The sequence below is a fragment of the Ciconia boyciana genome, chromosome 3 (assembly GCF_034638445.1).
Source record: "Ciconia boyciana chromosome 3, ASM3463844v1, whole genome shotgun sequence".
Classification (NCBI taxonomy): Eukaryota; Metazoa; Chordata; class Aves; order Ciconiiformes; family Ciconiidae; genus Ciconia; species Ciconia boyciana.
In genome coordinates, this window is record NC_132936.1 from 114,815,768 (window position 1) to 114,918,288 (window position 102,521).

The 102,521-nt window shown below is 51.5% G+C and overlaps 7 protein-coding genes across 12 annotated transcripts; 5 read left to right on the forward strand and 2 right to left on the reverse strand.

Moving 5' to 3' along the window:
* The first annotated feature begins 2,141 nt into the window (after positions 1 to 2,141).
* Positions 2,142 to 21,825, forward strand: SLC22A7 (solute carrier family 22 member 7). Its single transcript, XM_072858495.1, has 10 exons — positions 2,142 to 2,519; positions 4,405 to 4,508; positions 9,737 to 9,891; positions 11,321 to 11,489; positions 14,618 to 14,735; positions 18,906 to 19,015; positions 19,103 to 19,317; positions 19,811 to 19,919; positions 21,357 to 21,563; positions 21,750 to 21,825. Exons 1-10 carry the CDS (start codon positions 2,142 to 2,144, stop codon positions 21,811 to 21,813), a joined length of 1,629 nt encoding a protein of 542 aa, XP_072714596.1. The 3' UTR covers positions 21,814 to 21,825.
* Positions 21,826 to 25,890: 4,065 nt separating this feature from the next.
* TTL (tubulin tyrosine ligase) lies at positions 25,891 to 44,106 on the forward strand. Its single transcript, XM_072857155.1, has 7 exons — positions 25,891 to 26,235; positions 30,731 to 30,809; positions 33,121 to 33,353; positions 36,533 to 36,668; positions 36,764 to 37,033; positions 38,014 to 38,157; positions 40,086 to 44,106. Exons 1-7 carry the CDS (start codon positions 26,079 to 26,081, stop codon positions 40,201 to 40,203), a joined length of 1,137 nt encoding a protein of 378 aa, XP_072713256.1. The 5' UTR covers positions 25,891 to 26,078; the 3' UTR covers positions 40,204 to 44,106.
* A 772-nt stretch (positions 44,107 to 44,878) lies between these two features.
* On the forward strand, positions 44,879 to 64,476 carry POLR1B (RNA polymerase I subunit B). The gene is made up of 15 exons (XM_072857156.1): positions 44,879 to 45,109; positions 45,213 to 45,380; positions 47,429 to 47,575; positions 48,569 to 48,701; positions 49,756 to 49,892; positions 52,025 to 52,248; positions 53,408 to 53,579; positions 55,266 to 55,437; positions 56,231 to 56,512; positions 57,107 to 57,240; positions 57,670 to 57,840; positions 58,472 to 58,628; positions 59,993 to 60,189; positions 60,591 to 60,844; positions 63,082 to 64,476. The coding sequence occupies exons 1-15, from the start codon at positions 44,972 to 44,974 to the stop codon at positions 63,962 to 63,964; spliced, it is 3,369 nt and encodes a 1,122-aa protein (XP_072713257.1). The 5' UTR covers positions 44,879 to 44,971; the 3' UTR covers positions 63,965 to 64,476.
* A 772-nt stretch (positions 64,477 to 65,248) lies between these two features.
* On the forward strand, positions 65,249 to 71,522 carry CNPY3 (canopy FGF signaling regulator 3). 5 transcript variants are annotated; one of them, XM_072857160.1, is made up of 7 exons: positions 65,399 to 65,542; positions 65,699 to 66,007; positions 69,508 to 69,631; positions 69,926 to 70,022; positions 70,464 to 70,586; positions 70,774 to 70,891; positions 71,013 to 71,522. In XM_072857160.1, the coding sequence occupies exons 1-7, from the start codon at positions 65,497 to 65,499 to the stop codon at positions 71,222 to 71,224; spliced, it is 1,029 nt and encodes a 342-aa protein (XP_072713261.1). In that variant the 5' UTR covers positions 65,399 to 65,496; the 3' UTR covers positions 71,225 to 71,522. The 5 variants fall into 5 exon arrangements, 3 of the variants coding, with proteins under 3 accessions (XP_072713259.1, XP_072713261.1, XP_072713258.1); XM_072857157.1 differs by lacking the exons at positions 65,399 to 65,542; positions 65,699 to 66,007 and adding exons at positions 66,490 to 66,792; positions 67,293 to 67,464; XR_012041705.1 differs by lacking the exons at positions 69,508 to 69,631; positions 69,926 to 70,022; positions 70,464 to 70,586; positions 70,774 to 70,891; positions 71,013 to 71,522 and adding exons at positions 66,654 to 66,792; positions 67,293 to 67,464; positions 68,032 to 68,850 and having other exon boundaries at positions 65,249 to 65,542; positions 65,699 to 66,271.
* Positions 71,523 to 71,801: 279 nt separating this feature from the next.
* Positions 71,802 to 74,158, forward strand: GNMT (glycine N-methyltransferase). Its single transcript, XM_072857161.1, has 6 exons — positions 71,802 to 72,069; positions 72,224 to 72,351; positions 72,719 to 72,832; positions 73,336 to 73,478; positions 73,636 to 73,757; positions 73,851 to 74,158. The coding sequence occupies exons 1-6, from the start codon at positions 71,864 to 71,866 to the stop codon at positions 74,020 to 74,022; spliced, it is 885 nt and encodes a 294-aa protein (XP_072713262.1). The 5' UTR covers positions 71,802 to 71,863; the 3' UTR covers positions 74,023 to 74,158.
* Positions 74,159 to 75,527: 1,369 nt separating this feature from the next.
* PEX6 (peroxisomal biogenesis factor 6) lies at positions 75,528 to 92,978 on the reverse strand. 2 transcript variants are annotated; one of them, XM_072857162.1, is made up of 17 exons: positions 92,076 to 92,978; positions 91,816 to 91,976; positions 90,998 to 91,081; positions 89,514 to 89,616; positions 89,183 to 89,319; positions 88,987 to 89,098; positions 84,659 to 84,867; positions 83,871 to 84,063; positions 83,413 to 83,489; positions 83,171 to 83,303; positions 80,540 to 80,745; positions 80,387 to 80,448; positions 79,831 to 79,939; positions 78,497 to 78,613; positions 77,843 to 77,920; positions 76,522 to 76,661; positions 75,528 to 76,195 (listed from the first exon to the last, which is right to left on the reverse strand). In XM_072857162.1, exons 1-17 carry the CDS (start codon positions 92,958 to 92,960, stop codon positions 76,059 to 76,061), a joined length of 2,943 nt encoding a protein of 980 aa, XP_072713263.1. In that variant the 5' UTR covers positions 92,961 to 92,978; the 3' UTR covers positions 75,528 to 76,058. The 2 variants fall into 2 exon arrangements, with proteins under 2 accessions (XP_072713263.1, XP_072713264.1); XM_072857163.1 differs by lacking the exon at positions 88,987 to 89,098 and having other exon boundaries at positions 84,659 to 84,853.
* A 4,329-nt stretch (positions 92,979 to 97,307) lies between these two features.
* Positions 97,308 to 100,745, reverse strand: VSX1 (visual system homeobox 1). The gene is made up of 5 exons (XM_072857171.1): positions 100,370 to 100,745; positions 99,880 to 99,958; positions 99,509 to 99,632; positions 98,426 to 98,606; positions 97,308 to 97,783 (listed from the first exon to the last, which is right to left on the reverse strand). The coding sequence occupies exons 1-5, from the start codon at positions 100,743 to 100,745 to the stop codon at positions 97,518 to 97,520; spliced, it is 1,026 nt and encodes a 341-aa protein (XP_072713272.1). The 3' UTR covers positions 97,308 to 97,517.
* Between the last annotated feature and the right edge of the window lie 1,776 nt (positions 100,746 to 102,521).

The window sequence follows — 102,521 nt, forward strand, 5'->3', positions numbered from 1 at the left end:
TGCACTTTATCTGTGCCCAGCCTCTTGATGTGCCTGCATCCCAACACCAAACATCACCATTTTCTAGGTGGATGGCCAAACTAGAGCTGCTTTAAAGCAGAGCATGTCCCAGGACGACAGCTTGGAGAAATGTTTGGGATGACACATCAGCATCCACAAACGCTCAAGACTGCAGGGTTGGTGGAGGAGGGACTACACAGACTGTGAGGAGAGAGGTACAGAGTGTGAAGGTGCAGCAGAAGATAACCTACAGCAAACTGTTAGTAACTGTGCTACTTCATGTGCACCCTACAAAGGGCTTGTAGCCTTTGAACGGGCAACAAGGTGCTGCCCCTGCTTGCTCCATGATGCACTGCGCCCTGAACCTGTCGGGACACGACCATCTGGGATGCATTATCCCCAGGGGCTGCCCCATGGGTCCAGCCTGTCCAGAGCACTTGCTGCAAGGGAAGCGGGCCCACATCTTGTACCCAGACGTGGCGAGGGTATTAAGGGACTTGCAGAAAAGGGTCCTGCAGGCTCTCCAGACAAGAGTCAGGGTAGAGCCCCTTCTCCCACTGCTTCCAGTTTAACTGCGCTAATCTCATTCCTTTTCCTAAGCTTGCTCAGTTGTGGGGCAGGGAGTTGTGTCTATCTTGTCTTGAAGTGCCAGTCATCTTCCAGACAGGTCTCTGCCGGCCAAGGAAGGGGTTGTACACCTCCTGGCAATTTTGACAGGCCTGTGGTACCTAGAGCTGCCACTTCTGCTGGATTTTTTTTGATCCTGGCTCATGGACTAGGGACTCTTCTTTGAACCATGTTGCTTGTGTGAACCAAGCTGTGCCAGCTCTGATGCCACTTCTCCCCAGTTGCTGCATCTTCCAGGTATTGTTTCTATAACTTCCAAAAATTCAGCAATTTTTCTGCTCCCTGCCACTCTGGGGTCAAAGCTTTTGCCCAGCAGCTGCGTGATATACGACTGTGTGTTACACACCTTCGATGACCAGCCACCTTTCAGCCTCTCAGATGCACTGTCCATTCTTGTTCTGCAGTGGCTCCGGCTGAATAAAGAGCTCATTTTCTTGGTTCAGAGCATAAGAAGAGCAGAAATTCACATTAAAGACCCACCTCTTCCAGGAAACCGCTCCCTGAAGCAGGCAGTGGAAGAACCATGGCGCAAGGCCTGTGCAGTGGTGGCAGCAGTACCTGTGGCCCTGTCAGGGGCTGCACACTCACTCCTTTGGCTGTCACATTGGTCCCCAGAGCACAGCGGCACGTGGCTGTGACCTTGCAGAGTATGGCACAGCCCCTCACATGGCAGGCGCAGCCTCTCCACAGGCCAGCACTGCAGCTCTCGTCACTTCTTTGCATGTGTCCTGGGAAAGCACTTTCCCAGGTGGAGAAAGGGACTTTGGGGGGAAACATTTTCACTTTTTCCATCCTTTGGAAATCCACTGCTCATCATCCACTGGTGAGCAGGTGGCCCTCACCTACAGCCCACCCTTTCTCCCCAGAGTGCTCATCTCCCTGTTTGCATCCATCCAGAGACTCATCTCTCTTCTCTTCTGGGCACCCTCTCACCTTCTCCATACTCCCTGCTCCCAGGTCACAACTTGACACAAGCCGTACTAAAAAATGCTTAGCTGATGCACAGCAACCAGGCTTTGGTGCCCCTGGGCATCCCTACACAGTGGGTCACCCCTGCTCTCCTGGGGACCTGTTTTATGATCCAACTGGGCTGGCCGGTGATCAGCTCACACTAGACAGAGTTTGTTGCAGCACCTGAGACGCTGCATGGTACTCCCACACTAGAAACGACACTGCTTTCACAGCACTCTTCCCACAGCCTCCTTTCCTAATGTGGATCTCCCTCTCAAATACCACAACAGGAGAAAAGGACTCTAAAAAGAGAAGGCGCCTTGTGCTGGGTCCACTTGAAATGGATGTGTTGTGTGCACACAGGAGAATTTCTTTGGCTCTACCCCAAATGGAGAGTTTCACTGTGACTTTTGACAACCTTTCAGCAAGGTCTCAAAGTCCAATGAAGTGGCTGTATGAAAAGCCATGGGAAGTTGAGCTCCAAGGACAGAGACCGCTTTTCAAGCTCACGTTGCTGCTCCTTGTTACATAGCTGCTCTGAATGAGCAAACTCCATAGAAAATATGAAATTTGAGGATCTCTTGCTGGAAATTGGTGGCTTTGGCAGATTCCAGATTTTGATTTTGTTTATCCTCTGCCTCCCAAGAATCAACCTTCCCATGCATTTCCTGCTGCACAATTTTCTTGCTGCTACCCCCTCTCATCACTGTGCAATTCCACACCAAGAGGCATTTGTGAACCTCACCATGGAGGAAGTTCTGATCATCAGCATCCCCCGGGAGCCCGATGGCACTTTCAGGTCCTGTGAGATGTTCTCGCAACCTCAGTTTCACCTGCTGCTCAATTCCTCTCTGCAACCAGAAAACAACTCCATCATCCAGCACTGCCAGCATGGATGGGTCTATGACCACTCACAGTTCACCTCCACCATCTCCACCCAGGTAACGGCTGGCCTGTGATCTAGCCAAAAATGAAATTATCTCAGTGTTTTGAGGAGCAGATGGAGAAGTGTTCGTTGGGTGCACAGAGTCAGAGGGGAATCTCTGCATTTTAACCAGTGGAAATTACTTTTTTAGAGAAGATTTCCTGGGATGGGGAAGCTCTCTGAAACTCAGAGTTAGAAGTCAACATTTATTATTATTATTATGAGCATCTTGCTTAGTTTGATAGTGAGAAGCCAACATTTCTCGTTATAAGCATCTTAATTTCTCCAGGTGATTGAGAGATTGGAGGGGGCAGAGGGAAGACACACTTACAGGATTTTCTCTGCTTGGGCCACGTGGCATTTGCACAGGATTATACCCTATCAGGATTTCGTATGAGCCCATGACTTGCTTTCTTGATTTTCCAAGCACTTTGTAACTTCTATTCCCTTACGACCGCTCCTCACCGATCTCCGGCTTCCCCCTCTTCCCCCCAAGATTCTGCTGCCTCTCTTCTTTTACCACCAGTGTCTCTTGCTGTCAAATGTGCCAAATGTGCTCTCCAAGGGCCTCCTGCTGAGATGCAGCACGCTGGCCTGCCATAACCCTGAGCCTGCCCAAGGTCCTCCCCATCAAACATTAACCACCTGCCTTCTGAAATGCTTTGCTAAGGCAAACAGTGATACCTCTGGGTGTTAATGCTTCACCTTCCTTGAAAGGTGGCCCAAAGCACAGGAGGTCTTAGGGAAGGGGACAATTTGGTCACACAAAAGGGGCATGGTTGGGTTTGAAATGATGGCAGCTGACTGCCTCAGTGAGAGCAGGGCCAAGTCTTAGCCTAGAGCTGGTGCCTCCTCCCCACCACCCAACCACCCCTGGTTTTGGCAGGCACAGAGGTGAGGGTCAGATGTGCACCACATCTGTACCCGATTTCTGCACTGTTTCAGGGAGAAAGGTGTAAAGCACCCCTAGGGGAAAAGGCAGGGGAGGGTCTCTGCAGCATGGATGCTGAGCATGGAGCCTTGTGATGCTGTTTGGCCATGGTGCAGTGGCCTCGGGACATGTCCAAGGGGCCGGGGCCTCCTCTGGAGTCTTTTGCTCTTGCAGCAAGAAAGGTTTCTCAAGGTCTGTCTGGCCTTGTCAGAGAGGCTGCAAGGCTGGGTTGATGATTAAATTAAGTTTTGCCAAGTTTGCACATACAGAAAATTAACTCTGCGGCTTGGACACAGCATTCTGTAATGGTTAGCGACATTTGCACCTCCAAGAAAGTAAAATGATCATTAACTTAATTAGGAAGAATGTCCAGACCAACTTCTCGGTAAGAAATCAGTAAGTTAGCATCAGGAGCAAGTATTTGGTCTGACTCCCCCTCTGCCCTCCTTCTTCCCTGCATGGACAACTTTAAAGGAAACTGGTCCGGGCAACGGTAACTGGATATCAACACAACATTCCCTAATGAAGGTTGAGGCACGTCTTAAGCTCACTGCAGTGTGGCACCCTGCAAATGCCCATCTCACCAGGGCAATCCCAGGAGCATGACAGAAGGAGCTACGGGAGACACGCACCCGAGCTGGGTGAGAGCAGCTATCACAGGGGTCAGGAAAGGAAAAAGGGGATCTCTCCACGATGAGTGGTACCCAGGAAAGCTTTCTGATGCCCAACAAGTGTCCACAGAGAGGCTGCCACAGTGGGGATAGATAACTGGGAGGCCTATGAGTTTTGTAAGATGCAGCTTTACATTTTTCAGGACTCCAGCACTGTCCTATGTGCAGTTTAGTGCAGGATTCTACCCCTCAATCAGATTCGGCCAATATAAATTGCAAGACACGATGGCTGACCACCAGAGGGAAGGGGTGTGAAAAGGCAACTGGGCACTAAGTGTCATTTTGGCCTTGTGTTTCAGTGGGACCTCGTGTGCGAGCAGCGCGGACTGAACCAGGCGACTGCAACCTTCTTCTTCATTGGCGTTACGATGGGGGCCGTAGTATTCGGATACCTTTCAGACAGGTTTGACCCCTTTGAGGCTGTTCCTCCAGGGTTTCAGTTTCATGACGAGAACTTCACAAACCTGTGACCTGCAAAAGACAATCAGAGGGGCAGAGAAAGGAGAAAACACAATCGTAAAGGGAGAATCCAGCCTCTCACATGAAAATTGGATGAAAGTCATACTGGGAAGCAATGCAGGGGCTAAATGTTCCATGGATCAGCCAGTTAGCAGCCCACCAGAGAAGCAGCTCTGGCCCTGATTAGGAGTAAGATGCACTGCAGCAATGACCACAATGCTATGGTCAGCACTGCTGCAGGAACAGTAAAAACTGAAAAAATCCACTGTCTGTGAGACCAATTTCAGAAAAGACAACTGTCTAAAAAAGGAGAAAGCTGGCTAAAACAAAACCAAAAGAAAAGGCTAAAAGAGTTAGGTCCTTGCAAGTTATATGGAAATTGATTAAGGACACCCAAGTGAGGGAGTCAGAGCAAATGCATGCCATAGCTGAAAAAAAAGAGTCTCCAGAAAGCAAAAACTGACTCTGTCATTACTAGAGAAGCAGGGTAAAGGAGGTTATTAGAAGCAGGGAGGCATTGCTCAAGGAAGAGCTCAGGCAATGAGGAAAACAGGAACAAATCTGCTCTCTCTGGTTAAATGTTAGAATGTGATAATGTAAACCTGAAAAAAAATCTGAGTACTAACCTAGAAAGGGCATCAATTAAGAAATTAAATATTTTTGCAAACAGCAGAACCAGGAAACCTACCAGAGAATATGTAGTGCAGGCATGCAATCAGGATGTGCTATTCACTGTATGCTATTCATTATTTAATATCTGAGTTTCCTGCATAGGAAACTGCTTCCCAGTTTCCTTCCTCTGAGAGCAAACAAGCATTAGTGTACGGTAGGCTACAAAATCACTGCATAGCAGAGGGGAATCAGCTTCACAGTATGAAGCATCCAGAGACTTAGTGCTGAAGATGGGAATTTTTACATCCATACCTTTGCATATATCAGTATACTTTTAAAAGGACTCAAGACACCTGGCTGATCTTCAAACCACGTGTCTTGGCTTTGTATCTAAAATGGTTTTGTAGCACAGTTGGAGGGAAAGAAATCCAGAATCACAAAAAGGAGCAGGACAAAATAAGGCAGAAGAGAAGATCTCTGCTAGACCAAAATGAAAAATAATTTGTTTTTCAGATGGCTTGTGAGGGAGAAAAGCCAATAGAAGATCAAGGCGTAAAAGGAGCATCTGGAAATAAAAAGGCTGTAGCGTGAGACATAAATGAGTTTGTGCTCACAGTGGGAGAACGTGTAGGGGCAGGTGTTGGAGCTGGAGCTTTGAAATAAGCTGATAGAAGACGGCATAGAGAAATACTCCAGGTGAATGCCAGTAAACTGCCAGGAGCAAGGAGTGGTCATCCTAGAGCCCTACAGGACCTTTGGGATGAAAAAGCTGGAACACTGTTGGCATTGTGTGACCTCCACACCAGAGGGCTGGGAAGGTATCAAATCAGTTTTAAACTGGTTTCCAAAAAAGATCTTGGGAACTACATTCCAGGCAGCCTGACATCTATCTGTATCAGGCAAATTAGCAGAAACTATTCTGAAAGATTAAGTCAGTGGGTGCATGAGTGGATATGAAATACTAGTGAAGAATTAGTGGGATTTTTGCAAAAGATTCATGCCTTACAAATATACTGGATTTCTTTGAATGCGCTAACAGGCATGTGAACAGGGGAGATACCATCTATACAGATTTCAAGAAGCTTCCTTACCAAAGGCTCTTAAAGAAACTGAGCTGCCCTAGGATAAGAAGGAAGGTCTCTGCATGACTAAATAATTGATTAAAAGCCAGGAAGGAGAGGGGAGATGTAGGTGTTCAGCTGTGACATATGCTGGTTATGGCTGGGATAGAGTTAATTTTCTTCATAGCAGCTAGTATGAGGCTCTGTTTTGGATTTGTGCTGGAAACAGTGTTGATAATACAGGGATGTTTTGGTTACTGCTGAGCAGTGCTTGCACAGAGTCAAGGAGTTTTCTGCTCCTCACCCCACCCCACCAGCGAGTGGGCTGGGGGTGCACGAGAAGCTGGGAGGGGACACAGCTGGGACAGCTGACCCCAACTGACCAAAGGGATATTCCACACCATATGGTGTCATGCTCAGCATATAAAGCTGGGGGAAGAAGAAGGAAGGGGAGACGTTCGGAGTGATGGTGTTTGTCTTCCCAAATAACCCTTACACATGATGGAGCCCTGCTTTCCTGGAGATGGCTGAACACCTGCCTGCAATGGGAAGGAGTGAATTAATTCCTTGTTTGGCTTTGTTTGCATGTGCGGCTTTTGCTTTACCTATTAAACTGTCTTTATCTCAACCCACGAGTTTTTTCACTTTTACCCTTCCGATTCTCTCTCCCATCCCACCAGGGGGGGACTGAGCGAGCGGCTGTGTGGGGTTTAGTTGCTGGCTGGGGTTAAACCACGACAGACAATGGAGGGAGACCTGTGGGGACCTGTGCTTGGATTTGTGTGCTTTTCAGCACATTTATAAATTATCTGGAAAAGGGACGAGTGGGGAGGTGATGCTGAGTGACCAGGCTGATAGAGATGAGATCCGAGTGTGGAGAACTGCAGAAGGAGCTTAAAGAGCTCTGTGACTGGATGGGAGCATCAGAAGACAAAATTTCAGGGTAGATTAAGATAAAATAAAGAGAGAAAAAATTCTAACTTCTAATTTAAAATTGAGGCCTCTGAGCTGACCATAGCTGCTCAAGAGCAAGACTTTGGGGTTATGACAGACAGTCTAGGCAGACATCCACCCCGCAATGAGTACTGGCTGGGGAAGCAAATGGAAAATTAAGAATCATGAGGAAAGGAATACAAAATTAAAGAGAATATCACTATACAGTGACATGTAAATGCATGGTGGCCCCACATCTTGACTACTGTGTGCAGTTTTAATTTCCCTTCACCCTCCTTCCCCATCTCAAAAGGATACAGAAGAAATGGAGAAAATTCAGGGAAGCTAACAAAAAAGACCAAGTTATGGCTTGACTTCCAATTAGCCAGACCAGGACCCTTCAGTCTGCTAAAGTGGCAGCTAATGAGGGTTTGGCAGCCCGTTGCACCCTCATGAGCAGCCTGGAGCAGAGCTGACTGTGCACTGCCCACTGGAGCTACCTGGCCACAGGGCCCGCAGATCACATCAGGAAAGGCTTGCAGCCCACGTAACCGCAGTGGGGGCAGTGCATCCAGTAAATTTGCAGTAAATTTGCCAGGTCTGTTAAAACTCAGGTGTCATTCCCCCCATCTCCCCTAAGATCCCTTAAAAGCTGATGTCCCATTAGCAACCTTCCTTTTCTCTAACAGAGAAGAGGTCCCACTTCTTTGTGCTAACAGTAATGCAGAGATTTCCTCTCTAGTGCTCCAGGGTGAAAACCATCTGGTCCTGGCATTTTGATACAGTTCAGGTTTGTTTTGTCCTAAGCCTCTGCAGATATTTTGATTAGAGAACATGCCTACCGACAAATTTTACCCTGGTAAACCCTCCAACAACCTTCACTGTGAACATATATATATGAAAAAAAAAAAAAATACATATATATTGGTTTTGTTATTGTCTGCTTTTTTACAAACACTCCTTTTGTACCTTTTCCTTGTACTGGATTGGCTGTATGATGCTTTGGCAAACTTCCAGATTGGGATATTTATGAAAATGGCTTTTTTATTAGTTTTTATGCTTGTGCAGTTTGCTCCTTTTATTATGTTTTCTAGATTTAATCTTTCAGAGGTTGTGCTTTCCTGCCTCTCCCTTTGAAGACAATTTTAACAGCATTATTTCTAGCAGCCTCACTGTAGCCTGCAGTTCAATCCTGCCTGCTTGCCTCTGGTTTCCCTAGCAGGTGGCATGCATTTGCTGATAGAGTCTAGTAATGGGTCCATAAATAGCTGCCTTGCGCCCTGCAGGGAATCTTATGGTTTTATATCCTTCTTACTGTATTTTCAAGAAAAATCTTCATTTAAAAAATGTATCTTCTTTCTTAGGCAGTTACCCTATTGGAAACCGGATCCAGCTCTGGTGTGTTTCTGGGTGTTTGCTGCTCTGACCCAGGAGCATTACGACGACTTTTGCAAACTAGCTCTGCTTAAATTTCAAAGCAGATCCAGCAAACTGCCTGGGCCAAGCCACAAGTTGTTTTTTCTCCAGTAGATTCATTAACTACCTGCTGCATGAAGTAATTTATGATCGTTTTTAGGAATGTTATTGTGGCATTATGTCCCGGCACATAACTTTTTCCCCTGGATCAATCGTTCTTGCCGCCATCCTTCTCAGGTGGACACTAAGAGAGCTCTAATGCCAGAATCAGACCAGGATTTCAGTCTCTATAGACTGAACATTACTTGTTGACAGGGTTAATTTACTACTCCAGTTTGAACCTAAGCTTTCGTCACATGCAGTGCTGATATTCATCAGAAGACTGATGCCTTGTGCTCCATTTTGATTTTTAGATTTTCGTAGGTTGTGTAGAAATGCATACACACATATTTCTCTCTCTGTGTGTATACATGTACATTTGTGTGTATTTGATTTTCTGTATTTCTCCACACTCTCCACACAGGACTCTGCACCAGGAGTAAGATGGTCCTGCAACTTCTAAAACCCTTGGGGAGTGACCTCCTAGCAGATTCCTCATAAACCCCTAGGACATCAGGGCTATTTTGCACATGTGCGCTGCCAATTGGATTCCTTTTATTTTCCTTTGGGATCTTTGTTTCCTTCCAAGGATCGGGGTGAAAGCGTCATGGCTCTCTCTCCTCCTCGAGAGCGGTGGCAGTGGCTGGTCCTGAGTGAGCCATAGGAAGACATGCTGAGCCAGACATGGGGACAGCCATTGGAGGGAGCAGGGTGTGCCAGCAGCATGGGATTTCAAGCTGACATCACTGCTTTTGATGATGGTGTTGACCAGGGGAGCCCGATATATTGTTTTGATCAGTGCTGCTCTTTCCATCGGAGAGCCTCGTGCCCGATGCTCATGGGGCAGGCTGGCCCTCTGAATGGGATTGCACCACTGTGGCACCGGCTACATCCAGAGCTGTTTCCTCCTCTCTGGGGCGTTGCATCTTGTGCTCTTCGCAGAGCTGGCAATATTTTCATTTTCCTTCTCGAGTCTCTGGTTTGCCCCATTTCAAACCCTACTCCTGGGACAGGTTTCCAGCCACTGTAACCCAGCCTGTGCTTGTGGCAGGTTCGGACGGAAAGCCATGCTCCTGCTGTCGCTTGTGTGCTCGCTCGTATTTGGGATGCTGAGTGCCGCCTCCGTCTCCTACAGCATGCTGGCCATCACACGGACCCTCACTGGGGTGGCCCTGAGTGGCGTCTCCCTTATTGTATTGCCTTTGGGTAAGTATGTGGGGGTTTGTGGGTGGCCGGTTGTACAGGGGGACTTCTGACAGGCAGTGGGTAGGCAGGGACTTGTCTACCAGACAGGGCAGAGCTAGTAGGAACAGGAGTTTAGAAATCGTTATGTATGCAATTTCACTACAGGCAGCCAAAAGAATGTCCCTCTTGGGAGGATCCAAGAATTACAATTTTCTGTTAGTCTAAGTAATGCTTTAACAGTCTACTCAAAATATAACAACCACTTATTAGTACTTCTGTTGCAGCATTAACACTTGCAATCCATGCTACCCAATTCCTGTTAAGGATCATCAGTAGTACAATAAAAGCCATAGACCAAAGTATCTGCCCCTTTCCTCTGATATTGAGTTCTCACCCTTCAAACACACTGTTAAGACAATTCATCAGCATTGCCATGTCCTCAGCAGGAGGAGGACGGTGTGTCATTCGTGGAGTGTTTCTACCTCTACCTGAGTTTGCTGACAGTTTTCATAAGTTCCCAATCTGTATTTTTAGAGAGAGTGGGGGGAAAGAACCACAAAAAAAAAAATCATACAGAGCTAGGCAACACTGAAGCTGAAGAATTTAGGTAATTATATAATAAAAACAAGCTCCAAACTTCAGGGTACCCAACAGAGCACTGGATGATTTTGTAGATACAGTTGGGATGTACTAGGCAAGACTCGTACCCAAGAGCAAGTTACAGGTGCAGCAAAAATTTCCAGGATTTTTGCAGATACAGACAAAATCAAGCTAAAATGGCTTCAATACTGGAAAAGTCCACACAAGACCTGACAAATCCCAAGGCCTGCTATGTTCTTTTATTGTTGTAAAGGTTGATGCCTGCAAGGCAAAGTAGCGTGGGAGGGACATTTCTGATTGTTAGAGGTTGTAGCAAGATGTCCAGATCTTTGGAGGAAAATTGGCTTTTAGTTCGCACACACAAACAGGGAGACCACCATCTGTTCTGGCTTTACGTGTGCATTAGTATCTACTTTGGGTAGATTCCACATGAAAGACAATTCATCTTAATATATTTCTTTAATCTGGAATAATGAGTGGGCAGAGAAATGGGAAACTGTGAAGGCAGGATGGTTAGGGAAAAAAAATTATCTGTCTGATGAAGAAGACCATTTGAATGCTATTGAATGAGATTTTTAAAAAAAGTATCACCTAAGGTGTTTTTAGCACTGTTTCTTACTATATGTCCAGTATTTCTTCTTTTAAGGCTTTATTTTAGTTGCTTACAGCTTTGCAAGAGGTTAAGCATTGCGGATGAACGTTTTAAATGTGCCAGATGTTGGCCAAACAGTGGAACTCTCCTGGAGAAGACCAGGGACGTTACCTCGCTTTTCCCTTGTTAAAAAGCCCTGCAGACCCCTTCCTGGAGAAGTCCTGTGTGTCCCAGCTGAACGCTGCCTGCCTCTTGCAGGGATGGAGTGGGTGGACATACAGCACCGTACCTTCTCCGGGATCCTGACTAGCATCTTCTGGAGCATCGGGAACATGCTGCTGGCCATGGTAGCGTACTTGGTGCGGGAATGGCACTGGCTATTAGTAGCCGTAACAGGACCCTGTCTTCTGAGCATTGTCTGCCTGTGGTGAGTGCAGCGACCTGCAGCCGGACGGCTGGTGGGGATGGGAGCGGGCTGTGATTTGCCTCCTCTGCTCTGGGAGCGTGGCAAATGTTGCAACGCTGATCCTAGGATTGGGTCCAGGGACCCAAAGAGGAGCAGGACTCGTCTGTGTCCTGCACTCGGATTGCCCAGGTGTGGCAGCTCTTGAAAACTGGAGTGGCCTGGGTTTCATCTCTCCTCACCTCTGATAAGGTCAAGAGCCAAGGTCACACCATGGCTTTGGGGACAAGGAGGAGGCAGGACAGGGGCTGAGGCCAGGCGTCTGGGGGACAGGTTGCAGCGCAAAGAAGCAGGATTTGGTGCTGCAAGCACTGTCAGATCTGGCTCAGAGCAAGCAAAGAGATCCCAATAAAGGGAGCCAGGGCCAGGCCAGATCCCTGGCTTTAATCCCTGGTACACTCAAGATAAATAATGTATCCATCCTCTGTCCCCACCTCATTAGGGAGGATACCTCTGGAACCAATTTTTCCATATAAGCCAATGACATCTGCAGGCTAGGACAGGTGCATTTATCTCTGCACTTCCCATGGCCTTTCTCAGCTGTGTAACCATCCTGATGGGTCAAATACATCCGCTTTCTGCAGGCTATTTCCCTCCAGTAGCCTTATTTAAGAAACACCTGACATCTCTTAAGCCTTAAAATGGAAGAGGGTTCATTTAATCAAATAAACTAATTTTTCTTCTTTTTTTCATGTAGTAACACAGACTAGAATACAGGGTCGATTCACTGATACTGTGACTGTAATGTGAAGTGTATTGGATCAACTTACTCAGTGATCCAAAACAGTCCTTTGAATAAGAAGCTCCATTTCCTGGCTGGACAAAAGTCCCACGTTGAAATAAGCAAGCAGGTATTCCCACAACTGCCTCACTGAAAACATTCAGAAATGGGGGTCTGGGTCTCCTCCACCTTAGGGTGGTTGTTTAGCTCCTCTTGGACATCGGTGTGGTGCTGGACCACACTGCAGAAATCACAGATGTGTCTCTCAGGGCGATCAGGAGCTCTAACTGGAAACCATGCAGAATAAGCTCTGACTGTTAGACACACAGGCCCAAAATTATATGCATAATTGCTGAGCAGAAAGACTGATATCCAAATGCTAAACTGCCTTTTAGCTGCCATCAAAGAGGCTTCTGCAGACTATGGTTTGCTTGCTTACTATGTCTGTCCGTCAGCATGAAGCAGTAGATTCAATAGCTGCACAGATCTAGCAGAAAAATCTCAAATACTACTTATGAAAAAGTGGGATATAAACTGATGCTGTTGTTAATCAATGGCTCAAAAAAGATGTATTGTTTTGCTGGTGATGAGGGTTTTCTGGCAAAGAGTAAAGTCTGATATTTCGCTGCTCAAGTCCAACACAACTAAAACATGTGTTCTGCTGACTTTTTTAGTTTGAGTTGTTTTGCTCTTTCCCTAGGACAACCAGCCATAAAAAAACTGAGTCCTGGGAAGTGCTGAAATTCACAGATACATTTGGACCCACCCTCTCCATGATAGCTGTTTTTTTTTTCTCTTATGTTAATGCCTTTTATGGAGATTAGTTCTCCAACAAATTATACTGCAGTCTGATCAAAAGACAAGCACCCAAGAGGCAGTGATTGTTGGATAATTAAAAGTCCCTGAAGTATGGAATCAAATCTAATGTAGCACACTCTGTAGATATTGTTGACACTATGTCAGAACTCAGTTGAGACATTAGACAACCAAAACACATAATATTATACTCAGGAGATGGTGGCAATGAGTGCAAAATGCCATCTTTTGCTTTTTATATTTCCCAAGGTGCATTGGGTTATAAGCTTATGGGAAGGAGTTGAAAACTTTCCAGAAGCCCAGTTCTGCAAATGCTTTTGCTCTACACATCCTTTTCAGCTACTGCTTGAATAGTGACAACAGTTGTTCGTTAGTTTTTTTGTAACCTCATTTAGGGCACATTAATCACCAACAGCTTACCGGGAACTGGTCTCAGACTGCTCCAGTGGGAGACTCCAGCGAGAGATTTTTGACAACTGTGTGACCTCAGTAAACCTCATACCCACATACTTCTTCAAGGTTGTATAAGTCTTCCCACCGACTGCACAGGATGCTCAGCTGAAAGTCTCCATGAGAACAGCAGATTCTGTTTTCTACTTCTCTCAGGGGACAGATTTGAGTAGCAGGAGGTAGCTGTTGGCTGCCCTAGGAGAATGTAGCCACTGTAGGGTTTTTCCAATGTCTTCTAGGCCCTGACCACTATGCAGACCCACAAAACACCATGTACCCTCTAGGCCAGATGGGCTGCACTGTGGCCTGGGAAGCTCCAGGCCAAACAGCGCCATGTAGCCATGAATTGCAACCAGATGCAAGATCAGAGAGAAGTCCAAGAAGAGGGAGTTACAGATGCTAGTTTATGACAAGTGCTGGATCTTTTGCTGGAACAGACAGAAAAATAAGAGTCACGGGACTCCCACCCTAGACATGTCTGCTAAGCAGACCTCTCAGAGTTGCTAACTAGCTCTACAGTAGTACAGCATCCCTCGTCACTCAATGACTAGCATGGATACTTCACTGGGGGCCGCAGCCACAATGATTTAGACCCCAGTTGACTGTCTTGTGCAGAAGGCTTTGATTATTGTGAAAAACAAATAATTTTAGCAATTAACAAAGTATAGAGCCCACTAAATCCTTTCTACATGGTAATTTTTTATATCCTACAATTTCAAAGTTTAAGAGTCCCAAAAAGCTTGAATCTGTAAATATAAACTCTCTGGGGCCAATTTTAATTGATAAATGTTTGAAACTTCAACCAGCTCAGAAAATTCAAGCTTTGATCAAAGATCATGTGATAAAAATTTTTGCTTTTTTAGCCAATTATTGGCAATTTTAGCCAACAATACTTCAATTAGCAGACTGTACTCCTTTAAGGGTAGAACAGCATGCACATGTAACAAGGGTGTCCCATTACTCTTATTCTCACTCACCACAGTTGCCATTTTTAGCTGAGGTTGAAGTCTCATAGAGAAGACTCCCTCTCTTTGGCCAGGGCCATGTATGTGGGGTGGAAAACATGAAGCACCAACAGGAACACTGTCTTCTCTCCTCGCACCAGGTGGGTCCCAGAGTCTGCCCGGTGGCTCATAGCCAATGGCAAAGTGAAACAAGCTCACAGGCATGTGCTTAGATGTGCAAGAATGAACGGAAGGAAAGACTTCACTGTCTCACCAGAGGTGAGGAACTGAAGATCCAGACACATGTTCTTCCCCTCCCATTTTCTCTCTCTCTACTTCTACTTGATACCTGAAGCAATGCTTAGCCTGCAGTGTGATCTGTGGGGCACTGTCATCCCAGGGTGCCATGCTCCATTTTACTCTAGAAAGCACCTACATTCACTCCTAAAGATAAAGCAGCAGCTCAGCTCCTATAACGCCAGAAATCCTCTTCATTAGGTGGAGTGTCTTTCCATTCATTATTGCCACGACAAGAAGCCTCAATGCACTGGACACTGGACTAAATACACAAGCAAGAGAGAAGCACAGCCTGAAAAAATAAGGCAGAGGCATCACTCCCATAACAGAGAGGAGAGTATGCAGGTGCATGAGCAATTTGTGCAGCTTAGTGTTTGCCTTCTTGGTTGCTGTAGTATTTGCCAAGTGTTCGTACAGTGCTAGCAGAAAGCAGACACACATTAATACCATGTAGTTAGTGTATTTTCTCTCATATTGCACTTGAGATACTGCATGTAGTGTTATCCAAAAATGTAAAGGCTAGTACACCTCAGGCTACGTTTAGTGTACATACGAAACTGGAAGATTGTCAGTCATAGTACCCCAGTGGTGAATGTGGGTGTAAAGAACATTTGGCATAATCAACTTTTTCCCCTGGCTAAAGTTCTGCTCTCAAGTCAGTCAGGCTCTGCCAGCAGTTTTAAAGGGATGTGGCAAGGGTGAGGCATTGGACAAAGTAGGCATGTAACCCACTGGTTTGAATCCATTTTTGCTTGACCCCAGAGGTGTAAAGGATGGAGCAAAGATGCTCTGCTAGATGAGTGAACAAATAAAGGGGAAGGAGAACCCTGAAAAATAGCCACCTATTTTCAACTCCAAAGCTCAAGGTATGAGGCTGATCTGGATATCTTCATCTTGTGCTGCATTCTATCTTAAAAATGTATTTTTGCATTCAGACTCACAAATGTTGAGACCTTGGTCCATGATGCTTACCTAAGGACACGCTGGTGGCTCCAGGGGATGGTGATAAGCTCAAGTGATGTCCCAGCTCTAGGGAGGACTCAAGGGCGAGGCAGAACCTGGTCTCTTCCTTTGGAGAGACACCAGAGCATAGTCAGTGCTCACAACAACCCTTCACAGCCAGGCTTGGATGGCTGCACATCTGTCACCTCTGACTAATTTCGCCCACATGATTTGTCTCAACCTTCTCAAGAGCAACAAAGCTCAGGTGTGAAATACAGTGGGTATGGAAGTTTGTGGTTCATTAAACATCAGTCTTTCCTTTAATGTCCATTGGTTTTCCTCTTACCAAAAGAGGAAGATGGGAAACCCCTGGCACCAGCACAGGAGCCTCGAGCTTTGCTGTCACGGTGCAGCTGCATCTCTGTGTGCACCCAGTGCTCCCGCAACCACTCTGCTGTCTTATCCTGGCCAGCACGCCATTTTGTAAAAGCAGTTTCTTAATATCTGTTGAAGAGGTGATTAGCCCTTTTGATTTACAACAGAAACATGTTGTTTAATCATGTGAGAAATTATGAATTTACTGGTTGTGGCAGACAGGAGTTGAGTGTGACTCTTCCTTGCCTTTAATCAAGCCAGTAGCTGTGATTAAATATGTAAAAATAACAAGTTATAACCTCTTTCATTCAGCCTTGGCTCATGACTGTATTTCAGTGTGCAGTGTTTCGCCAGGAAGGGCATGGGCTTGCACCCTCATACCATTCTCAGGGTTAGGAAAGGCAGCTGGGGCTTCCCCGCTATCACAGCCTTGCACCAAGTCACACCATACTGTGACCACTGCACCACGATCAAGAAAGGCTTGCAGTTGTGACCCCGTGCTGGATTCATGAGGTTTATAGGGACATACTTGTTTTTTCTTGTCCATATCCAAACATGCACGCAACACAGAACTGCCTAATTCTAGTTTGCTTAATTGACTTGACTGTGCATCAGTGTGTTCTGATGGCTTGTTAAGGTAACAACTGATTTTCCTTAGTTCAGAAGACTGAACTTTGAAGGACGTATAATCTCCAGCTAATTGCACAGCATGTTACTGACGTACTCTCAGGTTTAATAGCATTGTCTTATAGAACTGATTAAGGAATATCCCAGTGTGGAATTCTTTTTTTCAGTATGAAAAGCTTTGTCACTCATCCAAAAACTGCAAAGAATAGTATGCAATTAGAAATAAAATCTTAGCTCTTCCCTAGTGAAACATGCTGTTTCATAGCTATCCTCTTCCCTTTCCTAATGCTTTCTTTCATTTTGTACAATCCTTTTAACCAGAGGGCTCTTTGGGCTGGGATTTATTTTTCATTAGATATTTCCACAAGTCCCAAGCCCCCATAACTGTTCAGCACCGTCTTAATTGTAGGTGATGCTGTAGGCCTGCAGATTCTCTCACCCTCCTCCTTTCCCAGCCATCACTGAATTATGTGCATTTTAAGTTTCTTGGGGTTCTCACTGTTCTGGCTCTCCCAGTTGTCCTTCCACATGCCAAGAAATTTGGCTAACAATACATACTGGAAGATGTTTTCCATGTTAATGTTACCCATGTTTTCCATGTTAATGTTACCAAGTTATGTTACCCATTTTAATAGCAAATCATGCAACTTAAAGAGAGGACAGACTACCATCAGGGTAACTTGAATCTAATATTGAAATTCTCAGCATTGCAAAAATAGTCTGTTATCAGAGCTATGATTCATCCTATGCAGTTGGATGAAAAGACTTATTATTTGTCTGTGAAAAAGGTAAAAAAAAAAGGTAAAAGTTTAAAAAAATAACTTACTTGCCATACTGCAGTATTAACAAAAATTACCAGATCCAGAGATGGGTGTACAGAAATAAAAGAAAAACATGGGTTCCACAAACCACTAGATAATGCGGGAAAGGATCATCGAGGTGCTAAACAGACAGACCCCCTGTCTGGTTCAGAAAGTCCCTGAACGGCTGGAGGTGGTGACATTTCTAGGGGAGTATCTCTACATGCTTGCCCGGCTCTTCTGTAGGGTCCACTGCAGGATGCTGTCGGAGACAAGACACTGGAGAAGATGATCCTCTGATATCCAAGATGCTGCAGGCCCTCTTCATCCATCTAAGTTGTAGGTTCCCTGTGTGGCTCTGTGGCTGGGATTAAGTATTTATGCAAAAGCTTTGGCCAAGGCTTTGCTTTCTCTGAAGAGCATACCGATTTGAGAATACATGTAACTAGTTAACCAGACTCTCTCCTCAAGGTTTCCTGTGATTCATAACCTAATCAATTTTAACTGTCCTACCCTGCATTTCCTGATGATTTTTGGACATGGTGAAGCAAGGCTGTCCTGAGAGGAATTCGTCTCTCCCCCAGTGTTAGGTGTCCACATCATCACTGTCTGCAGTCTCCTTTACAGTCTGCAATCTCATGAATAGCCAATGGAGGCTAGCACGCGATTCTTCTGACCAAATGAGGTTGTTTGCTCTAAGATAAAATGACTCCATCACTTCCACTGGAGATCTCCATTAACTACACAGTGAGCCTATGGCAACTAGCTTAGGTATAGCTGCATTGCAGACCTATAGTTGTGTGAACCTCTTGCATCTCAGCCACTGAGTAGAACTTACCAACTCTCCTGGTACCTACCCCTCAATTAATTGCTAAAAGACTTTGTGAATAAGCACTCTCTTCTTCCTTATGGGCAGGGCTCACTTCTCAGTGCCTGACTTTTTTATGTATTCTGTATTTATATGAACAGACGTACAAATAATCACACTTTATATAAATGCACTCATGAGAATAAAGCATGCAGCTCACTGTTAGCTCCTGTCTGAGATCTGACACAACAGCAGGCAACCACATGGGGAAGAGGGTGGAACTGGCCAACACTGACTTTGCTAACACCATGATCTCCCATTTTTCTGCAACCCTTTCTGCCACATGGGGTATGTAGGTAAGAGGGAAGAAGGGGCCATGGGAAGAAAAAGAGGTCTAAAATGGTACGCAATCTATAAAGTTGCAGGAAGATGTGCCTCTGACAACGTATGCCCAGAGAATTGTTCTGCAATGGGAACCTATGAAAAATCCAAGGTGGAGCTGGAGCTGGGAAGGGCAAAGGCCCCAGCCTGCCTAGGGTTTCATGTCTGGATCCTAAAAGTACAGCAGCTGAGCTATTTCCTTCTTTCCACCTCTCCCAGGCCCTCAGAAGGATGGCAACAGACAAAAAGCCAGGAGGGAGTTACTCCTACATCAGCTTGTTCAGGACACCAGTCCTGCGGAAGATCTCTCTGTGTTCTGGGGCTGTGTGGTAAGTAGTGTCACTTCACACAGGGGATTTGTCCTGCGGTTCCCCAGCTGGATGTCCCTAATCCCCATCTCCACACACTCTTTGCAGGTTTGGTGTTGCCTTCTCTTATTACGGCATGAGCATGAACCTAACTGGCTTTGGGCTCAACATGTATCTTTCCCAGTTTGTCTTTGGCGTCATTGAGATCCCAGCCAAGATGATCATGTACGTGCTGGTGAATAGAGTTGGACGACGGCAGAGTCAGGCGTGGGCACTCATCCTGACCGGACTATGTATAGGAGCCAACGTCATCATTCCCAAGCGTGAGACGTTCTTCTGCTATATGCAGTACTTGCTACAGGGGAGGTTTCCATTCTGTGTAGTGCTAGAGAGCAAGAACCATAGATCTTGTCCACAGGCAATTCTGTATAGAGATGTCCTCCACCTAAAGGGCATCTGTGGGACTATGTTGCTAATGTGGGCTAGCCCTAATATCTGGTGGCAACAGATGGTCTCCAGTCACTGTGAAGTGGCTAGTAAGGGTCCAGTGATGGCACAGTGAAGTGCCTACCTTTATCATAGACATTGTCCAATGGGAAATGTCAGGACCTATCCTTTCATCAGTTCAGCTTCCACTCGGGCTAATAGTTACCAAATTTCCTGATCCAGACTTTGAGGACAGCAGCTCCAGGGCTATGAAGCTGTTTTGTCTGTAGGAGCACTGAACCTTCTTCCTTCTTGTACCCGAGGCCACAAGAAGCTTCTTCCTAGAGGCTGCTCTTTGACCAGTCATAAATGTCTTTTCTTTCCTCCTAGCCTTCACCTCCTTGCGCTCTGTAGTAGCCATTATGGGCAAAGGTTTCTCAGAAGCTGCATTCACTACCGTCTTCTTGTACACCTCTGAGCTCTACCCCACCGTTCTGAGGTAAGAGATGCTGCTCGCCTGAGTGCACAACCAGAGCCTCCATGGGATGTCACCCTCAGGTCTTCGACATCAGCACAGCAGGACATGCTGTTGCCTGGACTGCAGGACTGATGCCTTAAGGCCTCTAGAAGTAGCAGGTTCTAGGGATTACACATACTCACAAGAAAGGGGGAGAAAGCTACCCTTTTTTTACCTGGGTTATGTGTGGTTAGGTTATGTCGATAGGAAGATGTATTGAAAGGCGAGGAGTATTCTGTGTGGGAAGATTTTTGAAATCCATAAGGCATCTGTGCTTACTAAAGTCTTAGTTCCCTGTGATAACCTGCCAATAACTGTTAAAAGACCCCGAAAATAATAATTTGAAGTATCAAGTTTTATAAGGGGGACATACTACCACGTTTGACAGTCTTCTGGACATCAGATGATATTAAAGCAGGGATTAACTAGTCTTTCAGGAGGAAAAAGAGAGGTTATTTGAAATACCTGGGTAATGGTGATTACCAGATTTAGCATCAGCATAGTTTGGGACATAGCTGAGACTGGTGGAGGGAATCACCTCACTGGTTTCTTTGTGAAAGTCTGAAAAAACGCTCATGGATCACAGCAGGCCTTGTGGCTTACTTCACCTTCGTCCCTCCCTGCTCAGAGTACCCTTCTCTGCCATTTAGTCCTTTAACTTTCACTGGTCTGTTGCACATGGGGAATGATGGATATTTAAACCGAAGCGGGCACACTGATCTGCTACTTTTCTTCTCAGATTGGTTTGTATTTTTACGTGCTCAAAGACATTGACAGACAAAGACAAAAATGTTGGTTCTTTCTGCAGTACTTACTCTGCATGTGCACAAGTAGGTCCTGGGATCCTTGTTGTCACTGTGAAATGCCACCCATCCCCTGAAAATTAGTAAGTGGAATAGGTCCCTGGTCTTATTTTTGGCCTCCTCTCCAAGCTCTCCTGTGCTTATAGCTACAGCAGGACCAAAGGTGCTCACAGGTATCTCTAGTGCATGCCACCTGCCTAGAAGTACCTGGGAGAAGGAGGGACTTAGGTTTGCTCTCAGCAGATCGGAGGACTTACTAGGGGATGGGTAGAATATGCACTTGGGGTTTTAGACATTTAAAGTGGAACAACTTTAGAGCAGATATTCTTAGTGTGGAACTGCAGCTTCTTTCTCATAATAGACACAAATCTATTTCTCACAGCAGCTAAGGTTGCTCTCTGGGAAATACTATCATTGTAGCAAGATATGAAGAAAGAAAAAAAACCTAGAAAAAACCTGGCAGAGGAAAAACCTGGGGGGAAAAAAGCCTCAGCACTTATAGAAAAATAGAGGGAAGGGGCAGAGGGTCTGCACTTTTTCCCAAGGTCTGATATGAAAGAAGTACCCATCTCTTTCTCATGGTGGTCTGCACCACCATGGTGCCCTACCTTTCCAGGCAGAATGGGATGGGGTACACCTCCTTCGTGGCACGCCTTGGCGGGGCTTTGGCCCCACTTGTGTTTCTGCTGGATGAGGTATGGAGGTCTCTGCCCGAGCTGACGTACTGTGGTGTAGCAGTGTGCTGCGGCTCGGTGGCCTTCCTGCTCCCGGAGACACTCAACGTGCGCCTGCCTGAGGGCATCGAGGACATCGAGAAGGCACAGTGAGTCAGCTCCACCCTGCCCTGCACATGGACTCTCCTGAGAGAGGCAGGGGACGTCCCTCTCTGCCGCCTGGAATTCCCCATCTGGGGGTGGCAGCGGATGAAGGGAAACCCCCGTGGGGATCAGGGCTGTCAGGGCTCCTGCTCTTCTGTCCATCAGCCCAAATGTGCCTTCTTTTCTTCCAGAGTGAAAGGGCCGCCACAAATCAGTGCTCCCGAGGGCATGCCGCTACAGTCTCTGCTGAAGTGAGGGACTCCGTGGGACAGCCATGTAGGACTGCAAAACTGAGCCGTGCTCTGCCCTGTCAATAACAGAGCCTTTACTGTCCACTTAGTGTCCTCTCTCTGCAGGGAAGTGGGGCTGAGGACACTGGAGGAAGGAGGCGGATCACAAAACCAGCTGGAGGGAGCTAACCCCACTCTGTAGTGTGGCCAGGAGCAAGAATGCAGAGGTCTAACAGGGTGTGGAAATAAAGGCATCCTGTGCTAAGCTCTTCCAGTCTTTGGCCTTGTTGGACTAGCAGCACCTTTCAGATCACTGCACAGCCTTCCAGAAACTACAATCCATTGGTTTAGACACCACAAGAAACGCAATGCAGCAATAAAAATTACTGAGCGTGAATTGTACAAAACCAAATAATCTCAAATAAATCTAACGGGATGGTGCATAAACCATAAACTGTAGCTACAAATATTTCTTGAATTTGGAAATGGTCTGGACATTTTTCATACCGAGGCTCAAAGTCAGCAAAAAGCACGTGCAGGAATCTCACTGAGAATGGGACAGCTGCAAGCATTTGTCCCACATACACAAAGAAGAAAAAAAGCTTTTGCAGATTATTTAAATCTAGTCTGTATGCGATAAATATCCTTTAAGCTAAAAAAAAAAACAAAAAAGCGCACTTTGCTACAAGAACTTTTGCATGGAATATTGAATAATTCATTATTGGACTTCATTCTGCTTACTGGTCTAGCACATTGACCTTAAATTTACAGAATGCCTTTCCCTCTTGCAGTTACTTCTGCAAAAAAGAGAGATGAGCCACCACATTTATCTATAAATTTGGAACCCTGACAAACAGCACTTTCCTAAATTGGGAAGAGGGAATGGCCTCAGCATCTGAGTTCCTGGTGCCCGGTGATTCCCTAGGCTGTGAGGCGTTTAAGCTAAGCCACGCACAGCAGTGTGAGGGTACCGCAGAGGATGCATCTGAAAGGGGGTGCAGAGGCCCATCCAATCCCAGGTCAAAGAGCGCCTCCTAGTAGAAATAAGCTGCCTGGCAAAATTTTATACATCACCTTTTTGCTTTAAGGCAACAGAAGGAAAGCAAACTCCTCAGAACCACCCTAAGGCTGAGACAATTTTGCGTATTATTTCTGTCTGAAAGATGGGGTCAAATAACCTGCCAAATCCCTAGGAAAAGAGCATCTCCCTGTGCACCGCCTTGGGTTCATCAGCGGCAGACTGGAGCTGATAATCACCTAGCCACAACATGCTAACATTAATAAGAGAGCATAATACACCTTCAAAAGTGCCATGCACAAAGCAGTTGCTCAGGCACCTTTTCAGGGCGTTCCCCCACCTACAGCAAATACAGGGCGGAGATACTGCAAGGTGCTTGTGCCATGAGGCAGCATGCAAACTGTGCCAAAGAGTAGAAATTAGTAGAAATTTCTGGGTTCGGACAAGCCTGGTATCTCTCACTAGTTCACATTTAGTAATTGCAGGAGTTTTCACATCTTCTCTATATGCCTGTGAGTATAATAAATTATATTTGTAGCGCTGTCATCGGTTTCTGACCTGAGAGCAGTACAGCCTCGCCTTATTTTGGCCATCCTGATAGCTGCCATCGGAGAGCTGGAAAGGACATTTGTCCTTTGCCAGCAGAGGAGCCTGAGCAGGCTAATGCTGCAGCACTTTCTTCTGAGCCATCCAGGACAGGGGGCAAGAGAAGCTGTGCAATTCACTTTGTCACAACCTGGCAAGTGCCAGTCCAGGAAAACTTTCAATAAATAAGGTAAAATTTTGCTCCAGAGGAGGAGAAAGGTGAGATTTAATGTCTTGATTTCTTCCCCATCTCTTTAGTCTTGTCAAAAGGACAACAGATGGGGTCCCAGATTAATGGGGTTGAGGGCTGACAGTTTCCATTCCCACTCTGCCCACGCAGGAGCGTACCCACAGGCTTTTCCTCACAGACCAAGGTGTGCACCAAAAAATTACCGTGGCTCACTTCTACATGGTGGGGTTGAGACAATATTGCTTTAAAACTCTTTTCTTTTTCTGGGGGAGGTATTTTAAGCTGTGATTGTTCCTGATTTATATTCAGGAAAAACTTATAGCTTCAAAAAGACTAAATTCAGTTTCCCAAGTTTCATCCCAGTAACAAATAGAATACACAATAGCGTCCCATTTTAACAACCTCCACTTTGGCATTCTGTCAAAGTTCATAAAAAATAATCTGACAGGTCTTTTTCATTTGAAGGTTGTTATCATCCATTTGGCCTACAGTTACATGTTCTGTATTTTCCTTAGGCTATTAATAAAATCGGTGTTTTATTATACCAGCTTAGAAACACTAATTGTTGTCCCTGTCCATAATTCTTTCAAGGTGAAAAGCATTTCATTAAAAACATTTTGAACAATTTAGCAGGAGAAAATGAGATAGCAGCCATTTTTTAAACTAATTTTTTCTGTCCATGAATCACATAACACCTTGTGCTGTCAAAGATGAAAGGCAGTAACATCAGTGTGCAGGTCATGACCAATCTACCACACATCTGAGTTTCCTTCAGCAAAATGTTCTTGATTTGTTGGAAATACATCGTGATTTATAGCAACCAACATAAGTATGCAATGATGATGTCATTCCTCATACAGTGTGTGCAGGAAAAACAGGACATTAATCAACTCAAGAACTCACACTTTTCATTACTGATAGGTTTGTTAAGACAAACCTGATGGGGGAGGGGGGAGAATCTGATTTCCAGGTTCTGAATTTGTGAGATAACATGTCTTTAGCCTGCTGCAGAATTGTTTACAAGGAGGACAGAAGTGATGTTACAAACAAAAAGACCTTTTCACAAACAACAAAACCAAACTAGGTAACAATGCATGAGAAAATAAGAACGCATCTTTAGGAAAACTAAAAGATATCAAGACAAATGTGGTTTGAAGAGTCAAACAGGTTAACAAAGGAGAAGGTCTGTTGGCTCTCCAGGCCCAGTGTCGCGTGGCTCAGAGCACTGCACCACTCCCGGACATGGACAACGGAGATCTGAGGGGGCAGAGCGGAGGGGGAGGCAACCTGGCCCTTTCCTCGCTTGCTGCCCTCCTTCGGCAGCAGTTTATCACTCTGGTTTATCAGCATCCTTCTCGAACTGGACACAGTACCTAGATGCGGTCTGAGGAGCACTGAGCTGGGGGGAACAGCCCCTTCCTCCACCTCCCGGCTGTGCCCCTGTTCGTAGGGCCCTCACTGCCCCGAGGGCTCAGGGCTGTGCCCGCCAGGCCCCCAGAGCCTTCCTCGCAGAGCCCCTCCAGCTCTGCCATTGCTGTCCTTCCCCTTCATCATGAATTTCATGGGTTTCCTATTGTCCCCAGCCTGTCTGGGTCCCGCTGGATGGCTGCCTGCCCTCCGCATGCTAGCTGACCTCCCCAGGTCTCAGAGGTCCGTGCCCGCGGCATGACGACGGCAGCCCGCCCGGGTGTGCAAGGCTGCCTGCGGTCCCTTGCCAGGGCCCGGCCGGACCAGGCATTGGTTCGGGCCTGCGTCTGGGCCGGCGAGACCAAGCCCAGCGTTCCACCAGCCCTGCAAGGCTGCGGGGCCCGCAGGCCGACCACCACCTGCCTGTGCCCGTGGCCCGCAGCAGCACCCGGAGCGGGGCCGCGGCCTCGGGGCACGTGTGCGCGGGCTGGCACCCAGGCGCTGCTGCTGGGCAGACGCGGGGGCCCGCACCGTGCGGGCGGGGGTGCGCACCCCAAGGGGGCAGAGCGCCGGAGGGGCAGCGAGGGGAGCGGGGTGGGCGGCGGCGCTGCCCGTACAGAGCCTGTGCGGGCCCCCGCGGCCAGCCGTGCGCGCGCGGCCACAGCCGGGCGACAGGGGCGACCCCCGGCCGGCGGCACGCCGGGGAGCAGCGACGTTGGGCCGGGGCCGGGGCCGGGGCCGGGGCCGGGGCCGACAGAGCGCCCGAGGCGCAGAAGCCACTTCCCGCCCGCCGTGGCCTTGCCCGGGCACGGGGAGGGCGCCACAACCCCGCCCCCCGCGCGGCCTCCGTGACGTCACCGCTTTTCCAGCGCGCGCGGGGGAGGGAGGAGGGCGGCTCTGCTTCCGGGTCAGCCCCTCCCCCCCCTCCGCCCCGGGCAGCCTCGGGCGGGCGGCGGCTCTGGCCATGCGGAGCCGGGTCGGGCGGCGGCGGCCGCGCAGGGCCCTGCCTGGGCTGCGGTGGGGCCCCATGGGCCTGGGGCGTCCCTCGGGCCGCCGGGGGTAGGGTGGGGTGTCCCCCCTCCCCGCCGCCATGTACACGTTCGTCGTGCGGGACGAGGGCAGCAGCGTGTACGCCGAGGTGAGCCGGCTGCTGCTGGCCAGCGGGCAGTGGCGGCGCCTCCGGAGGGACAACCCCCGCTTCAACCTGATGCTGGGCGAGAGGAACCGGCTCCCCTTCGGCAGGCTGGGTAAGGGTCTCCCCCGGCCGCCCCCCGCCGCCAGCAGGGCCCGGCCCCCCCCACGCCCCCCTGCAGCCCGGGAGCCGGGCTGCGGTTGTGACCTTCCCGCCTCGGCGAGCCTACCGGGGTCCCCCGCCGCAGGGTGGGGTCCCCCGCGGCTCGTCGCGGCCTCCCGTCGCCCTTGCGGACACGGGGGCTGCGGGCAGGGCGTGCCCGGGAGAGTCCCCCGCAGTTTGGGAGGGAGCGCCCGCGGGCCCCTGTCACCGGGCCTCGCGCTGGCAGCGACAGCTGGCCGTGTCTGGGCTCCCTGTTACAGGGGCCCGGCGGCCGCCCCGGCCTGCGTCGCCCAGAACAAAGGGCGGGGACCGGGGGGCTCCGTGCAGCCGCTTCCCGGCCCCCGGCAGGGCTCTCTGCAGAACCCGGCCCGGGGACCGGCTGTCCCTGCCGGGGACTGCTGCCACCAGCCAGGGCTCGAAGGATCCCCCTCCCAAGCTCCCGGGGGGTGGTTTCGCCGGTGCCCCCCAAAACACCCAGACCAGCTTGGGAGCTTGGGGCGCAGCAGTGGGGTGGGGCGGAGGGCACCCGGGGACCCCACTCTTACGTGTCGCAGACCCTCAGGGTCCCTGCGCCCCCGAGTGCAGCCCCCACCTCCCAGCCTGCCTGTCTTGTCCTGCAGCCACCCACTTGGGGCCGTTTTCCCCATTGCAGGGGGCTTCAGTCACCCAGTGTGGGTTTGTGGGGAACTGGGTGGTGCCAGTGGCATTCCCCTGCCTGGCGCAGGGCAGGGACGTTGCAGTGCTGAGCTTATATGTTACGGGGGTGTTTCTGCAGTTTGGGACAGGTGGGGGAGCAGGTCTGAGCCAGGCACGCTCAAAGCCTCGCCCCGGAGCTGAGGCTCTTGGGGAGGTACCTCTGCAGGGGCTTGGTGGGGGTGACAGCACATCTAGTCCCGGCTTGGAGCAGGGTGTGGGTTATTCCAGAGGCCCTGTGTGTGTGTAGGGCCAGGCCACCCCCCAACCCGTTTTCCCCTGCTGTCTGATCCCCTCTGTCACACTGCCAACATGCAGGGCCCCAGGAGCTTCCCTGTGCAGGCTTGGCCCCTGCCTGCTGCGCGTGCACTGCTTCTCCCGTGGCAGGCAGGGCTGTCAGCACAGGCACCCGTCTGCCCTGCTGGATGGGGAAGAGCCCAGGAGCAGGGAGGGAGAGTGCTGTGCACTGCCCGCGAACGGGGAGAGCTAAGCCAGGCACTGGCATCATTGTAGGGCGCGGTGGGTAGCAGAGATGCACTGTCATTGCCCACAGCTGAGGGCGAGCTGGCAGGAGCCACAAGACTGGCAGGTCTCTCTGCACAATGCCAGCTGCTGTGCTGGCTCCTGTCACCAGGCCTGTCAGAGCAGGTGTGGGACGAGAACACTGCAAATCCCAGCAGAGCAGTGTGTTTCCCTCCTGCGGTCCCCCCGAGTCTGCATCTGATGGCTGGCGGGACGCTCCTGGCCTTCCTCCCTGCCATTGGCCCTGGTTTCTCCCTTCCTGGGGCAATTTTGCAGCACTGCTTCTGGCTGCAGAAGCATTGGAGCAGGAGGAGCCCCCTCGCCCCAGCAGCTCTGGGGTAGGATGGCTTTCGCAGCCCCTTTCTTGCAGTTGAGGCCCAGCACTGACTGCTATTTCAGATTTGCAAGTCACCAGCTCCAGCACCTCTACCCTTGTCTCCACATGTGTTTTGTGAGTGGAAAGTCCCCATCACCTGGCGATGCCATCTGGTCACTTCCCAGCGTCGGGGTGTCTGCAGCAGGCAGGGAAACACCGGGAGAGGCTTAAGCAGCAAGGATGCTCACACATGCTGTAGCCAGGCACAGCAAGCAGACTTGTGCTTTAATGTGCCCAGCAGGCAGGGCCTGTGAGCATCGGGCTTCATTGCAGAACGAGTACCATTCGTTGATGTTGAGCAGGCCTGCACAGCATGTCCAGCCATGGTGGGCTCGTGGCCATCTCTTACTAACCCCTTCCATCCTCGAAAAGAGCCCTAGGGTGATGAAAGGGCTTCAGCGAGCCCTTCAGCACGTGTTGCCATGGGATGCCCCAAAATTCAAACCATTTCTCACAGCCAAGACACATCTATGACTTATGGAGAGGGATCATGCTTTGGCACTGGCTTTTTTAACCCATCCTCCTATAGCAGGAGCTGGTTGCCTGAAATCAGTAGATTCAGACCAAAAATAACATGGTTATTTTGGTACATCTTCCAAAAAGCCGTGTCTTCTCTGGTACATCTTACTAAAGCTGTCCTCCTGAGCTTTGTTGCATCAAAGCTGCCTTGGTTTGGTTTTCCTAAAGGCTCTACTCAGTGGAAGCAGAGGTTAATTCAGGGAACTATACGGATTTGTGTTACTCGGGGGCTAAGCTAGATCATTTGACATGGGAGAGGGGTAGAAGTGGGGGCTCTCAGCATGCACCACTGCTTCTGTCCAGCTGCAGGGACTTCTGTTGCTGTCACTGATACCCTAATTCTTGGGGCAGCGTGCCCTTAAGCTGTGAGTGCCTGCATCTAAGTCTGTAGCTAATGGAAAAGCAGTCTGTGCTAAGGGGAGGGAAAGGAGAAGGAGGCTGCAGAGGCCTCATGGAGCAGAGGATGCTGGACTACGCCCTGCCAGCCACGGGAGGATCGCCAGTTTGCTCAGTGCCTTGGCAGCTTTTTATCCCTGCTAAGTGCATGGTGCAGACCTCACAACATGCCCGAGAACCCATTCACCTTCCTGCCTCATGGTCACTCCTTGCTGATCACCAGACTGCGCATCGCAGCCCACTGCTCCGTGGAGATGCTCAGGAAACCAATGAGGATGTGCCTCCCAGCAAGTCAGTTATCCAACAGCAGTGGTTTCAAAGCAGGTTTCAGCCACTTCCGCCCTCCTCCTTTCACCAGCCCCATTCCTCCGTCACTGGTGACAAGGTGGACTGACCACTGTGGGGCAGAGCCCACCCAGAGTGGTGGGATCTCCTTGTGGACCTCAGTTCCTCCAGGAACCAAGCAAAACCGATAAACTGGAAACAGAAGGAAATTTGACATTTTTTACTAATTTCTTTCAGTAAATTAGTGCCTGGCAGTGCTCACTACACACTGAAGTGCCTGAAGTTACAGATCTTTTCTGGAAGATGGTTTTCAGCTATCTTGTATTTAAAGATTTGTGAATAAAATAGTGACACAGGTCAGGGCCATGACTTTGGAGTTGAAATAGATATTCACTCTCTGTGATCTCGCAGCTGCCTGGTCTTTAAGGTAATGTTTGCTCCAGGCCTTTTTTCCCAGGCAAACACTAAGGAGGATGACTAAAGCTCTGAATCCTTTTTCAGGGTCTAAATCACTCCCACAAGCATTTTTTTGAAAACAGAAGGTGAAGATGTAAGTAACTGCCACGCCTGGGGGATCCCCCTGGTCCTAGGTCATTTCAAACCAGAGCAGTTTTCCATCATGTTTTCCATATCGATGCTCTTGTCAGTTGTTGTCACCGGTGACCCAGGTGTTGCTCCAGGCATCACTTGCCTCTTGCACATCCATGTTTGGCTGTACTGGTTGTGTAGGAGAGGCTGCGTGGTGTTTCCCAGATTTGTTACCCTTGGGACAACTGCTACCATCCTGTCCCCCCAGAGAGCTTCCAGCTGAGCACAAGTGTTTGTGTAGTGTGAGAAGGTGAAGGAAGGCAGGCTGTGAAGTCCAGTATTGAGAAGGAGGTACCCATTTATTTGGCACTCTGGCCACATGGGTACTGGGACCAGTTTGGGTCTTTCCAGTACAAGAAAGGCGTGGATACCCTGGAGTGACTTCAGCAGGGGCCATGAGGGTAGTCACGGGGACGCAGGATGGCAGTCAAGCACTGGGACAAGGACCTGTAGAAGTAGTAGGATCTTTATCCTTAGAGCTACTCAGACTTTGACCGAATAAGAGCTTGGAGAAGAGACCCCCCAGAGGTCCCTTCCCACCCCAGCTATCTAAGGGTGCTTGCTGCAAACTGCCAGAGGGAAGCAAGACTCCAAATCTTTTAACTTTTCCCAGTGTTTTGTGATACCAGGTCCGACAGAGAATCCTGCTGTACGTGACAAAGAAACAAGGCCCTTTCCTAAGCTGTGATCTTTATATCATGGTGTCCTTGCCTGCATCCTCCTACTGCATTTAAGAGTAACTGAAATCCTGGCTCTTAAAAACTGCCACCAGCAAAGGGAGAACATTTTTGAGTGGTGCTGCCAGTTCCCAGTATGAATTAGGAAATTATTATTTTCCTTTGGAAAATGGAAGTGTCAGATTCAAAACAGACTTGGGTAAATGCATGGTTTTTCATAACTAAAAGAAAGAAACCACAGGAGCCAGTACCAGCTTGAGCCTGTTTCTGTGATGCAGGGCAAGGAGACAGCCTCCTTTCTCTTCCCTGCTGCACAAGCCCTTTGCACTGAGCAGGTGTTTTTCCTTCACTAACTGCAAAGTTTGTCTGACCTCTTTGTTTCCCCTTTTTAGGCCATGAACCTGGTCTTGTGCAGCTGGTGAATTACTACAGGGGAGCAGACAAGCTGTGCCGCAAAGCATCTCTGGTGAAGTAAGAAATTCACTGAAATGTTACATGGGATTGACAGAAAGTTTTCTTCTAACCATTGTCGCGTGTTGAACCTGTGCAGAGGGTATTTCACAGAACAGCTGCCCTGGGAGTGTCCTAGCATGTGCTGTCTTCTGACTCCTGTGCTGGTCTCTAGAGTTATCTGTGTGCACAAAGACCTCTTTGTAACTTCAGGGGAAATGGCATTTCCACTGAATTACATCTACTTGAAACCATGGAGTGTATTGAATCAGATTAGAGCCAAATCAAAAGAAAAAAACCCACGTATCTGCTCCTTGTAGACATTTAATTAAAACCTACTCCTTTTATTCTCTGTTTCATACAGAGATGAGACACTAATATGCCTTTAGCTAATTAGATTTGTTGGTCAAACAAATGCTTGGAGACATCTCCAGGAAGAGCTCTGGGAGTTATTTCTGCATGACCAGCTGTGCCAGGGTCTCCTGGGGAAATGTGGATGAGCTTTCACTGTAGATAACCCTCATCCCTGTGCAAACTCTGCAGCCATTAGGGCATCTTCATGTCAGAGCTCTTGGTCTCCTTCAAGCATTTGATTCCACGTTAGTGTCTGTGCTTCCTCTTGCTGATGCAGTCCTGCAGGCTCTGTGTGCTGATCCGAGGCCTCTCCTTCCCCTGCAAAGAACCTGGTCCCAATTGCTTTCTTTACAGAGGTGATGGTGTTTGTCAGGAACTAGCAGAGTATTTTTTAAACAAGCGCTCACGGTGCCCCCCAGCTGGATTTCTCTGCGGCCCATGGTCTAGAGGCAGTGCTGAAAGTGCTTGCACACCAGTTTTTTTCTCCTAAAGCTTGGCTGACCTTTCTAATTGTGGGGTCAACTGTACATCAAGCTACTTATGAGCCCAGGGGACCACAAATGACATTCCTCAGGGCTCCCAGGGCGTCACTGACTGACTGCCATTTCAACAGAGAGGCACAAATGCACATAGAGAGTCAGCAAGTCATGAGCTCTGCTTTTGGCCTTAAGCAAAGCACTTGGCCTTAACTGAGCATTCAAAGAGGCAGGCGGCTCCCTTGACTCTGAAAGAAAACAGCCCTGGGATCCGCTAACAGGAGTTTGCTGGCATCTCTAGACATTACTGGTAGGAGAGATATGCCAGAGAGATTGGAGACTGTATGATGTGAGGGGGATCCCAGACACCTTGGGACATGAAAGGTGTAACTGTGTCCTTGCTTTCAGTGGTGTCGTGGTTTAGCCCCAGCTGGCAACTAAGCACCACGCAGCCGCTCACTCACTCCCCCCGCAGTGGGATGGGGGAGAGAATCAGAAGAGTAAAAGTGAGAAAACTCATGGGTTGAGATAGACAGTGTAATAGGTAAAGCAAAAGCCGCGCACGCAAGCAAAGCAAAGCGAGGAATTCCTTCGCTACTTCCCATGGGCAGGCAGGTGTTCAGCCATCTCCAGGAAAGCAGGGCTCCATCACGCGTAGTGGTTACTTGGGAAGACAAACGCCATCACTCCAAATGTCCCCCCCCTTCCTTCTTCTTCCCCAGCTTTATATACTGAGCATGACATCGTGTGGTATGGAATAGCCCTTTGGTCAGTTTGGATCAACTATCCTGGCTGTGTCCCCTCCCAGCTTCTTCTGCACCTGGCAGAGCACGGGAAGCTGAAAAGTCCTTGACTAGTGCAGCAACAACTAAAACATCTCTGTATTATCAACACTGTTTTCAGCACAAATCCAAAACATAGCCCCATACCAGCCACTATAAAGAAAATTAACTCTATCTCAGCTGAAACCAGGACAAGTGGGTTCCCAGTGGTCTTAATCCACAACTGGGACACCTGGTCAGATCTCAGTGGGGATGGGATCAAGAGCTAAGCACCAGCACAGAGAACATTACTGCTCTGGCTTCCCTTTTGCCTATTGTGATCACAGCACCCTTCCTGCACTCTTCCGTGTTAGCAAATACACCTCCTCAGTTCCCTTGTGCAGGGATGATACAGGGAAAGCACCGCAAGCTCTATTTATGTGGAAACTTCTCTACTGATTGTTTCACGATATCCATAGTATCTACAAAACGTTTAATGGAAGCATGCAGGTCTGGTTCAAAGAGCAGTGCTTGGCTGCAGGTTGTGACTGCTATGATATCTTTAGGAAAACCCTAATTTCAAGGGTCTAAGGAAAATATAATAATTTAACACAGACTATTTGTAAGCTGCTATTCATCACCAAGTGAAAGAGCCCAGTTAATGATCATTTGTACTTATTAAATTATGTCCACGCAGGTGGGGACACTCTGGAGATTAACAGCCTGTCTCTCTTCACCCAGGCTAATCAAGACAAGCCCTGAACTATCGGAGTCCTGCACGTGGTTCCCCGAGTCGTATGTGATCTACCCAACAAACTTGAAGACCCCCGTGGCTCCAGCACAGAATGGAATTCGCCATCTCATAAACAACACAAGGACAGATGAGCGGGAAGTCTTCTTGGCAGCTTACAACAGGCGGAGGGAAGGCAAAGAAGGCAATGTGTGGATCGCCAAGTCCTCAGCTGGTGCCAAAGGTTCATTCTCCAGAAAAATGAGCCACCTTCTTGTTAATCCTTACTCTTTACTTGATCGGTAGAGTCCCGGGGTTTGGCTGAGCCCAGCTGATATCTAGCCTGTCTGTGAAGGGCTTCACCTACCAACTCCATGCCAGTCAAGCCAGCACAGGGCTCTCCTTTGTCTGCTTGGTGGCATGGGGCTCCTGACAAGCATTGTAACATGCACATGCTACCTAGGACATGGATGGCAGTGAAAGGACCTCCACTTTTCTACACATGCACCTCAAAATATGGGAAAGTTTGCTGCAGGAAGAAGGCAGCAGGGATCAGCAGGCGAGGGGAATGTGGAGAGCAGGAGATAACAGGGAGCAGAACAGGATATGGGGAGGAAGGCAGCAGGCAGGACAGCAGCCTTCAAGGGCAAGGAGCCCAGCTCTCCATGCTGCAGCTAAGCCTTGTTTCACCTGGGCAGAAATACTGCTGCTTGTCTTTCAACCAAACCCAGATGCCCTGATGCCAATGGCCTACCCATGGTCACACTGAGAGACTGGCTGAGCAGCCGCAAGCTCAGTGCATCGAAATTACATCCAAGCCTCAGTGGAAGGTGCCAGAGCAAAGACAAGCAATGCAATGTCTGTATGTCCTTTTAATTTGAATAAGGCAATAGATACCTAAGTGATAATGTGTCCTTCCTTGTTCCAGGGTCATTGCATCGCCCACTCTACAGAAATATGAGCTATTAGACAAGATAGCTGGACACAGCTATAAATGTAATGCTTTGGTAACTATGTGCTGTCTGTCAGTTACAGCAGTATCATGGGCACGTTATCAGAATGGCTTTATGAAAACTGGCCTTGCTGTGTGTGCAGAGCCCAACCTGAGGAAAGACCTGTTTTTTTCAAAGGGAACAAACCCACATGTATTACTCACATTTGCAGAGTCACTTTGATGCAGTCTTACAAAAATCACCAGAGAATGTGAAAGCCAGAGGTGGCTGCAAGGGAGGCTGCATGATAAAACTGTCCTTTGTGCTGGCTTCCTTCACTGCTCTGCTTTCTTGGCTGTGTTACCAAGAAGCATCAGAAGAGTATGCTTATTTTCATCAGGGAAGAAGGGGAGATGAGTCCTTTCATTATGCCAGTGAGGGAATGCGTTTCTGTGTGGTATAACTGTCTGGCAGAGAATCAGTCTGGGCAACTGAAAAGGCCATTGCTGTGGTTCATTGCAGGATGGGGAGGTTTAAACTCTCCACGTACTTTATTCAAGTGTGATCCCACCTTTTTTGCATTAAAGCAGAGTAACTTTTCATATTCATCAGTGTGCTGCAGAACTCAAGCTGGGAATTAAAGTGGAAAGCAGAGCCTCATGTTAATCTTCTAGAGGGAAGTTTTAAATGTCTGGGGATTACTTCTGGTGAAGAAGAAAGCTTGTCGACATTAATTGCCGAGGCAGATCAAGCTCAGGCACAGCCCCTGACTCAGGATAGGTCTAGTGGAAGCTTGGTTGTCCATCAGTAAAAGGAAAATTAAAGGTTTAGGGTGTCCTGACTTAAAAATTGAGAGATTTTTCAACTGTGGCTAGAGGGTTTGGTGTTTTCTTTGAGAGAAGAGACAGCTGCCCCACATAAGCTGCTTTGCTCCCTCACTGGGTTGCTAACTAGGTACACAGTTAAGCTAACCTCACCCTTGATTCACCGTCTGTCCACTGCAGAACGGGTGCCTGCTGATCTTCCCACTGCAGGGGCTTTGCTGGCTTACAGTGATGATGTTTTCCCTCCTTTCTGCAGTGCACAGCCTGTGGTTGTACCAATGCAAGTTTCTGCCTTGCTCTGCAGTGATCAGGGGACTAAAAATCTTGTCCCCCACAAAAACATGGGTGAAAAAGAAACTTTGATGAAAGGACTTCCTTTCAGTGGAGGACGCTAGGATGGGTAGGGGGTCAATAGGGCTGGAAAGCTGTGACTCACAGGTATGCAAAGCATGAAGCAGTGAAAGTACCTGCAGGGCTGCGTCAACAGTGACCTTCAGAAGTCACAGCTAGGAGCATTTTTCATGGGGTGATCCTGTCAAACCCTGCCTGTGCTCCAAACCTGTGTTCTCCCCCCAACACCACCTTGAAGAGTGTTTGTTTCTTTTCACTCGGTATTTCCTCCAAAACACTCAGCACAAAATTAAGACTAAGTCATCAGCTTTAGTCCAAGAAGTTAACTAAATGCCTGAAGACTGGACATAGTGCCGGAGAAGTGTTAGATAATTTTACCTGAGCTGGTTTATCCCTCATGTGGCACCATGCCATCCCTTTATCAAATCCCGGAAGGCATATGTTCTCTCTTCATTGCTCTGCAACAGTGATTTCATATCTGGACTCTTGCAAGAAATGAACAGTGACAGCTTCAGCCAAAATGTGGCAGTATTTAAAAGGCACATCCAGCTTCTTTAATGAAGAGCTTCCGCAGCAGGGGAAAACACTGACTACATGGATGAACATTTAGAAATAGTTCTTTTCCTAATTCAGCAATGATTTTAATAGTAACTTAAATGAACTCAGTGAGCAGGGCAACGCTGTGTGGGTGTGCATGTATGACTGCCTCTTGCAGCCAGAGAAGCCAAGCAAGGGGAGAAAGTCTGAGTCTAGGATAAAAACCCACAAACCTCCTTCCCCAAATAAAAAAAAGAAAACTCTCACAAACAAACTGCCAAAAGGCCTGTTCTCCAAACTGCTGAAAACCAGGGAAAAACAAAACAAAATTCAACAAGTGCTGAACACATGCACCATCCCCCTGCCAAGCCCAGCTGGAAAAAAATGCTGGAAAAGGAAACAAAATCCTCTGAACCAAGCAGCTGCCTCACTGCTTGCCAAGGTCGCTGTCTGCTGTGCATCCCCCCAACTGAATAGCCACCCCCTTGCAGATGAGCCCCCGCCAGGCCATGCCATCTCACGTACCCTTGGTTCCCATTTGCATTAGCTCCGGTTACTGGGGAGCCAGACGCCCTGTGGCGTGGTAACGGGGAGATCCTTCTGCAGATTCACTGCCTGACACTGAGTGAACATGGCACCGATCAGCCCTGGGGCCATGGGTTCTTGCATGTCACCTGGCTTTTTGGGCAAATGAGCCATGGTCCACTTGGGCCCTGAAAAAGCTCCAGCAAAGGTAGGAGGATCCTCTACTTAATTTTGTCTTTGTCTTTCTGTGCTAGGGGAAGGGATCCTGATTTCTTCAGAGGCTGCAGAGCTCCTGGACTTCATCGATGAGCAGGGACAAGTGCACGTGATTCAGAAATACCTGGAGAAGCCTCTGCTTTTAGAGCCAGGGCATCGCAAGTTTGACATCAGGTAACCTTTTCTGCTTTTGTAATAATACCAGTTTTAATTTTTGTGCTGTTTCTTTTTAAGCCACTGAGACTAGGGTTTGTTCTCTCGCCCCCCAGGAGCTGGGTTCTTGTGGATCATCAATATAATATCTACCTCTACAGAGAGGGTGTCCTGCGGACCTCTTCCGAACCATATAACAGTGCTAATTTCCAGGACAAAACCTGCCACTTGACCAATCACTGCATTCAGAAGGAATATTCCAAAAACTACGGGCGGTATGAGGAAGGGAATGAAATGTTCTTTGAGGAGTTCAACCAGTATCTGATGGATGCCCTCAACACAACGCTTGAGAATAGCATCTTAGTGCAAATCAAACACATAATAAGGTAGCCAGCTGCCTGTTGCATAGGGGAGTATAACCTTTCAGTGACAGGGAATGTGTATGGACACAGCTGGGGAAGCAGACAGACTGACAAGGGAAGGGTTTCAATTGCATAAATTTAAGATAAAGCCATAAACACCGCAATGTCATTGCTCAATGAAAAGGGACCTCCGTAGGTGCTGTTCTCTCAAGGGTATATGTCAATGTGTATGCATTTTGCCAACTGTGGCTGGAGAAGGATGGAGTGAGATCGCTTGGTAAGGGAAGAGGGTAGGTCAAAAGACAGGGCTGGGAGAGGTTGAGGTTAAAAAATGTATAAGGGGTAAGAGGGAAGATGAAGCCACACTCAAGTCTGCAGGATCTCACGGCTTCCCCCACCATCAGCAAGCAGCAGCACTTCTTATTGGCATAGGTCATCTTACTCAGTCCACACAGAGCCAGCTACCTCCTGGGCACAGAAAGTGCCTCGAGAGACATCTCGGACATCACAGTGCTGCAGAGAATCCAGGTCTTGACAAAGTGATTCTTCATGGCGGAATTTACTTTGCAAGTACCCCTTTGCTGTTATTTACACCAAAAAGACACGACACGATCTTTGAGGGACTCGGAGGCAAATGAGCTCTCGATGGCAGTTCCTTGGTACCTGGTGCAGCCCTTTGCGGCTCTGCCTTCTGCTCCAGGCTCTAATTGCACATCATGTTTTTCAATTTGCCTAATGCAGTAGTGAGGGTGGATGCTGCTCTCCAGCTCTTTGGGAGTTAACTCAGGGGGTCTCCCCACATATATTTTGATGGTTGCACAATCTCACCTGCAGGGACCTGATTACCATGACATGTGTTGGATATAGCTTGTAATTTGGGGCAGTCCCAGGGCAACAGGGGACCCTTCCACTTAGCTGTGCTATGCACATGCCCTCAGAAGCTGTAGTGTGACAGGTGTGTCCACAGGGCTTTTTATCTTGGGTTTCTGTTTTTCCCTTCACAGAAGCTGCCTTATGTGTATAGAGCCTGCGATCAGCACAAAGCATCTTCACTACCAGAGCTTCCAGCTCTTTGGCTTTGACTTCATGGTGGATGAGGAGCTGAAGGTCTGGCTGATAGAAGTAAATGGGGCCCCAGCGTGTGCCCAGTGAGTAATCAGTTTCTGTAATACCCTTGCGATGCTGCCATTCACATGCCTCACCCAAAACACGGCTGTGTCCCAGCTACAAGTGAAAAAGGTAGAAGAAAGTGAATGGCAGGGGAGTTTTCCAGGCTAACCCATATCAGACACTGCTCTAAGTGCCAGTTGATATAAGTTTGTTGCTCCTGTCTTTGTGTTTGGTGTCCCCTAGCTTCTTTCCCATGTGAAATGGGGCACTAACCTCAGGTTTTGGACAAATGGGTTTGAATATAACTTGGTTCATTTTTATTGACACTATTGGGTTGAAGTTATGTTGCAGAATTAATCTTTTGGGGATCAGGTGATTTCTCAGTCTGTCTTGTGAAGCCACTTGTGGCTGGTCTTTACCAGAACGCATGATAAATGAGTAGCATTAAGGGCAGCAGCTGGAAGGGATTGACTGAATTTGCAGGCAGCAGGACCCCAGAGCACACTGTGGATGCTGCAGACATTGGATCAAAGCCTCCACCAGCCACAGGGAGGCTGGGACAGCCAAACAGCCATGGCCATGAACATCTCTGCATAGGCGCAGCGGGAGGTGCTGTTTTATGTGATTGAGACAACTGCAGGAGACTAGAAATCTTTGCTAAATGGGCATCTGTATCATATACAAGCCCAGCAAAACAGAACAGGCTGTACATCACTACATTAGAATTTGATTAGATTAACTGTAGATTAGATTAGATGAGATGTAGATTAAATTAGATCATCAGTAACAGTAGACAAAAAATACAGGTCAAACCTACCAGACAGCCTGTTCACAGCAGCCTTTTCAGGGCTGGAGTTTGGGGAACTTTCTGTGTCCAGGATGCCCTGTTCACCGTGTGCACCGTGGTGCAATACTGCCTTGCACCTCCTTGTGTTGCTGTATGGGTAGAATTTGGCTGTTGCTGGGTGGATTTGGGTTGCATCAATGCCCTGTTTGCTCCATGCCTCTATGGGCACTTGGAAGCCATTGAAAGAAGCTGAGGTAGGTTTTGGATGTTTGTGGCTTCTCCTCTTCAGGGCTATAATTTAATTTATAGCACCCATATCGCACAGTTCCCATTTAAGAGACAAAAATTGGCTGCTGAAAGCAGGAACATTCCCAGGAGCTGAAAAAGTGTCTTACTGTCACATAGCCCCAAAGGCACAGGGTGAAAGACATTGTTAATCCTAGTAAAGACAGCTTTTGTACTAAAAGTGTCCCACATGCTGGCATGTTCAGGGAGGTTATACATGTGTTTCCTTCAGCAGAAAGTGAAGCTATTGTTAGTTCCTTTCTCAAACACCTTGTCTCTCTTCTCCTTAATCCTGCTCTGCATGAGCTGTGCCGTGATGAAACACATCCCACACTTCCAGAGGGTCCTGTGAAGTCTCTGTGCCTGGTCAAGCACAGCACAAGCTGATGTGCACAGCTGCACCCCAGTGCAGTATTTCATCAAACCATGAATGCGTCAGAGCAGTCCCTCTGGGGCACATCCCCAAGTGAACAGGGTCTGGTATGATAATCACGACTCTCTGAGTTGGAAGGTCGGTACAGGGGGTGCTCAGCTGTCGTCTGCCCCTGTGCATCTTGTGGTGACTCAAGTCTGGGGCCTAAGGGTGTGAAGCCTTAGCTCAGGAGCCTGTTCTGACAGTAAACTTAGATAATGGGTTTTGTGGTCCCATCTGGCAGAGAGCAATATTGGGAATGGGAGCACCGTTGAAAAAGACGATGGTTGCTGGGGTAGACGGGGAGGAGATGGAAGAGATGCCACCCTCCTCCCATTTGCCACCCTGGAGCTACCTGTAATGGGAGCAGGATCATGTAGAACCTGCTGGGAAAATGCATGTCTATGTGAAAATTGGTCAGGGGCCTGCTGGTTTGTCCTTCCTGGGCATCTGATTCTCTCTCTCTCTCTCTCATCTCTTAGAAAGCTGTATGCAGAGCTCTGCCAAGGAATCGTGGATGTAGCCATCTCTAGCGTTTTCCCCCTCAGCGACACTGGGCAGAAGACGAGCCAGCCATCATCGATCTTTATCAAGCTGTGATGACAACAGGAATGCCTCTGCCATGCACAGGGAGAGACTGCACCCAGCGGGTCAGCACAGTTCGGTGGCTTATCTCAGTATCATGCCAAAAAGTATGAGACAGGCTTCTAATTTTCTGGGAAATCATGGGGAAAAACAACAAAACAGGCATCCACAAGAGCTGCAATGAGCCAGAGCTGCTCAGATACCTCTGCCTGCATTCACCAAAATCCACTTTAGAAACAGCTCATGTGACTTTGATATCTGAAACAAATCTCTCTGGGAGAACAACAAAATAACCTTAAAATGAAACCCCAACAGGGATACTATAATACTGTATTCGCTCCTCCTTTTCTATAGAGATAACATTGGGTTTTTTAAGGGAATTGAGCAAAGAGAACAATGATCTTCTGGGACGTTGTGGCTAGGAAGTTGTCCTCCTCCCGCTGTGTTTCTTCTTTCCTCACCTACTGCATCATTAGTGCCTTAGCTCAGCTCCAAATAGGTGACTCCTTTCCTTTGTTCCTGCTCTATTATGTAGAAAGGAGTAAGCTCTCTTGCATTGCAGGATGCCTAAAACCAGGAACACCAAGAATTCCGTTTCCTTAGGTCATTTTCCAAGCTGGTTGGCTGAACACCCAGGCAACGGCTGGCAAAAGGGTGCTGAACTGCAGGCGGTGAATTAACCCAAGCAAGGAAGGCAATTTTGTTTATTTATAGCTATCCCTTTTCCTAATGAGATTTGAATCAGTGTCCATCCCAGTCTGATGCAGTTGGTTTCTGTTTAAAAGAGGTAGAGAGACCCCTCAGGGCTCACCAGCAGGCTGTAGGATTTCTAGCATCACTTTTGTGCTAAGAGCGTTTCAAGTAGCAGAAACCCAATCTCCTCAGTTTCTTCTGAGACACTGCAGTGAATTTAGGCTCTTCTCTCTGCTTTCATCTTCATGCATTTTGAGGCTTGAATCTGAAACATTTCAACCCAGACGATTTTTATCCCGTTTGATCCAGCCAATTTTACTCTCCTCCATTTGACAAATATTGCAATTTTCTGCCCTGAACACAGTCCATAGCTCAGTCCCAGCTAGGGGGAAGGTGGGTGAGATTTTGCAGACCAGGAGAGAGATTCCTTGTGTATAGGTTTGCCACACAGCTGGCTAGGCAGGTGTTTTGCAGGGGAGGGGAGGTTAAATTCCTTGAGGTCCCTGAATTTCAGAGCTGACATCTACTTTGAGTATAACCTAAATCCCTGGCATATTGCCCACCCTGTGAAGTGTATCTGAATTTTCAGCGTGAGCCCAGCACACCCCTCCTAAGCTAGATCTCTTTGCAGAGCACAGTGGCACTTGTAACAGCAGCGGGCTTTGTGGGGGTGTTCATGGCTGTGTTCTGCTGCCTCTGGCAGGGAGAGATGGTTGGCACTGAAATAAACTGGTTCCTGTTACCCAAAACAAACAAACAAGACGAGATTGTGGAGGTTACAAGCTTCTGGCTCCCTGTGTGTAATGGGAAGTGAATCAAGCAATGGGATTTCTGCCTCCCTGAGAAGATCCTAGCGCTTTGACGTACTCATCTCTGTTCGCAACGGAGATTTCAGAGGTCTTCATGCCAGCAGACGATCCTAGCACCTTTCTGTAGGCAGGACTGAAGTGCCTAGGCCTCCTTGGAGTGATGCATTTTGATCATGCTATCATGGGATGGACATTCGTTGCGATATGCTGTGAATCCACAAGTGGCACCCTTTCACACAGGGCCACTCAAATCCAGGAGGGAACAGAGTGCTTAGTAAAACCCCGCAGAAGCATCGCAGAGAGGGCACATCCCAAAGAGCCGCACAAGCACCTCTGAAGTTGTCAACGCCCTGAAGCGTGGTGTGGATCCACATCTGTAGGGGGTGCGGCAGACCCAGGGTGCACTGGTGCACGCTGAGAAGTGACAGGGAGCAGGAGCTGTGTGAAAACGGGGCTGCAGCTTTGTTCTCCTGCACTGCAAGTGCTGGCAGGTGGCTTCACTTCCAGCAAGACACCGAGTGCCAGGTCCCATCTCTGGATTTGGGCCTTGTGGGTGTTCAGAAGAGGGACCATGAATGCATCAGTTCCTGAGACAGGAAGTGCTGGGTGATAAGATGGGAGGGGGGCATGGGGGAAGGACTAGTTGGATTTTTTAACCTTATGATAGCACATAGGTGTCAAAATTTCACTGCAGGCCAGGTAAAGAGTAGTGGTAACACTCCAAGGTAAAATGTAGGCTGTAACTGTTGTTACACACTTTGCAAAGTTCACCACGTCTCCATTGGCATTTTCACGTTAGCTCACGTGAGCTTAAAAATTACAGCTTTTTGCCCAGCAAAGGGAAGATCTAATAGCAATCGCTCTGAGGTGACAGAGGAGACGTTGGGCTCTCACAAGCTCTAGGGCAGATGAGAGCAGAGCACAAACTGAGAAGAGAAAATTTTCCCCATCGTAATGAAATGAGAAATGCTCTTTTTCTGGGGTGCTAGACCCATCCATCTTTTCCCCTCAAAAGGGAAATTAAAAAAATGAATCGGTCCCTTATTGCACAGTAACGTGAGATTCCTGCCAACATAGTGGGATAAGGGCAAGAAAGCTTCCCGGATGCAGGCAAAAGCAGCAGCTCCCACTGGAGCAGCTGGTACCGCTGGGAGGAGCAGTGACTCGGGAGCCTCTGCCGAACTCCAAGACCTTTTCTTCCCCCTTTTTCACCCCAGGTGGTGTTGTGGCACATCAGCAGCTGGCTGTTTGCTGCTCAGCTGAAAGTGGGGCTTCAACTTGATGGCAGAGCCATGACTGCAGGTGATGCAGCTATTCATACCCTGCCTGTTCAGCTGGGCTTGGGGGAGATAGTGATTTAAGGACACTTTAATCGTTGGCTTGTTTGATGAATTTTTCAGAAATAAGCAACAGCCTCTGGAGGAAAACAGCAGGTATCGTGTGTATTTACCACCTGCTTTCAAAGTGCTCCCCAAGGTAAAGCGCATGAGGTAGATGAGGAAGGTCGGGGAGCGCAGTGCCTAAGGTCTTGCCCAAAATATTAGCTACAAGGTGGAGTAGAGGATGCGTGTATGGTTGAGGCCTGAGCATTGCAGCTGTGGGTGCACCTTGCAAGTGATGCTCACAAGCCCTTCTGAGACTTGTGTTTGTTTCTTTTTTTAGGAATATACAACAATAAATGTTTTATAGCTTATTTCAGCTAAAAGGTCAATAGAAAAGGTCTTGCTCTTTCCTGAGCTTTCACAAAGGATGGTGCTGGGTTTCCAGAAGACACGTACCATATTGCAGAATGTCTCTGGTCTTAGTTGTATCCCTTCATGTTAGCCATGAAGGATTTCAGGCCCAGGTGCTCTGGCTGCGTTTTCCAGCAGGGTCTGGTCCCGCTGGACTCTGGGTTTCAGGTAACTCCCATGTGGCTTGTCTCATACCAGGTTAGTTGTGATTACCATGCAACAGCTATTGTACTCCTGCCGAAATCCGGTGACTGGCCACAGCCCACGGAAAATGCCGGAGAAGTCTAAGAAAGGCTCAAAAGCCACTTCATCCAGGTGGCCCAGCTTCCCAGCCCTGCTGTGACCGGTGCCCTTCAGGACTGCTTGCATGTCCCTGCTTCCAGCATTTCTTGTTCTCCACGTGCAGCTCTCCCCCAGGAGGGCAATGCTGTGCCGTACATAGGCTCCTAATCATGTTTCATTACCAGTGTCCACTATGGCAGCCCCCAGAAAACCCTGGTGTTGAGAGGATAGTGGGGTACATACAGTGCTGCCAAGCTGGCAGCCCGCCGGGCTCTGGTTCATGTCCCCAGCTGCTCTCACGTCAGCATGTGCGTGTGGGGCCGGCGGGTGCCTGAGCTCGTGCATCTCCGGTGGCTCTATCCACATCTCTCCTAAACCATCATTAAAACATGCAAACCCCACAGCCTCCAGTGTTTCCTTGGGGCAGTGGGTCCCCGGGGTGTCAGGTCCCCCAAGAAACCTTCCTGTGGGTGCCTGTGGTGAGTGTTGCGCCCCTTGCCATGCAGGACCCCAGGAGCTGGCCCAGCCCCACAGCGGTTTCCTCACCTCAAGGTGACAAATGTGAGACAGCAGCATGGCATGCGGGGTGCTCGCCTCACACCCCAGGGCTGTCGCAGGACCAGTGGGAGCTGGGGATGGGGGGGGCTGTTTGGCAGTCCAGGGGTGCAGAGGTGGCAGGGAGTGAAGTGGGGTGGGGGGGTGTCAAAGCTCCCCCCTGCTGCTGCAGGGGCCCTGGGGCATATGTGGCTGGGGGGTGCACTGGGGAACATGGGTGTAGATGGCTGGGGACACAGTGTTGGGAGTATCTGCCGGGGGAGCATAGCTCTGGGGGACACAGCTGGGGGTGGCTGAGGGGCACAGGCTGGGAGACAGGAATGGGGGAACATGGCTGGGGGTGGCTGTGGGGCACAGGGTGAGGGGCAGGGAAGGGGGGGGGGACACGGCTGGGGGCGGCTGTGGGGCACAGGGTGGGGGGCAGAAATGGGGGGACACGGCTGGGGGTGGCTGTGGGGCACAGGGTGAGGGGCAGGGAAGGGGGGGACACGGCTGGGGGTGGCTGTGGGGCACAGGCGGCGGGCGGGGTGGTGGCTGGGCGGCTGTGCGCAGGCGCGCTCCCCGCACGCGGCGCTGGGTGCCGCAGCGCCCCCCGGCGGCCTGGCGGCGGCGCGGCGAGGCGAGCCCTGCACGCGGTCCGGCGCCGCGTGCCCGTGCCCCCGCCCCCGCCGTTTCCCGTGAGGCGGCGCGAGGCGGAGGCGCGGGGTCGGCATGGCGGGGAGCAGCGGGGACCCGCACCGGCTGCGGCCGCGGCTGCCGGGGCGCAGCGGGGCTCGGCGTGACCTGACCGGCGCCCACATCGAGTCCTTCAACTACGCCGTCAGCGAGGGCGTGTACCGCGCCGTGCAGGTTTGGGGGGCGAAGGGGGGACGGCGGGGGGGGGTGCGAGGCCGGGCCCTCCCGGCGGGCTCCCGCCGCCCCCCGCCCCGCGCCTCATCCGGTGCCGTTGCAGGATCTCTCCCCGCTGGAGTTCGCGCTGAAGGACAGCCGGGTGTCGCTGGCGGTGGTGGGGGTGTCCATCGCCCCCCCCGCCGTGCCGGCGGGGACGGTCTGCCAGGAGAGGAGGGTGTTCCCCGCCGAGTGCCGCGGCCTCCGCAGCACCTACCGCGGCAGGATCGCCGTAAGTGTCCCGGCCGCCGCCGCCGCCGGCGGGGTCCCGCCCGCCTGGCCCGCGTGTCCTTGTCACGCGGGGTAGCCCCACGCCGCCGCTCCCGTGGGGAGCAAAGCCAGCTGAGCCCTTCACGCATGCCTGTGTGCTGTAGTTGGGGCCCCTTCCTGGTTTCACCCGCTTCGGGGGGGTTTCTAAGAGCTCTGTCCCGCGTGGAGTCTCGGGTGTTGGTGAGGTATGAGCTCACTGCGCAAACTTCCCTTCAAGCCGAGCTCGTAACAGGCCCCATCTCTGCTGCCCTTCTTTTCCACGGGACCCTAGCTGTGTTCTTTACTCTGCTGTCAAATTTGCCTTGCAATCAGCCAGCCAGTTCAGAAGACCTTGGAAGGAGACCTGTGTCATCCCAGAGAGCATGACAATCCAAATCTTGCTTCTCCAGGAATCCAGGTTTCAAAAGCAGTGTTGCTCCTGTGTAGAAGTCCAGAGTTATAAATCCCTCTTGTTCACATTGCGTGTTTGTCATTTTTATGAATTGCTCTGAAATTTGCTTAGAGAAGAAGAAGCATCCTCAGCAAATGTTTTCCTTTGCACTGTGTAAAGGATTGCACAGCCATTGCTGTTTTCTATTAAAATTTGTGTTATTGTGTCTCAGCTGTACATTTGCACGAGGCACCTGGTGCAAGGGAATGTTTGCTTGCAATTTCAGCATTATTTTTTTTTTTTAGTTTAATCAAAGCATTACAACTAACAGTGATAAAAGCAACTGTAAGTGCAGTATCTTATCTGAACGTGAGAGCAAGGCAGTCGCAGATTGTTCACGGCCATTTTCCCAGTGGCTCTTAGATTTTCCTGAGCTAGAGACGCTTTTATTTTTCATACCTGAATTATTTCCCATCTTTTTTCCAGTGTTGGTTTGTGTAATTATTTTTTGAACCCATGTAAATGTTTGGAATGGTTGGAACAAAACATTTTGCTGTGCCTTGCATGAGAAGGTATTGCCTTGTGCTTGGACAGCTTGGTTGGTCTCTCCCACTCCCTGCCCTTGCACAGTGGGAAGCAGAGTGTAATCATTCCCTGTTTCCACCGTGCTGCCTTTAACCACATACCCCTCCCTCAGATTCTTCCTGCAGTTCTCGCTTCCCCAAGGTGAGAGGTGAGGCCTGGTCTGCTGAGTGGCCGCTCATACGGCGGCCACTTCAGTTATTGCTTACGCTGGAGACCAGAACTGTGCAGAGATCTTGGTGTAAGGCTGTACTGTGGATTTAGAGGGGCACATAACAAATGTTACTGCGCCCCTCTAAATTTTCCCTTTCCTAGGAATTCCTAAGACTCGATTTACTCTTTTAACTGTTGCCAGGTGTTGAACCAATGTTTTTGTATTGCAATGCTGGTGTTTCTTTCCTGCATGGCAGCAGCTCTTTTAAAGCCTATCGTTCTGCATGTAAAGTTAGGATTGTTTGCTCCCACAGTGCATTTTATCACCTTGTTTCTTACAGTCAAGGGGTCCTTCTGCAGACCCACTGCCAGATCTTGTTATTGTAAATAAATAATTTTCCTTCACAGACACTTTTCTTTCTTGCTTTTCGGATCACTCATGAATGTGTTAAGGGAGCAAGTCTTAGGAGAGGTCTCTGCAGGCTTGTAGTGTGGATGTCCTTTCATTGAGCAGTTTCTGTTTTCTTCTACTTTTTCTTTTAACTGTTTGTTAACTTCTGAAGTTTTCTTTCATATCCTGTGGCTGCCTTTTTTTATTTAGACTGCTCTGTTGAAGGGTCTGAAAGGCAAAGTAGACTGTATCAACTTTGTTTACTCTACTTGCAGCTTCTTTACCTAGTTCTAGACTTGTACGACTTTCTTCTGTAAACCCATGTTGACTGTTTTCCATGGAGTGATCTTTATGCATGTACCTACTAGTTCTGCTTTTTATTATCATTATTACCATTTTACAGTGATAGAATTTTGTTACACAGATTGTGCTTATATTAAATGTACAGTTAATATAGCAGGAAAGATTAAAAGGGCAACTTAATTTGCTCACTGTTTGCATTGTGTCATTTTAGGCTGACATCAGCTGGGCAGTGAATGGCATGCCACAAGGGACTATTAAACAGCCCTTGGGGTATGTCCCAATCATGGTGAAGTCCAAGCTGTGCAACCTGTATAATCTTTCTCCACAAGAGCTCATACAGCACCATGAGGAGGAAGAGGTAACAGGGATTTTGTGGGTCAGGAAAATCTGTGTTTTACGTGAGCAGTATCTCAGGCCAGCTTCTCTTTATAGAACTTGAGCATTTATATTTTATTTCAAGTTTGACTTGTTATTTTCTCTGAATGTACCCTATTTATGGTGGTTCCATACAGCATCTTGAAAAATTTGCAGTCACAACTGTCTTTGAATACAGGGATCTGTTTGGTGCTGATACCTACAGTTCCAGTATATGACTTCTCGACTGCTAACCGGCAACTGAGGCTATGTAGCTGTGAGCGTGCCTCTGTGGAGACAAAGATTTGGTGAACAGGCATTGAAAGAGACATTTTCATTCTCAGTTGTCTTCTGCAGCTTTTTCCTCCTCTCCCCAGTAGCATGTCAGCTGTGGGAAATTGAGTACAGAAGTATTTTGTGCCATATTTTGCTCTCGCAAAAAGAGTGAGCAAACTATGAAAGAAAATCTACAATGGCATACTATTGCTGCCCCCCTAGTATGCCGCTTGTACCTTCATTCATAGTATTACTCACTACTGAAATGCTTTTTGTCTAATGGCATACTGTTTCGGGAGCTATAAATTTATCAGTGGTAAGCTTGTATGCGACCAGAAAGAGGTTTTGTGCACTGAAGATCCCTCTGGTTTATAAACTCAAAATGAGAACTTCAGAGTATTTATTGAACAAATAGTTAATGTCGGCTCTTCAAAGCCATTCAGTTGACCACAAAGGTTTTCTGGGTTTTTTTTCTTTCTTGCTTTAAATTGTGGAACATGCATCCCTTTCCTTGCACTGATTGCTACATTTAGACTTAATAGTCACTGGCAAGGAGTGCAGCCTTTCCAAATGCAGTGCTGAAACGTATATCTTACTATCTGTTTCATAGTTCAAACATTTAATGTTTGTTAACATATAATACAGGCATTTTTGTCCTTAACTTAAAATGCTGGGTTATGAATTTCTAAGCACATTAAAATGATTTTTCTTCTTCTGCCAGGAAATGGGAGGCTACTTTATAATTAATGGCTTAGAAAAAGTTATTAGGATGCTGATTATGCCCAGGCGAAATTTCCCTCTTGCAATGACAAGACACAAATGGAAAAACAGAGGCCCTGGTTTCACAGAGTATGGTAAGCTGAACAGTTCCCTGCAGCATCCTGCTAGTAACTACTTGAGGACAAACAGGAGTGACCATCTGTGGCTGGCTTTTGGTAGTTTGGTGTAGCTCTTGTATAATGTTTATATTTTTTACTACATATAAAAATAAGGGGTCAACACCACCATAACAGTACAAGCATGAGGCAGGTGCTGGCCTTGTGGGAGCTGTCTGAGCCGCCCATGCTGAGCAAGGAGGTTGTATTCCAGGCCTTGCAGTACATGTAACCTTTTGTTATGTGGAAGGTGTAACTAAAACCCTACCTTCAGTAGAAGTCAGTGTAAACTGCTGAACTTGTTTAATTGAAATTGTTTATCCATGCTTCAAGGTGGCAGATTCAATTTACATGAAGCAGGTTAACTAGATTCTTGGCTGTCCCATACCTTTGTTATGTATACTCAGTAAAATGAGTTTAAAATTTAACTAAACCAGAAGAGTTACAGTTTTAAACTCAGGTGCTATCAGCTGCTGGTTTCACTGGACCATGGTGCTTGAGCACACACTGTAATTCCACATTAATTAATTTTGAGGCAGTTCCAGTTTAAACAGTCCCATTTGTTTTATTTTTCAATAAAACAAATTTGTTTTATTTATTTGTCCTGCAGTGGATAGCATGGGACAGGACCAGGAAACACTGCATCAGTGATACCACCCAAATACAGAGATGTGAAAACTTGACCCAGAATGCTATTAGGAAGAGTAGCTGTGTGTTGCTGTATCTTACAACCTAAGGTTACAAGACAGGAGAGTTGAGGCTTTCCTTTTCTTAAAAACTGTATGCATCTTCCAAACCTCTCAGCAAGTGTGCTGGCTGTCCCAAGACGTTTGTCCACTAAGAACTGAATTGAACTGGTGTATTTATTTGAAATGGGAGACTGATGCTGAAACTAGCGATCTGCCTCGCGTTCTCAGCCATGAAGTACCAAAGTTTCTCTCGTGAATTGTCTCACAACTGCTCAGACATGTCACAGCAGTGCAACCAGTTGGTTTTGTACAGCTCACGTTGGTCTTTGTGTTAATTTTTGCAGGAGTAGTGATGCACTGTGTTAAGGATGAGCACACTGCAATAAATATGAACCTTCACTACTTGGAAAATGGTTGTGTCATGGTGAATTTCATTTTTCAGAAAGAGTTGTTCTTCCTTCCCTTGGGATTTGCTCTGAAGGTAAACAACTAGTGCTTTTTGTGTTGAATAAATACAGAAGTTTTGCTAAGTATTTTTATTTAAGTAATGAGAAGAAGCTAATTCCATATTAAGTATCTTCAGTCATCCTTCCTATACTGGCTGAAGAGCTATAGTCCAAACCAAGCCTATGCCTGTAATGTAACACTGGGCTGTAGCAGAGGAAGTGTGCACAGGGTCAAGAGAGGAGGGGAGTTACACAGGGGTTTCATGGCTTTTTGCTAATGAATGCTCTGTATGGATAACTCTTGGAGGGTGTAAGAGTTTGCAACCTAATGTGAAAGATCTCAGGAATCTTTTTAAAACAGAGTGACAGCTGATTGTTCACTGAGTGAACAACATTAATCATGAAAGTCAGTTTGTCCCATCTAAAAGTAAACCAATGAACTGGCTTTTTTTTTTAAGGAGAAAAATAAAATGCTGTTTCTGATTGGAACTGGAAGCAATGAAGATCTGGAAGGGTCTATCTGAGCACATTTGATAGATGTAAACTGTTCTTTGGGTAGCAGGCAAAAGTTTTACTTGAGCCAAGACTTTTTAAATTCTCTTCTAAAAGCATGCTTTCTCTAGTAGCAGAGCCAGAGTACTTCAGACCTTACCTACAGCAGCTAAGTGTTAGAGCAGATCAGAGGCATGTGGCACTACATGATGGAAGCATCATGTAAATCAACCTCAGTGAATTTGTATCTTCTTTCAACCTCCTGTATTCGCATTGCTGTTGCACAATGCATTTCACTTTTTCTTCAACACTTCAACTTTTGTTTCAACAAAAGTAGTTACCAAAAGGACGAGAGGAAATGGCCTCAAGTTGCGCCAGGGGAGGTTTAGACTGGATATTGGGAAATTTTACTTCACTGAAAGGGTTATCAAGCATTGGAACAGGCTGCCCAGGGAAGTGGTTGAGTTGCCATCCCTGGAGGTATTTAAAAGACGTTTGGGTGAGGTGCTTAGGGACATGGTGTAGTGGTGGACTTGGTAGTGTTAGATTTACGGTTAGACTTGATGATCTTAAAGGTCTTTTCCAGCCTATACAATTCTGTGAAAAGTAGCTGATTACTCGTTGTTTTAATATGCAAAGGAATTGTACTGACTTTCTGTTAGCTCATGAGATCTCAGGATAAGCAGGCGGTGTTGTCTGAAGTTTGAATTCTTCCTTAAGTAGTCACCCTCTATGGGTTTGCATCCCCCTTGCATGAGTCAAGCTCAGTTCTGTACTGGTTTCCTGTGGCCCGTCCAGGTCCCACTGCGGCAGACTGCTGCTACTGCGGTCCCGCTGCACTTTTGTTCTGGTTGTAATTCTGTTTTTTTCTTGCTGTGTAATCATCCCAGTGCTCTCCTCTGTTGGACAAGAGGCAGCACGTGCTCTGGCTGCTTCCAAATTGTGTATATCATGATTACCAAGCAGCAGAACTGCACTTACGTTGCCCCCTTTCATAAAGAAATCTGCCTTAGTGTTGTTTTCATGCAGCCTTCAATTTTTCCTGAACTTTTTGAAGCCTACTTAAATGTGATGAACAAACAGTTTACTTAAAGATGAGGCACATTTGTCAGTAAATACAGAAGTCATTCGTGGACAACATATTTGCTTAACCCTGACATAAAGAAGCAACTAGGAAACCATTATAACACCAAGAGCTAAGAACATTGGTTTCAAGTATGAGCTTTAGTATACGAAGTGCTGAAACTAAGTTAATTCATTCTAATAGCCTTCATCAAAAGGCTAAATTGCCTTTGGGTTTGCATGAGAATAAGTAGCAGCTTGAGACAATGGTGAATTAAATTCATGTTTCTAAGTGAGGTCATTCTGTAAAGATATTAGTAAATCTTACCTAGACAAGAGAAGCCTGTTAATTTAGAGGGTGCAAGTTTGATTTTTTCCCAAGGGTCTCATTGGATTGGGAGTACTTGTGGTCATCATCAGGGTATGAATATCCCCTGCATTACTCTCTAAGCACCTCAACCCCACAGTATTTTTCAGTTTGCATAGTGGAAGGGTATTTCCAGAGGACTGAAAACCTAAATCAGTGGAGTGCCCTAGTTCTTTTGGTGTATTTTTTATGGACAGATGTTGCTATGACTTTGTTTTTCTGATCTGATACACTTCTGTCTTTCAGGCATTAGTTAATTTCCCAGACTACCAGATTTTTGAAGAGTTGGTCAAAGAAAAGGAAGGTGACACCTTTTATGTGAACTGCATTACTGAGATGATGAGAGCAGTAGTGGATGCAGGCTGTTCTACACAGCAAAATGTCCTGGAATACCTGGGAAGGAGCTTCAGAATAAAACTTAACCTTCCTGAGTGGTACAGCAATGAACAGGCTGCAGATTTCATTTTGAAGTATGTATGTATGCATGTAGGAGTGTGTGATTCATTGTAATTGTATTGAAATTATAGGCAGATTTAAGAGTACTCTGCCATATTACATCACACTTTGTAACAGTTTTCACATGCATTTATAAAACGATAGCCAGTGGCCAGTTTGTGATGGGACTCCAGGATATTATAATAGTCTGTATTTAATGGTGTTCAGAAATATGTATTTTAATGGATTGACACACGTATCCCCAAAATGGTTTCAGGAGAGGGTATCAGTTGATATTTAGATGTGATTTTCTGATGTATTCCTGATGAGACAGAAGAGGATGAATAGTGAAAACGTTAATTGGGATGTACCCTGTATGTTAGAGTGCTGGAACTGTAACTTATCTGGATAGAACCTGCCTTCAGGGTTTTGCTTTGTGGTGAAGTTATGCAGGCTTCAGCAGAGGGCAATGTAGAGCAGAAGTGAAAAGCTGAAAAAATCCTTGAGCGCTGATGGAAGACTATTGCACTTGTGTCTTGGAGAGCAAGTGATCTCAAGTGTCTTGGAAGCAGTCGACCAGCTTTAGTGGGAATTAGGTGTGGCTTTCCTTTTTGCTTGTGCTAGAGTGTTGTTGAGTCCACAGTTTTCCACCTGTGGGTTGACAGCAGTGGAGACTTGGTCTTTCTGTGGCCGGACACTGATAGTGTTAACGGAAGTGTTTTGTGGTTTGCTACTAGTTTCCAGCTCAGATTTGGGGTGGGGCGCATGTATGTGGATATGTGTGTGTTTATGATTGGTGTCATAGCTACTGTAAAATAACATGCAAACCTCATCTGTTGACTGGTCCTGACTCAAATATCTGTTTACATAAACTGTATATTTATAAAGACATCCAGCATGGGAGTGTGTAAAATCAATCTTTCACAAGGTTCACCTTCATCTAATGAACCAGGTATATCCTTAACAAAACTAGCCCCTTAAAAGACAAGTTGATCATTTTTCAGCGCAGTCTCTGGGGTTTTTTTATTATTATTTCTTGGAATTTTCATATAATACTAAGGGAAACTGGAAAAGCTTGTGCCTTGTTAGGCTTTTTAGCCAAAAAATTTGGTTTGCAATTATTTAGGAGAAACCTGAAGAACAGCTAGCATGAAGAGATGGTGTTAGTTGTCCTCCTTCTTTCTCTTCCTCCAGCAAGTGTATCTGTATACACCTGACAAACAGAACTGAAAAGTTCTACCTGCTCTGTATGATGACCCGGAAGCTGTATGCTTTTGCCAAAGGGGAGTGCATGGAGGATAATCCAGACAGTCTGATGAATCAAGAAGTGCTTACCCCAGGACAGCTTTTCCTTATGTTCTTAAAGGTAAGGTTTTAAGAGGTTTAAGCCTGTGACTGTAATGGTCATCCAGTCCAGACCCCACAGCAACCATGGGGACAGGAGAAGTGCAGGAGCCAGACTGAAGAGCAGGGAGCCTGGAAATGCTATGAAGGCTGAGAGAGTGCTGGATGTAGCGTAACCAGGCAGTGTAGTTGAGGAAGGCTTGGCTATCTCAGTATAGGGTACTAAATATGCTGAAGAAAAGCCTGTACAAAATCTGGAATAAAGAGCTTCGTAGCCTTCTAGAGCAAATGAAAGCTCCCCATTCAGGGTGGGAGTCAGGAAGGAGGAATACCAATCCTTCTGGTGTTTGAAGGGGGTCTTGAAACAGCATACTTCTGTTGTATCAATTGATATGGGAGTAGTAAAGATCTGCCTTGTTGTGGTGTTGCTGCTGTTTCACAGGGCAAATGTACAAGAAAATAACTGCCCCCTCCCCATCTTCCAAAAGTGATGATTCATGATGTTGTCATTGCTCTCACATCTTTAAATTCCTTTACAGATCAGGAAGTTGATAGCATGCTTCTGACTTATGCAGTTAGTTTATTACTGGTGATATAAAAATGCAGTTTCCTAATCTATTCCAATTCCATATTAATTGAATTTCTAGTTTATTTCTAGGGATTCCTCATTTTAGGATGCCAGGAGGAAAGTACTCCTGTTCAGAAGCTTGACTATCCCATGAAAATCATTGTGGAATAGTAGTTCCTGTCCCCAAGTAAAAATACTTCCCTGAGTTACTGGATAACTCTATTTTAACCTTTCTTTTCCATTTTAGCCAAAATTTTCGTTAGCATTGTTTTGTTGAAAGACTACTAAAACCTCTCTACTACTTGAGTGGTTTCAGTGAGTTTAGAAATAAAATAAAAAGTGAGTTCTGTGAAGCATTTTAGTGCTATATGGAACTGCCACCAGGAACCAGAAAAGGTTGCTTTCCTGCCTGGCCCTGTCAGATCAGCAGGGGAGTGAGTTAACAGCCCCTTTTTTGAATGGAAAGATCCTAGATAGACTGGAGCATACAGTAGACACAGTGTGGCTGTATACAGTGGATTTTTACGAAGAGTTCAAGGTGTTGTTGGGTATCTTATGTCCTTTTCCCTGTTTTTATATAGTATCTAAGATCACATCAGTGATAAAATTTACAGTTAAAATGAAAATCCAGTCCGCTATCTCAGATTGTCTCAGCAACATTTAAATAGTGTGTGTTCGTGGCCTTCGAGTTTTGGTATCTATACTTAATAATGCGGTTTTACTTTGGTATCTAAACCTAGTAATGTGGTTTTACTTCATCCCTGTATTTAGCAGGCTAATCAGTGGAGTTATTGTTGTGGTCAGGTTATAGGTACAATTTCTGCTTTGGGTTTTGTTTGTTCTTTATGAAATTCCGTTATCGTATGTTGTTTGCCAGACTCATCACTGGTCTGGATGGAAGTGATTACTAAGCTGTTGAATGGGTGTTTTCCTTGCAGGTCTGTGTTGGCGTGATACCGTCAGCATTTTGACAAAATGAAGTCAGTGTGGGAAATACGGCTGGAAAACTGTCAGTTCACTAGAAGTTGTCCATCCTGCTGATTTCAGAGGATTTCTATAGCACATGCAACTGATGTGAAGTTCTAATTTGAGCCTTTATTTTCCTGTTTAAAATTTAAATCTCTCACTTTTAAACCATAGGAGAGGCTTGAAAGCTGGCTGCAATCTGTTAAGTTCGTTTTGGAGAAAAGAGCAGAAAAGGCAGATATCAGCATAAATGCAGACAGCTTGGTGAAGGCATTCGGCCTGGCAACAGACTTTACCAAGCCATTTGAATATCTTCTTGCAACTGGTAACCTGCGATCTAAAACCGGTAAATCTTCAGGCTCAAGAAGCCTTTTTTTTCCTGCTAAACAGAATGAGAAACAACATAAAACTGAGCTCTTAACTGAAAACAACTGCTTGTATGCAGACATCGTACACTGTAACTGAATTAATGAAAGTGGTTTGAGGAAGGGGATAGTTGAGGAAAAAAGCAAGATTTTTCCTCAAGCATAGACTTTATGCATGGTATGAAACAGGTTAGTTATTAAAGCAAAGCCTCTACCCAGATAAATAGTTGAAACTAAATTTAGCATCGTCCAAAACAGCAACCGTATTTTGATTTGTTTTCCCAAAGATTATTTCTTCTTAGAAGGTGCAATGTAAGACAGAGAAGGGACATTTGTTTATCAGGACTGCCCCATTGGTCGTGTGACCTTAAATGGAGATAAACTGCTTCGCTAATGTATATTTCAAATTTACCTGGTTCTTCCCTAAAGTGTCTAGTGTGATGATGTTGTAATGGAATGCCCACTAGAAAATTAAATGAGATTAGAAGGCTACAGAATTTCAGTAAAAAGTACCAGCTGCAAATCTGCAAGTCGCTTCACTGGGAGTGACTTTCACGTGTTTCTAAAAGGAGTTGGATTTTAAGCAATAGCTTGGAATTTAAAGTCTCTAGGCCTCTTACAGGTCACTGAGTTGCCTGTGCACAGGCAACAGCACGTGCCTTCTGTTGTTGGGATCCCATGTAAGCATCTTTAGGGCTTGTCCATGAAAAATAAGAAACTGCCTTTGTTAAAGCTGGATGACGTCCTGACATAAATCTCAATTTTGTTCCCAAGGCCTGGGCATGTTACAGGACAGCGGTCTGTGTGTGGTGGGAGACAAGCTGAATTTCATTCGCTACCTTTCCCACTTCCGCTGCGTACACAGAGGGGCAGCGTTTTCCCAGATGAGAACTACAACTGTCCGCAAGCTGCTGCCTGAATCCTGGGGCTTCCTGTGTCCTGTGGACACCCCAGATGGAGAACCCTGCGGTCTGATGAACCACATGACAGCTGTGTGTGAAATAGTGACGGAGATGGTGCCTGTGAGAGACATTCCACCTTTGTTATGTTCCCTAGGTATGTTTTACTGGCTTGGTCATTTAATGAAGCAGTCTTCCTTTTTACCTTTCTGCCCTGCAAACCTGTGTCAGGGAAAGGTTCTCCAGATACAATCACTGTACACCCAAGAAGGTGAAATCAAGTTAAACCTGTACTTACTGTGCTTCTGCTTAGTGGTAAGTAGCACGTTGCTTGTACACGCGTGTCAACCTTTTGGAGAGTGTAAAGTTCAGTGTAAATGTCTCTTAGCTGTGTGCTCTATAGGGAAGATGTTCACTTAAGCACAAGGAATTACAGAGTAATTCCTCTAAGAAATTGGACCAAGCAGTGACTTTCTAATGCTGCTGGTGACTTGAATTAAACTGCAGCTCACTTGATTACCACAATAATGGGAATCCTTATTTCTGTCAGAAAAATGGGGAGGGGAGTGGCGTTCTTAGTTGTGCATGTTTTATATTTTCCATTAAGTAATCTATAGCTTTGCCCTGTAGTTCTGAGTTTTTTGATGTCTCAGAAAGCTTTTTGGTGTGGATTGAGACTTCCCGCAGAAATAACTTCTGTGTTTTCTTTGCTTTTCTGGCTGTTCCTTCTACCAACCCCCTCTTCTCACAGGTGTCTCCCCCATTGATGCAACTCCAAGCAAGCCTTATGCAGAGTGTTACAGAGTTGTGTTGGACGGCTCTGTGGTGGGCTGGGTAGAGTGGGAGCTGGCTCCTGAGATTGCAGAAACCCTCCGCCGTTTCAAGGTTGTCCTGTTTAAAATGTTTCTTAGCTAAACATCCTCAATATGCAGGTGTCAAAAATAGGCATGTTTGGAAGTTTTTTTAAACTTCCTTTTTTTTTTTTTAATCTGACCCAGTAAGTTATCTTTGGCTGTATGTTAGTATTGGGATGGGCTTTTCTGTTTTTCTTGTTTATATCCGTATATTTGGTCTGTTGTTTATGAAGTCATCATTTTTAGAATAACTTTTTTCCTTGAAAAAGGTAAGATAGACATATTCTGTCCTTTTCTTGGTGGAGATTTTTCTAGAAGTATTTTTAAAGTCTTTTCTGCACCATTTTATATTAGTAGCTACACCTGTGTTTGGCATTTTCATTGTGTAGCCTGTTGGATGCAGCTTAACTAAAGCAGTGTTGGTTTCTGTTTCTAAATTGTTATTTCTTTGCACAAACAGATAACACAAGAGAAGAGATTTCCTGCACGGGCAGAAGTGGTCCTTATCCCAATGACAGGAAAACCCAGTCTGTATCCTGGGTTGTTCATTTTTACTACCCCTTGCCGGATGGTGCGGCCTGTCAGAAACCTGTTTTATGGAAGGAATGAATGGATTGGTACTCTGGAACAGGTGGGGTTTGCATATTTCCTTTATAAAGCTCTGACTATTACAGAGGTACCTGGCATCAAAAACCATGTTTTGGAAAATATTTGTGAAAGGAGCTGAGGTTGGGACATAGGGAGCTTGTGTTAAAGAGCTAGAATGGGTGGCAAAGGGGTTTTCTCAACCACTGCTAATTGGTTTCCAGTAAATGTCTTAGATGGATTGTAGAGATCTTTTTGAGATATTAAAATCTGCTCTCAGTATTAACTTAGTGAAGCTTTTGAGGCAAAGGATTGCTGTCTTGTGTGTGCTGTCTCATCTTGTGTTACATCATGTTCTCCAAATTGCCCATGGGCAGCCAAGCAGTGGATTGCCGGGGAACCTGTCCATTTGGAACAATTAAAATAGGAGACAGGAGGGAGGACATGTTACTGCAGTTTTGTATTTCCAGACTTGCTTTCCTTGCAGCTGGTCTGTGATTGTGATGGGTAGTTTAACAGCTGTCTGATATTTTTCTTGCCTGCTAATACACTAAGGTAGAGGCAACAACCACAACTAAAACTGAAATGGATAAAAAGACAATGGAGGCAGCTTTGTTTTGCTTCCTTCCCTTTAGAAGAAGGAAGCAAATGAACATTGTCCAATTTGATGCTTGCAGATCTTCATGAACGTGGCCTTGCTGGAGTCGGAGGTGGTGCCTGGAATAACCACTCACCAGGAGCTTTTCCCTCACAGCATTCTGAGCGTGGTGGCCAACCTTATCCCCTTCTCCGACCACAACCAAAGTCCACGAAACATGTACCAGTGCCAGATGGGTACGTGCTGTAGTACCTAATGCTGCAAGTCCCTGGGCAAGGGAGAGGTGAAAAAATCTCTCACATGTCTATTCCAGTGTGTCTTCCCGCATTCCCAATAACAGCTCTTCCCAGCTGTTGTTTCAACATTGAGGTTGATTAACAGCTCTTCCCAGCTGTTGTTTCAACATTGAGGTTGATTAACAGCTGTTTTTTTCATGACAAAGTAAATGAAGTCAAGTTTATAATCCTGGCTGCCTTCCACTGGGCAGTTCTAGGCTGTTGCACTCATGTTGCCTTCCTTAAGCCTTTAGTAAGTTTAGTTTGTTTTTTTCTTAATTTGATGTTGTTGATCATATCGACAAGTGAAGGGCACTGCACCAGCTGTTTGGTGGTGTTAGTGTCTGACAACTGTGCTGCCAACAGTCCTCTTGTCCCCACAGGTGACAGAGGTTAACCTACTTCTGACTGGTAGCTACAGTAGATGCTCTGCGGTAGCTAGTGTGAGGTTTCCTTGCCACCTGTTTTCAGTGAGCAACTGCTTGACAGTTGCTTTCAGTCTTGACACTGCAGCTGTTGAGAGGACACTTTCTAGGCATCTCTTGCAGGAGAGTAATACAGCACTGTGGCAACAGGGTGGGGTATTTTTCTGACAACTATTTGACAAAGATTTAAATTGGTTTATTTGGTTGTCTGAAAGAAGTTGGGATAGGGTATGTAGTGGGGTTTCAGTCAGCTGAGGTGCAAGTGATGTGCAAGAAGCTTATTTAAAAAAAAAAAAAAGGCAGGCTAAGAGAAAGTGTGTGGGTAGGGACTTCAAGAGAACAGGTCTCATTACCTTGATAGCATCGCTAGCATATTACATTTCTGACAATATTATCAGAAAGGTGTCCTTAAAACAATACCACTTTTTCATACTTTTCTGAAAGTACCAGTGTGACTATGTTCAAAACTTTTTTTCCTTGCTAGTATATTTATACTGCAGAAGCAAATGCTTTTTGGCCTGGAAATATGTAAGGTGTGCCTCACTATGGGGAAACTCTGGGGAGAGGAAAAAAAAAAAAAAAGGGAAAAAAGAAAAAACAACCAAACAAAACCAAAAAACACCACACCAACCTTACTGGAGATTTTGAAATTGCAGAAAAGACAGAAAATTGCAAATAGTCCTTATGAAATGCTGTGAAAGGAATTGAGTGTTGTGGTTCATAGAAACTTTTATAGCTGGACTTAGGGCAATTATTAAATTCCAAGGGTTTTAAAATTGATAATCCCTCTAAATTGTAAGTATTTCCAGCTTTCTTCTTAACAAGATAGAGGGAGGATGAAACATAGATTTAACTTTGAATTGATCCTGAATAAATCCAGTTTTCTTTCTTTCTCTATAGGAAAGCAAACCATGGGGTTTCCAGTTTATAACTACAAGGACCGCTCAGATAACAAGCTCTACCACCTTCATACTCCCCAGAGCCCTCTGGTGCGGCCCAGCATGTATGACTATTACGGTATGGACAGCTATCCGATCGGCACCAATTCAATTGTGGCTGTCATCTCCTACAGCGGCTATGACATGGAAGATGCAATGGTAAGCCACTGAAAGGAGAAATCCTGCTGTCTGTAAAGGAGTTTGATGTGGGGGACTGGGAAGAAGGGTGGTACCTAGCTGAGAAGAGCCTGTTTTCTGCTTCTGCTCGTCCACAGACTCTGTTAGGGCAGATACAGGAGCACAGCGGTTAAGTGTTGTTACTGCAGGTAATGCTGGAGGTACTGAGAGTAGAGTGGAGTTCCCTTGTGCAAGGCCGTGGGCTTCCAGCATTGAAAAATACTGGGGTTACAGGAGGTTTTGGCCTTTTGGAACGGTGACTTGCTGGGAGACTTTGTTTAGGAAGGCACTGTTAAAAAGGTAAGCATCGGATCGGAATGGAAATGCTTTCTTTGTTGAAGTCACTAGCAAGTCTTTAACAGGCCTTTGTTTCTTCTTTTTAGATTGTGAACAAATCTTCCTGGCAGAGAGGGTTTGCCTATGGAAGTGTTATCAAGATGGAGAGCATTGACCTCTCCCTTAAAGCCAGCAGGGCAGGCGATAATTTAGTATTTGGTGTCAGGCCTGGTGATGTGAACGTTATGGAGAAGTTGGATGCCGACGGACTGCCTTTTGTTGGCTCTATCCTACAGCCTGGGGACCCGTTCTACAGCTTCATGAACCTCAACACAGGGGAGACCTTCACTGTGTACTATCCGTAAGTAGAGTTTGTCCCTCCTGGCTCCACATACCTGGTGGTGAGCAGGCTGAGAGCAGTTGGCCCTGATGAGCTGCAGTATCTTTTCCTCCAGGTGTTCCCTTTTCTCCTCACGTGATAGTGTCCATGATTTGACAGAGAGAGCATGAAGTTCATGTTGTAGGTGACTCCCATGCTTGTATCACAGCTTTTCTCTAAGCCAGTGTATGCTGCAGAACCTGACTTAGCCCAGGAGGATAATCTGAGGCCAGTAAAAAGAAAGAGCTTGCAGAAATGTTTTGCTGTCTCCCAAGGATCGTTCCTCTGCCCATCCCCCACAGTCATTTTCTGTAGCTTTTTGTTAATTGACTTGCATAAGGTGTTCTGTCTAAAAAACCCAAAGAAACACCAAACAGAAAACTAAAACAAAGTGCCTGGTCCCAGAGACTTGACAGAAAACCTTGTAAGCAAAGTTTTTACAGGATTAGGGTTTCAAAGAGCATTTTTATTAACATTACAGCTTCCAAACTGCTAGAATATTAAAATGTGTCAACTACACCCCTCCTCCCCCTGGCATATTTCAGGGATAACTTTTGTAAGATCTTTGAACTTCAGTTGAAAGAGAGAAGGCTGCTGAGGCTTTCATTAAAATCATCTTAATTCTTTCTGGAAAGGCAAGCAAAAACATTGACAAAAACTGATATATTTAAATGCATCCTGCACTCCCAGTTGTCTGTACAACTTCAGGCCTTACCTATGTGTCTCTACAGCATTGATAGTGAGGATAATGCTGTGTAGTTATTCACATTGTGAAGGCTAATTAGTTTGAGAAGCACTCGGGTAACACAGTAACTGGCATTACTGGGAAAGCTATTGTTTATTTCTGTATAACAGATGGTGCCTTAGCTGCACTGGGGAGACTTCTGTGGACTTGTAGACGTAGCCATCCTGGTTGTAGAGCAGGGCTAAGAGATTCAGCACATGGTAGTGGGCATCTGTAAGCTCAGCCTTGTCCTTGCACTTGTGGAGCCCTCTTTGGCTGTCCTACCCCATGCTCCTGCTCCCCAGCTCTCATGCCAGTCTGGCCTTAGTTCAGGTTCCTTATCCAGAGAGCCATTTTACCTCTGTACCATTCAGCTTTTGTTCATTCTTGGTCCAAATCAGATAATTTAGGTTTCTACAGAGAGATGAGGTTCCCAGCTCTCATTGTTGGCTCCTGCCTCCAATTTGCCCCAGAGGCCCGGGGCCCTTAAGAGGGAGTTCTCCCTACTGTCCTAAGTGCTGCATACGCTGCTAGATCTTATGTGTGGCTTGGAAGAGAAGGAGGACAGATACTTTGACTTAAAAAGTTTGAACAAGCTTGGAAGAGGCTTATGAAGCACAGTTGTTTTGGTTTGGGTTGTTTTGGGGTTTTTTTGTGGTGGTCTGTACCCTGGTTGTATTTGGACATGGCAAAATAATAGCTTTGAAACAGAAGCTAAACTTAGGTGCAGGCCTTCTGCAAACACTGTTTTCATTAGGACTTCAAAGGAGGAAGAGAAAAGTAACCTTGTCTTAACATGGGCCAAAATGTATTCCCTCCTTAGCTGTAATCCCCAAAACGAGTGAAGAGTTTGGGCTGAAAGCTCTGTAACAACAGTTAAGCCTGCAGCAGACACCTAGCACGTGGAACATCAGGCTGAGGGTTCATCTGGAGAAGCAGCACACCCCTGAACAAAGCACTTGTTAGCAGAGCCCTCTCAGCTCACGCTGTGCCTTGCCTTTCTGCTCTGAACTTTCCTCTCTGCTTTCCACTGAACCTGGTTCTTCATTTTGGTATCCCCCCAAGATGGTGTGAATTTATTGGGGGTAGGGAGAGGGACTGCTGCCTTAACACAAAACAGATGGCACTAGGACGCAGTTTGTCAGATAAAGTGCAGATACAGATGAACCAGGTTCAAATGACCTTTATTTTAAATCATGGGTGGCACACTACCTGATCACCTGAAAGGTGTAGCTGTGCTTCTAGTATTAGAAAAAGCAAATGAATGGCACTTGTGTGATGCCGTTGTATTGCTTCCTTGCCCTAATACTTACGCAGTCTGATTTCCCTTGCTACTGAATGGTACTTTTCAAGAACGGTGGTGTTCCCCAGCTGTCCCAAGGCATTTGATGAGACTTCTGAAGTGGTTTGTTTTTTTTCCTTCATTTCCCTTTCCTAGCTAAAAATCATTAGCACACCTGATGCCTTTGCTGTGATTGTTTTTCCACCTACACAGGAATAAGGAAGTTGGCATTGTAGACAACGTCAGGTTATGCAGTAATGACCATGGCACTGGGAAATTCAAGAAGGCTTGCATCACTGTGAGGGTTCCCCGAAATCCAACTGTCGGAGACAAATTTGCCAGCCGTCATGGACAGAAAGGTATCCTGAGCCAGCTCTGGCCAGTTGAGGATATGCCATTCACAGAGAACGGGATGGTTCCAGACATCCTCTTCAACCCTCACGGCTTTCCCTCCCGTATGACCATTGGGATGTTAATTGAGAGCATGGCAGGGAAGTCGGCGGCGCTGCACGGCGTCTCCTACGACGCCACTCCTTTCACCTTCACAGAGAAGAACTCTGCTTTGAAATACTTTGGTGAGACTTTAGTGAATGCAGGTTATAACTTCTTTGGGACAGAAAAGATGTACAGTGGCATCAGCGGCCTGGAGCTGGAGGCAGAGATCTTTGTGGGAGTGGTGTACTATCAGCGCCTGCGCCACATGGTCTCGGACAAGTTCCAGGTGAGGACAACGGGGCCCCGAGACGCTGTCACCAACCAGCCCGTCAAGGGGAGGAACGTGGAAGGTGGGATTCGCTTCGGCGAGATGGAGCGTGACGCTTTGCTGGCTCATGGCACATCTTTCTTACTGCAAGACCGCCTGTTCAACTGCTCCGATGGCTCCGTAGCCTATGTCTGCATGAGCTGCGGCAGCATGACATCTCCTGTGCTGGAGAAACCACCACACTCCTCCTCTGTGACAAGCAACAGGAGGTACTCCTGCTCTGTCTGCAGCGAGGTGGACATGATTGAGGTTGTCCCTGTGCCCCACGTCTTCCGTTACTTTGTGGCAGAGCTGGCAGCCATGAACATAAAAACAAAGCTCAAGGTGGAGTAGCTCTGTCCTCGGGCACGGCGATGCTGCTGCTGGCAGGGAGGAAGCACATGTTGGTCCTGTCTTTACCCCCTGTGGGTGTCAAGTGTTAAGTCAGTTCTCAGGTTCTTCAAACGTTTGCAAGATTAATTTGATGTTTCTATTGAGACAGGGCGGTCACCAAGCTGTAGGGCGAGGAAACATGGCTCTGTTGAACTTCGTTTGCACTTCCTAAAGGATCACTAGCTATTGAGATGTGGCGTATGGAAATCAAGCAATATCACTGCTCCCACCAGGCTGCTGGGTTGACAGTGGTGGGGGTTCTTTGTTCTCCAAGCGCTGGCTGCAGCTGCAACGATGAAGAGGTCATAAACAGCATGAAGTGAATGCTGGAAATGACAAAAAAAAAAGAGAGAAATAGTTCAGTTTTTGAAGAAAAATCCTTGCAAAACGTATGCCTTAATGATGGGTACGTGTTAAAGTGATTGGACATGTTTTGTTTTGCTTTATTTCAATACACATGCCTTGAAACTCTTGAAGAAGGCACGAAGTTCTACTCACGAAGCTGCAGCCTTAACCGCAAGAGACCAAGGTGGCCGAGCCAGGCCTGCCCTGGGGAGTGTTTGGCGTCACTGAGCCCAGCACCGCGTGTCTTGGTGCAGCACCACAGTGGGTTGGGTGTTTTTTTTGGTGCGTTTGTCTCTGGCTGAAGAAGAAGAAAGCAGAGAGCTTTCCAGCCTGGCTCTGACTCTGGATCTCGGCACTCTGCAGCGCTGTAACGCGCGGCTGCCGTGGGGCGGGAGCTCGCTGTGTCCCCGTCAATGTGTCCCAGCCGCCAGCCCCGTCCCACCCGTGCCTGACTCCTCCGTCCCCTCTGCCCTCCCGGCCGCCGCCGGGGAAGCGGGGCGGGTGCCCGGTTGGGGCCGGGCGTGTGCCCCGGGCGGGCATCCTTACGCTTCTTCTTAAGAGTAATTTTGTACGTTTCTACGTCACCTGTCTTCAGAGCCGTGCTGGGGGCCGGCGGGGGCCGGGGGAGCTCTCGCACGGGTGGGGCTCCGCGGGGCCGGGCGGGCCGGCGCTTAGGGCCCGGCGGGGCCGGGGCGGCTCTCCCAGGGCTTGGTAGGCGGCGGCAGGCGGGAGGCGGTGGGGCTGTCCCCCGTGGGCGAGGCGCGGGGATGGCGCACGCCCGGCGGTTCCCGCCCGCTCCGCACCAGCCGCAGCACCTCGGCGAAGGAGGGGGCGGGCGGTGGCGCGGCCGGGGCCGGGGCCGGGGCCGGGGCCCGGGCCCGCTCCATGGGGCGGTAGTGCCGGGAGGGTGGAGTGGGATGGACCGCTCCACCGCTGCGGGGGGGGCGGGCGGTACCACTGGTGCCGGAGGGGGAGGCGGGCAGTGCCACTGCAGGGGAGCCGCCGCGCCGGTGGCGGGTCCGGCCCCCGCCCCCCCGGGCCGCCCCCGCCCCCCGGGCCGCCCCGCCGCGACGCCAGGTGATGGGCGACGCAGCTGGCGGCGACAGTTGGGGGCTGAGCCCTCGGCAGCCCCGCACGCTGCGGCTGCCATGGAGGTGCCCTGGGTGCTGCTGGCTGCCGCTCTGCTCCTGCCCCGTGAGTACCCCTGGGAGGGACGGGGACGGGGACAGGGACGGCCCCGGGGGGCGGGAGGGTTGGGCGCCATCCAGCCTGGGTGCGAAGGCAGAGCTGGCAGCCGCGGTGGGTGGGACGCGTGGGGGATGCATTGCCCCTAACCCCTGTCCCCCACAGCTGGCAGGGCCACTAGGCCACTGCCCACCCTGGCCCCACCACTGAGCATGGTGGTGGCCGGGCAGCGCCGGCAGCTGGTGGTCTGCGTGGTCAGCGACCTGGCTCCCAGCTCTGGCCATGCCGTCTGGATCTCCAGTGGGAATGGCAGCATCCTGCAGTCCTTTGCCTATGGGGACTCCCAGGAGGATGGTGGCACCGCCTGCACCGTCTCCCTCCTCAACGACCCACTGGCCGAGGGGGATCTCGCCTGCCACGTGGGGCCCAACAGGACATCCCCGGCCCACAGCTCCCGCCCCATCCGCATCACGGGTACGGCCCTGCTGCCGCCCCTTCTCCCGTCCTGCCCGCTGCTGCCCAGCCTGGTGCCCCAGTGGCCCCCGAGGATGGGGGCCGGCAGGCAGCAGGTGCGAGGCCCTGCGGGCCAACGTTGCTGCCCCAACCAGCGGGTGCAGGAAGGGGTTTGTGGCTGGCCCCACCGCACACCTGGTGCTGGGCCACTGTTGCCTCCCCAGCTGCTCTCTCATCCCACAGGCAATGAGGAGGCGGCAGAGCCGTGTCCCGGCAGCATGGCCGGTGAGTCTCTGGGCCCTGCCACTGGGGGAATATCAGTTGCCGGGAAGAAAACCTGGCTGGGCTCCTGGCAGGGACCCAGCTGGGGCCATGTGGCGGTCGGGGTGGGTCCCCACAGCGTTGTGGGGCTGGGGAAGAGGGGATGAAGCTCCATCTGGGTGGGGAGGATGGGGAAGGTGGGTCAGAGCCAGCCTGCGCTCAGGGACAGCACAAGGGTGACACAAGGTGTCTCAGGAATGCGTGAGGGTGACAAAAGCCCAGGATGGGTCCTGGGCAGCCTGTTGGGCCTGAAGTCCTGTGGACGCTCCCCCCGGCCTGGCCCCACCACAGACGGGGAGGCAGCAGGGCGCCTGTGGCAGGCGTCACCCTGTCCCCTTCGTTGCAGCGCCTCTGGCCCGTGCCTCAGCGGCCCTGCTCATGGCCATCCGGGTGGTGCTGCTGAAGGTCGCGCTTTCCGATGCCCTCCTCACCTCCGTGCTCCTCACCTAGAGCTGAGGGCCTGGGCAGAGGCCCACCCCCGAGGGGTAAGTCCCCCTGGTTTGGCCTGGGGGTGTGGAAGGTGCCTGACATATTCTGGAAGGTGGAGAGGAGACCCCCAAATGCTGGAGGGAGGGAGAGACCCAGTGTTGTTTGGGGGTGCTGGGGGGGGGATCCCGTGTGGGTGGGGAAGAGAGAGGGGCTGCCACGTTCTTGTGCGTGGCAGGGACCCGGAAGTACCCCGAATTACCCGGGGGTAGGGAGGGGCCCCGCGTTACCTGGGGGTAAGGGCAGGGGCCCAGATTTCCAGGGGCAGGGAGGGGGCCCGGAAGCCTGCGTGGGAGGTGGGGGGAGGGGAAGGGACCCGGGAAGGGACCCTCCGGACCGGGGCCACGTGCGCGCCCGCTGTCACCCACGTGGGGGCTCAGCGGGACGACCCGGAAGGGATTCTACGCCGGCCGAGCAGGCCCTCGGATCGCTCGGATTGGCTGGCGGTGGGCGGGTGGGGATTGGTCAGGTGGGCCACGCGCGTCGCTGGGATTGGCAGGCGCCGCGCGGTTGCTATGGTTACCCGTCGGGGCGGGCGGGGCGCTCCCGGAAGTCCGGCCCCGGAAGCGGAGCCATGGCGGCGGCGGCAGCGGCGCTGCTGCTGGCGGCGGCGGCGGCGTTGGCGGGAGGCGATGACTCGGACTGGGTGCGGCTGCCCAGCAAGTGCGAGGGTAAGCGGGGCCGGGGGTGGGCCGGCGGGGCGCCAGGATCCGGCTCGCTGGGCGAAGCTGCGGTGATCGGCCGCCGCCCGCTGGCTGCTCGGGCCGGGGCGTTACTGGTGCGGGGGCTGCGGCCGCAGCCCCGAGTGCGCCCCTGCGGGCTGCCCCTCTGCCCGCCTCCTGCCTGCCCCCGCAGCCGGAGGAGAGGGGTGGGCGCAGGGGCGCGGTGCAGCGGCCGCCGCTGCTGTGTGCATGGGCGGGAGCAAGTATCCACCGGTGCCCCTGCAGCGGAGCGGAGCCGCCCGCGGCGCGTCCCTGCTGGCGGCTGGCTTCCGTCCTTCCCTAGGTGAGAGGTTTAGGGGTGCCCTGGCAGTTACTGCTGCTTCCAATAGGCACTAATCGCCCGGCGGTTCGTAGCTGGGGCTGGGCCTCTGTGCTGCTCGCAGTTCCACCTCAGTGATGCTTCTTCCCTGAGCAGTCCCGTGATTCACAGGCAGCCAAAGGCTTTGTAGTCAATCCAGGGCAGGTCGTGACGGACCTTTGCTGTCTGCCGTGGTTTCCTCTGTCGTTGCTGTGCAGGGACATGTGGAGCTTGACAGCAAAGAGAAAAAGAGGAAATGAAACTCCGGAGCTCTTTGCAGAGCTTTCCCTGCCAGGGAAGCAGCTCTGGAGACACTGACGTCTGAGCTGCGCTGTGGCACCTGCACAACCTCAGAGAAGCATCATAGCGAGCACTGACCACGCACTGCTCCTCTTCCTGCCCAGGCTTGGAACCTGTGTCAGTGCGCAGCGATAGCCGCGGGCAGCATCTGGATAACTGGACCCAGCAGTGAGCAATCCTGGCATGTGTGGGGACGCTGCATCAGGTGTGGTGTGGAGAGGGACGTCCTCGGGGCCTGAGTCCAGAGGGACTGCAGGAAGGAGTTCTCATCCCATCTGAGAAATGGCTGCAGTCACCTCCAGACCCTGGTGCCGGCAGAGAAAGGAAAAGTGCAGGAGGTGCACACAGGGCTTCTCGGCACGTGCACGGCAGCCCTGGAGAAGCCACCTTTCTCTCTTTCTGCCTGTGGCACATCTCTCCACTCCCATCATTGCCTGGGAGATGATGCAGTGCCTCATCGCTGTCAGACCGTTCCTGCTGAGGCTTGGCCCTTCTCCCAAAGCAGGGCTTGAAGAAGAGGTGGCTCCCGGCAAACAGGAGCCCGCAGCACAGGACAAAGCTTTCTCCAGCCTCCCGGGACCCCGGCTTTGGAGGAGGAAGGGCCACACCATGCCTGGTTTCCATCCCTCCACGTTTCTGCTTGTAAACCCCTGAGATATTTCTCTTCTCCTGCTCTCTGTTTCTATAGCTCTGTTGGACTCTTTGTTACAGAAAAAATAAAGCTTTTGTTTCCTTTTTTTTTTAGTTTTATAAAAGAAAACATGTGCTGTGGTCTCTGCTGCAGGCAGTACCCCATGCGGTGTTGCCGGAGCTGACAGCCCCTCATGTGGTGACAAAGTCCATAGCCAGCATCTTGTCCCACCACCCGGCCTGCTGAGCCCTGCTGGCCACTCGGTCCCCAACACAGCCCGTGTCCCCAGGGCGCTGGGGGAACTGTTACAGGGTGGGGTGTGCTGGTGTTGCAAGGAGGAGCTGTGAGCCACGCTGGGGCTTGCACTGTGGAAATACCTCGTCCTCTTCCAGGAGGAAGGGAGTGGCTTGGGGCACGGAGGCAGGGGCTTCAGTGGCTGCAAAGTGGAGCTGTTGGGAAACCTGCAGGCAGAACTGGTGCTGTCTGCCTTCCCAGCTGTGCCGTAGCAGCTGGCTGCATGGATGCACTTACACTGAAGCATTGATTCTGGCTTTCCTCCTTCAGGGGATCTCCAGTGGAATCAGTTGAGCTGTTCCCAATTACTACTTTGAATGGCCGAGGCGTCTGTTTTCTGCTCACAGCGGCTCTAGTGTGCCCGACTCCTGGTGCTTGTTTCTGCTGCTGTCCCATCCCCAGGTGTTATGTCACACTGCCCATCAGAGCGGCGAAACCCCCTAACCTGCCTGTGCTTTCCTTCCCACAGTGTGCAAATACGTGGCAGTGGAGCTGAAATCCGCTTTTGAGGAGACCGGCAAGACCAAGGAGGTGATTGACACCAAGTACGGCTTCCTGGATGGGAAGGGCTCTGCCGTCAAGTACACGCAGTCGTAAGTGAAAGTGGGACGGGTGGTCTCCTGCTGTCGCTGCCTGCAGTCTGCGGAGCCGGGGGCTTTGGGAGCCTGCGGGCGGGCTGCGCTGCGCACAGCTCCTCTGAGAAAATGAAACCGTGCCAGGGCTGGTGGGGTGGACAGGGCAGGGCAGCTGGGGGGGTGCTCCTTCTGCCTGGGGGAGCCTGGGAGCCACAGAGCGCTCCCCCATCACACTGGCTGGGCTGAGGCTTGCCCTGTACCCTGGCTGTTCTTGGGGGGGCAGTGCCCAAGCCCTCCCTCCTCTCTGTGCAGGGACATCCGGTTAATCGAGGTGACAGAGAACATCTGCAAGCGGCTGTTGGATTACAACCTGCACAAGGAGAGGAGCGGCAGTAACAGATTTGCAAAGGTGAGGGCTGTCCTCCAGTCCCCTGCTCCCAAGCGTCCCTCACCCACCCCTGCGCTGCCAGGGCGCTGAACCGGGGTTCGTTCTTTCCGTCCCCTGGATCCCCTGCCAGCACCCAGCATGCAAGGCCATGCTGCCCCTGAGTCTGGCGTGGGGTGCTGTCCTTGGGGGGTGGGCAGGCCCTTGCCTGCATGGAGGGAGCCAGGGGCTGTCTTGCCTGGCCTGTGTCTTCCTGTTGTTTTTGGGAGCGGGTCTGGGCAGCGAGAGGGGGACTCACTGCCACTTGAACCCTCTCCTGGTAATGCTGATGCCCCAGGGACCCTGATTTTGGCTGGCTTGCACGTACCTGCATCCCTGGGCAGGGTCGTGCGGCCAGCGCTGGCAGGGGAGAGCAGGAGCCCGGCAGAAGGAGCACCGCTTCACCGGGCAGCACTGCTCCCCCAGGGCATGTCGGAGACATTCGAGACCCTGCACAACCTGGTGCACAAGGGTGTCAAGGTGGTGATGGACATTCCCTACGAGCTGTGGAACGAGACCTCCGCTGAGGTGGCTGACCTCAAAAAGCAGGTACCCGGCCTGGTGGGATTGGCTCTCGGTGGCCGCCGTGGCCTTGTGGCTGGAGCACAGGGGGAGAGAGGGTCTGGGGGTGCGCTGCCAAGAACAGGGGACACCTGACACTGCCCTGGTCCTGGTCCTGGTCCTGGTCCTGCCCTGGTGGCACGTGGCTGGAGCTAGGCTCTCCTCTCCACGCTAGTGTGACGTGCTGGTGGAGGAGTACGAAGATGTGATCGAGGACTGGTACAGGCACCACCAGATGGAGGATCTCTCCCAGTTTCTCTGTGCCGACCACGTGCTAAAAGGGAAGGACACAAGTAAGTCTTGGCTGCTGCCCCGGGCAGCGCAGGCATGCTAGGGAGGGCAGGGGAGCCCTGCCCGAGGGCATGGGGAGCCCCGCTTCTCCCTCAGGTCCCACTCTGCCCCTCTCCTCCCCAGGCTGCCTGGCGGAGAAGTGGACTGGCAAGAAGGGTGACTTGGCAAGCGTGGGGGAGAAACAGAGCAAGAAAAAGAGCGGGAAGAAGAAGAAGAAGGGCCGGAAGGATGAGAGCGAGGGAGCTGCCAGCCTCCCGGCCGCAGGGGAGGCCCTGGAGGAGAGCGGGGTGCAGGAGGAGGCTCCGCTCACCCACAGCCCAGCCGATGAGCTGTAGGCACGCGGCCCCAGCCCCCGGGGCTCACCCCGCCGTGTCCTGCGGGTACCGAAGGTGAAGGGACTTGCGTCGTGGTGTGAGCGACCCTGGGGAGGCCGGAGCGCCCGGCCCCGGTGCGATCCTTCCCTGCGAGCGGGGGTGTGGTGCGGAGCCGCCGACCCAGCGCTGCTGCCTCCCCGCTGGGGCTCCAGCTGCGGCGGGCCGCGGGCGCTGCCCCGGCGCCGGCTGCTCGTCCTGCCCGCACCCCGCCAGGACTGTAAATAAAGACGTTTTCCCCAGAACCGCCGCCGCTGCCGGCCCTGCTTCACCTGCTGCGGGCGGGGGCTTCGCTGCGGCCGCCCGGCCCCAGCGCGGAGGCGGACGCGGGGCCCCCGGTCCGGGGCGGTGCCGGCGGCCGGACAGGCCCTGCCCCGGCGCCCCGCCCCTTTCCGGCCCCGCCCCCTCGTCCCGCCGCCGAGCCAAAGGTCGGGGCCGCGGGGGGGCGTGGCGGGAGGAGGCGGTGGGAGCGGGGATTGGCGGGGCCGCGGGAGGCGGCGGGGATTGGCGGGGCAGCGGGGGCGGGGCGGGGGCTGGAGGCGCGGCGCAGTGGGGCCGGAGCGCGGCCGGGGCCGGGGCCGGGGCCGGGGCCGTGTCGGCGGGATGGTGGACAGCGTGTACCGGACGCGGTCGCTGGGGGTGGCGGCGGAGGGGCTGCCGGACCAGTACGCGGACGGGCAGGCGGCCCGCGTGTGGCAGCTGTACATCGGGGACACGAGGAGCCGCACGGCCGAGTACCGCAGCTGGCTCCTGGCGCTGCTCCGCCAGCACCGCTGCCGCTCCGTCCTCGACGTGGCCTGCGGCACCGGGTGAGGCACCGCGCCCCGCGCCCGCCCGCCTCCCAGGTTTCCCCCCCCACCCCCCCCGGGTCCACCCTGGGCCCCGCTGCCCCCGGCCGTCCCCAGCGCCCCCCCCAAGGGCCCTCTCAGCTGCCCCCGGCCCCGCTGACAGCCGTGTCCCCAGGGTGGACTCCATCATGCTGCTCGAGGAGGGCTTCCAGGTGACCAGCGTCGACGCCAGCGACAAGATGCTCAAGTACGCGCTGAAGGAGCGCTGGGAGCGGCGCAAGGAGGAGCCCTTCGACCGATGGGGTGCGGGGGCCGCGGGGGCCGGGAGGGGCGTGCGGACACCAACACCCCACCCCGGCGCTGGGGGCCTCTGCTCTGGGCCCTTCGCATGCTGTCCCTGGCCCCTCACAGTGCTCAGGCCCCTGGTGTGGGTGCCGCTGGCCAGGTGGCCTTGCTGCAGGGATGGGCAGGGACCTGCCGATGCTGGCTGCTCGGCTCTGCTCGGCAAGCCCGGGCCATGACCCTCACCTGCCTGCTGGCCCCAGGCCAGATCCAGCACCCGCAGGGGCCAAGGAAGGGGTGCGTGATGCTGGGGTGGGGATCTTGCATGCAGGGGAGGCTGTTGGGTAGGTGGGCTGTCCCTGCCCTCATCCTCTCCCTTGTGCTGCAGTCATCGAGGAGGCCAACTGGCTCACACTGGAGAAGGACCTGGAGAAGCCAGGGGACGGGTTTGACGCAGTCATCTGCCTGGGCAACTCCTTCGCACACCTGCCCGACTTCAAAGGTGAGTTGGGGAGAGGTTGGGGGGTGTACCTATGCATGTGTACACAGCGTCTCCCAGCAGGCTGAGAACGTGCCCTAACTCATGCCATAAGTGGGGCAGTGGATTACGCACGGTGGAGTTGCTGTGTCATGGCGTGTCTCCAGGCAGGCTGAGAACATGCCCCAGGTCATGGCATGAGTGGGGCCATTGGGTCCCATGGTGATGGTGGAGCTGTGTGCATCTATGCCACATCTCTGGCAAGGCTGGAGACACACCCAAACTTGTGCCACAAGCGGGGTGGTGGGTCCCCCCCGTGGCATGCTCTGCCACGGTGAGGCTGAGAACGTGCCTGAGCTCATACCATGGGTGGGGCTGTGGGTTCTCCACGCTGGGGGTGGGGGGGGGGGGAGTGCGGGGGGGGGGGCAGGTGTGTCTGTGTATTGGTGAGATGGGGCCCCATGGGCTGTGCCATGGGGTACAGCCAGGGCCTGGGGACACTGGGGACACCACAGCTTCTTCCCCAGGGGACCAGAGTGACCACAAGCTGGCCCTGAGGAACATCGCTAGCATGGTGCGGCCCGGGGGTGTCCTGGTCATTGACCACCGCAACTATGATCACATCCTGGCCACGGGCTGCGCGCCGCCTGGCAAGAACATCTACTACAAGGTGGGTGGCTGGCAGACCCTGCCCCATCCCACTCCGCTCTGCCCCAACCCCAGACCCCTGGCCCCAAGGGGGCCAGGCAGGGCAGGGAGCAGGGCTGTGCCCAGGCTGGGGGCCACTGCGTCCCCGCAGGACACAGACATCCTCCTGCGGTCTCCAGAGTGACTTGACCAAGGACATCACCACCTCAGTGCTGCTGGTAAACAACAAGGCACACATGGTGACCCTGGACTACACGGTGCAGGTCCCCCCCACTGAGGCGGGGGCAGACCCAGAGCTGAGGTGAGAGGGGCCATGGGGGTGGCTCCCAGCATGGGGGGGTGGCTGGCGCCGTGCCCCGCTGTCCCCCACCTCACCATCGTTGCCTCCTTGCAGCAAGTTTCGGCTCTCGTACTACCCGCACCGGCTGGAGGCCTTCACGGCCCTGCTGAAAGGCGCCTTCCAGGGGAAGTGCCAGCACAGCGTCCTGGGCGACTTCCAGCCCTACACGCCGGGGCAGGCCCACATCCCCTGCTACTTCATCCATGTCGTGAAGAAGACGGCCTGAGGGGGCTGCAGAGACAAGACTCTGGTGGCTGAGAGCTGTGAGTGGCTCTGGGGACAAGCAGGGGGCCGGGGACATTGCCAAGAGCTGCCTGGGAGCCCTTGCCCATTAATTAAGAGTGCTCGTGAGAGCTACCGGAGCCCGTGGTCCGTGTGTCCGTGTATCCATCTATGGGTAGGGTATGGGGTGAAAGGGATGGCCGCAGCCGCCTCAGGACTCCCAGGGAAGGAAGGGCCCAGCCTGGGGGGAAGCATGGGGTGGGTGCAGGCACAGCCTCACCCCCAAGCCCCTGCCTGCAGGTGCTGGTCGTGCCTGTGGGTTTGTGGCTCCCATTGAAGCAGAGACAAGGGTAGGTTGGCTCCCAGGCAGTTGCACGTCACTGCCGAGCCCACTGCAGCATCACTCATAGGAGTGTACTGCAACCGGTTTTCTCCCTTGCACCCCACCAACCAGATGCTGAGCGCTTTTCTTGACACCCCTCAGCCCCATCCAGGGGTGCCCACCCCCGGCAGGGGCTCCCAGGGTGGGGAGGCTCCACACACCCCACCAGCACTTTTGCTGTGGCTGTAGCTCCCTCCTTGCCCGCCCTGGGGAAGAGGTGGTGGCCAGATCCAGCAGCGTGTTACAGTCAGGGGACAGCTCTGCCTGAACATGCTTAGGTGCCAGAGCCAGAGCAACAGGGCTTGAGGCATGCATCAGCTGGGTCTTCATGCACAAAACACCTGCAGCTGCTGGAGAACTAGCCCAGTGGGGAGGAGCGTGGTGGGAAGCTGGTCCTCGACAGCCACGCTTGGCTCAGGGACACAACTGCCAGCAATCTCAGTGCAGGCAGCAGCAGGGCAAAGCCTGGCAGCAATGACTCCTTGGGCTGGGGCACACAGAGGTCCCTGGCTTAACATGGGACTGCCCATGAGCCACACCAGCAGCTGCACAGACCTGGCAGAGGCAGCTGCCAGCCAGCTGGCTGCCACACATGGCTCAAGTGGGGATTTATTTGGGTAGCAGGGCACACGCGATCATGGTGACAGCTGCCAGGAGGCTGCAGAGGGAGGCAATACAGGACTTCAGGGGGTGGTCTGGGCCAACTTGTGCTCGGCCCAGGTTAGCGCAAACAGGGCAGCTCTGGGCTGCTCCAGCCAAGGATTGAGTCCTCTCTCTCCCCATGACAAATTTTTCCTACTATCTGGTGGGAATTTCCTTTGCTGCCACTTGCTCCCATTGCCTCACCCAGTGGCTCCAGGAAGAACTGGGCTCCCTCTGCAGAGGGAGCTCAGCTGCCAGCTGAGCAAACCCCCTCCCTCAGCCTCTTCTCATCCACTGTGGGCTCCAGCCATTCTGGCAACCTTTGCTGGACGAGGGTGGCCCCAGCCCTGTTTGTGGGTGTTCTCCCCCCTCTACCTGCAGGACACTGGTTTCTCTGCAACACCCAGCCCACCTGGGGGCTCGCAGAGACCTTCCCAAGCCCATAGACACCATCAGCAAGTGAAGACCTGAGGCTGGGCAGTGAATACTTAGTGCCGAAAACCTGTGTTTATTCAGAGAGACCACGTCAAGGCCAGGCCAGCGCTAGCAGCAGTGCCCTGGGTCCTGCTGCCCTCTGGCCAGCACCCCTCACCGGAGGCTGATACCCCAACAAGCAACCACTTCCAGCCCCGCTCTTGCTGCCAAACCAGGTGCAGTTTGGGCCTTGCTTCCCCACCAGTGCTCTGTCACCCATGGAGACACTCCTGCATTGCCCACAACCATGAGACTCGGCTCCTCCCCATGGAGAAGTCACCCCAGTATGCTCCTGGCAGCCACAAAGTGCTCCCTGAGATGTGAGGGACTGTTACAGAACCCACCACCACCTTGACTGAGCAGAGGAGTGCTTCCACCAGGCTTTGGCTCAAGAAACTGCACAGCCACTTTTTCACCCAAGCTCAAAAGGGGGGGCCTAGGAGACATCACAGAAGAGCAGGTGGGTGCCTGTTTGTGCCTGTTCTCTCGCACCCCTTAACACACCATCCCTCTCACGCCTCCAGTCCCAGCTCTGCTGAGCATTAGCAGGCAGCAAACTTCTGCTGGATGAGTCTGTACCTGAGCAGCTCCTGCTCAGAGACTGACGGCTGCAGCTTCGCAGCAGCCTGCAGGAAGTCTTCCATGGTTAGGATCAAAGCAGAGCTCTCAGTATCCAGCCCTGCATGAGAGAGAGAACAGGAAAAGGCTGAAAGCCAAGCACAGAGGCAGCTGGCAAGATCCAACAGCCCCCTCTCCAGCCACCGGAGACTGGAAAGAAAATCTGCATCTCTCTCCTTCTCCCTGGGGCCAAGCATTGGAGGTGAAGATGATCACACCCACAGAAACTGCCTGCCTGCCAGTAACCCAGAGCCTAGCATTCCGATGTGGTCCCAAAGCCGTCGAGGCTCTTCTCACAAAGCCCAGCTACCGGTAGTGGTAACTCTCCTCTCTGCCCCTGTGCTGGGCCATCCCAACACCTGGGACAGGTAGGGGCTAGGCTCCTACCTTCCTCAATCCATTCCACCTTGCGTTTGACAGCACACATCATGGCGTCCGAGCACAGGGCATAGATATCTGCTCCTGTCAGCTGAGCTGGGCATTTTTCTAGGATGGTAGGGAGATTCACAGAAGGATCCAGTTTAAACCTGCCAAGAGAGAAAACTGCAGGTGTAAAAGCCACAGAAAAAAAGCCACAGGAGACACACGCAGACAGCATGACTGGGCAGGAGGAACTGGAGGCCCCATGTTTAGCCGCTTCTGGACTGTGCTCTGCATGCTCCAAAAAAAATCAAAGGGGTTTGTTTGTTTGTTTGTTTGAACACAGTCACTTCTTTTTGAAACATCCCCACAGCAGGGTCCTCTCTCCTGCTATGTAGGATCAAAGGCAACTTTGTGTTCTCACTCAGAGAAATTAAGTGCTCCACATGCCTGGGAACAGCCTACAGCCAGGGCTGGATAAGAACATGTTTAATTACAGACAGTACAAGCCACTTTAACACCAAACCATCTCATCAGAGCCACACTGCAGACACTGAGCCTCCTTCAGCACAAACAGCAGCATGGTGCTGGAGGGCGTGACTGCCAAGCCACATGGTGTGAAAAGATGCTCGCAGCCAGCCCACATTCTCTCCTCTCCTGCTAGCTTATCATCAAAGGCAGCAGCGATCACAGCTATCCATGACAAAGTCCCTGCAGAGGCAGATTCACAGCTGCTCACCCCGCTGTGGTGGGTGGTACCTCTGCACCTGAATTGCAGAGCTTGCTTTTCTCCCTCCAGACATGCTCTCAGGAGCTCAGAGCAGCTGGGGAAGCAGCCAAACCCAGCTCAGTGATCCCACACAACCAGTGTTCGGCAAGACACGCTGAGCACAGGCTGAACACCCCTCAGCATCACGGGAGGAGAAGCAGTGAGACAAACGGAGCTGCCTTCACCCTTGGACCTGGAAACAGCAGGGGATGTGCTAGGGGAACTCTTGCAGGAAGCAAATGGGAGCTTCCTGCCATGTTGGTGTGCTGCAGTCCCATCAAACTGCTAGGATCCAGCTGAGCCCCTTAAGAAGAGCATGTGGGCACAGTGACTGGAGAACTCTACCAACCCCTCCACTTGAACAGCCAGCTGAGTTGCTCCCATCTTGTAGGAAAACCAGCCCCAGTTCTGCTTCTGGAAGTTGCCCCATCCTCTTCCCCTACCCACTGGCTATGCCAGTGGTGCTCCCCAGGGCTCAGACATGAAGCCAGGCTGGAGCACGCTACGCATCAACCCCAGGAAGGCTGTGACACATTGAAGAGTGGTGGAAGGCTGCTGCGAGAGCACAGGGTCACTCACTTCCTTGTGACGGCGCTCAGCACCTGCAACTGTGACTCCCGGTCTTCGTTTATGCCCACATAGACCAGCTTGTCAAACCTGTCAGCAGAGAGAAGACAGTCAAGAACAGGCCAAGACAATCCTGCCACTGGTGCTCACCCCTGTGTACTGGAAACTGAAGGGTGGCCCTGGGGCAGCTCCTTTTGCTGCCAAGTTCGTGGATCATACAGAGCTTGAGGGGGAAGCAGTCAATGTGCTGGAGGGCAGGGCTGACAGGAACCACGTGAGGTCCCAACAACAGCAGATACAAAGTCCTGCCTCAGGATGGGCAAGCCGCAGGCATGAGGACAGGCTGGAGGGCAGCTCTGCAGAACAGGCCCTGGGGGACCAATTCCTACTGCCAGTCTGGTACCACAGCAGGTCCCCTACTGCCCTGCTCTGCTGCTGGGGTAACAACCAGAGTGGTGGGGGATAACAAGCGGTGGTATCTTGTGCTGCTGCTACAGCCATAGGCACTGGTCTCCTCTTGGCTTCCTGTCTCCTCCACAAGCCAGGGCCGGGGGCCTTTAGGAACAGTCTCTATGGAGGGAACGTGGTGGGGACACAGTCCAGCTCATCAGCCTGACGAGCTCTGGGGAACTACCCTGGAGTGAGGCAGGGTATGATGTGACATACCTGCCTGGCCGGAGCAGAGCTGGGTCCAAGAGGTCAGGCCTGTTCGTAGCCCCTATGACAAATACTTCTCTGGTGGAATGAAGGCCATCAAGCTCAGCCAAGAGCTGCGAGACAACTCTGCAGGGAGCAAGACAGGACGCTCACAACTAGGCCTTGGCAAGTCACCCGCTGTCACCCTCAGCCACCAAACGAAAATAGGAATAAGCAAGGCCACTGGCAGGTCTATGGCTTAGACTTCAGCTTGTATTTCTCTTCTCTGAAGAGCCCTGACACAGCCATCCAGACTTCTCTGAGTGCAGCCAATGAGCGCGTGGGCTTATTGCAAAGTGAGTGCAAACCCGTGGTACCAAGACAGTCCTTAAGGCCTGTGCTTGGCTCTGAACCCTTCCAGGATGGCCACATGTGCTTATACTTGCTATCAGGCGCCGGCAACACAGACCAAACATAGGCAGGCATGCATGGCTATGGCTCAGGTTCCCCACTCAGATGTGCGGGCTGATCCTAGCTCTCCCCGCTATGTGGTACTGCCCAGCAAGTTCAGCTGCAAGACTGCCCTGTCAGTCCATGCCGGGGACACTCCAGCAGGCCAGTGATGCTGCCAACCAGTCCTCAGGGTGGTGAACAGCTAACACTGCAGATCTAGTTCTGCGGCCACGGGGCTTAAGCTGGTCTGGCAGTACAGTACTTCAGTACTGCACAGACCTCCTGGAACAGGGAAATCTCCACTGGTTTCTGGGATCACCTGGGGCGACCAATGGGCACCATACCCAGCCCCTTCCAGAGCTGCTGGTTTGTGTGTGTGAAGATGGATGCTGGGGGCACATGGTGTCAGTGGAAAACTCTGCAGAACCCCTCGTGGATGGAGAGGAAGATTGGATGGGGACCATCAGCTCAGCAGAAGAGGCCTGGGGGAAATAACCCTGTTTCTGGCTATCTCCAAGGTGTACATACTTTGCTTCTACCAGAGGCAGCTGAAAGGTTTCCCACCGCAGGGAAACAGCAGCTAATAGGAGGAGAGCATGGCAGGGGTGTGAAGGATGACCTTGGAGAGGCCAAAGGGAGCAGCTGGCAGCCACAGAAGCAGCTGGAGGAGATTCTGTCTTAATCAAATGTTTGCACAACAAGCTTGGGCAATCGGGAATCTATGGCAATGCAAACAGCAGTACTAATGTCCAGAGAGAGGAGACAGGCCATGCAGAGGACCTGACAGGAGCAGGGAGGGAAAAAGTAGAGAAAGAGAGTTGGGATGGACTCTGCCTCTCAGGGCAATCCTGTGCATCCCCCCAGCTGAGGCAGGTATGCTGCTCTCCCAAGGATGCATGGTGCTCACTCACCTGTCCATGACACCCCCTGAATCTCCACTCCGCCCACGACTGGGGGCCAGGGAATCCAGTTCATCAAAGAAGATAATGCAGGGAGCAGCTGCCCTGGCTCTGGCAAACACTGGGAGGAGAGAGTACAAAAGGTGAGAAAGACCTGGAGGAGCAGTCAACAGCAACAGGACCTGCTACATCACCAGCAGGGAAGAGCTGTGGATGGAAACCTGCTGCCCATTGCCTCACCACCACCAACTGCTCCTGCCTGAGGGGCTCAGTGGGGGTGGGGACAGGCAGCACCCAGCACGATGGGCCCTGAGGCTCAGCTGTGTCTCTGAGGGGCTGCTGTCCCATCAGGAACACCAGGGACGAGAGCAACAGGAGCAGAGAGAGCAGGAGGGGGAGCTGCTGCGAGGCAGGGAACAGACTGGGTGTAGGACACAGCTGGGTTCGTGCCCCTGCTGGCAGCTGTGGGTGGGAGTTGGGAAGAGGGATTTAAGCACTAGCTCCTTGCCTCCAGCACCACAGAAAAGCCCCATCTTCCCACATGCAGGAGCAGGATGCATCTGCTCACCATTACGCACGTTCTCCTCACTCTGCCCAACGTACATGTTGATGAGCTCTGGCCCTTTCACACTGTGGGGCAGGAGAAAAGGGAGCCAGATAGAGCATGCCCATCCACTGCCAGAAGAAAGTCAGCCCATTGTGTGACCCCCCCACTCTTCACCTAAGGAATGTCATGGCGCATGTGGTTGCCACGGCTTTTGCCAGCAAGGTCTTCCCTGTCCCTGGAGGCCCATACAGCAGCAGACCAGAGCGGCACAGACCCAGTGACAGCAGCTCCGGGTGCTCCAGGGGCAACTGGATAGTGTCCAGGATCTCCTTCTTCACCTCCTGAAGCCCACCAACATCATGCCAGGACACGGAGGGGATCTGCCAAGAGAGGGACAGTCCCTGTCAGCATTTCTTCCTGAGCCCCAAGCAGGCCTGGGCAGCTCTTGATCCAGTGAGGTACCTAGTCATCAGCCCCTTGTGCCATCAGCTGTGTCTGGCTATGCAGCAAGTCAGGCCCACACTGCACCACCCAGACATCCCTGCTGTAGGATCCCCCAGCATCCACATTTCAGCTCTCCTGAGCTTTGCAATGGGGAAAACAAACTGCATGTGTCCCCAAGCAAGCTGTGCTCAGTGTGCCGCCTTGTCTCCAATTCTCTGTTGCACCTCATATCACCTGTCAGCAAAAATACCCCAGGGAAAGTATCTGCCAGGGTTGCCTGCAGCTTTGTGGGGAGAGAGAGAGCCCTGCTGCAGACAGCCCTTGGGACAGACGAGGGAAGGTAAAAAGGGGGGGGGGAAGAAACCCGGACCTAGTAATTATGAGCTACTTGTGTTCAGGGCACCTTGTCCCCCAGGGTGGTGAGACTGTGCAAGGGCTTCACACCAGAGCGACAAAACCTGGGCTACTAGGACCTCTGTCATGTGAAGGAGGATGTGAGAGACAGACGTCCTGGAGGACACTGTACAGAAAATTATCTGCTTTTGAAAGAGGGGATGCAAGAACAAAGTCCATGGATGCTTACAAGAAATAGATACAGATGGGGTCAACTGCAAATACGCAAGGGATCATTGTGAAGAGAGGAAAGACAGCAAACTTGAGAGGGGTGAGCCATGCCATTTTTCTTATTTTATGCTGAGCAAAACAATCTCAGAGGATGCTGCTGCTCTGCTCACAGCTTTGGAAATAGCAGGGATGCCACAGTTTGCATGACAGATCCTCCTGAGTCAGAGCAGCTCTCCTGGGAATGCACAGAGAAAGTAAAGCCCCAAAACACTTCCCCTCAGCTGCTGGCTGGGTGGGGAACAGGTGCCAGCACAAACAGGGAGTTTAAAAATAGGCTAGAGCAAAATTCTTTCTCTCTCAGCCAGTTTAGCTCTCCTTCCTTCGCTACTTGAGATGATGTTATCTCATGCTATTTCTCCAGCTGTCCAGCAAGTCCACCAGGAAAATCAGGTCAGACAAGATAATGATTTCCAGAAAAAAAAAAAAAAAAATCTTTTAAAGCAAAAGGTCACAGGCCCTCCTTCTTCAGTGCCGATGAATGGAAGAGTTGCCCTCTCCCCTACGCTCTTGCTTATACTGCCTCACTAGAAAAAGCTCTACAGACATCAGCACAGGAGCTGGAAAACTGCAGCAAGGTCATTTTCAGGGGGGAACATCCTAAGTCTAAGACATGTTGCAGACACTGCTAGCAACTGGAGGTTTGAAATTGGTTCTCTCTAGGAGGCTCAAGCTGTAACTGCAAACAAATGTGTGACTAACCAGAAAATGCAAGCAGGGAACTGAAAGTTTTGTATGTTGAGAGTATCCAGGTCTGCTAATGGGCTTTCTGAACCACAGCCAACTACTAAGAAATTGATAAAGGATTGTAAAATAAAAACAAAATTAGCTCCCATTCACACAGCTCACTGCCGAGCATGCTCTATGGTTATTATTTGTCTTACAGCAAACTTGGCAAACACGCCTCAAAGCAGAGCTCATTTCAGTCTCTAGCAAATTTATGAATTAATTAAGTCCCGGAGTAGCTCCTGGATGATGACACCAGCAAGGTGTCATCCTGCTACAGCAGGACTGCAAGTGGACAGTTGGAGAAGGCTGCTCCAAGGCCAGCGTTTCCTGCCCTGTGCTGAGCTGTCATTCGCACTCAAGGGCGTGGAGAAAAGGCTCCAATCACTTATTTTGGTCCTAATACCATGTTACCCAGCAAAATCAGTCTCCCCAAATGCTGGTTCCCTGGCTGCCCAGCTGCCAGAGGCAGATCATGCCCCTTCTGAGAAGCTGACTCTGCTGGTTTTCTCTGACACTCCATGTCCCTTTCCCTGAAGAACCCCCAAGCTCTTCAAACTACCTGGCTGTCAGGAAAGCCCATGCCAGCTCTAGCAGTGTCCAAGGCCAGGGATCAAGTATAAGGCTTCTCACACGTGTGGGGAAACTCCCTTACCAGCTTGTGCCCCAGCCTCTCTGTTACCATATGCCAGGTGGCTGGAGAGCCAGGCTGTGGTTGCCTTTGCCTCTCAAAAGGCTGAGCTACACAGCTGGCACCCCTATAGTACTAGCCAACTGAGCCATCTCCAGTTAGAGCAGCAGGGGCTTCCCTGACCAAATTAAAAGCCAAGAGGGTGAAAAGCACTAGTGGGGGAAAGCCCACAGTGGGACTGTTTCCCGCTGGGGGAATACGTGAAAGGACACAGCCAGAAGTGATGTGGTAGAGCACAGCCCCATCTGGCGAGGTCTGCAAGAGGTATCTTGAGCCATACAGCTGTAGAGAATGAACCCACCGGCTCTGCCCCAGCATCCTACCTTCGGGGCTCCCACTGCCTTTGAATGGGCATCGTGCAGCTGGTCCAGCGCAACACTAAAATCTTCCTCAAGCACTGGGAACCCAGCAGTGCAAAAATCTCTCTCCACTTCCTCAGTCAGTCCGCCTGGAAAACTGGTGAGGAAAGAGAAGGGAAGGACTCAGGCTCTACCCCACTCCTGGCTTTATCAGGCTGGCTGCAGCCCCTGCCCTCCCCCACCTCTTGCCCTGTTGCCTGTGCTACCTCAAGGCCTGGATGCGGGTACAAGCAGCCCGGCTGCTGTGGGACAACAAGGCACAGAAATCTCCCAGCACAAAACCCTGTGAATGCAGAAACAAACAGCATCAGTTCAGTCCCTGACCAAGCTCCAGCTAGGCCATAAAAGGTGTATGGGGAAAAATTCCTCGCAGAGCTGTTCTTTGAGCTTCTGTGCCCTGGTTAAAGGCTCTAGCTTCTTTTTCTTCCTATTGGCTCTGTCTTCTAGCAGAGCTGAGCATCAGCCAACACCTTTGCAAGAGGTGTGCAGCCCTTAGGCCCTAGAAATCTGCAGTTAAAGCTGATGTCTGAGGAGCAGGGTTAACCTGCTCAGTAGAGGTTGACCAGACTGTGGGAATTGCCCCCCTCCTCCATGGCCAGGTAGGGGAGATTGGCCCAGTACTCCTGGCCTGCCCATCTCCACATGCTGCTGTGGTTTCACTCACTGCAGTCCTGCGGGCCAGCTTGGATAGGCTCACTTCTTTTCCCAGAGGCAGACTGGCAGTCAGCATGCTCAGCATCAACCTCCTCTGCTCTTCTGAAGGGGCTTCGATTTTCACCTCGTGAAGGAAAGCAGTCTGCACATCTGTAGGAACATCCTGGGGCTTGCAGGTTGTGCCAATCACCAGGACAGGGTGGCTGTTGAGAAAAGGGGGACAGTGCACGGTCTCAGCTCTATGGAAGCTTCCCTCTTACATTGCCATCACCCACGCCAAGTCACTCTCCAATGGCTAGCTTTTCCTCTGAGAAATGGGCACATACTGGCCAAGGTGTCTTGCAGCCACTCTCCTCCAGCTTGCCCGTGAACTGCTTTGTGAGTTCTGTCTTCTAAGTTAAGGCCCTTCAAGTGACATCTTATTTCTTCACTTGATGTCTCCCTCCCTGCACCCTGGTACTTGTCATCAGCCTCAAGATTCTCCTGGGGTCCAGCTCCCTTCCGGGGTCCCTACGACCTTTGGCATGCCTCACAGCAAACACGCCAGGTTTGCTCATCTGAACAACTCAGAAACCAGCTTCAGACAACAAAGCTTCTTGATTCCCTCTGCGACTAAGCTGGAAGAACAAGGGCCCTCTGAAATAGACAAAGCAAGACTGGGAGACACTCCACTGGATTAAAAATAAAACAGGGCACATTAGCAATTGGTCACCTTGATGTAACCATGACTGCTGCCCTAGGAATGGCAGAAGCAAACAATCACATCAGATGCCCACAGCAAACGTGCAGGGTCCATACCTCAGTGCTGGGTCTCTGTCCAGGAGCAGCTGTCTCAGAGTAGCAATGACCCTGGTGTCCTCTCCTAGCCTGTCCCGGTCTCTGCCAAGCACCTCGATGTCTTTCAGCAGGAGCACGCACGGATGATACTGCTGGGCCTGGGCGAAGGCCATCTGTATTTTCTCCTCTGTGGCTCCACTGGTGTCACTGCACAAACTAACGCAATCAACCTGTGAGACAGACCACACAACACAGAGTCTGCAGTGGTTGCGACACGGACAGCTGGGGGACCCAGGACAACGTTCACTTCCACAAAACTTTCCATAGGCAATTCACAGCTGAAAGGATGCTTCCCAGAGACATAAAATAGACACATTCAGGACTCTCTGGCATGGAAAAAGGCTGTTTCTTGCTTCTCTGCAGGAGGTAAGGGGGGCAGGAGGGTCTTGTCTGAAAGAGGTGAGGCCAAGGGTCTGGAGAAGTGAATACAGCGGATGTCACGGCTCAGCAACCTAAGCTGGAAGGGATGAGAAAACCGTGGAAGAGGCCAAGACAGGGAGAACAAGGTGTCTCGGAAGAACAGTGCAAAGAGCAGAGTGGGAAGCTCAGGAAACTGTTCAACCCAGTGCCACACACGCTCAAAGTGCAAGAGGAAGGTAGAAGGTAAGGGGGGGGAAGTCAGAGGTGGCTAGAGGCCCAGACAAATGTTTACAAAGCAAACATTTGAAGTTATCCAAAAGGGAGAGGTGACTGGCGAGCCTTGAACAGCAGCTTGAACGCTGCTGGAAACAGGCAATGCTGCCTCCTGGTGCTGTGAGGTCGCTCAGGGAGAGCTAAACCATCTCCGGGATTCCCTCAGAAAGGGTAGCTTGGGGCAGGGAAAACACCACAGCCTCAAGAGCTGACATAAAGGGTAACGATGGGTACACGGAGCAGAGGAACTTCTGTGCTCCGTGTACTATAGAAAAAAAAACAGGAGTTAGGGTTGTGGCAGGCATAGACAAATGGCAGCAGTATCAGTATGCAAGTACAGAAGGGCAGAGAGAAAGGACAAAAAACTGCTGATCATCAAGCAGTGGAGATTACAGCGTGGAAGAATTACTGTGTCCTGGTAGGAGAGCAGACAGAACAGTCAGAGGAAGGGAGGAGAAGGTAGAATGGTAATGTAAGCATTGCAGTAAGTGAGAAAAGGAGAGAGTGTAAAAGCTGGGATAGGAGAATACAATGGACAGAAAATACCTCTGGCTTCAATAGTAAGAGTGTTAGTCTGTAAAAGCAGCACACAAGGACAAATCCAGAGCTATAGCCTTGCACCTCACACTAGAACCTGAGACCACCTGCCAGGCCATGGCAGTGCCACAGTGCTCCCAAACACATCCTATACATGGATAGGTACTGTGAAGTCTCTGCAATCTTGTACTGGATCCCAAGAGCTATGGCACACCTGCAGAAGATTAAGAGCTCAGCACCACTAAGGATCGTGTCCAGAAGATGAGCTGCACAGCAGCTGGCCAAGGCTGTATCCACCTCCCCCCTGACTCACTGTTATGGCTTTACTTGGATAGAAAAGAACAGTTAAAGAGAGTAATGTCAACCCCAACTTCTAAATAGAAGAAGAAAACCCAAACATCCAAAATGCTTAGCTTGTTTTCTATGATTTTACTCTAAAAATATCCACAAAAAAGGAGCAAGCCTATGTTTTCCTTCCACAAAAAGGAACCCTCCAGCTCTTTTCTTTCCATCTTTCTTCTTCTTCCAAGTCCTTTCAGAGTTTCAGAAACTCTCCTAGAAAAGTCACCATGTGACTTCCAATCCCCTCACTTTTGCAAACCTAACTCTACAGATTCAAGGAGATTAAAGCATTTGTGGGATACACCCAGACTGTCAAGAGTGAACAAAAGAGGCATGCAGAAGGAAAACAGTATTTTTATCAAGTCAGTGGAGACTGACTTGGTGCCCAGAACCTCCAGTGCTGGACAGAGACAGGGGCTAGACCTCATTTTGGCCATGAAGCTTACCCAGTACAGCCACAGCTGTAAGAACACATGAATGGCTGTACTGGTTCAGACCAAGAGTCCATTTAGCCCACTATTTTGTCTCCAAGCACAAACACAAGTGGCTGCTTAAAAAAGACTAAGATCAGAGTAAGTACATATAACCCTCTCCCCTCAGTACTCTTGCAGGCACCTACCATTCCCACACAAAGGGATTTTCCCAGTCAGATGTGGTTTCGTAACAGTAGGTTTCTCTCTTATGTACACAAAGAACCATCTCCTTTAGCTTGCCCATTCCCACTAGCTTCACCTGACAGCCCCAGGCCTTATGCTGGCACAGAGAAAAGTGAACACTTTCCATTCTCTGCTGATCACTCAAGATCTTGTAAACCTCTATCAAACTCTCCCTAAGTTCTCTATTTTTCAAGCTGAAGAGCATGTTCAGCTGTTCACCACACAGAAACTGGTCTAGACCCCTGATCTTCCCTAGCGTCCTCCTCTGAATTTTTCCAGTTTAGCTTCCCATTGCAAAAGCGTAAAGACCAGAACCGCGCACGATATTCAAGCTGTGGCAAGACACAGATCTGCACAGCAGCAGCACCTACTCTCAAGTTTGTTTCCTAAAACATGATCTGGTTTTTGACATACATGGAGAACAGAGCCCAGGTTTTCATGGAGTCATTGACATAAAACCAAATTCTTGACACTGAATGGCGACAGTCAGCTTGAAATCTATCATTTTCCATGTAAAACTAACTACAGTGAATTTTACCTGTCATTTCACTGCTCAGTCACTTGGTCTCATTAAAGCTCTCCTCTAGTCCAAGGACAGTCTGTCTCCCTTTTCTCTAACCTTTAGTAACTTATCAACAAACCATCACATCACAGTTCACCCCCTTTCCCAGGTCATTTCTGAGCTCCCAGCGCAGATGCCTGCAGAGATCTGCTGCTGATTGTGAAGACTCACCAACTACTCCCATCCCGTTCCCAACGTTTAACCGGCACTTTATCCATGCCAGGACCTTCACTCACATCCTACCACAACTCAGTTTCCCAAAGAGCCTTTTCAAAACCCAGGTAGACTTTGTTGGTCAAGTTCCCTTCACCACATGCTTGGTAACACCTTCAAGTAACTTTCTAAAGGTTTACAGGACAGGACTTCCCGTTGCAAAAACTACATGGATTCTTCACGAGTAGTGAAGTCATCCCAGAGTGTGCTAACTCTATCCTTCACTCTAACTTGCTACAGGTTTGTGCCCTTTGAAGGATGCCTCTTGTTTCCAGCAACTGCCCTTTCCCTGCTGTTCATCTGTTATGTCTTCCATTACTTTTCTCAAGCCCATCCCAATACGATCCATGCAGTGGCCTCACATTGTGGCACAGTATCCCTCATTCACCTCCACAGCAGATGTAACACTTCCTTATCTTGGCCAATTCTTTCTTTCTAAAGAAACCTCATCTTGATGTTGTTCCCCTTTCAGAAGCCAAGCACTGCTATGGAAGATTTGGGGGCTTTTTGCTCTTGGGGGGGGGGGCTGGGGGGGGGATGATGGTGAATGCGAACACAGTTACAGGGCAGCTCTTCCACAGGCCATGAGATTTTGAACCAGATCTGGCACACATGCTGTTATCAAACCAAGGGCTGCATTTCTTTTCTAGGCTTCCCACCCAGCTAGAGAAGATCTCAGCATCATCTCTGCCTCACTTTCCAACATGCCTTTTGTCCAACTTATGCAGGGACAACTAAAAAACACCCAATGCCTCTGCAATTCCTGCCCTCATCACCTCTCCAATTCCTCTCAGTATATTTTAGTTACTGCCACCCTCTGGGGTATAGTATCAACTCAATGTCCTATCAAATGACAGGAAGTCAGCCTGTTGAAATACATCTGTGTGTTGCAATATCTGTAAAGTACATCAGACTGACACCAATAATAGCAAGAGTCAGTAAAGAAAGGTACAAATGCATCCCCTGGGCCAAGAGATCTCTAAATTACTGACTCTGGAGCACTGGAGGGTACACGCCAGAGGAAACATCTCTTCATGCTTATGCTCTCTTCCTGAGCATCTGTTACTGGCCAGTCTCAGACATGGGCCAGGGGGCTAGACAGACCTCTAGGCTGATCCAAATGGCTGCTCTGAGGTTCTGCCCACCAGCAGTCATAATCCGTGCCAGAGTGAGCTACTAAGCTCAGCATACTCGGACTCCTTTTGTCTGCACGTGCGCATGGGAGCAGCTTCTGGGTAGGCTCGTGTCACGGTTGCAGCCAGGGATGTTGGTATGGCTTAAAGAACATTTCTGTAATTCTTTGTATGTTGTAAATTCACCGATCAACTGACCACAGGAGGAATTACCTTGAAGAGGTGGAGGTTGAGGCAGCTACACACAGCTCTGACAGCCATCAGTTTCCCACTGCCGCTTGGCCCTGAGAGGAGAACGCTGCCGGCCCTACTCAGTGCGCTTGCCCTGTAACACAGAGGCAGTTCTCCCAGTGACAGGGGAGCAGGGTCCCAGCTCTCCTGGGGTTTGCTAGAAGGAATTCTAACTCACCAACTGTTCAGGTGAGGCCGAAGAGCATCACAGAGCTGCTTCACAACATCAGAAAGTCCAGCAGGAGATAAACTGCTCCAGAACTCGTGGCTGTTATAGGCTGGGGCAGATGGGACAGCGCTGTTTGTTGAACCCACCTGTGAGGAAGGGAAAATATCACTCTGTGGAACACGACCTGAGAAAAGACAGGTACCAAGTGACAAAGTCTGTCCTGAAATGCCATTTTTTAATGGCAGGAGACACAAGGCTCCACAGGCACCTTCATCATCCATAGTGCAACCTCAGCCTCAGATCTCCTGTACACACTCCCTGCTCTCCACTGACATCTTACCAGATAGAGAGAGGTGTTCTGGGTGTCCACCAGGTAACCCTCAGACTGCTCGCCTTCCACAATGCCTAAAATCTTCCTCACTTTGAAGTAAAGCTCTGGCCATCTAAGGGAAAAAACAAGCAGTCTAACTTGTTAAGTCAAGATCTTGAAGGCAGGAACAAAACAGTTGTCAACAAGAAAACAGCTGAAAGGCACAGGTAAACAGAGATATTCTTGCCCTCTCCCAGGATCCACATGGATCCTTTACAGACCCCACTGTGCTGTCTGGCCAGACAGACCAACAAGACTGTCAACAGTTACAGCTTCTGCTGGTGGCTTCAGTATACAAGTATGGCTGTACTAAACTTATTTCATCTAAGAGCTCAAGACATTCTCTCTTCTGCTATTGCTTCCTTCACTACAACTCTGCAGAGATTCACCTGCAGTGTATAAAACCTTACAGCGCAGAGTCCTCTAGGCTGCAGACTAGGACTCACCCAAATACCGTGAGAGCCTTACAAGCATCCTGCCCTGGACAGCTCGCAGGAAAAACACTTCTTCCTACACTGATATCCCACTGGACAGATTAAGGGATCTGCAGATGTTTCCTCCGGGATTTTCTCCACCCTCTGAATAATTGTAGCACTTACACACCAACACAGCTCCAAGCTCTTTAGATCCCATGAACTCTGCTGTCTTCTCTGGCTTGCCACAGGGCTAATATGTAAGTCCACAAATGGAAGACTTGTTGCTCCTATGGTCCTGCCTCCCTCCAAGAAACAGCCTAGAAAATACTCATTGTAGTGGTGCTATAAAACTATTAAATTTTAAAATACATAGTGGAGCTGAGCAGTGTTACAACATGTCGCTGGTACATCCTGTGTGAACGATTCAAGGCGATTCTTCACATCGCACACCTCGGTTACCCGTGGCAGTTCCCTCAGTGACACAGCTGAAGCATTTATATTAACACCAGCCAAATCCTGCTGCAAGCACCCCTACTTAGATACAAAGGTGACTTTCTCTCATTTAGCGCAGAACTATTTCAAAGCCATATGAGCAAAACCAAGGAAGGCAGAATTGGTGGCCAAACAGAAAGCTATTCTAACATGACCTGTAAGGGCTTATATTCACACTTTGTTGTTTGTCACACATTGACAAGCCCAACTTCCACTTTGCTTTCTTTACGTGGCATTGGCTGTCCTCAGGCCACCCCTTCCTCCTCTTCATTCTTTTTCCCCCATCAGTTTCTCTCTCTCTTTTTCCTTTCTTCCCTCCATGACTATTTGAGGGAGCTAAGGGAGGCCTCCCTCTTAGCTGCAGCCCTCCATAATCCAACAAAAACATTTCCCTCTTCCCCCTAAAATAAAAGACAGGTAAACTCTAAACTCCAGGGACAGATCAGAATGGAATAAACTGTCTTTGTTTCACGAGAGCCAATAGTGGAAAAGTATCTTTTCTCTTGCAGTACCCCTATAAGAGAGCCACGGTTTGTTGCCACCTACCTTAGGAATTTGTCTGCATTTACTTCTAAAAACTCGGCATATCCAAATGTTGGAACACACAGGATGTCTCCCTCCTGGACAAGCCTACAAAAAACCCAGGGAGTTTCATCAGTGAAAGAGTAAATCCTGGTCGTGCGTCCTCCCCGCCCCATACCACATGCGTTTTTACAGAAAAGAATGTAGCTCTTCATACCAACTCACTCCTTTCCTGTAAATAAAACTATAAACAGCCACTTAAAGATTTAGCATGCACTGGATGCGAGTAGGCGCATCCAGACTACTACGGGGAACCTTCTGGGAATGGTATAGAAACTGAATGCTATTAAAGAGTGTCTCTTCCAGACAAAATAGCCTCCTTAGGCCTGGAACAGCTGAGTGTAATTCTAACAGAAAGCCTCGACAGCCAAATGAAAGAGGCTTGGGGGCAGCTGTCCTAAGAGAAGATGGCAACACATGCAGTTTCCCGATTACTCAACTTCATTCAAAGTTGAAATCTGGGGTTATGAACATGCCCCAGAATGGATGTTTGGGGGCAGCACTTGGGAGCCCTCAGCATTGGATGGTAGATTACAAGGAAGGAGACTTGAAGATGACTTCTGAAGGACAGGACAAGAGATGCTGCGTGCAAGTGAAGCACGCTTATGAGGAGCGGATGGTACAAGTGGATATGCTACAACTACTCAGCATCTACATTAAAGGCGTTGATTATGAACATCACGAGCATATATCAGATCTGGGTGCTGCAAATACAGAGCGAGGGTCCATCTCACGAATACACCCCACGAAAAGAAACGTGTCTCCCCTCCCACACAGCTCACCGGGGCGTTTCGAAGTGCTTGTAGAGGATGCGGTCGTAGCCTCCCCGGGCGCTGTAGGCCGGCGAGCAGACGATCTCTAGGTGCAGCTCCTTGGCGAAGGGGGGCACGGAGAGCACGGACCGGCTGCCTTTCCCATCCGCTGCGCCGGATCTTTCGTACCTCTGCAGAGGTGAGAAGGGGCACGGTGAGGCCCCGCCGCGGCCGCCACCCCCGGCCCCAGAGGCCTCCGCGTCCCCCCGGGGTGCCCGGCCCCGGCTCACCCGCAGGCGGAGGTGCGCGGCGTCGGCGGGGTCGCAGCCCAGGTTGAAGGCCAGGGCGGGGGCCAGCAGAGCGGCACCGTCGGCCGGGCCGCGGCGGGCGGCCCGCGGGTACTCCCAGGGCGGCGGCCGGGCCAGCAGCGCCGCCAGGTGCTCGCGGGCCGCCCCCTCGGCGCCCACCCGCACCCACTCCCCCTGGAAGAGCCCCAGCGCCAGCAGTCCGCGCCGGCTCACCCACACCTCCGCCCCGCCGCCGCCCGCCCCGCCGGCGGGGGCCGCCCGCAGCCGCGGCGCCGTCGCCGCCCCCGCCCCGGGCCCGGCGGCGAAGCGGGAGACGAGGGGCGGCGCGGCGGGGCGCCGGCAGGGGGCGCCGCCGGCCGCGGGCTCGCGCGGCGGCGGGGGCGGCGGGGGGGCGAGGGCGGTGCGCGTGCCGTTGCCCAGCAACCCCTGGAGCGCCGGCCGCGCCTCCAGCACCAGCGGGCCCGGCCCCGGGCCCGGCCCCGGCAGCGCCTCGCCCCGCCGCACCAGCACCGCGCCGGCCGCCGGCCGCCCCGCCCGCCCCGCCGCCCCCAGAAGCACCCAGGCCAGCGCCGGCGGGCGGCGCACCGGCCACACGGCCACCCGCCGGCCGGCCGCCAGCCCCAGCCGCCGCAGCAGGGCCCCGCGCAGCCACAGCTCCGCGCCCCGCCGCCCGCCCGCCTCCAGCGCCACGGCGCTCAGCAGCACGGCCTGCGCCCCGCCGCGCCCCGCCGGCCGCACCGCCAGCACCAGCCCGCCGCCCCGTCCGCGCAGCGCCGCGCACAGCGGCGGCGGCGCCAGCAGCAGCGCGGTGGCCGGCGCCAGCTCCGCCGGCGGGGCGTCCAGCGGCCGCAGCACCGCCACCGCCATAGAGCCGCGCGGCTACGGAGGGCGGGGCGCGCAGGCGCAGGGCGGCCCGCTGGGCCGCCTCACGCTCCGCCAAGGCCATAGAGCGGCGGTGCAGAGCGGCCCCGTGGGGCCAGAGACCACAGAGCGGGCGCCGAGCCGCTGCTTTCCCTCAGCAGCGCCCCGCCTCGGCCCCGCTTCGAGCGGCGCTGGCGGCAGCGGCGCCTCCGGGCCGCTCCCGCCCCCGCTGCAGCGGCAGCGCGAGCAGCGGCACCTCGCCTGGCGGCTGAGGCGACCTCACCTCAGGGCCGGGCCTCGCCTCCGCGAGGCCTCGCTCCCCGGCCCAGCCGCCGCTGAGGGCTGGTGGCCTGGGCGCAGAGCGGCGCGGTGGCACCGGCCCCGTCCTTCTCAGGCTTTAGCGGGACCTCAACTAGAGGCAGTGGAAGGTGGGAGAGGTGGGGAATGGGGCCAAAAAAGCGGGTGAGGCCTTTAATGCCCTGCCCGAGCCTCGCGCCAGCAGAACGTGGAATAAGAGGGAAATGGCACGCGCCCAGAGCAGAACAGGTTGCCCTTGCCAGTGGCAACCTGGTGAGATTTTGCAGGCTGAATACGTGCACTTGGTTCGTAAGAATGTGAATGCATTGGTGTTAGTGCTGAACTAACCGTGGAAGGGAGCAGTCTGGAGGAAGTCAGAGCCTCTGATCGGTGCCTATGCCCTCTGCCGGAACCCGGCTTGCTGTGGGGAAGAGGCTGCTCATTGTACCGAGTGGCTGTTGCTGACCCAAGAAGCGAGTAATGAAAAACAACCCCCCATAGGATTCCTTAATCCTGCATCCAGACACCCCTGCATGTCGCCCCACAGGTAGACAGGGGTCTGTCGGGCTGAGGGGAAGGAGTTGGGCTTCTGGTTACCTCTAGGACTCCAGCCAGCCTTCCCTGTTCCTGGGCTGCTCGCTGTGTCCCATCGCCCAGCTCCTCACGAGGGAGCGCTTACAAAAGGTTCATACTCGCTTACTAACCTCCCAGTCTGAAAATCCAGCTAGCAGCTTGGGACGATTGGCTGAGACAAAATGCCAGTTGGAAATTAGTATTACTAAGCTGTACAGAAATGGCACCATGAAGATGCTTCTGCAAATGCAGCCCTGCGGCCTTCTCTGTTCTGGCCTGCTCTGGGCCCATCACCAGGACACCCCCACCGCCTCCTTGCAACCCCCAGATGTGCATGCCCGACAGTCAGCCTCCAATCCCGTAAAAGCCGGGAGATGCCAAAATAATATCATTTTATTCCCTTTTCCTTTTCCTCATCCCTTCTTCCATGATTGGTTTAGCAGATCACTTAAGTCCCCAAGTGGAAAGGGCCATGGGGGCTAGCACCGTGGAAAGATCTGGATGTGCCAGGGTGGGTGGCAGCCCAGATTAACTGAAGTGAGGCTGCGGCAGCACTGGCTGCTGAACAGTGGCTTTGATGTTACCAACTCCTCTTGCGCGAGCCACATCAAAGGGATCTCCCGCCTGAGCAAACCCAGCCTTTGTGGCTGAGGGACACCCAGGGCCCCTCACAGCGGGAAGCTCATGCCAGCCAGGCCCTGGTGCGGTCACCAAGATGGCTGATGGGTCTTGCATGGCAACCGCACTGCAGCAGTGGAGATGTGCACAAGCAGCAGCCATTGCCATAAGTCAGGGTTTCTTCTGTCATGCTGTCATGACCGGCCCTGGCCTGAACTGGCACTAGCAGGAGCTGTGGCTGGGTTTGGCTACCACTAATCTTAGGATGGATCAAGTCTGAAGCAACAAGAAGAATGTGCTGCCCTACTCCTACTGCCGCTACAACTACAGCGACATATGGAGGACAGCGAGCCCTTCCCTGCCAGGCTTAGCGCAGGCAGCTAAGAGGCAAGTGACTCTCTGCTCCAAGGATTGCCCCACCAGACCCTGCCACCAGCTCCTGGTGGCAACCAGGAGCTGAGCCTTGGGCAGTCGCTGTCGTCCACCAGCACCTCCCTTCACTTGCCCTCCCCTGGGCTCTCACCCCGTGAGGGGAGCAGCAAGGGCACGTCTGAGCCCCAGCGTACCTGGCTGCACCCTGTAGTTACTTCCCAGCATACTAAAAGTGCCTTGGGCCAGCAGCCCTCCCCTTGACTCCCCCTTCACAGCATGAGGTGAGAGCTGGGAGCCCACCAGCCCCTACCAGGAGAGTTGTCCACACCCTGCACGCGGCCGGGGCTGCGGTGTTTCCCCTTGTAGCGGTTGTGGCGGTGACGTGCTTGCTCTCGCAGCGCTGCACCCAGCACAAGGCGAAGAGCCAGGCCATCTGTACACGGGCAGGGCAAAAAAAAATTATTGCAGGCATCCAGTGCCAGCATGGCACGGCCCAAATAAAAGGTTTGCAGATGCTGCTCAGGCAGGATTAGGCCTCCAATGTGCTAAGTCTCGGCTCTCGGCAAGCCTAATTGCTGCTGCAGTAAGCCCTGGCTGGTCCTTCCCTGAACCGTGCTCCCCACGGCCCCCCCGTCAAACATTTTTTTTGCTGCAAAGCTTGTATTTGTCATGCATATGTTCCCCCCCTGCCCAGCGGGGCCTGGCCAAGCAGAGGAGGGGAAAGGCAGGAAATCTGCAGATGCCACTTTTATTGCTCTGCTCTTCCCAGCCAGCATCCCACCGCTCTCCCCCCGCCCAGCACAGCCTGTGGCTGCCTGTGTGCAAGGAGTCAGCCCCAGCAGCAGAGGCAGGGACAGGTGACAGCATCATTACATGGCCACACACCCCCTGAGCTGTATTAGGAAAGTTTCCAAATTGGAATTATTCAGATTTTAATAAAACCTTTTGATAATTTTCCGTTATGTTTTGGCCAGCAGATGAAACTGGAGGTGTTCCAGGAGAGCTGTCGTGGCATGTGCGTGGGCCAGTTCAGCCCAGCCATGAGATGAGGACCCGTCGCAGCCAGGAGATGGGCAGTTGGATGGCCACGGTGCCCTTGTGCCTTGCTGGGGGTGCTTGATGTTGGGACCACGTGGCTGCTCTGTGTGCCTCCCCGGGAGGCAGAGGTGCCCCCAGCAGTACCTCCCACCGTGCGTTCACCTAGTCCAGGTGAGCAGCTGCTCCTTGTATTTAAGCACAAGAGACGTGGGGACACAGGGCCCAAGTCTGCACCCTCCAAAGCAGCAGGATCAGCAGGAGGAGAGCACTGCAGAGACTCGAGAGGCAGAGTGCCTTTCCTGCCGTCAGGACAGGAGACATTTCAGTGAAGAACCTCACACTTGAGCTGTACCAAGAAGAATTTTCAACAACCCTTGGGAGAATGGAGCAACTTCCTCCCCGTGACCTCCCTCAGGAACAGGCCGAGTGCTCCATTTCGGACCATCTCCTAACCCATCAGCCGTGGTTTGGCTCTTTGACTGGCATAAATCACTCACCTCTGGCACGTGGAGGCCACTGGACGAGACCTCAGTTCTGGTGAGATGCATGAGGGCTTTGCTTTTCCCCCTTGGAATAACTACACTGCCTCAGCAGAGCTTTCCAGCCCAGTTTAGGCAGGAGTCTGCGGAGGATCTGCTCAAAGCTAGCAATTACCACAGGATGTGCCAAAGGAAGGTACAAATTGCAATGCAGAGCATGAAAACCAAAGATACACCACAATTTTATTTATGGATGTGTAATAAATAAATGGTGGACAAAACAGGAAGAACCACATTCAAAAATCCAGATCACTAAAGTGCTTTTAGACATAAATATAGGACGACCAAGAAACAGCTCTGACATTAACACTTTTTACAGACAATTACAAAATATCTTCTTATGTCAATTCACAAAATTGTTTAATTGCTCTGGGGTACTATGGCTTGGTTTTCAAAAAGGTCTGTTCTATTATGCATAGTATGGCAGATAACATTCAAGAGTGTACAAAATCATTGCATAAACAAAAATGTCTTTACCCCCTTCTCCCAAATTTGAGTTAAGGAAGCTACACAGTGTAAATCCAGTGGTAAGGCTGCATTGGCAGGCCAGATCCTCAGGAGGTATAAACCAGCGCGTCTGTCAGGTTACACCAGCTTGAGGATGAACCCTACCGTGTTTAAAAACCCTGCTGTTCCTCGAGGTGGAAGAATTGTGTGTTCAAAGCGGAGGGACTTGCCACGCGGGCACTGTGCAGGGGTGGAAGTGCTCAGAGAAGGCGTCTGTAAACTCCTGCACCGTCTTTGCACCTGCGCGTTTGAGAAGGGAGCGACTCCCGTGGCATTGCTGCTCTTTGTGCTCCTGGCTGGCCAGGGAAGTGTTCACAGCCCAGAGGGGAAGAGTTGCTCTTCCCCAGCAACGGTCCACACTGACCACAGCGCGGTCTCGTTTTTGCACTGCTCTAGGCCCCGCTGGGACACCTCTCCCACCCTCCACCCTGGCTCTGCTGAGAAGTGTACAGCTTGAAAGTGAGGGGACAAGGGGATGTGTGTGCCTAGTTTTAAAATGCCCTGAATTCAGATAAAAGTTCAATTATTTGAGAAAAAAATATATATATCAATAAATTAATAAATATTATTATCTCGCCAGGAAGCGGTGAGGTCTGACCTCCTCCGGGGCAGCTCAAGCTCAGTGGTCCCTGTCCTTCTGCTCCGTGGGGGGGTCCCCGTTGATGCACTGCCTCAGTACACCCCTCTTCTCATGCTTGGCTGTCCTGGAGAGGTCGATGGCTGTGTCCTCTGAATCTTTTGCAGGGCCAAGCTTGTCAGAGCCCCTCTGGGAACTGGCCTGCTTCCCTTTGAGTTCCTCCTCCTCCTGCTCTGCTCGCCAGCCATCTGCCAGCTTCTCTTGGCTCTCCGCCTTCCTGCTCACCTCCATGGACTTTTTGTGCATGCCTTGCAGAGGGGAGAGAGCAAAGCCAAGGGCGCCGGTTGCTTATTTCTCTCCAGGACCACTCAGCATCACCTCCTGCCCTCCTGCTGCTTCCTTCAGCTCTTGCTTGCATCCCAAGGAAAACTCGCACTAGCTACCAGCCTTTCCCAACTCAGAGCCCTGCCACCTGCTCTCTGCAGCCCAAGAGGATGGCTTGCAGCAGAACTGGTCCATACCTCCCCTGCAGCAGGGAAGACTTACAGGGAGAGGGGTGCTGTGACGGCCCATCCCAGCCAGGATTTCGAGTGCCACCTCAGTGTAGGACCGTGTATGAGCAGAGGGTAGCTCTGAGGTAGCATTGGCATTATCTTCAGTTTGAGGGAGAGGGTGATGACTTCCTAGATGCCCTGCTGGCTGCTAGCACTTGAAAGCTATACCTAACCACATGCAAGCACCTGTCTGACACGGCAGTAAAAGGCAGTAAAAAGAACAGCTCTTTGCAAGGAGGGAGTGGAAAAGCCAGGGCGCTTGGCAGCCTGCGTGCAGCTCATGGCCGAGGCCCCGTTCTTTTCTGGGGAAAGGCGAGGACGGCCATACGAAAGAGGAAGGGCCGTTCACTCCGCAGCTGCCCCCTGACCCCCTGCCAGCCCCAAGCTCCCACTTACCCAGCAGCCATGGGGCGCAGGATCCCACCAGCCCACTCTTGGCAGAGTTGATGATGGACTCAGGCAGAGGGATGGAGTGCCTCACCATGGCCCCGTAGAGGCCGTACTCGGCCATCACGCTGCTCCGGCCCCAACACTTCTCCCGCTTCCGCCACTTGGCTCTTCGGTTCTGAAACCAAACCTTCAGGGGTAACAGCCAGGAGAGCACGGAGGGGTGGGATTGGGGAGGAGACAGCCCCCGCGGCCAGGCATCCAGGGCCCATTGGGCACGGGGGAGCGTGCGTCCAGGGCAAAGGGGCAGCCGCAGGGGTGCGTGGAGGGGTTTGGGTGTGCGAGCGCAGGGTGCGGATGCGCAGGCGGCAGCGGGAGAGCAGCCAAGGTGGTGCATGGGGAGGGGGTTGAGGGAGGGCACACACGTGGGTGTCAGTGAGAGGGGGAGGAAGGGGGGGAGAGGGAGTACACGTTACACGAGGCTGATCGTGACACAGGAGAGTGATCCCAGCCAAAGTCACCCTATACTCCGCCTGCCCGCAGGGCCCCTCTGCTGCCTCCGCACGGAGCACCAACCTCTCCAGAAAAAGGGGTCCATAATGCAGTGATCGATGATGACAGAGGGTGCTCAGGTCCCTCTCCCCCCGCATTCCTGCGTTCAAAGGCTGAAGTGGTGTAGATACAACCTGGCTGCTGCCCAGACTACCACCCCATTCTTAAGCCAACGAGCTGCTCCACAGTGGGGCAGGATCAGGCCGTAAAATACCACGTGTCCCTCAAAGGGACAAGCTAGTGAGCAAGCTAGTGGGACACAGCTTGTCCCAGCAGCTCCTGAATTGCTCTCAGCTCCTGCCTGAATTGGGTGTCCAGAGGACAGAGCCAAGCTGCCGGCAGTGAGCAGCTTCAGGGCCAGCTCAGTACCCCGGTTCTGCATTTCCATTTACAGCCTGTTCAGTGCTGGGGGGGGCGGAAGCTGAGCCGCCCCCCCAAGCGCCCTGCAGCATTTCAGTGCCACCACGTTCCCACCATCTGCACTCACTGGCCACAGCGCAGAAGAGGCACCAGCAGCCCGCAGACTCCACCGGGACCTACCTGTATCCTGTCCTCCGGCAGCTCCGTCTTCACGGCCAGCATCTCCCGGGCATAGACGTCGGGGTAGTGAGCTTCGTTGAAAGCCTTCTCCAGCTCCTCCAGCTGGTGAGCTGTGAACACCGTCCTGCCCAGAGGAGAGAGCAATCCTGTGACCCAGTCCGGAACCTCACGGCAAGCAGCGGGGCTGGCAGCCCCCTCCTCGCTGACGTTTTCCTCCTGAAAATCCTCCCCCAACCCCAGCTGCAGCCCTTCTCTTTCTTTGCTCCCTTGGGGACATCCACCGCCCCGGCCTGGGGACCAGAGGGACAGCGGGAGGCTGGTGGCAGCAGCGAGGAGGTGAGAATGGGGACGGACCCGCTCTCGGGCTCTACCTGTGTCGGCGTTTCTTCCTCTTGATCTGGGAGGTGGACATCTTCAGGTCGGTGGCGTCCCCGGACAGGCTGTCCTCATCTGGCAGCAGCATGCGGGAGGGGAAGAGTCACGTTCCCGTTGGGAGCAGGGGGACCGAACCCAGCTCCCGAAGCACGGCTCCAGCTGCCCGCGGGCAGCGGACCCGGGACAGGGGTCCCCTCCCACAGCAACCGGCGGCATCAGGGCCGCGGCCGAGGCCGGAGCACCGCACCGGTGCCGCTATCCCGGGGCAGGGGATGGGCGCCCACCCTCGCCGGGGGGGCGGAGGGGGCGGCAGCTCGGCGGAACGGGGAGCGCGGAGCCGGTCCCGGGCCGGCGGGAGGGTGCTGGCCGCCGCCGCCGCCTGTGCCTGGAGCCGCAGGTGCGAGGCAGCCCCGGCAGCGGCTCCGGCCGGGGCTGCCCGTGCGCGGGTGAGCGGCCCCCCCCGCCCGCGCCCCCGGCCCCGCTCACCGGAGATGTTCTCCTTGTGGCGGCGGGCGGCGGGCGGCGGCCCGGGGGGCGGGCGGGGGCCGCGGGCGGGCAGCAGCGGCAGCGGGGCGGGCAGCAGGCATGGGGCGCCCGTCCCCCCCAGGCCGCACAGCAGCCCCAGCCCCAGCCCCAGCGCCCCGCCGCCCTCGTAGCCACCGCCGGCGGCGGCGGCGGCGGGGGGCGGCCCGGCGGGCGGCTGCAGCTCGGCCTCCAGCCCCAGCAGGTCGGTGATGGCGAAGCCCTTGGCCCGCAGCCCCGGACCGCCCGGCCGCGCCGCCGCCCCGGGTGCCACCGGTACGGGCACCGCCACCGGCCCCGCCGCCGCGCGTCCCCCCGACGGCTCCGCCCGGCCCGGCATCGCCGCCGCCGCCTGGCCCGGCCCGGAGCGGGCACCGCCGCCCGCCGCCCTTTTTATCGTCCCGCCGCCGGCCCCGGCTCCAATCACACCCCGGGCCGGCGGGGGGGCGCTCCCAATCCCCGGATTAACGGCCCCCGGCCCCCCCCGCCGCACCGGCCCCGCGCCCCTCCTCCGGCCCCCCCCGGCCACCGCCCCGGCCCCCCGCCGCCCCCTCCGCCGTTCCTCCCTCCGCTCCCCTCGGCCCCCGCCCCTCGGACCTCCCCATCCCCTCGCCGGGTCCCCTGCGGTTCCCGCGGGTCCCCTTCCCGGGTTGCCTTCGGTCCCCATCAGTCCCTCCCCAGGACGCCCTCAGCCCCCTCCGCCCCCGGTCCCGGCCACCCAGCTCCCCCATAAACCCCCTCACATCCTCGTGGGTTCCCCCCCCCGCGCTATATCCCCATGTCCCCTCTTCCAGGGCCCCGCAGTGCCCTCCCCAGGTCCCCTCCCCAGAAACCCCCTCCCACCCCGCGGCCCTTCAGCCCCACATCCCAGACGGGGCATCCCACCCGGCCGCTCTGTCCCTCCGCTCAGCACCCCGAGGACGGGGACGGCCGGGGGCTGTGGGGCAGGACCCTCTCTGACCGGGGCAGGGGCCGGGGCCACCTTGAGGTGCCTAGCCTCCGTGCTCCCTTTTGCTCCCAGATTCTTGCACCTGGGCTGCAATTTTTTTCCCCCTTCCCTTCATCTGTTGATGGAAACGATTTACAACCGGCTTACACGGGCCGCCTGATCCGGGCCTTTGCTGGACGGTCAGATTAACCGAGGGTCCTTCTGATAAAGATAATTACAAGGGGACTCCGCATTAACTTTGCATTATTAAAGAAAGACCCAAATCTCCCCTCGCAAGCTGTTCCCAGGATTAGCAGAACAATAACTTTCATTTAGGATAATTGCCGTGGCCGGCGCTGGGGGCTGGCGGGGGGGGACCCTCTGGGCCATCACGCTTCGCACCAAGAAAGGCAAACGGGCGCAAGGGAGCGGGAGGGGTGGGGGGATCACACTCCCAAAGCCACCAATTGGGGGTCCCCGTGTGCTCAGGATGCAGGGATGCTCGGGGCATCCCCACACAGGGCTGCCCCCTGCCCGGGGACAGGGCACCCCGGGGTCCCCTTGGGCACCTTCGCTTCTCCAGAGTGGTTTTGCCGCAGTTTTGCTGGAATCGGAGACTTTCACTGCTAGGCAGGGAGGATCTGCCACAGTAATTAGAAGCCATAATCCGGCCACCACCCACAACAAATTTCCTGTCCGAGCAGATATTAGTGGATAAAACCCTAATTTTTGACGTTGTCCCAGAATCAGCTTGATTTCAGCAGTTTATGTTCAGGCTGAGCTGTTGGGAGAGATGATGAAGCCTTAAATATGCATATGGCCTAGGCATTTGGAAAGTTTGGGGATAAAGCACGTATAATTGCTCCTAATCAGTTTATGAAACATAAAAGCTCAAACCCAAGAGAAAGCCGATAGATGCAGAAATGGAAATAGCGATTAAATCTCCCCGTGCTGGCGAGGTGGCCTGGATACGGCGCTGCCACCCCGGGGCGGAGGGTGGCCGTGGCAGTGCTGCGGGGGACGGGGGATGCACCCGTTCCTGGCACGGGGCTGCGGGACAGGGTGGGGGGACACGCCTGCTGCCACCGCCGGCTGCCCCAGCCGTGGTGGAGAGGGGCATCTCCACCAGTCCTTTGGACAATAAATCAGTTAAAGGATATCTTGATATATGCTCATCAGATAGGATTA

Coding starts and splice junctions, on each gene's coding strand:
- SLC22A7 (XM_072858495.1), top strand. CDS start 2,142: ATGAAATTTGAGGATCTCTTGCTGGAAATTGGTGGCTTTGGCAGATTC. Junction 2,520..4,404: donor CCTCCACCATCTCCACCCAG/GTAACGGCTGGC, acceptor CTTGTGTTTCAG/TGGGACCTCGTGTGCGAGCA. Junction 11,490..14,617: donor CTGAGCATTGTCTGCCTGTG/GTGAGTGCAGCG, acceptor TCCTCGCACCAG/GTGGGTCCCAGAGTCTGCCC.
- TTL (XM_072857155.1), top strand. CDS start 26,079: ATGTACACGTTCGTCGTGCGGGACGAGGGCAGCAGCGTGTACGCCGAG. Junction 26,236..30,730: donor GCTCCCCTTCGGCAGGCTGG/GTAAGGGTCTCC, acceptor TCCCCTTTTTAG/GCCATGAACCTGGTCTTGTG. Junction 30,810..33,120: donor CGCAAAGCATCTCTGGTGAA/GTAAGAAATTCA, acceptor CTCTTCACCCAG/GCTAATCAAGACAAGCCCTG.
- POLR1B (XM_072857156.1), top strand. CDS start 44,972: ATGGCGGGGAGCAGCGGGGACCCGCACCGGCTGCGGCCGCGGCTGCCG. Junction 49,893..52,024: donor CCTTGGGATTTGCTCTGAAG/GTAAACAACTAG, acceptor TCTGTCTTTCAG/GCATTAGTTAATTTCCCAGA. Junction 52,249..53,407: donor GCTGCAGATTTCATTTTGAA/GTATGTATGTAT, acceptor CTCTTCCTCCAG/CAAGTGTATCTGTATACACC.
- CNPY3 (XM_072857157.1), top strand. CDS start 66,505: ATGCGTGAGGGTGACAAAAGCCCAGGATGGGTCCTGGGCAGCCTGTTG. Junction 69,632..69,925: donor GCCGTCAAGTACACGCAGTC/GTAAGTGAAAGT, acceptor CTCTCTGTGCAG/GGACATCCGGTTAATCGAGG. Junction 70,892..71,012: donor GCTAAAAGGGAAGGACACAA/GTAAGTCTTGGC, acceptor TCTCCTCCCCAG/GCTGCCTGGCGGAGAAGTGG.
- GNMT (XM_072857161.1), top strand. CDS start 71,864: ATGGTGGACAGCGTGTACCGGACGCGGTCGCTGGGGGTGGCGGCGGAG. Junction 72,833..73,335: donor ACACCTGCCCGACTTCAAAG/GTGAGTTGGGGA, acceptor CTTCTTCCCCAG/GGGACCAGAGTGACCACAAG. Junction 73,479..73,635: donor GCAAGAACATCTACTACAAG/GTGGGTGGCTGG, acceptor TGCGGTCTCCAG/AGTGACTTGACCAAGGACAT.
- PEX6 (XM_072857162.1), bottom strand. CDS start 92,960: ATGGCGGTGGCGGTGCTGCGGCCGCTGGACGCCCCGCCGGCGGAGCTG. Junction 80,746..83,170: donor AGGCAGTGGGAGCCCCGAAG/GTAGGATGCTGG, acceptor CTCTCTTGGCAG/ATCCCCTCCGTGTCCTGGCA. Junction 76,662..77,842: donor CTGAGCGCCGTCACAAGGAA/GTGAGTGACCCT, acceptor CTCTCTTGGCAG/GTTTAAACTGGATCCTTCTG.
- VSX1 (XM_072857171.1), bottom strand. CDS start 100,745: ATGCCGGGCCGGGCGGAGCCGTCGGGGGGACGCGCGGCGGCGGGGCCG. Junction 98,607..99,508: donor TGCCGGAGGACAGGATACAG/GTAGGTCCCGGT, acceptor TTACCCCTGAAG/GTTTGGTTTCAGAACCGAAG. Junction 97,784..98,425: donor CTGCGCCCCATGGCTGCTGG/GTAAGTGGGAGC, acceptor CCCCTCTGCAAG/GCATGCACAAAAAGTCCATG.